Below are 139,085 nucleotides of genomic sequence, written 5' to 3'. Positions count from 1 at the left end.
TTCATATTACAGCGAAGTCTTACCCTGCCTCATGTTTACACTAACCAGCTTTTAATACCTCATATTTGCAACTTGCCACCACTGTCAGCAGTCTGTTTCTGTCAGCAGAACAGTGTTGTGTCACCCCCTCAGATGCTCTTTGGGGTGACATTTAGAGGCATACTGGTCTGCACGGCAATGTTATTGTCGCATGCACAGATATGTGCTAGGGACTAATGTGAAGAGAGAGAAACCGTTAAACTGTGGACATTAGCATAATTTGCTTCCGATAGCAGGCCAAGACCATAACCTACTTCACTAAGTAGCCCTTTGCTTAGAGGATTGACCTGTGTTGGGCCTATTTATAGTGGAAGGCATTACACCTTGGAGTTCACAGCTATTTTTGATATATGAGCAGGCAGACCAAATATCAAGTGCAACCCTGGAGTGGCTGCATTGGTTAGTTAGGAAAAAATATTTATGTATCTCTCTATGGTTTTATATATTCATATATATATGTGTATGTGTATGCATATGTTTGTGAGACATACAGATACATATTTACCTTTACCTTTGCTTTAGATCAACTGTAACTAATGTGATGTGCACCCAAAAGCAAAGGAAAACCATGGGTTTCTAGGCATCACAATGCTTATAACAAATGTGTTGCTTTGACCCAGCCACGTGCCCTGGTGCTTTAGGCCTGTCTCCAGGTGGTCAGTATCCACCAGAAGCCCTGACAGTTCTCCTCAGTTTTTAATGACAAGCCTTTCTGTCTGTTGCTTTCTCCCAGACCTGCACTGTGCTGAGGGCTCAACACTGGTGCATCTGCACCTTAAGGTCCGTGCTGCACCTTGCAGAATGGATCCCAGGGTCAACTAAACATCACACCAGCTGCAGCTCTGTTGCGCTCTGATTGATAGCACAATGCCATGGGTTGAAGGAAAACAGTATGTGGTATAGGGACATGGTTTAGTGGTAGACTTGTCAGTGTTAAGTTTATGGTTGGACTCGATCTCAAGGTTTTTTTCCAGCCCGAATGATTATTTGATCCTATGATATAGATATATGGCTGGTTACCTGCCATTGTGCACAGTGGCAAGGGCAGGCATAGCCCTGACGTGAAGAGGGGGGTGGGGGGTGGGCAAGGAGAGACTGCTCCTTCTGCTCCCCTCTGCTGACACTGGGGCCCTGTGACACGCAACCTTCAGGTCCTGCCAAGGAGACGGCCTGTGGTGTGGTGCAACCTCAGTGCCTGATCTACTAGAGCTGCAGTGCGGGAGGAGGCACTTGGGAATACTGGAGAGGCAAAGGCCACTGCATGCTGAGAGCAGAGATCTCCTCCTCCAAGTGAGCACAACTGGAGAGCAAGAACAAGTGCTAGGACAAACTCAGGGTTATCCACATACTGGCCCGAGCCAAAGGGAAACAATTCTATCTTGAGGCCATTAAGTATACTAATTACCTAGAAACCATCGATTTCTTTCTCTTGCAGCAAGCTGGAGTGCTGTGGGGCAGCCCAGGGACAGGCGTGCTCAGCAGGTGGTGGAGGGAGGGAGGGAAGGGAAGGGGGAAAGAGGAGGATAACCCTTTGGACCCCTAGTACCCAGATTGCGGTAACCATTTAAACAAGCAGCATTGGGTCACCTGTGCAGAGGAACTGTGACGGGGAAGAGAGGCTGAGGACTGGATCTGGTTGCTTAGAGCCAGGTGGTGGGTGTCCTATAGCAACCCCCCCAGGTCCTGTGTGATACCAGCCAGCACCCAGGAGTGTTGCAGACACCATGGGGCAGTGCAGCTGGCATGAGGGGTGCAGACAGCCAAATCCAGCCCTGACGCAAAGGGACTCTGGCATGCCCAAACCCACAAGCAAGCTCCATCAGGGTCATTTCTCCAGCACAACCCACGGAGTGGGGTTTCTGCTTACGGAGACCCTCCCAATGGGGTTTGCACCTAGGAAGCTGGGGCAGGAGGCTGCTGTCAAAAGACAGACAGGCAGTTTCCCTTGCAGAGAGGAGCTGAAGCCCCTCTGGGTGGGTGAGAATGACTGGGGAGAGCTGGGCTGGTGGCAGCAGGGCCGAGAGGGGCTCAGAGCAGGCAGGGCCCTCCACTGCCAGCACCTGCAAGCGGGTAGCAGCTCTTCTGCAGGGGACCACCACCCGTCCCTCCTCTTCCTCCCTCTGCACAGCCAGCCCACGTGCCAGCAGCGGGAGTGCAAAGCCCACTCACACCGCAGGGCACGGCCCTCTGGAGGATCAGCACTTCCTAGGTTCAAATGTACTCCATTTATAGAAGGAAAAATAAAGACCACTCTCTCCAGTAATTAGTCCCCTCATACTTCCTGTCCCAATATTGCTGAAGAAGAAAAAGCAGGAGGAAAACATGGGGTTTGCAATTATCAGCCCTTCCTGTGCAGCCTGAGGGCTGGCAGGGCTGGAACCCTCCCTGTGGTGCAGTTCAAGCTGAGCTTCTGCTGCTTTATCCTTGAACACTTGAGTTTTCAGGGGAAGAGCCGGGGGCAGAAAGGCTCAGACAGCACAAGGAGCACACGGATCTGCTGACAGCCCCAGAGGCTGCGGGCTGTGGTCCTGGCTGTGCTTTTGTACAGGCAGCAAGATGTTGGTGCAGGCAAAGGCTGGGGTAGCAGGGCTGGGTGCAGGGTTAAACCTGCCGAATGCAAATGCTGTGACCCCATCTCTCTCCATCTCCTGCAAGGGTCTTGCATTTCAGAGGGTCTTTGCTCCCCTGGCTTCAGCTCTGAGTAACTAGTCCCAGCCTACAGCCTGTGGGAGAGGATTTCAAAAACAGTTTTGCTCACTTTTAGGCCCAGGAGGCTCGTTACAGAGGTCCAGAAGGATCTTCTAAATTTAATCGATTGGGAAGGGGGTGACAGAAAGGACCTGCTGAAATCCACTTTTCTTGTGCTTCTTTCTTGCAGAGGGGACTTGCTACCTACATCATCTGAGCAAACTGGGCTAGGCAAGACCTCAGGGGGAAAGGTTAGTGCCCGAAGTTCAGGGCAGAGGGCTGATCCAGGACGTGCAGCCTTGTTTCTTCAGGAATGAGCACTGACTCAACATGAATAGTGGGGCTCGAGGCACCCCTGCTGCCCCCTGGTTTGCGAAGGCAAGTGAAAAGGTGACTGGCCATCTAATTCCAGGGCTGCCGTTGCATTTCCCAGGACACTAGTCCAGGGTGCATCAGATTAAAAGCCACCAGGCCAAGGATGGAATAAATTAGCAACATTAGCATAAAGCTTCTCCTGGGCTGTTTTCCCCAGTGGCAAGGTGCAGTCACATCAAGCCCTCTGAAGCTGTTACTGGTCCACACTGAGCTTCAGGCAATGCATAGCCAGTGGGGTAACCTGTAGTTCAACCAGGAACCTGAAGGTATTAAAGCAAGTATTCACTATGGCATGTATATTTTTTATTTTAAAATTACTATAAAAGTAAAAGGATCCGAAGAGAAAATTATTTCCTTCTCCTAAATCTTGTCCTCCTTCCATCTGTGTCATGGGAGAGAAATGAGTTCAAGACAGGAATGGCCCAAATGTTAGTGTAACAAAGCACAGGATTTAAAGCACATCTGCTTTGTAGACATCTATATGCCCAGAGATACTTTGATTTAACCAACTGAGAAAGAAAACAAAGGAAACAGAGAAATAAAAAATATTTAAAGGTTTGTTTTCTCCCCATTAGTCCTACAGATAGGCTCACATTCCTATACCATAGAGGAACACAACGATGACAAATGGAGCACATAAAGCCATTTGTCCTCATCCTGTCTTCATCCACCCATTTTACTACAACAGCACAGGAACTGGCCTCTTCAAGAACACACGTAAACTTGTTTTCTTATATCTGGTAAAAGGTGAAGTGAATGAGGTCAGGTCAGTAGCAGAAAGTCCTGTTGGCGCGAGGATGACCCACCTAATGTGAATGGGAACCAAATGTTTGTGCCGAGCTGAAGCCCTGGCCATCTAAAGCCAGTGAAGCTCACCTTTCCAGCTCCCTCCATGGCCATGCAGGCTCTTTCAGAAAGGCAGCAAGCCTCTTTGCCCAGACTTCCCTTTGCAGGACCTTCCAGCTGTCCTGATGGCAGCATCTCCCACATGGACTTTATTTGAAAGCTATTTTTTCAGGAGGATTTTAGCTGAGGGCATCTCATCAGGGTCACTACTTCATCTGCAGGTCTGCATTTCCCAAGGGCCAACAATAGCAAACATTTGTTTTGAACATTGAAAATCTCTTGAACTAATGTAATACCAAAAAAATCACCAAATTAGTCCTTGAAGTAGCAATCATTTTGTTACATCATACAGTTACAGTGGCCACATTTAGTTACAGCGCAGGAAGAAAACCTCTGACTGAAAATTCTGACCAGTGTGTTGGTTCCTGTAACTGGGGAGGGAATGATCTAATCAAAATGTGTGTAAAGCTACACTTAGGAATGGCAAACAAAGCATTTACTAAATAGTAGATGTTCTGAATAGATCCCAACACAAACATCAGTAGTTGTACAGGTAGCAACAAATAATTTGAATTAAATTATTGGCAGAACGTTTTCTTACTGTTAATGTAATTCCACTAAGTAAAAGTATTTTAAAGGGACAAAGGAACTGAACCAGAGATTTGCCTCCAGTCCAGGCTAAGAGGAGAGAACAAGGTGGGGGGAAAAACCCAACCCCAAAACCTTCAGGCAAGGACACCTGGCCAGGGTTCCTAACTTCTGAAACTTCATTCTGACTCACTTAGTTTCCCTCTTATTTCTCTCCTTGCAGGTGGCCCTCCTTAATGCAAACAATTAAATAGGCATTAGGTGAAAGTGGTTGATCCTATTGCCTAATGAGAAGGATATTTGGCAGGAAGGTAGAGGCACCTGACTTGTTGCTCAGAAATCAGACCCTTTCTTACAGGGGCCTCATGTTTTCCACATTTCTAAAGCTCTCCTTTGTTACTGAGGAGATGAATAAAGAGATTTTAAACCTCTCCAAACAAAGTTCTGCCAGCCTGAGACTAAAACCCAGAAACAGCATTTGTAGAACAGAGTAACAGTGGGTTCCAGCAACAAGAAATGCATTGTCTGATTTATATGTAATTAAACCTTGCTGGCCCTCCCCCCAGCAATGGGTACTACCATTGCAAAGCCCTTGGCTGCAAAGTGCTCTGCACCGGTAACAGGCTCAGAATGTGACACAGTGGGTCTCTAAGGGTGTGGGAGGGTGATATTTGCCACCAAGGAAGTGTTCTTAGTGGGGCAGGACTAGTGAGAGGGTGGGCTGCTTTGCATTACCTGCCTGGCATAAACGTGCCTGTAACAGGTGGCCAACAGTCTGTTCCCGGTTTGGGAAAACTGCTTTCACTTTGGGAGAAAAGCAGTCTTCAATCTCCAGCCGGTGAAATGAGAAATGCCTGAAGTCCATCAGGTTTGCATGAAGTTCATCTACAGCAAAGCCTGCCTTCAGTGCACATGTTGCTTCACAGATATTGCTGCTGAAAAAGGCCATCCAGAAGCCTTGATGGCTCTTACAACAGTCACTGACTCCCTCTAGCACTTCTTGTCTACTGTGGATGTGGTTAATGCACCTTCGTCTATGAGCAAGGTGTAGATGAGAGCTGTAATGGAGCTACCACAGGTCCTGGGGACCAACAGGAGAAAGTTTGGGATGGATGGGCCTCTGTGCACAGCTGATCTGAGCAGCATTGCCTGCATCACCTGCAACGATGTCCTCCTTCAGCCCAGGGTGCAGGTACCCCCAGCATCCATATCTCATGGTGTAGCCCCAGGGAAGCAGCAGCCTCTAAACTCCCCAGAAGCCTTCTATGGAGCTAGAGCTGAACCAGGCTGTAGCATGGGCTGTCAAGAAACAGCTACCTGCTGGGTGACTGCCAAGGTGGCCAAATGTCACTGGCAGGAACAGTGTCCAGGATGGTCTGTTGCTGTGTCTCTGTATTTATCATCACCCTTCAAGAGAGATCTGTGATGTTACCAGGCAGTAATGCCTGGTTGAATGGTTTACTGCCCTTTTGGTTAAGCAGACCCACAGATGCAGCCCCTTCCTTTAGAAAAGGTAAAAGCCCACAGGACGTCCCTGATTATCCCACTGAAACCTCTCCCGGAGCAGCATTTGTTAGTGCTGACACCAGCATACCCTGAGTCCTCTCCCTTCCTTGGCCTCCCTGCATACCAGCATCCAGCTGTCTGAAACAGTGCCCAGTGTACTGCCTATTTCCTTGTTCTCGCTCTATTCTTATTTGTAGTCCCTTAATCATAAGTTCCCACAGGACTATCAATAGCATATTTGTCTGACACAGACAGTTTCATTGCTATAAATTCTCCACAGCCCATTGAATAGAGACTTTTTAATTAGGTTTTAGAATTTTTCCATTAGCAGAGAGACGTTGAGAATTCAGGTCTCACTTCTGAAAAGCAAAATATTATAGAGAGGAAAACTGCTTGATTTACTGCAACATTAACATTTTCCTCCCTGTATTTATGGGCATGAATCAATTGCTGTTTTGCTACGGTGGACAGAAATGTGTTTGACAATTTATTTTATTGTGTTACAAATGAGAGATTTAATCCAATGATCCAGTATGAGAGCCCTCTTGGGATACTGTATTGTCTGTGTGACATATACAGAAAATGTGAGCAGTATGTTTTACCTTCAAAATTTGATTATTTCCTATTTGCACCAAAATGACTGTATGTTCTCACTATTAAAGGGGTTTTCTGGGCCTTATACGAAAGGGGAAAAGATTGAACTGGTGCCACCTCCTTGGCAAGTGTGGAAGAGCAAAGCTGTGCTGCCTTTGGCCCTAGGCACCAGCCTCCATGGTCACAAGAAGAGGGCAAGTATCCTCCCAGCTGCTGAATATTCCAGACTCAGGGAATTCATGAACCAACTGTGATATTTTTGGTTTTTAAAAATCCTGGATGGATTTTCCCTTCCAGGAACTGTTGCAAATGGCTTTTTGTTGAGCTGTCAGAGACCTCTCTTGCTTGCTGCCTGTCCCATCCAAAAACATCTTCAGATTGGGAAGAACTGTCACGACGGTATTTGCCAGTGCAGTCCTTGCAGGCATCAAGTTTCTATTCCAATCTACTCATCCCAACAAAATTTTAAGTTGAAAAAAATCCCAGTCAACTCTAACAAGCAATGTCTTAATCCTGCTAGGTACATTTGATCTAGTTCTTGCACCTCAGCTATAGTCTAGCATGTTGCATCGTCTTTCGTCGGGTTACATCAGGTAAGCAGGATGCAGCAAGGGCAGCCTCAGGTGCCATTTCATCTGCTGTGGCATCCTTCATCCCAGCTGGAGACTGCCAACATGCTTGTCTAGGCCTGAGCTAACGACCTTTGTGGCTTCTGCAATGCTCTCACCTGTAGTCATGTATTATAAGAAACACAGTAGAAAAAAATGTTCTTATCAAGATTTTACAGTTTTGAGAGGAGGAAAATATTCTTTTTCCTTTTCTGATTCTTGCCGAGACTTTACAGTTCACTTCATATGCTCACTCTCTTTAAAATCCTTAAAAGGAAAATTCTGAAGGAATTTCATAGCTAGTCTTCTTTTTTCTTTTGAAATTTCTACATTTTCTTTCATTGTTTTGTTAACTCCTTTGAAGAATTTAACTATATAGAGAGGTAGTTTTCCCACAAAGTAGCTCTCCTGTTAATACTCATATACTCTTACTAACATTAAAGCTTAATATTTCTCCCTCTATTTTTAACTTCATTTAACTGGTACAGAAGAAACACTTCCTGACCAGCATTTCCTCCACTCAGTCATGAATGAAAAGAGCAGTAACTTAAACTTAGTAAATGCAGCAAGTGTCCTGACTCCACTCTGCTGCCACCGTAGGTAATTTTTGCTAGCAGCTCAGTTGAGTCAGTGCAGGTCACTTTCTGCCCTCTACATTTTGTGCAGACCCTGCCACACTGTACCTCCCGCTGAGCCTTCTCCAGTCCTCACTGTTCTTTGGAGATGGCTGTTTAGGCAGTATCTTTTTGCTACCCGCTTTCGAAACGGCTATGGCAAACCTTCTCTGAAATGACCTTTTCCTCCCACATGATGTCTTAGGCTCGCTTATTATTTCACAGGTCTCCTGCTTCTCCTATTTCAGGAATTTCTCATTTGTATTTATCTCTTCAGCTATTTGTGCCAGAAATAACCTTATAGCCCTTTGCCTGCATTGCCTGTTTTTGAAGTTTTGATCACCCACTGTTCCCATAGTAGCAAATGAAAACGATGGATTATTTTTTTTCATGTGTCCTGAATAATATTCAGTCCTTGATATGTAAAGTGAAAACCAGATTCACAATCTACTCTAAGAAGCTGCAAAAAAAATTAAAGGGGAACATTTACCTTTAGCTTGCAGAATTAATGGCTGCTAACCCCTCTGTGTTCCTATATATGCTAGCACTTGCTCTGACATTAATGAATGAGTTATGCTAAAATTATACAATATGGGCAATATTTATCAGCTCTTCCATGCCACTGCCCTCAGCACCTCAGTGTTTGGAGCTGCCAACCAGTCTTGGTGCCTCCCTGTCTCTTGTCCTGGGTGCAGGTGAGAAGTGTTGGCCTGCTCATACCCCTTGCTGGCTGCACCACAGGGCATGCATCTTCACTGCATCTGCAAGCATCTTTCCCTCCCTCCCTCCTGCCAATCACCGTGGGAAGGAACTGACCCAGAAATCCTTCCCAAATCTAGCACCTTTCACAAGCGGTGCTAGATTTGAGTCTTTCTTCTGGTAATTACAACCAGTCCCCAGGAGTAGGTTTGCTTTGGGTTTTGGTGAGTTTCAGAAACATCTGTGAAACTCCACCCATCACAGCATTTTCCATTCTCCAAACAGGGACATTTTTGCCTGATTCAGTATTAAAACCAAACTAGATTGTCTTGGTTTTGAACTCAAAACTTTCACCATATGATTAAACTCATCGATTCCGGAGAGTTTGAAAAGATGCTCCTAAAAATGATGAAAATCAAAAGGTGCAATGATAAAATCATAGGATTGGCCAGTCTAAGCTAAATCCATCCCTAGCCCAGTGCCTCATGCCATGCTTGGCCAGCTACAAGGGCTTACAGGAAAACTTCAAGAAGGAGTAGAGAGAATACAGCCATACACCATACTCTTCTCAGTTGTAACCCCTGCCTCATCATTTTATTGAATGCATTCTGGTGGTTGTATTCTGAGAGATGGTGAGTAACATCAGCTAAAGTCCAGCCAGGCATGGGCAGTGATACTTTCACAGAATGCTCTTCCAACCTGCAGTGATTTGCAGCTTAGACGTTTCCTCAGATACATGTATAGTTTGGGGATTTAATAGCCCCAAACAATTTTTCTTTAATGAGTTTATCCAATTGCTTTTCCAACCTGTGTGATGTTTTAGCATCCACCACATCCTGCAGAAGGGAGCTCCACAACTGGATTGCATCATATCCACAGGCTCAGTGAAGAACCGTCTTCCTTCACATGCTTCTAACCTGCCACTTGGACTTTTGTTAGGTGAGACAGTGAGCTCTGCCTCCTGTGACCTGTATGAAGCTCACAGGCTGGAGAAACCTAGTGTATGTGGTCATTCCTCGTGTGGATGCTGTCCCACACCACCAGCCTCGCTATGGGACTTTTTGCAGGCTGGAGATTGGAAACACAGCATGAAAAAGTAGACATACTGTGGATTTATAAAATGGCATAACAGAGTGAATCTGTGTGATTCTCTATCCCTTGCCTAATAATTGTTAACCTGCCATTTGCTTTTCTCATGGTTGCTAAGCACTGAGCTCGTGTTTTCATAAAACTGTCTGTTATCCTCTGTATGCTCATGTCATACTTACATCATACTCACACATACCCGAGTGATCGTGAACACCTCAGGGCCCATCGTTTTATTTGAAAAGGCAGGAACGCTCCATTCCCAGAAGTGTATCACTTCATATTTACGGACATTAAGCATCACCTGCCATCTTATTCTGCAGTCATTCAATTTTCCATAATCCATCTCAGCAATTGGCTCATATCTTTACTACCGCAGAAATATTGTTGGCAACAAATTTTGCCCTCTCGTCTCCTTTTCCAGATGGTTTATGAGTTTGTTAAGCTGCAAAAGTCCCAGCATAACTCTCTGCAGGAGCCTTCTTGTGACTTCTCCCTGAAGAGGAAAACTGTCCACTGGCTCCTGCCCTCTGCTTGTTACCCTGTTACTTTCCCAGGAGAAAACCTTCCCTGTCCATCCTGTGACAACTTATTTTCTAAGATCCTTACACTCTTCAAAACCTTTTTTCATAGCTCATTGCTCCGATGAGCTGGAGGGGTCTTCACAGCATCTATTCTAATTACACTTTCTCCTTTTTAAATTGGATCAACCAGAATGTCACAAAGTGATGCAGACATAGGAACAGCAGGGACTGCAGTGGTATCAAAATTATATTTGCTGCTTTGTACTCGGTCCCTTTCCTAATAGCTACTAAAACTCAATTTGCCTTTTTGACACTTCGAATATTCAGTCGGTATATCCACAGTGATGCAAAGCTTTGTGACTGACAATAGCTAATTTGCAGCCCATCTTTGTGTTTATATAATTAGGTTACTCTTCCTCCATGCACTTTGCTTTGCACTTACCCACTCTGCCTTTCATTTGCCATTTATCACCCAGTCAGTCTTGTAAGATATTTCTGCAACTGTTCAGTTACCTGCACTTTTGAAAAACATGAAAAATGATTCTGAATCACCAGCATATTAATCACCTCGTTATTCACCAAGCTGTCTTGATCCTTTATGAGTATGTTGAACAATAAAAATGCTCTCCTCTGCCTTGTGATTACTGACCTTTGTTTCTTATCTTAAAGGAAGTTATTTGTTTATCTCTTTATGATTTTACTTCCCTGCAGTCAGTTTTGGTTTGTTTTTTTCCCCCGTTTTCTTTATTTGGCTTTTTAAAAAGGTCTTTTTTTTCTAGTAGCTTCTACCATTTAATTGTTCTGGATATATATGTGTGCTTGAGGACATCAGTTTCATATTTTTTGTTTGATGTTAAATATTTACCTTAAGTATTTCATATTGTGTCTTTAAATAGCACCCTGCAGTTTACAATCATTTCACCCATTTTAGTCTTCCTTTAGGTTCCATTTAATAAATCTTCTTGTTTGTATGCTTCCCTTTTTAGAAGGTAATAGATCAGGATTTGGGTTTTTTTATCATTTGGGCCATGGTTAACTGGAAGGTATCACAACCACTATCACAAAGAGACTTTTCAGTGGCCATGTCTTGAACTAGGTCTTCCACAATTCAAGAGTTCCTTCCCCTCTCTGGGTCACTGCAAAACTGATGGGGTCTAGAAGAGAAACAAAATGCTTCTTTCCCTGCCTTGCTAACTACAGCCAGTGTGTCCACAGACTGGTCCCAACCTCATCTCAGAATGATAAACCTTTTCTGGTGTTACTTTGGTGCTCACAAAAAAACCCCAAAACAAAACAAAAAAGGCAAGTGCTGACAATGCAGGTATCACAGGCTGCTTGGAGAACCCAGAAGCATTAGGGGAAATAAAAGGCTTGGATCTATGTTTCTAAATTGGCACTGAGGTTTGCAATTGCAACCAAAACATTTTGCAAGGTATTGGATGTTGAAATTCAGACTTTTAGGTCTGACTCAGCTCTGAGTTATATATTTGATTAACTTCAAGTAATTATTTTTTTCAATTTTACCTTATGCAAGGATGCTGGCCACAGAAATGTCACAAAACCCCTACTCCAGCATGGTCTGTGGTTTGTAGAAATGACATATTCTTCCACAGAATTCCCTTGAAGAATTAAAGTTGGTTTTGACACCTGTGTCAGTATCTTTCAGGTAGGTGTGTTTTATCGAAGCAGTGGGTCTCAATGGTCACTCTGAACTCTCCATTCCCAGAATTAAGATGCAGGATTTTCTCTGTTTATTTTTTGAACCCACAGCTTAGTTGGTAGATAGGCAGTTAACATCCTCATCTGAGGGCTTTTGTGTGCTAACTCATCTGGTTAAAATATGTGGGAGGCTAACAGCCCTCTCCCTCTTTTACAGCAGAAATGTCACTTCTCCCAAGCATGCATCAATGCATCTTACACAACAGGTCATCAGAGACTGTATAGTACCTTTCATCCCTGCTACTTTCTCCTCTGCCTCCACCACCACCAATTACAGCAAAATGTGTCTTTCTGTAGCTCCTTCTCCAGACCTGTTCGGATTTTGGTTGCCTTGAGGGTGAGTTTAGCAGTTCGGGGAGACAAGACGTGTGGTGGGATGCAGACCGCTGCAGTAACCTACATCTGAACTTCGGTGTACGTGAGGGTCACAGAGTTTCTCTCTATATCCAATTCCTCCTGACTCTGCCTTCCCTGTTTGCCCTAGTGACACATATCTGCCCCTGTTCTGGTGGCTGACATTTTTATGCAAAAGGTTTCTCTGTAGCATGGCTTGTAAAAGCAAGCCAGGCAGCAACCATGTAACGAGCGCTGCAAAACCTTTGGCTGGACTCCAGGGTCTTACATACATGAATGAGTGTTTAAGTTTTTTCAGAAATCTCAACTGTCCCATATTTCAGCCTGTGATTAACAACATGCACAGTTTCAAGTTTTAGAGTCCCCTGTGCTATAGTTAGGTCCAGCTGTGTTTTCCCAGTTGTGGTATTTTTAAGTTTCCCTATGAAGTGTTGCTTGGCTGATTGCTTCTGAAATGGGAGCCACACTGACATAAAAAAGGGAAGCCAGCCCCCGTCTGTACCCAGGAAGAGTGACCCAAATGAGTGGCACCAGTTGTACTGCTCTGCATAGACACCTCCAAGCTGCAGCACAGCTCTTGCCTGCTTTGTGGGAAACAAAGATTTTGAGCATGTTTTACAACAGACCTATATCTAAAAATAACATCATTAACCACCTCCCTCAGTTACTCAAAATATTAACCTCTAAGCTTCAAAAACACAGGGATTTTTTATCTGGGCTAGAGAATAACCTCTGCTAGGGAAGCCCAATACATATCTGAGACCACGATGCTTGTTACAGGCATTGAGCTGGGAACTTCTTCCAGGTATTTTTACTTCTGTTCAAATGCACACTCCTGCACAATCTCAGCAACCTTGCTGGCCTCTTGAAACTCCCATTCCTAGATGTGTTTGACACAGAAATAAACGAGTACAGGCTCAGATCAGGAAGGGACATTATTTGTGGATGCCCCATCCCTGGAAGCATTCAAGGCCAGGCTGGATGGGGCTTTGAGCAAATTGGTCTAGTGGCAGGTGTCCCTGCCCATGGCAGGGGGCTTGGAACTAGATGATCTTTTAAGGTCCCTTCCAACCCAAACCATTCTATGATTCTATGAATTGACTGCAACATTGCTTAAAGAGTGTATTAGAAGTTTTTTTCAGCATCCAGGTAACTCTAATTTACACCAGGGATTAGGGAGAACTGAAATGATTTCTGACATTAGCCCAGGATTCCTGCTGCATGCAAAAATCTGCAGCTCCAAATCCAGTCCCCTAATTTATTTATTTTTATTTGATTTTCTCTAGTTTTTAACAGAAGCAGCAAGGAAGCTCATCACTGTACTATGCCTTGCAAGGGCAAGTGCCACATGGGAATGTGCCTATTGAAAACACAAGGGTCAGCAGGACAGTAGCTGGAAGACACTTCCCTACTTCCAGCCATAGCATCTCATCCAGAGAGGCATAGAGAGGAACACCCCCACGCTGGGAGCCCAGACCCTACCCACAGATGCAGCAGCTGCCCGCTGTGCTGTACACAAACCACCCATATAGCTCATCATGGTAGAGCATCCCCACAGCATGGTCCTATGGGCCCCATGGGAAGTACACCCTGAAAAATACACCCTTTAAACATTGTGGTCCTACAGGCCATACCATGGGGGAGAGCAGGAACCTGCACTGTTCCCTACACCACATGTACCTCCAAAAGGAGTGGAGGAAGGGAGATGTGGCAGGGCACCAGTGGCCGTTGTGAAGCAAGACAAACAATGAGCCTAACGATAAGGGAGAATAGTACTTACTCATTGCTATGGTTTCTAGAAACACTCTCATAAAAACTAGCGCTGCAGCGAATGAGCGGCATGTAGCGAGAGGCTCACCTAAGTGGTGTTGTCAGCCTCCTGAGCCTCTCCTTCTGCTGAGTGCCCCTCACACAGCTGGAAGGAGCAAAATTGATGAAGGGTCCCCTCTGCTTTGTCTCTGATTTTTTTCTCTTTTATGATGATTTATTTTATGGAGCACTCATAACTTGGGATTTATTTTGTGGGCTCTCGTACAGTAGTGTTAGCCCAATGACAGATTTCTCAGGTCAGCACTCATACTAACAGTTACCACAAAAGGAAATTCCCTTTAGGACAAAAAAAGCCCTCTTTAGGATGAAAACCTAAGTTGTGCTGTTGGTTGCTGGTTCTTTGGTTTTAAGTGAAAAGAAAATTTAAAAATACCAGCATCCTTCAAAAATTCTGCAATATTAGAATAAAAGGTTGCACCCTGTTACTGACCTGCGGCAGGGTCTGTACCAGCCATGGAGATTTCTCCATTTCCTTGCTGGGAAGGAAATGAGAGCACCAGTTCAGCTAAAAACCTCTGTGGGACTGGAGGAAGGTGGTGAGAGGGGACACAGAGGCTGGAGGGGGGGAAGGAGCCCTCCAAGCCCCTTCTGGCCATGGGCACTCACAGAGCCTGGGCACCCTATACTGAGTTACCAAAAGGTCTAGGCAGGTGCTGGCCTCAGGGAAGGAAATATATTTACAGGGAAACCCCAGATAATTTTCAAAGCTTTACTATATAAACATATTAAAGATCTTAAAGCAATTATCTGGTAGAAAGCAAAAAGCTTATTTCTTTTGCTGTGTTTGTTTTAAGATGCCTATCGAACACTCTTGCTGCAAAAAACCCTCAATGGTAGATTTGTTTTTGTGCATGCAGCTGGGATTGGACCCAAGAGGTAGCAGCCAACAGATAAGGACTTAATGGATGTCCGGTAAGGTAAGAAGAAGGAGGGTCCAAGGTTATCGGCAGTTTCACCTGACACGTGATGGGCTGCTAATCTGTTGAGAACTCCACCGAGGTTTGAAAACAGTGTCCCCAGATAATGGTTTTCCTCCCATGCAAGGGCAACATTTCAGCCAGTCTCACACCCTGCACCGTAAGAAGAAAGCTGATGGAAAAATTACTAATGACTTTACTGGACTGGGCATCATGATGGGCCTTTGGGAGAACTGTCGACTTTGCACATAAGGAGAAAATTGGATTTTTAAGTTTTAAGTATGATGCTTTCTCCCAGTTATGGAGGTACAATGCGTGATATGAACTGCTGAGTGCTGGAACTTGTTGGTATCTTGTGAAATGAAGAATGCACTAATTGGTTTATGAATCACAACTTTCAGTAAGAAGTGCCATCAATATATTCAATAGGGATGGACACAAATATAAGTCCATAAAGCATTAAATAAGTTAAAGAGCAGGAAAATGAGCTCTTACTATTTTCTCCCTTGCAGACCAAAATACCTCCCACAGGGTTCAAAATACTTTTCAACAAATAGATTACCTTCAAAACACAACTATAGAAGTTAGAAGTTTTCACTTCGAACTTTGTCAAGGAAAGAGACACAAACCAAACTCATGTATAATAATCAAAGGCATGAAGACACAATTCTGTGAAAGATGAAAAAAAATGTATTGAATCCCTTTTTTGGTGATGAACAGGAAGAATTCCCTGGTGGTTTTCCCTTGCCTGCTCTGTGGGTACCTCCTCTGGAGGGGGTGCAGAGATGTTCCCACCATCCCACTGTTTGTGTCCCTCTCCCTGGCACTGTTCTGCTTGTGGTCAAGCATCTGAAAGTAGCTAGAAGTTGAGAAATGTTACAGTAAGTGGTAGAAAAATGTACAAAAGGGAGATTAAAGTTTGACTGGGCAGTCCAAGTCCCAAGGCCCATGGTCCTGAAACAGCCCAAATGCTGCCTTAGAGGTCACCTTGGAAACCAGGGGAAAAGCAATCAGGAAATTAATAGGTCAAATGTGGTGCTTTGGAAGTCTGGTTTTAGCAAATCCTGTGCCCATGGTGTCAGATGGGGTGGGAGGCAATGTGCTGCTCTGGGGACTGGACAGAGGGGATGGGGGATGCCCCCACTGCGGTCCCCCTGGGACAGGACCCACAGGCTGGGAAGGTGTCTGCTCCTTGTGCAGGACAGCAACTCCAAAACATCAGCTGGGGCACCTGGGTCTGGCCCCTGGGTGAGCACAGTGCCTGTGGGTCAGGCTGAGATCATATATAACTTTTCTTTTCCTCTCTTGAGTCTCTTTATGCTGTCGTCCCTCTTGGCATTTTTGGTTTTGGTTGGGTTCCCCCCCCCCCCCCCCCCTTACCTTACCTTTTTTTCCTATTCCAAACTGGTTCAAATTGCCTCATGTTTGGAAACAAACAGCAGCCTCGGCTGGGCTCGGTATTTCAGTCACATCTTCCACTTTCCGTATTTATGCCTTTCTTCAGCTGCATGGTTTGCCCTGTGGTCTTCTGAAGCTTGGAGGTGTCACACCTCCAGCCCTCCTGCTTTGCCCATTTCAGAGTAAGCATAACCAAAACCTTAAGGCCAGGGAAAAACTGAGGCAGAAAAGATACACTTGGACAGGAAATACATGTACGTATTTTTCAGTAGTGGCAACCATTTAAAGCTGCCCAGAGGTCTGAAACACTCTAATGGCAATGAAATCAGCTGGGGCTGCCCGAGGCACCCAACAGCATCCACTTAATAGATTATGGGATCATGTGGTAGATAAGTACCTATAGTTACATAATAGACACATTATCAATAGCTCATGGGAACCTAGAAATTTATCTTAAGGATATCAAACTACACATGGCAACATTTCCTAATTAAACAAAAGAAAAGTCAACCTCTGGGTGAAGCATCAGATGGAACAATGTTATCAGACCTTGCCAGGCAAACATGAGGTGCATATAAAATGAGCTGCTCCTGGGCAAAGCAGCACCTCTCCTCCAACCACCTTCCAAGAAATGGATCTCAAAGTGATCTGTGCACTCTCTGCCATCCTTGTCATAGCCCTCAGCACCCTGGCAGAGGGAAAGGCACCACCAAGTAAGTACATTCATCTGCTGTTGCCTTCACAGGTATGTATGTGGGCCTGTACAGTAGGACTACTGACTGTAAATGCAGCAAGAGCACATCTCCACTTTACCTATCAGACAGCAAATGTTTTGCTCTGCTACTATTACCAGAGTCTACTTTTTAATTTTTCCAGAGATATCTGTGGCAAAATCATTGCAGGTCATCTCTTGTGCTGCAAAGGCAGAGGGACAGATGTGCCTGGGAGCTCTCTAGAATGGGACTCAGACTCGAACAGGACCAAGCTTGGTCTAAATAGTCTTCTGACATTCATTTTATGCTACTTTGTCACGTGAATACAATTTCAAAGGAGTCTATCTGCCTCCTCAAAAAGACAAGTCATTTAGACAACTTAGGAAGTGAAAAGCAAGTAACTCAATGACAGGCACCAGACATGTCCAGAAATTCTTGGTTGTGGATGACTGTGCAGTAGACTTAAAATATTAAAAGTATAGCTGCAACTACTTGCACATATTCTTATGTTTTTCTAGTCACCTGATGAGAAGGCAAAGATTTTGTATCTTTACACCTCTTTGAATATCCACTGGACCCTTAATCCTTTCTTTGCATGACGTGGGCAAAGTAGCAAACATTTACTAGCATGATATTTGAAGTTATGGGTTATTACCATTTGACATGGTCTATTTGAAGTCCACAGACCCCACTGTACCAGGCTTGCTTGGCTGCAAGTGAAAGCACAGATTTTCAACCCTTACTGCAATTGGTGGAGTTTAAAAGCAGCTTTTAAACTGCAGAATTTTTGGTCTTAGCAAGTGACAGAGAAGGTGCACTTGCAAAGATGGACAGAGTCTAGGGAAAGATCATTGTTCTCAGTGGACATCTGATAAATGCATCTCCGCTAACGAGTGTGCAAACTGACACCCAGTCCCTTGCTACTCCTGTCCTGAACAGCAAGATGCCAGTGTAAAGTGACCCCCAAGGAGCGGAAGAACTGCGGCTATCCGGGAATCTCAGCAAAGGAGTGCAGGAAAGCTGGGTGCTGCTTCGACGCTTCAGTCCCTAACGTTCCCTGGTGCTTTGTTGCTAAACCAAAGAAAGGTAATATCTCTGCCAGAAACACTGATTTACCTAGTGTTTGATTATGCAGAAATGTGTACAACCCAGGAGCAGCTCTGCTTTTTTTCTCAGGCTAACGAAGTGAGCACAAACCTTTATTAGAAGACCACTGGTAGTAAAATGCAAAGTCAAACCTTGCTTACCAGTCTTTTGTCTCATCCTGTTCACACAATATATTTCCTCTTCTTTCAGGTTTCTAATTATCAAAGAACCCATGCTGAGTATTTAAAAACATTTCACTGCCATTTGTGGTCTTGTTCATCAGTAGAGCAAGGGATCCTCAGCACTTATTTGAATGGGGTTTCTCTATGGCTGAGGAGGGCTTTAGCACTGCATGTCAAAGTCCTGAGCAGTTGTTTGACACCTGTACAGAAGACCACAGGCATCCTGTAACTTCCAGGGGGGGGGTGTGTTCTCTTTTCTCCAGCCTGTTTTGTTAATTGCTACTTCCTTTCTCTCCTGCCTGCTTCCCAACGTAATTCCACTTGGTGCTTCTTTTTTTTTCTCTTCCATTTTCTCTCCCAGTCTTCATTTAATGCAAACTCCAAAATATCCCAGGGGAAATCTTTTTCTCCATTACATTTTTCCTTCTAAACCTTCTATGTCCTGTTTCCATTTTTTGCCTCTGTTTCCTCAGAGAGGGTAAGAGCTGCTCTTCCAGTCCTTCAGTGACTGGGTGTATAATTTACGTAACTGCTAAACGCCAGCTTTTTACTGGGCTGATTGCATGACTCCTTAGGAGAACTTCAGAGCAATCCCAGCAGTTGCACAGGTGAAATGAAAGGAAGTGAGGGTGCAAAGACAATGTTACCAATAAAATAACTTGATATGAATCAGGATTGGTCACCAGGTCTCAGGTTTGTTGGAGAAAAAACCATAATTTTGCTGTTTGCATATCATGAAAATCAAGAACAAATGGCAGCACCTTACAGTGTCATTCTCACAGAACTGCTTTTCTGAGCAGAACTGTTTCAGGAGAGGAAAACTGAATTATTCAGGCCAGGTGGTGTAACCTCATTGCTTGTGTTATTATTTTAAATTGCCTCGATGAGCTGTGATTTCCTCCTAATTGACCTACCTCCTTTCCATACCTCAAGCTGGCACACAGAGGAGGCTGCGTTTTTCCCTCCCCATATTACCTAGGCTGCTCTGGGGTTAGCAGTGGATCAGGTCATGAATATACCCTGGGCCAAGTCCAGTGTCTGTGGTACTGTCATGGGAGACACATGGTGGCTTTTGACCCCATTGCTGGACCTGGGAGAGGAAAGCTGGGTTGCTGCCTACCAGACACTTCTAGGGGTGAATTTTTCCCCCTCTGTCCCCCGGGGCACAGTAGCAGTTCCTCACTCCTTGGTATTTAGTTTTGCCTAACAGGCGTGGTGAGGATTTGGGTGAACCTGCTGCCTGAAATTGGTATGGAGAAGGTCATCGTGGCTGTCATGTCTGCTCACTGGCCTCACCGTTGTGGCCTGCCTTTTATTTGTGAATTATGCCACCAGGTAAATGCAGCAGAAAGTAACAAAACCTTCTTCCTTCATTTTTGCTTTACGCAGTTAAGAAAGTGTGTCCCAGCAATTCTCACACCAGGATAAACTGTGGCTTCCCTGGTATCACAGCTAAGGAGTGTGAACAGAAGGGGTGCTGCTTCGAGGCGCATCCTGCTGGTGTCCCCTGGTGCTTCTACCGCCACGTGGTGGAGGAAGGTAATGTCCGGTACAAGACACCGTCCCCGCCCGTGTCCTCATGGATGCACCTTGGCTCCTGGCAGGGTCCATGCCGTGCCCAGGCTTGGTGTGCTGTGCCAGCCCAGCACAGTGGGAGGCCACACGGGAGGGATTGAGCAGGACAGGGTCTCCCCACCTTCCCGGTGTGCGTGCAGAGCTGCCTTGCCCGAAGCGTGAGCAGGAAGGGGCAACTAAACCCTAAAAAGACTGGCTTCTTGCACAGGAGGGGGTGGTGCTGCTGCAGCTGAGCCAGGGCTTGTGGCAACGTGGCTGCACGGCTCGTCTGGGCTCAGGTGTGAGCTCGTGCCCTCAGCTAACGCCGTGCAGCTGCAGAACTCACATCTACTCTATCACAAGAGGCAAAAGGCTTTGCTTTAAAAATGTGAATAAAAACTACAGAAATTTCTGATCCCCTGCTTTTTTTTTTTTTTTTTTTTTAATTAAGATTGACCTTTCAGCGTATCTAACACAGATAACCAATAGCATCAGACAATTCCAACCTGCCCCACAGTGTATTTTGTACTGGAAACAATTCACCGTAATTTGTTTTTACTGATCTGAACCGTTAGGAAACGTGTGCAGATAGGGGAGAGGGGAGCAACTGCTAAAAAATTGCCTTTTTGACGTCCTGCATTTAGGCAAAACACCTCCTAGCATTTTGTGTAATGTGTGGAGAAAACATGCCTCTTAATCTGCTTCTCCTCTTTACCTCCCCAGCTTGTTAAAGGAGAAACTTCCATCAAGAACCTTGTGATCTTTGGACGTACTCCAATGGGAAACAACAGCTGGAGACCCCAACTCAAACTTTATAGTTTGCAACAGCTATGATTTCTAGGCCATTTTTACCTTGTATTGACTCCTTTCTGATGAAAAGTTACTTGTATCATTTATTCTTTCAGTAGGCTACTACTGTGCAGGTCTTCACTGTAATAAAAGAACTAAGATGCAATTTGTGAGTTCTCTGCTGTCTTTATTTTAAAGCTGTGTATTTCTGTTTCCCAGGAAATTTAGCAACCTGCCGACCAGAGAGCAGTCACTAACACTTCTGAAAGGAACAGGGCACTCAGCTTTTTGAGTTACACTTCACACTTGCAAGTGACTGCTTGTATTTGTTAGCTGGTATGTGCTTCACACAGGCCACTTGCCCTTCTGCAAGCTGAAAATATTCTTGGTATGAATCAGGATTGGTCACCAGGTCTCAGGTTTGTTGGAGAAAAAACCGTAATTTTGCTGTTTTCAAAATTTGCAAAACAAATATTCAGTGTTTCCCTTTATATAGCTACAGCTATGGAGTTGGATGGTTTTTTTCCCCCTCAAAACACAGGGAAAGGTACTTTTGTTAGCTGACCACTGAGCTGGTCTGACTCAGACACCTCCTGGTCTCTGCATCACTGCTGCCAGTCCCTCAGTGCTGCTACCAGTGGGGCACGGAGTAGCACAGGAAGGCAGGTACCCACCTGGTACCCTACCTAACTCAGCACAGACCCTGGCTGCTGATGCAACATGCAGCTGAATCATAGAGACATTTAGGTTGGAAAAGATCATTAGCTCCATCCAAAGAAGGACAACGAAGCTGGTGGAGGGTCTGGAGCACAAGGCTTATGAGGAGCAGCTGAGGGAACTGGGGTTGTTTAGCCTGGAGCAGAGGAGACTCAGAAGGGATATTGGTGCTCTCTATAACTACCTGAAAGGAGGCTGGAGGCAGATGGTGTTCAGTCTGTTCTCCCAGATAACAAGTGACAGGACAAGAGGAAATGGCCTCAAGTTACACCAGAGGAGGTTTAGATCGGATATTAGGAAAAATTTCTTCACTGAAAGGGTGGTTAGGCATTGGAACAGGCTGCCCAGGGAGGTGGTGGAATCACCATCCCTGAAAGTGTTTAAATATGCATAGGTGTGCCACTTTAGTGGCGGACTTGGTGGTCCTGGGTTAACAGTTGGGCGTGATGATCTTAAAGATCTTTTCCAACCTAAATGATTCTATGATTCTACAAACCTGCCTGCCATTCTTACTGCTAACCAGCGTTCCCCCAAGCAGGTCCCATGGGTCATGCTTAGCAAAAGTCCCTGCAACACTAAAAGCAAGGCACAGGTCCCCTGGCCCTGACCTATACCTGTAATAGAGCCTGCTGTGTCTCACAAGTCACAGAAGAAGCTCCTGGTCTCCAGGTGAGTGTGGCTGCTTTCTCCTGGATGTCTTAAATGCTCAGCACAGCAGCTTGAATGCTTCCCTGCTTCAGCTGAGTAAGAGCACAGTGAAGAGCCTCTAAGAACACCGCTGGGAACAAAATGGGTGACACGAGACTGCCGTGGCAGTGACTCGTACTCAGGGCTTAGCAGGAAAGAACAGTTGTGCAGGGCTGTGCTGCAAGGAGAGAGAAAACGGCAGCGACACATGCCTCCTTAGGGATTTCCCCAAGTACACTTCTGTGATGAGTAAATTTATCCAAGTGGGTAAAAATTAGTCATTCATAAACCATCATTCTCTTGCACTTACAATAGGCTTGAATAGACTTGAATATGGTGGGATATTGGGGACAATATCAACAACTGAAGGTCTTTGCTGAGCAAGGTTTGGTGTTGTAGCCCAGATGAATTTGAAGGGCTCAAGCAGAGTGTAATCATGATAATACTGCACTGCAAAATCTGGTGCAACAATTAGGTGCGTTCACCAGGTAATAGGGCCTTCATAGGAGTCTCATTGGGAGAAAGAATGAAAATGCAGCCACACCGAAAAGGGTAACCCTAATTAGTGCCGTGGGGAGTCATCTGCAGGGACTGAAATTAGATGCCAGAGTCAGGGTTCTGCCAGGGCAGAGCTCTCGCTGAGCTACATGTACTTACCAAAAGTCTTTTCCTGCTGCAGAGGGATGGGGCGACATGTGCAACACAGAGTGTAAGGGAACATACGGGTATTTCAGAGGGACAGGCTCAGATGTGTAACTGCTTACTACCCTTGTCACACCCTCCAGACCTCTCTGTTGGGGCTGTGACAGTGAGGCAGGTGCAGGTCAGTGGTCCTGCTGAGCTTCTTCTGCCACAGTGTACCAGGGCTGGTTTTGGCTTTGCAAGGAAAGTTATGAACAGAAATGTCTTATTAAGGGGAGAGGGGGTGGGTACCGTGTCATCCTCTGCTACAAACCCTGACTGGGAAACAGCCCGGCGAGGCACAGCAGCTGAAACTCCTGGGAACTGCTTGAGCCCCTCTGTTTAAATGGTCTGTATCTTGGTGTGGCAGAAAAGAGCAGTGATGGTGCAGGAAAGCCACACTGACAGCAGTCTCACCCTAAAGGTATGAAGTATGAAGTGCTGAACTTGCTCACTTGCTGTCTCTGGGCACAGTGTCCCCTGCAAAAACCATTAAGTGCTGTGTGCTGACCAGCAAACCATTCCCAACAGCGTGCTAAGCCAAGGCACTGGGTCATGCAGTTGCTCTGGACATTTGAGGTTATAAATCAGAGTTAGCTGCTCACAGCACAAAGAATTATGACCTAAGGATCTGTCATCGGCAGCAAGTCCTAAGGGATGATGGCTATTCTGGGAATTTACATTAAGTAAATACTTGGGGTCTTGCTATGTAGACTGTTATCCATACCCACCCAAATGCACTTGAAAAAGCTGCCTAGTATTCTTAAAATTAACATTTTTGGTAAGAAAATAAGCTGGCAAAACCAGAATAAAAGACACAGCCACTGAGGACTTGAAGATGGCAAGCAGAGCCAAGGCAGAGCAAAGTGACATCACAAAGCAGGAACAGGGCCCAAAGAGGAGTGTGTGGGACCTGCAGAGACATGGCTGCAGAAGGAAGGACCTTGCTCTCCTCACCTTCAGAGTTACTCTGTGGTCTTCCCTCACCTGAGTCAGTCACCATGGGCCCCATTCACAGCCCTTGGAGAGAAAAAGACACCTCTGGGCTGGAAATCATCTGGCTAGTTCATATGTGCCCAGTAGGGTGAGTTGAACTGCCCAGAAAGGCCTCCTCCCTGCCCAGCTCCAAGGGCTGGCTGGATGAGCGGCTGTACGTACCCGCTCTCCTTCCCTGGGTTTTCTCATCAGTGCCTTTTGCTGCTGGGGAGAGCCACCCAAGGGACAGGAGAGAGATGGGGAACACCACAGCCCCGGCACAGATTTCTGACTTGATGCTGGATTTCCTAGCCAACCTGGTGGCAAAGGCCCAAGAAAGACAAATCACTGCACCAGAGTAGAGGTGTCCTGGTTGCTGGCAACTGATGCTTCTTGCAGCTCACAGCCTGGCCAGTGGATAGACACAAGTAGATATGTGCAGTTTGTTCATTTATTTTGCGTGAATAGATTGACAAGCTTCACTAGCTCATGTGATTGAAATGTGATTGTGTAAACTCTGTCCTTTTCTCTCCTTTCTTCAACTTCCCCCCTGCCCCCCACCCCCCCACCCACCCCCGTTCTTTTTGCTTCTAGGTAGCTCTATCCAGCACAAGGAAGAAAAATTAAAACAGAGACTTTAGAACTGTTTTTAGTGTTTCAGGTTGGTTACTTTACCCAATTAACCTATATAATAGAAAGAAAGCTGAGTGCAACCACAACACCTTGAGGCTGATGGTGGATAAGCATATAACGAGGCTTCTCTTCTAACAAAATGTGAATCAGTTCTAACAAGCAAATATAAGAAGCCCAAATGAAGACTTACCCTTTGTATCTCCGCAGCTCTGCTTGCACACCCACGTCACTGTACAGTGAGTGCCGAATAAGTAAACAAAGTTCTGAATATTTTTCTGGGGGGAAAAATAGTAGCTCAGCTACATGACTTTCATCAGCAAAGGTACTACCATAACAGGAATCAATTCTTTGTGACACAAAGCACCTGTGCTGATGAGGCTATTATGCCAATAGTGATTGACATTTAAAATCACAAATGCCTGTGTCCTGGTTTAATTTTCTTCTCAGTAGCTGGCGCAGTGCCATGTTTTGGATTTAGTATGAGAATAACATTGGTAACACACTGGTATTTTTAGTTGTTGCTAAGTAATGCTTAAACTAAGTTAAGAACTTCTCAGTGCCAGTGAGGAGGGGAGGGGACACCGCCAGGACAGCTGACCTGAACTAGCCAAAGGGATATTCCATACCATAGAACGTCATGCTCAACATATAAACTGGGGGGTGTTGGCTGGGAGGGGCTGATCACTGCTGGGGGATGGATTGGTTGGGCATCGGTCAGCGGGTGATGAGCAATTGTATTGTGCATCATTTGGGTTGTTTTTTTCCCCTTCCCTTTGGATTTTATTCCTCTCCCCTTCTCTATCCTTTATCATCATCATCATCATTATTATTGTTATTATCATTGTTATTATTTTATTGTATTTCAGTTATTGAATTGTTCTTATCTCAACCTTCACATTTTACCTTGTTTCCCAGTTCTTCTCCCCACCCTGCTGGGGTGGAGGGGAGCGATTGAGCAGCCGTGTGGTACTTAGCTGCCGGCTGGGGTTAAACCATGCCAGCCTGATAGTCCTAAACTGTCTGTAATGATGACAGCTGTGTGCAACCAGTGCTTCAGCTTCTAACAAAGGCTGAATAGAAAATGTTTATTATCATTGCAGATTGATTGCCTGTGTGGTTCTTCAGTGAGTGAGGATATGCTACTTTTATCTAAAGCAATTGTAGCCAAGGAAAAGGTCTCCGAAATGATCCATTTTGAAGCAATGCAGGAAAGCTGTATTTGGCTGACATGGAGAATTAACAGAGGAGAAAACTAGGACAGACAAGTAGCTCAGAGCAGATGGGTGCTAGCAACAAAGAACAAACCTGCAGCAATGTGAAAAAGGGATGTAACTGAAAACATCTCCAAAAGGTATATTTTAATGTGCCCACTTACTTCAGACCCTATTCCCAAATGTCTCTGGAAAGGGTATGACTCCCGCTAACGCTAGTATCACACACCTCCCCTGGCAAAGCTCCCATTCAAGAGGAAGGTTTCAGACAAGGTGCTAAACCAAAGCAAAAAAAGAATACAGAAACTAAAATCTTCCTCTGTTGAGAGCAGCTAAATTGCATGGTTCTGCCACAAGTCTCTAACGGGCTATCAGTTTTACTAACCAGCTTGGAAAGCAGAAGGTAACACACAAGAACAAATTCTGATTCTCTCTGTTAAAACCCAGCAGAATGATGATCTCAAGACCCAGATTTAGTTTCCAGGAGGTTGTCCTTGCTGCCAGGCTGAGTCCAAAATGGGGAACTTGCTGCTCTGAGTTGCCAGTTGCAAAACCTTCCTTATGAGCAAAGTTCAGATGAGAGTTTCCAAAGCTCTCAGGCAAGAATTTCCCAGGTGGCTCCCTGCCAGAAACAAAAGTCCTCTTCAGGCAGAACCGTCCATCATTATGCTGTAGACTTCTATTCCGTCATCTGAACCTTCTTCTACAGCACTTGAAAGCTATCAGTGTCAGTACACAACTCAGTGAGCTGCCTGACTACCTAAGACAGAGTGCATGGTGCCCGTCCCAGTGCATTCCACCCAATGGGAGGACGGACCACAAATGTGTCCTCAGTACTAGAGAACAGTGGCCAAACAGATTTTGCTTTAAAATATGTGTGCTGCGACATATAATACATTCAAGTGCTAGAACTAAGTAGTAGTGCTCACGCATGCTATAAAAAAGGATGCTGTTTTGTTCATGTGTTTGCAGTCATTTGGTGCTACTTGCCCTGCTAGTGAATGGTAAAATTTCTGTGTGCCTATCAGAAGTGAGATGGGTAAGAAAACAAGTATTTTCTCCTGGAGACCAGCGTATCTGTTCATCTAGCTGTAATAATTTCTTGTGCTTTGTGAGCACCCTTTGTATACCCATTGTGGTACCCTGAAATTTCCCTCAGAGTAGACACTAGACAAAGACAGGCTCCTGCAGGGTCTTGCTCCCACCTGCCTCCAAGTTATGTCTTCCAGGCTTCCTTCAATGTGCGCTTCTGTCTCTGAGCGTAACAAAAGGTTGTTTTGGATTTAATACTGAAATAGTGAAATAAAACTCTGGAAGTGTTGAATCAAATTATTTCACTGCAGCTGAGCTGAACACCTTCATTGCTGAACTTCTTGCAGAAATCTTCAGGAAATTCCCGGAGTATGAAGCCCTTTGTCATGGTTTAACCCCAGCCAGCAACTAAGCACCACTCACTCACTCCCCTCTGGTGGGATGGGGAAGGGAATCGGAAGGGTAAAAAGGAGAAAACTCCTGAGTTGAGATAAAGACACTTCAAGAAGTAAATCAAAAGCCACACATGCAAGGAAAGCAAAACAAGGAGTTCATTCACCACTTCCCATCAGCAGGCAGGTGTTCAGCCATCCTCAGGAAAGCCGGGCTCCATCACGTGCAATGGTTACCTGGGATTTCAAACCTCCCCTCTTTCCTTCTTCTTCCCCCAACTTCGTATGCTGAGCATGACGTCTCATGATACGGAATGTCCCTTTGGTCAGTTGGGGTCAGCTGTCCCACCTGTGTCCCCTCCCCTGTCCCTTCTCGTACCCCCCCAGCCTGCTCGCTGTGGGGTGAGGAGCAGAAAAGCCCTTGGCTCTGTGTAAGCGCTGCTCAGCAGGAACTAAAACATCCCTGTATTATCAACGCCGTTTCCAGCACCAATCCCAAACACAGCCCCATGCCAGCTACTATCAAGAAAATTAACTCTACCCCAGCCGAAACCAGCACACCCATGAGTTTGTTGGGTCTGACTAAACACAGGGGTGGCCTGATGGTTGTTTGAAAGCAGGTATCATCAGTCTGATGATTTTAGTCTATGGTGTTTCCAGAAAGCTTAATGAAAGGTAAATTTGGCAAGTAAAACCCAGCCAGGGCACACGCTCCTTCCCGCCACAAAGCAGGATTTCCCCTGCTTGTTATCCTTTTTCAGACTTGGCATTATGCCCCATCCAAGGGATGCTTCACCGAGACTTAGGATATGGGTTTCAACAAAGAGGAGGAGCAAAATCAAAAGCTTTACTGTAGCTTTTGTTTCTTCTCTAACTACTTTGGGGCTACTTTCTGATTCTTACACAGGAGAAAGACAAAAAGACTCTTGATAAAGCCATGACATTACTTAATATTTGACTCTACAAATCTGGTGGGGATGAGCAAGGAGGTCCTAGGAATGTGGAGCTTTACTCAACCTGCCCAGCAGAGCAGATGAACTGGCAGCGGGACAAGAGAATGACTACGTGCTAGAAACAAGTGGGGGGAAATAGTGCTACTCTGAGGGGTGTTCTTGCAGTCAGGGGCTGACAGTGGTTGAGCTTCATGTTTTGATACTATTTTCCACCTGTGGAAGAGATCGAGTATTGACTTCCTTCTCAGCCTTCCTATCAGCGTGTGGGCACAGGCACAAAAGTGAAATGGCAGGTATCCAGCACTGCCATCACACAAAGTTAACACTGCATAAAAACATTCACAATCTTGAAAAAATCTTCAAGACACAGGAAAAATTAAAAGAAACCAAATGAAGCTATGCAATCTAAAATAAAATAAAGCAAGAAATTGATGCAGTTAGTGCAAATTTGACTAATCCAGCCCTTGACAGCTTTTCTGCCCTAAATAGAGCTTGCAACATACAGTTCCCCGCCAAGCCCCTTATTAAGGCTCTCCCAAGATAAGATGCCAGTGCCAGTGATTGACAGCACGATGGCTGCTCATTGCTCACCTGGCACTGCACAGATCCTCGTATCCTCCCATGCTGAAAGAAGCGATTGCTCTTACTGTTGTAACTTCCCTGGTTCCAGTGCCTTTCAACCTGCACTGCGAAGCATGTTTTAAATGGATAGCCAACAGAAAATATGTGAAGTGTCCTTTATTTTGAAACGCTCTTTATTTTGTTAATCCATTTGGAGTACACAGTGGATGGTAATTGCATGTGAGGTATATTAATTTTTGCAGCATTGCTAATGAGAAATTTATGGTTAGCTTATTTCATAGCATTAACTGTAATATAAAACACTTAAAGTAATTTATGCTGCCACTCAGGCTGCAAAGGACTCCTGTTCCTCCTCTTCCCTTCCTGATCTATGGAGGATCTATGGGGAGGCATCTAGCTTTCTGGGAGCGTGATTCCTTCAATCTAGTATTATTTGTAGGTCTATAAAACATAACATAAAGTATGATCTCTGTTACCATTAGAAAATTGTTTCACTGTTAGTTTTGAAAATGCAATCCTATGGTGTCCTTAGGGTAATTTATCCTTTAAGCATCACTGCTGGTGTTACCTAGGACTGGACGCTAACTTGTGAAAGTTTTATGGCTGTTACCCTTGAACTGTGGTGACCAATGCAGGTAATTTTGTTGCTGTGGTGGTCAGGAAGGGTGGCCCAAGGACAGAGATGTTGTCTAGGCTTGACCTTAAGTCCAATACACAGCTTAATAGCATGAAAAGCCACCCAGGCAAACAAAAGTAGATGGGAAAGCAAGGGACACCTACACTGAATGAAACCCTTTCTCTGACGCTGCTGTTCTTGGGGCCTTACAGGCATCAGGTCTTCCGCACAAGAATATCCCTGCCACTGCAATAGGAAGCAGCAGACCCAATGCCTCACGGACCATATTTTCGGAGACTGTTCAGAATGGAATAACCAGTAAGCATGTCACTTCTTGGACAATGTGGATGTTCAGGAGAAACATGAGAGGAAAATTACTGGCTTTCTTTTTTAAACCAGCTGAAGAGTCCTTCCACGACAACAGAAATGCACAGAAGGCTGCAGAAGAACACAGCATGGGTGCTGTGGCTGAACGAGAGAGAACAGTGTTTTGTAACATGGGGAAGGGACAGGTGTGATTGGCAGAATAAAAAAAACATGGTTTCTCTTCAGCTGGGAACAAAGGAGGAGGAAATCTATACATTCCGGAGTGCTGAGCAGAAGGTAAAGAGGGAATGATTCTTTACTGCCTCTTGTAATGCAAGAGCATGGGGAACATCTGCTGACACTTGCATATAGCATGGTCAAGGTAAACAGCAGGTAAGTCTGTGGAAGAGAAATCCATCAAAGGCAAGAATATGCAAAGACAATGGCACTGATTCAGGAAGTTCTCAAATTGTGTAGGGTTTGTCAGGGAAGCACTCCCTGATGCTTGCCCTGTTCTTGCACTCTTCTCTGTGTGGTGCTGTTCACTGTCAGGCACTGCACAATACAGACCTTTGCTCTGAGCCAATGTGGCTGCACGTAACATTTTTAAGCATTTTTACTGCATGTTTCTGTAACCTACCTGTATTGGTGGTTAGCTGAAACCTCCACAATGTACATCTGAAACAGACAATGTCCTTGCTGACTGCCAGAACCTAGGAGCAGGCAGTGAAAACATCTAACTAACAATGTACCTGTCACTTCCCTTTAAAAGAGAATGGGGACAAAGGCATCTGTCTGAAAATAGTAACACTTTATTTGATTTTTTTTTTGATCGTTACATTATCATAAATGTTCTCTAGTCTCAGAAAACAAAGCCCTAGTTTGGAAAATAATGCACATACAAATCTCTTCTTACAGGTATTAAGTATACAGAAATATACAAAGATTTCTCTATCATTGTAACGTATCATCAGAATGCCCCACATCCCACATTTTTACTCAGGTCCACTGTACCAGTAAGCATAAACTACAAAGGTAACAAGCAACCTGAAAAAGACATGGTTTCTATAATATAATTATATATATGTATTTTTATATATATATCTACAACAGTGCAAATATATCACAGCGTGCAGGCAGCAATAGTCTCTAGAGAAGCCTAATAAAATTGATTCATAGTAATGCGAATGCATTACAGAAACAAGAGACAACAATGACATATTAGATATACAGAATGTGCACACTTTAGCACGCTGATTTAAAATGATACCTTGCATTGACTCTTGCTTTAAAAACAAAAGAACAAATGTTAAATAATTCAGTAACAGATTCATGGGCAGTATCTCACAACAAGGTCAGCTGACTCAGGTAAGATATTTCACAACTCTTTACTAAACAGGTAAAGGCTTGGCTACACTGCAGGACTTGTTTGTCTTCTTTTTAGATATATCGATGTAGTCTTCACCTTAAATATAATTTACTTGTAATGTAATTTAAGTGCATTTTTTCCCATTTGTTTTAAAAATTGCTCAACAACTAATTCACATTTGTAAAGGCGGGTACAATTATTGAGGCCAGGGAAGCTGTTTTTCAGAAGTAATAGAAAGGAGTTTGTATAATGATTACCCTCAACAGGCTATTAAAATAAGCTACAATGGGGTCAGAAAAAAAGACATCACAGATGCCGCTGAAGTAAAAAAAACCAACAACCGTAAAAGTAAAGACTTCCATGTTGCCTTGCGATCTGCTTAAAAAGACATTTCAGATTATTTTTCTTCTTGAAACAGTAAAGCACACCCATAGATCCAGCACATTAGGTATTCAGTAGCTCAAAGACATCTAAAAGTCATCTTTTCACCTCTAACTACCTCGGCACTGTTCCCAAGCAGCTCATTTTTACACCCCATGTGGACAGCAACCACAAATATCCAGTAAGAAGGACACATGCAACTGGTAGGCAAGGGCTGAGTTCCATGGAGGCCCCCAGCAAGAAAATGGGTCGATAAAATCTTGCTGTATCTTGAAGGCATAAATAATGCAGAGAATGCAGGCTCGCAGGCTGGACCATGGAGATTTATTGTGCCAAAGGATACCTATTTTGACTGGTCATCTTTTTTACTATGCTGGCAATGGGTCTCAACAGAAATCTAAATCTCTTGAAGGTTCTACAGTTGACAACTGCATAAAGTTATGGTTCAGTGTAAGATTTCAAAAGAATAAAAACACTGAAGGTAGATTTTATGCTCTACAGTACCATTACTCCTTCCCAAACTCTACATGAAATGTGTACAGAAACAGAAATATGCTAACATATGCACAGAACACGAAACTTCTTATGCTTTGCAGGCTCAACCTGCAACTTTTGGACAGGTAATATGCAGAATGATTATCTGGGGTTACAAAAACTACTAAGTGGGATACATTACAACGACCTCTTTATATATTGTGAAAACAGGTATTTAAGAACTGGACAGTAGAAGCTGACCCCTGAAAATGCTACTACCTCTGTTCATGAATAGCAGAGCTCATGATTAACTCTGGTGACACTCAGCAGTTAATTTATGCACTCACTAGTGCTGTGTGGCAGCGTCATGCACACAGCAATGATCAGCCTGTCACAAACTGTTTCAGAGGACATGACAGTGTCATTTTCTGCCTCCTTCTAGTTCCCAACAGCTTTTCAAATTATCGTATGTTATAAATGGCTTTCAGTACAGAACGAAAGGAAAGAAATTCCTGAGCAACTGCAGCCTATTAGGCTGTTCTGGAAGGAAAATGGATACACGAGAAGATAATTTTCTCAAAAAGAACATCATGTGGGACAGTATCTCTGCAGCTACCACCGAGATCCCCTCTGCAGAAATGCAGACCAGTTATCTACCACAGTCAACCTGCTCTGGAAGAGCCTAAGGCTAGCTACTGCCAAAACCAGCGTTGATGTTTTCTAATATTCCTGCTTTTGGCAGGAATATCCAATAATATCCTAATACCCAATCTAAACCTCCCCTGCTGCAACTTGAGGCCATTTCACCTTGTCCTATCGCTTGCTACTTGGGAGAAGAGACCAATACACTGCTGCCTACAGCCTCCTGTCAGGTAGTTGTAGAGAGCGATCAGGTCCCCCATGAGTTTCCTTTTCTCTAGACTAAACCACCCCAGTTCCCTCAGCTACTTCTCGTAACACTTGTGCTCTAGACCCTTCACCAGCTCCTGCACCCTTTAACATTTCCTTCTCGAAGAGTGCACAGCCTTCCTCAACTCCTCTGCCCTCCAGGCCTGCCTCCCAAAGGACACTGTCACCCAGTCTCCTCAACAGGCCAAGGTCAGCCCTCCATAAGTCTCAAGGCAGCAGTTCTGCTGAGCCCCCTCCACACTTCTCCAAGAATCGAAAACTCCATCATTTCATGATCGCTATGCCCAAGACAGCCTCCAACCATCACTTCACCCAGAAGTCCTTCTCTGTTCACAAAGAACATGTCCAGCGGGGCGCCTTCCCTAGCTGGCTGACTCACCAGCTGTGTCAGTAAGTTTCTCTTCCACACACTCCAGGAACCTCCTAGGCTGTTTCCTCTCCACTGTATTGTATTTCCAGCAGACATCTGGTAAGGTGAAATCTCCCATGAGAACAAGGACTAGTGATTGTGAGACTTCTCCCAGCTGCTTATAGAATATTTCACTGGGTGGTCTACAACAGACTCCCACCACAGTATCTGCCTTGTTGGCCTCCTTTCTGATTCTTACCCCTGAACAGTCAACCTTATCATCACCATCATTAAAAACTAGACAATCAAAACACTCCCTAACATACAGGGGTACCCTACCACCTCTGGTTCCTTCCCTATGCCTTCTGAAGATTTTACAGCCATCCATTGCAGCACTCCAGTTGTGACAGTCATCAGACCATTTCTGTGATGGCAACTATGTCATGGTTTTCCTGCTCCACAACGGCTTCCAGCTCCTCCTGTTTGCCACCCACACTGTGTGCACAGGTGTAGATGTACTTCAGCTGGGCTACTGACCCTGCCACCTTTTGGAGGGGAGAGGCCTTAATTTCTGTGTGACCATTCTTGTGTGCTTCGGTGGTTTCTAACACATCAATGACCCTTGTGTCTTTGCTGCTATGTAGATGTCTATTCCCTACCTCCACTGAGATGGCAGACTGAGGGACCTTGCTAGTACACTGTCCCCTCAAACACTAGCATGCTGGCTTCTCTCTAGTGAGCCTGGTTTTATCCCCTTCCCTCTTCAAATCTAGTTTAAAGCTCTTTCAGTGAGCTCTGCTAATTCCTGCACAAAGATCCTTTTCTCCCTTTGGGACAGGTGTTTCCCATCTGTCTCCAGCAGGCCTGGTGTTGTGTAGACCAACCCATCATCAAAGAATCTAAAATTCTGCCGGTGACAGCGGGCTTGGAGCCAGGTATTGATCTGCTGGCTCTTCCTGTTTCTTCCCTCATCACTCCCTGCAACTGGAAGGACAGAGGAGAACACTGCCTGTGCTCCTGATCCCTTAACTGGTTGTCCCAATGTCCTGAAGTCTCTCTTGATGGCCCTCAGACTTGTTGCAACTTCATCACTGCCTACCTGAAAAATCAGTAATGCATAATAACCTGAGGCCATACCAGGGTAGGCAGCTTTCTGTTCACATCTCAACCCGGGCCCCAGGGAGGCAGCAGACTTCCCTAAGAAGTGGGTCTGGTCTGCATGTTGGGCCTTCTGTTCCCCTCAGGAAAGTGTCCTATTACAACAACCTGTCTTTTTATCTTTATGGAAACGTGCCATGCCGGTTTTGATGCAGCGCATAGGCCAACTTAACCTTGGCGACACCTCCACACTGGATGAACCATCACCGTCATTACTGTTTGGTTCCACTTGCAGAGCCTCATACCTGTTTATGCACGGGCACCTGGGCAGGTGGGGCAGGCACAGAGGAGACACGCCTGCTGCACTGGGCAGGAACCTGTCGCCATTGCCCCTATCCCTTCAGTCATCCTGTTCAGCCAGGTGGAGAGAGGGTAGGGAGTCCTCCGTGTCATGTGGCCTGTCTGCCTGTTGGGCCTGTCTCGGGGAAAGCAGGGTGCAATTCCAGTAGTCTATTTTAATCCCACTCCCTGATACTCCTCAACCCTCCTCGCCTCCCCTCGGCACTCTTGTCACTAAGCGGAGGAGTTGCTCTCCCCGAGCGCACGTCCCACCGAGGTGCTCACCGCTGCCATCCGGTACGGGCGTAAGAGCAGGGCACAGCCGGCAGCCCAGCACTGGCTGCATGGTCCCACCGGAGCTCTGTCTGGGCAGCTGTGCCAGCCATGGTGGGCGCAGAGCCTAGAGAGGCCATGGCTTTCTGCCAGGTGGATACCACTGCTCCCTGGTCAAGCTGGCAGGGCTTCAGTGCCTGCCCTGCCGCACAAACCGCCACACCGTGCCACTGCTTATACGCCATGCCTTGTTTGCCCACCCTGATTGCTCATGCACCCTGAGGGCTTATTTTTTTGGGGGGGGAGCTGGCTGCTGTTGCTCCTGGCCCTGCCCAGGTGCCATCAGCTGCTATCATGCAAGCTGAGGGATCCTGGCAGCATTTGGCTCCCCTGAGGTTTCTCCAATTCAGGAAATCCTGTGTGCACTGTGCTGGAGCACTCCACTCCCACTCGTGCCACCATCAGAGCTGCTTGCCTCAGCAACCGAGTCCTTTTATTATTTCCTATTATTATAGAGAAAATTAGATGATCTGGGCCTCTCATTTTCAGACAGCTACTGTTCTGTGAGATAAACCATCACCAAAACCACTATCCAGTTCATGAAAATTAAAAAGAATTGAATTTCACTGGCTGAATCATGGTATCCATAGTTAGAAGCAGCATGCGTGTAATTTCCTCCTACTCCACAGCTAGATCCTAACAAGCAGGCCAGTGCTACGGCTGGCCACCTGCACCCCAAGCTCTACCCATGCATACAGAAGGAAGCTCTGCCTCGCTGCTACTCCTGCAGCTGATGCCCTTTTCAACCATGTTCATACTACCTGACAAAGCCTGGCCCAAAACAAACACAAGTCAAGAGAACTGTTCTGTTTGGGAAAGCATTCGAGCTTGTGCTTACACCCCACTCAACCCAAGACAGTTGATGCACTTCAAAATTCTCCCTGAATGAGAATACACTGGAGTAGAGCCACTGCCAGACTGGGACAGAAAATACTGTGCTCAAGCCCTGTGAAGAAGACTCCAAGCCAGCTTCTGCTGCACTGAGATCAAGGAATATCAGAGCAGATCCCCCAAGTAACAGAAACTCACCACAGAACTAACCTGACTCCTTTAAGGAGCTGATAAACAACCCTGCGGTGCCGGTGCCGGTGCCGGAGGGGGCTCTCCTGCATTATGCAGGATAAACACACAAGACCCTCTCTCCCACAGAGCCACCAAATGATACTGGACCTGAAGCGCAGTGAGCAAAGGCAACGTGGAAGAAGGTGCAGCAGGGTGCAGAAAGAGGTACAAACACATCTGCACCCTCTTCACACACATCTTCTGATGAGCTCTGTCTGGAAACATCATCATTGCATCTTAATTCTCTCCCTATGCACTTTGCTATTGTTCCTGAATATGACTGTCACAGAGCAGGAGACAAAAGAATAAAATCGTTCTCCAACAACACTGAACGTTGAAAAATAATTAATTAATATCCTTTCCTGATTAGTTTGTAAAGTAAAAATAAATACTGACATTGCTCAAACGTTAAGCAGTCCTGGATTGGCATTTCTGGTACAGGAATTAGAAAAAATAGAAACTTCATTCTTCCCTACCAAAACTATGCAGGTAACAAAAGCAATTATGCAAAGCAACAGTAAATGTACAGAAAAACATACACACATCTCCATGCTTAGTTTTCCTTCTCCTCTTTCCCTCAAATGAAGTATTTTGTGATTCAAAAAGATCTATTCAAGATCACTGTAGAGCTGTAATCTACTAGAGACTAAGCCAAAGCAAACGGACTTTTCAGTACAGTCTCTCAGTCTGTTTGGACAGGCAACATCTCAGTCTTCCTGTGCAATACAGCCCTCACCCAGCAACGCACTTAAGCCTTGGCTTCATTTTAAAGACATTAGCTGTTCCTTTGATTCACAAAACACCACAGATATTAGAAGTTATTAAGATACTTGAGCGCTTTGTTGGAACAGGGCTTCAAAGGACCCCAATAGTCAAAAATACCCATCTAGTGTTGAGTAAATAGCACAGACAGGACCTCCTCTGTGAGGATCACTGGGGTGGTACAAGTCAGTACATACCACAATTCTTTCCAGAAACAAATGTTTAATGAAACATTCATTTCTGCTGGCAACAGAGACTTTGACACAAAAGAGTAGATCAAAACACCAGTCACCTGACAGATTCAGTACTTGGACCCAAGTGTTCATTATCTCCCACATACATAACCAGCTCTGCCTATTATGTGTATATATATATACATATTCCTCTCCTTTAATGAAAAAAGATACCTTGGGCTCCAAATACTTAATATAGTGAACAGGATTTCAGTACCAGATATTCTTCTGTTACTCCTTTTAATGTATAAAATGTTCTCAATTTCTTATGTGAGGAGAATCTGCTTTCCAAATCTTTTATTTAATGGTAAATAAGAATGTTTTAAGTTCTTTTTAGAGACTTTCAGGGTTCTTCAGATTATGTGCAAGTTTCCGCAAAGAAAAACAACAAAAAACATCTGAAGCACCTAAAGTCTTAACTGATGCACATAGTAATCAAAGCAACATGTCAAAACAAGTTACATTAAAACAAGGAGGCCAACAGAACACTAAAGTCTTCCGCAATCCCAACAGAAATCATACAGTCTTCAACAGACCTCTAAAAACTTTTAGCCTCTTACATAACTTTGAGCCAGTGTGTGACTCGTTTGAATGGTAATAATGGCATTGATTGCAGCTACTTTATGGCTATTTATATATGGCTATATAAACTGAGGATCTGAAATCTTTAGAATCTGGCTGGTCTTATTATGCTTCTGTGTGAAGCCTCCAGAACTTCACAATGCACTTGCTTCACACTACAGCACATGCATGCCCAGTCCTTTAACCTGGGAATGTGTTTTATACCAGCCTGTTAGAATTTATTTATACATAAACAGAGAAAAGCCAAGCTAGATTATGTTAAAAATCTTTGCAGTATTTGAAAACATAATTGGGATGGACTTCAAATACTTCTGTCCCACAGCAGTGACAAAAGAGATATTACTAGTTAATTTTTGAGCAAAGGAGGGAAGGAATGTTTACCTCATCTATGTATAGCACTGAGTTCCAAGAGAATTAATTTATTTCTTTACTGGGATACTACAGTCTGAAAGAGTTCCTTAGAATAGGATCTTTCAGCTAAATGCTGCTAGCAGATGGCTGGGAAAAAGCATATCTAACAAAAAAAGGAGTGGCAAAAAATACTCAGAGCATGCATTTTCTTAGGAACACCAGTGGAGGACCAAACTTTTGGCTACCATAATACAATATGAAGTTACAGTATATTGTGATAAACGCAGTCATGATTCATGTCAAAAATAGAATGTAGTGTGGTAAGTGTAATTGTTGTACCCTGTATAAATCTAAAACCTGTATCCCAATTGTAATGAATGGGCGCGTGTGGCTCTCCTTTGAGACAAAGTAAAAGCTCCCCCTTCCCCTGAGGCAATCGCTGCTTAGAAAAGCCTGCCAAAGGAGATAAGGAAAGTCCGCCAGGGAAAGCCTGCCAAAGGAGACAAAGACCCTGAGACTTTGAAAAGCAAGCCCGAAGGAGAGCCAACAGGAGGAGAAGACGTACCCTAACGACCCAGTGGGGAAAGAGCGGGACGAACATCCGGCGAGAAGAGATTGGTCAAGATCCGGGCATAAAAGATGCTGCTTTTAGGACTCAGGTGTGCGTGTGCGTGTGGTGGAACTAATTGAGTTCTCCACGCACCCAGCACTGTTTTTGCTTATTGTTTCTCAACCTAAATTGATTGAACCCAAAATAAAACTGTTTTAATTGTTACCGTTTATAACAGTATGAGGACATGTTGCAGACTAAAGAGGTAAAATAAGAAAGCCTACAAACAGAGGAACAGGCACAGAAAACAAGACAGCATCCAAGGAAATCATACTGCTAAATTGGTCTAGATGGGAGAAGACAGCATTGTCATTGTGTAAATTAACAGTCAGTTGTTACTTCACTTGGTACACTGCAATGGATTTTCAATGTGGTATTTGGTAAATGCAAAAGACGAACCCTGAAGGTATTTAATGCCATGGATGTCACGTTCTTTCATACTCAGCTAGCCTACAGCTGGACCAGCTGTGTGCAACAAAAGAGTAATTTGGCCAATGTACTCTTTTGTCTGCTTGCAAACAGCATCTGAACTGCCTGTAATACTCGCAAATATTTTGAGTCATGAAACAATCAGGGCACATTGTGCCAAGGGATTTCAGCTTGTGCCTTATATAAAACAGTTCACAGTTATGAGCATTATTTAGAGTAGCCAAAATTCTTAAAACTTCTCATATCAGACAGCCTTATATATCCATACCTGCTTGTTATTATGCCTGGAAAAGCAGCACAGCTGTACAAAAGCTCTTTTTGGGAAAAAACGGCAAGAACCTCTGCAAAGAGGTTGTGTAAGGATTTTTTTTTTTTTCTTACAGTAAAGACTGACCTTGCTTTCACAGGTCTATCTTATTTTCAGGGAAAGTACAGCTAACCTTCCTAAAACATGTGACTTGACTTAAAGTCTTCCAGAACATACGCTTAATGTGTTTAACAGACACATGCGGTCTGTGTCTGTATTGGTAAATTAAACACAGCCTGGGCGTGGGCCACGAAAACTGGGAAACAATTGTCTTCACTGCTAAATAGCACGGCTGTAGCTCAGCACAGCCAGAGGTCTTCCAGACAATGTTTGGGCTCTACCTAGAAGTTAGTATGGCACAAGGATCATTCCTTTTGGCCCCAGCTGTCTGAGGACTAACAGTCCTTGCCCTGGAACCATTCAGTTTACTAGTACAGACACAGCCATGAAGTTTTCAAAAACAGCCTGTGAACTGTGACTGCTAGTGGTCAGCTAATGCGCAAGGTTTCTCTTCATCTAGTCTACTGTCATGGACTGCTGAGCTCCTCAATGATTTGCTGACACTGAGCTGCTTCCAATCTACAAGACTTCAGCATCCTGATAGGAACAACATTTACATAATTTGTAGGTCTGACGCGGAAGTCTGTGACACTACAGTAAATGCACAGTAATGACAGGAGGTAGTGGAATTCGCACAGAAATTCACCAAGGTGTCCAACCTGAGTATGGGTCCCACAACTTCGTTTTGGGTTGAAAATCCAAACCCATGAAAATCAGGGACAAAATTCACATCAGCTTGGAACCGGAATTCCTTCTGCCAAGTTTACAAAGGTTGAGATATGCAAAACAAATGTATGCTTCTTTTAACAGTTTCATTGGTGTTTAAATCAATTAGCTATTAATTCCCATGTCATGAATGTAGACTTCGGGAAGAGAACAAAACTGCTTGGCATGATCAGACCTGCAGTATTACAAGGTATTTTGTATATTTTGAGAAGAGTTCTACACGTGGTGTGCTGCTGATACAATGAACACTGCCATATGAGGCAGTCACAAATGTTTTAATACAATATGCCAAGCTTTGAGCTGTGCATAGCTCTTGCACTCATCACGCTTTAACAATCACTCAGTCTTTAGGGAAAGATTCTGCTTTCACAATTTAAGAACAAATGAGCCTTGGAGTGCTTTGATGTTTTCAATTGCAGGAGGTAGATCAAACAGATAACAAGCAGAGTTACTATTTTAAATATCACAAATATTGAGGATTTAAAAGACACCGCAAAATAATGTTTTTTCAATCATTCAGTGACAGTTTGAACATGTCTGCCTGTGCTACCTATTGATGCTTCCAAATATAGACCACAGGTTAGGGCAGACTCAGAATCTGCCTTTTCCTCCTATCATTACAGTTTTCAGATATGAGACCAGCTCGACAAGTAAAGCACCAGAATTCTAAATTTAGACAGAAACAAAAATAACGACCTGAATCACTTTAAGTGTGTTTTTAAAAAGTATCCGTATTAAAAAGTTATCTTTACCTTATTAATTAATACATTTACAGGCTTTCGGCCATAAGGGGTAATTCTGTGGAAAAGAATTGCAAAATAATACATAGAAAATTGCAAAGATGAAACTCTGAATTTAGAAAGATGAGAGAATTCTATTGTCTTTGCATCCCCCATTTTGCATCTCATTATCTTGTCAACTATAGATGACATTATACTACTCTGGCTACCAGGACTAGTATCCTAGTGACTTTATCATGAAATTGGTTTTCATAAGGAAGGTTCCTGCAGCCAGGCTTTAAATTACAGTTACACTGCCTTGGTATTTATATTCTGTGGTGTAAAATTCCCTTCTATTTCTTCTTCCTAGTCAAAGCCAGAAAGTGTAATGAAAACATGACCCAAACCAACTGGATTGATTGGCTTAACACTGTATGTCCACTATCCCATTGTGGTTCTCTATGGGCTAGGCTGTAACAGCATCTAGCTGGGCACTGGAGACCGGCCTGCCACAGTGAGACAATGTCAAGTGCCCTCTATTGCATATCTAAAGATCTGCCTACTGCATTGTTTTAGCTGTTTTTCCTTTACCTCTCTGCTCGAATTTTGTATCTGAGAACAAAATAGGCAATCAGGCGCAGAGAGAAGAAGAAAATTCCAAGAACAATGAAGTCCAGGTAAAGTTTGGCATTTTCTACATCCAGTTCTCTCAGAATGGCCTCTGATTTTTGAAAATGGCAAGTGTCATCTTTGTCACAATGCAGATCTTCTCGATCCAGTCCATAGATGGAGAGAATAACTCCTTCAAAGCCATATCTGGAAAGGACAAGGACAGATTACAAGGAAAAGTCCTGATGATCTGTTTAGAAATACTCCAACAGCAATACAATCCCTGCAAGAGCTTGGCTGAAACACCAGGGGGTTCAATATCATTCTGACACGTGCGGCTCAGGGCAAGCTTTATCCCTGTTACAGTCAAATGACATGCCACTGGCATTTTTCACAAGAATAAACAAAGAAGTTTTGCCGTTAACCACTACCAGTTAGCATAATTTCTCCAAAGAAAACCATTAAAATAGAAAGCAGGCTAATTTCAGCTCGTATTCAGAAACTCCCCTTTAAAAAGTGACATAATTAATTCATTTTTAAAAAAAATAAGCAACAGGGGTACAATTACGGTTTGAAGTCAGAAATATATTAAAGCCAGCATCAATCTAGAACGTCTCTTTCCTTCCACGCGCTGTAGTTTCACTAACAATGCACAGTTCCCATGTCTTCCCTGGCATCATGTGCACTTAGCATTTGACTTTGCGAGCAGATACACCAGCATGGATCCCACGTCTATGACAGCTCCCTCTGGCTTTGGGAGACTCCACATAAACTAGACAATGGCTTACAGCCTCATCTTGAATTCTAGCTACTAATTCAGGGGATGTGGTCTCTTAATCTCTGACAGGTCTCTGTGTAGGACCTCACTTGTCAAAGAAGAACATATTTTAGCCTGGGTTTTCTCAGTAACAGTACAGCTTGGGCAGGGCAGGGAGAAGGCGGATGGAAAAACTCACCTCACCTAATTTCAGCTATATTAAGTGTCTAGTCTAAACTATCCCCCCATGCTAGCCGCCAGAGGTTCCCTGATGCCAATCATCCCATCTTAAGATAGCTGTCTCAGACAGTGAGAGTGACAGACGAAGATAGGACGTAAAATGCCTATGGTTGTTAAAACACTTGTTCAGATTAGAGATGACACAGATCCCATATCTCTCATGGCAGTGCTACTGCACAACTTAAAACCAGGTCTTTATCCACAAGTCTACCTAGGATACAGCAGTGATTTATACAACATTTTCTTCTGAAATGAGGTGGAGGCATCAGTTTCTCAGTTGAGTATACTGTGCCTATTATTTCAGAACTCCACTACTGCAAAATCCAGGAAGATTTGAAGAGAAGACTGAGAGGGGATCTTATCAATGTATGCAAATATCTCACGAGCAAGCGTCAAGAGGATGAGTCTAGACTTTTCAGTAGTGCACAGTGACAGGACAAGGGGCAACGGGCACAAACTGCAATGCAGGAGGTTCCATCTGAATATGAGGAAGAGCTTCTTTACTCTGAGGGTGATGGAGCACTGGAACAGGCTGCCCAGAGAGGCTGTGGAGTCTCCCTCTCTGGAGACATTCAAACCCACCCGGACACCATCCTGTGCAACCTGCTGTAGGTGAGCCTGCTTTAGCAGGGGGCTGGACTAGATGATCTCCAGAGGTCCCTTACAACCCCAACCATTCTGTGATTCTGTGATCCTGTGATTTGCACACTGTGTGATCCCACTGAATTCAAGGGGACTGACATGGACTTGTGGCCAATAATTTGTACTGAACAGTCCTATATATTTCACACCATATATAGCAAAATGCAGTGAGATAACGTGGTATACATCATATGTATAATTGTACTCTAAAAGAATGTGCTGTGAACAGTCTCTTCAGCACTGAAAACAACCAACCAAACACACAAACGCAAATAAACAGCATTTGCAGATAGGAGATTAATGACTTCATTAGCAGTACCTGACATAGGAAATGTAAGACATCCACTGGAGGTATGTTGGGATGGTATCAAAGCTGACAAAAAACCCAGAGAACAGCAGCACTGGGATGGCAGTAACTGGGCCCACAAAAGTGGCCACCTGTGAAGAGACAGAATAGACAGTCTCTTGTCAGCCAACTAGAAGAAAAAATTAAAAACTGACTTGCTCTTTCATCTGATTTCTCAACCTCCAGTGAGGAAACCAGCCTTTAAAAGAGCAGACTTTCCTTATGGCAAATCCTCTGTTCTGCGACAAACCCAAATACACAGTGCAAACTTACTCTTCAGGCAGTGGGCAGCTATGCTATTCAAGTCCTTCTTATAATGCTACTTCCCCAAATTACTACAGTTCCAAATACTAGGAAATTATGGATATTTTTTTTAAAATGAGATTTCTTCTGAGGGGGAGGTTTGATCTTGTTAGTAGAAGAAAAGGGGTCCCTCTCCTCTTCCTAAACCATTCTACTAGTTGACAACACTGCTGTGATGGGACCTGTCCTTTGAAGGACTTGAACACACCAAGAAGTTTACAGAGAAAGATGGGCACTGTGATCCCCTTGCTTCTCTGGGTATGAGACCCATCTTTCCAAATATTATCCTCTCTCACTCACTCCCCACTGAGGACACACAGACCTCCCTTCTCATTAACCCCATGTGAACAGTAGCTTCAACTGGTCCTAAAACATTGTGAAGAGGATAAGGAACATCTCCAGCTGGGTGGCTCTGGTGGGGAAGTTAGATCTTGACCCAACTCCAGCCTGTCCTCTCTACGTCCCCTCCACGGCAAAGGGCCACGTAGGTATCTCTGGGGAAGGCTGATGCACAGGGATCACGCAACAGGGCTATCTGGTCTCCACCGGGGGGCACAGAGAAGGAATCACGTCTTCTACTCCAGAAATCTTGATAGCATCAATGTGTATTAATGTCAGTATCATCTGTTATCACAAAACAGTTCTGCTGTGGAATGGTCACCTTAGCACATCTCCTGTCAGGAAGCAGAATGGAGTTACATGGCCAGCTTCCAGTGTGACAGTCATGCCAACAGCTGCCTCTCTCCCTCCCTCTGCAGAATGTTTAGTTTCTGGGCATGCCTCTTCCTACCTGGCCTCCTGCAACCTTTTTGTATGTGTATGAAAGAACCCTCTCCTGAGCTACTGATCCTCATGGCCTACCTCCACTTTGTAGATGCACAGAAATGCATCAGTTCTGCAGTTTCTAAGACCTGCTCAGCCTGGGATGAACATCAAGCGACAATCCACTCAAGCAGGGGCAGGAACAGCCCCATTCAGATGGGAAAGGAACTTCAGAGCCTCACATCCAGTGTGTGTATATGCTTTTTATGTTGATGCAGTCAATGTTAGGTAGCAGCAGGGTTCCCCTGAGACCACAGAATACTGTCAGTACCTGAAGGGATGTAGAGGCTGCACCTATGAGAAGACCCAGTGACTGAGCCACCAGGGATGTCATGGTTCCCAAGGCTGCAAAGAGGACAAATCGGAGTGCATCAGACGGCTGTGAAGTCATCCAGTACACAATGCTGCAGTAAGCGACAGGAAACATGATCTGCAAGGAGATACACTTGGAGTCAGTCCATTAAAGCCAAACATTCCCTGTTACTCTGAATAAGATAAAAGCATGGTGAGTTTTAGCTAATCCACAGCTCTCAGCCTTTTAATTACATGACAGGCATAGCATAAGAGAATAAACACATCTGCCACAGACTGTGACATCTATCTTACTACTTAGATATTAGAAAATAGATCCCATTCACTTACAGCCCTTTTCAATTCCCCTTCTGCAAAAAAGCAAAGATGGTCATCTGATCCTAAATAAATACTGGGTCAGGTCTCAGTTTTTGTCCTGCTGTTTACTGTGAGGGTGCTTACCAATTTGGACCTGAAGCTTCAGCACACATATGTGAACAATTTCTCCACTACTCAGACGGATAAAATACCAATACTGATCTTCTTAGCAAGTGGACTTGCCATAAACTTAAATGGTTCTTGTTTTATTGAAGAATAGAGCATATACCTGAAAAGGAACATCAGCCATGGTTTTGGCGAGATAGTAGGCTTTCAGGCTGTACCAGTAGTTCAGATGCTCTCTAAGAAATACTCCCATCTCAAGAGGAACTACAGAGAACACAAATTAATAAGTTAGGTTGTCAGCGTGCAATATTGCACATAATAAAATAGTTTATATTTATCTAATCCTGCACTGCTGCAGTCCCACAGTGGGGCTGGAACCCTGAGGCCTTTGACAGACCAGCAGTAGTTTCAAGGATTTGTAACGAAATGTAAGAGGTCAGCCCTGAAAGTTGCTCACTGTTTACACTACGTTCCAATCTATTCAGATGATCTCAGCCTCCCCTAAAGAGGCTTTTTGAATTCAAGAGGTGTCAGAAATTAGAGAACCTGGTTATTCCTTTTGGTCCAACAGGGAATCCAAAGTAACAAGCGTTCCCAGAGGAAGTATGCAACAGTTCATACTGCAGGAGTTTGCTTCTGACACCACGTGAATATGCTATCCTGTGCAGGAGTCATGACTTAGAAGTCCTAGGGAAATTATTACATCCTTCCTAAGACCAATCACGAGCTCGTGACACAGGTGAGAAGCACTGAAGCAAGGGGAAATTCCAGCCCAGGACTGTAACATTGACCTGTCCAGGCTGAGAAACACTGGCAAAACCGGGGAGAGAGGTGCCATTGGACAAGCCTATCTCTTGTCTGCCTCTACACAGCAGTTTAGTCAGTGCAAGACTTATCTCCACACCTGTCTTAGAAATACAAGTCAAATGTTTATCTTAACAAATCAAGATACATAACAACACCCTTCCAGCCTACTGCAATCTCCTTCCCTGCTGATGTAATAGCAGGGTGATGTAATGACTGGTACTCACATGTAAGGACAGTTGGCATGAGCGCAGCAAACATAAGAAACAACATGGAAAAAAAGAGGAAGCCAGAGTTGCTGAGGACTTTCTTAGCTTCATTGCCAATGCCTAAGTAGAGCAAGCCGATGAGTAGTCCAATGCCAATGTGTGAGGTGATACGCAAGTGTGTCAGGACCTACAAGCAAGGGAAGAGTAGTATTTCTGAGCAGAAAGTCTGGGCTCAAAACCAATGGCAATATGACTGAAATCAGGTATACAGATTGCAGAAAAGGAGTGTTTATGTCCAGAAGAACTTCCATAAAAATGCTACTTTCCTACTGGCAAACTGGGCTTCAGTTAAGGAAAACTTACTCTAATGAGTTTCCCAGTGTCGATCAGACACATGGCTATTACATTACAGAAAATTTCTTCTGCCTGTAAACACAGGCAGAAACTGTAAATGCCGCATCCTGAAATCCTACTGTCTTTGACAGTGTCATGGAGCCATTTGCCCTCATTCACCAGGATAACAGACTTTGTGACTAAACGATAAATTTCTCTGAGCAGAAGAGAGGCAGAAAAGGTATTTCAGGCTTATACAGACCAAACTAACTTAATCAAGCATAAATTAGCCTTCTGTACTTTCTCTGAAGTACAGTATTCCTAGAAGAGGTATGGAAGAACAAAAGAAATAATACAATTTGGAACAATTACAAGCCTTTACAGTTGAGCAGGAAAAAAAAAAAGTATCACATTCAATCTATGCGTCAGAAAATAAGTTAAAGTTTTCCCTTGGTAAAGATGAGGACAGGACCATTATGCTCCATGGTTAGGGCTCGCACACCTCTAGAGATGCTAAGTGCACCAGAGACATTCTGATCAGCTAGTTGAGCAACATACAGAACGTGAAGCTGTACGTAAGCTTTTGGATTACAAGAGCCCTCCCACACAAACATGTCAGTTTATTTGTGACCAAATATTTGGTACGAGACCAGATGTGCAAACTATTCCAGACTGCAGGAAGGCAAAAAATCTTTGAATGACAAATGCACTATCTGCAATGTAAAACAGCAAGGGAGAAGAACAAGTTATGGTAAAGAAATGTGCTGGCGAAACAACAAATGGGCATAATATGTATGGTCTGGAAATAAGCAGGTGCTTCCTAACCACTACAATTGCATCATTCTGCGATATCTTCCCAACCAGAGCCGGGGGGGAAACATTTGCTTGCTTTTACTATGGCATTCAATGCAGTGTGTCCCTTTCTGAAAGGGAAGGAATACTGTGGTTATCTGACAGCAGAGGCCTGGACAGAGTGGTCCAGTAGGTTTCTTCCAGGCCTGTGGTTCTGTGTGGACATGTCTACACCAGAAATGGCAGTGTCCTCAAGAGACACCTGCCTGGGTGCAAGGCAAACGCAGTGTCGCTGCAGCACCTGGAGCTCCGTGAAGCCCAGCTTACCCTGTCACAAGGGCAACTTGCTTACCCTGAGCTCCACATGGCTCAACTGCTTTTGGTTTCCAGCCTTCCTCATTTGAATCCACCACGTGCCCACCAGTATAAATATATTCTCTGGCCTTCCACTTTTCTAATGACAGGTATGTCAAATCAATATATCAATATATATTAATGTATCTATTGTCTTCCCCCCCCGTCATGTAAAGCACTGAAAACCTTCCAACATGCAGGAAAAGCAGACAAACCCTCCTCATACTTATCAAATTCCAAATCTGCCAAGAAAAGCACTTGGCCAACCAGTACCAATTATACTATATACTGGTGAGTTCCCTGGACAGGTGTGCATGTAAGGTCTAGTTGAGGAAGCTCACCTCCTTAACTCATCCCTGTTAATGAAGGGACAATCCCATGTAGAGGACATTTCAAAGCATCAATCAGACAACGTAAACAGTCCTCCCTCTTAAATCACAAATTCCTCAGCTACTTAGAAGAAAAATTTGGAGTAAAAAAAAAAGTCCCACTGCATTTTGTTAATGCCAGCTAGGCATCCAAAACATTTAATAAACATACATGAAAACTGTAGGGTTTGGAATTTGAATGGAGTTATTTTTAAGAAAAAAGGTGAAAGATAGCTTTTTTTCCTTGAGAATGAGAGTTTCATTATGTTACTTACTTCATCTTCATATTACATGTATGAAAACAGAAATGTTCTCTTTTCAAAGAGGTAAACTTTTTATTTACCAAGTTTCTGTTTCAAAAATAAAGACTTAAAAAGTACTGGCCTTACATCACACTGAAATGATTCTCTCTGCCACCCTGGATTTTCTGGAAAAACTGATTTTGTGACACACCAGTACAACTTCTCACACATTTTTCAGTAGGATAAATGACTGTGTAAAGGACCTGCCAGCACAGAGGGGATTTAAGCTTTAGGTTTTTAGGCCAGATGCTTCTGAGTTCCTCTGAAGAAAAGTGTTCACAATGAAGACGGTACAGTTAATAGCAAAACTTGAAATATCAGTCTCTTTCCTTTGAAATTCTGTGATGATCTTCATGCATGGGCTGTTGGACAGGACCTTTAAGGCATTACACTATCTCACAACCAACTGAATAGACCTTTTGGCTTCAAAAGTTATTATAAAGGCAGCCTTACCGAATCCCTCATGATGGTGAGAAAAGTTCTTTTGAAGAGGATACAGAACTGGGTTAGGCAGCTGGCAGAGAAGCTGTGGCAGCCTTCTGTGGAGGAGGAATCCTGCGGAAACACATAAAAGAATAAACTTCTTTCTTTGCAGTATCTTGCTTAGTTTTCACTCACAAAACCCCACTCTCAGCAGCCAAATGTGCCCAGAAACCTGCTCCATTGACTGAAGATTTGAATTTTTTTCCTCCCCCTCCAGCCTCAAGCCATGCCCATTAGTTGTGGCACACAAAATACCTCTTCAGAAGGACGGTGCCAGAGGAAGGGATTCAACTCATTCTCACCACCAACATCTCTCTTGTAGTCTGTGTCACATATCCTCTCCCGTACTGCCCTTACCAGTCGACCATTCTGGTCTCCATATTCACCAGATGCTACTTCCATAACTACAAAAACCAGAAGGAGAGTTACTGGTTTACACTACTGACTAGTTACAAGCCTTATTATTAGATCCCCTTGATTCAGTAACAGTGACAGAAACAGGAGTTTTGTCTAGAACACACTCTAAAATGCCACATGCTAATTCATATGTATACACACATTATTTACATGTATCTTTCTATAAATCTTCAGAGTTCTCTTCAGCCTGAAAGTTAAATGAACCATTTTAGAGGAAAGACAGTGAATACAGGATAATTTAGGTAATAAAAAAATCACGAAAATCTTATTTTTGTGGTCCTTACTGCTTCTTCGGAACTAAGAAACAACAATTAAAAAAACCCTTAATGCTATTAGCTGTACAATACCACAATGGTATTGGGCAACATAAAAAAACAGAATACTGGAGCCACTTTGAAAGGCCACTAGGACTAATTACTATGAAACACTAAAGAATATGTTTTATCTTTCATTTCCTGGATCTGGGCTTCCACCAGAGAGAAATATTCACTAAATTTTACCACTAGATGGCATTCAAATTACTTAGATCTGAATAATTTTATTTTTAATTTTGGTACATATATGTACACATGCACATATGTATAGATGTACAAAAGTCTAAAACACACCATGCACCATGGTCCCCATGACCCTGAAGGTGCTAATCAAATACAAAATAAACAAACTATTCAAATTGTCCTTACCAAAATCTGCTGGATTGTGGTAGGTTGGGCAATTCAAACCCAAATCGCTCAAGTAAGGGACTAGGTTTAATACCTTCCCACGGTAAATGCACTGACCTTGACTTAAAACATAGAGCTGGAAAACAAGGCAAAGAAAAGAGAGAAAAAAAAAAAAAGAAAAATTTGAAATAGTATCAAAATATTTAAATCTGCTATCTGTATGACAGCAATCCATGAATTTAATGACCTCTTTCTTGTCCCTGTGGGAAGAAAAACACCTTGGCAAGATTTATCACCTCTTGGAACTACCTTTGCATGGAATTAAAACTATTGGAAAATGAAATGATTAAGGTTTAAATTCTGCAAACATTCCCTCCGGGACTTAAACCACATTAATACAGAGACAGACTAATTCCAGCCTTTAGACACATGCTGAAAACAGGCAAGCAACTAGAGCTGAGCCATCTAACTTCCACACATTATGGATATTTTCGGCTGGGACACGAAGCTGGTGAATGCACAAATGCAAGGAGAGGTGGAACAGCACAGCAATGGGGAACAGCCTCATTACTCTTTACTCTTACTTTTAACCACACTATTGACTTTAAATAAACCTCCTTGCCAGACTGGCAATCTGCAAGAGTTTATTCACCTATGGTGTAGTAGGTTTTCTTTTACCTCTCTCAAGTGTAATTTAAATTTCCTAACAAGGTTAAAGCACTGTCTACATCCTGCTGTTAAGACTGGAGAAAAGATCTCCAAGTGTCTTCATTTCAATTATAATTATTTCTCCTGAATATACTCTTCTGAATTGCAGACATTGGTACTAAAGTTCTCTTGCTCTTAAACTACTCTACTCTACTGACAGCCCTGTGCCCAGGAGCAGCAGTGGGTGAAGGCATGAAAATCAGAAGTATGACAACCATGACTCCACAAACATATCAGCCACATTCTTTACCAACATTACACATAAATAATGGAAACAGGCAGAGAAGAAAAAAACACAATCAAAAAGTATTATTTTGCTTTTACTTACTTTATTTATTTATTTGATTTGAAACCACAGACTAGAATTATTCACGGTTTTACTTAAAAAGTGTAGCCTTGAAGGTATAACCTACCCAAACCACACATAGGGAAAGAGTCTGAGAATAATACCTGATCGAACAACTCGAACAACTTAGCACTGGGCTGGTGAATTGTGCAGATGATGGACCTGCCACCCTGGGCCAATGCCTTCATCAGAGAGACAACCTGAAAACATGATGCACTATCCAAGCCACTGAACAAAAAAAAAAAAAGTTTGTTATCCACATGTCCACAGGCACCACTCAAAACTAGCGCATGTATTTGCTGCTCTGGTCTCGCACTATTGTCCTTTTATAAATTTTCTCTGTAGCAGTTTAATTTTATGATATGCCAACCTTATGCTTGTATCTCTCCATCAGTCTTTTTAATTAAGTTGGAAGCATGCCTGAGAATGAAAAACAGTGTATTCTCAAAGCTGCCTTAAGGGAGTTCTACATTTTAGGACTGCAGATTTAAATGCTCCCAACTTTAATGAATAGATACATATTCATAGCTCTCCCAGCCTCCTCTTAGACTGATCACAGAATCTGATTCTATATATGCTACATTCATTATTAAGTCACACTTCAAAAAGCTTATAGTCAAGCTAACTTTGCTTGAGAAAGAAAACTCATGCCACAACCTGAAAATATTTTCCTCTCCCTTCCTATTTCAATTTGTGTCTCGCTTACAAATTGTTTACAGTCACATGGTCTGGTGGCTACAGCATTGTGGCCTTATTCAGTACCTACAGGCAACACAAAATGAGCCTTTTCCAAGGACTCAGAGGTGAATAACCTTTCTGCAGCACTGTTCTACTATATAAAGCAGTAATTGTCTGTCTTTAATTTTTGGTCTTGAAGTACCTGGTTGGTTCATCAAAAAACATGACAGGAGGATTGTTCACCAGCTCCAAAGCAATGGCAAGACGCTTTCTCTGGCCTCCAGAAAGACTCCCAGTCCTCGTATTGGCACATGTCAGCAAACCAAGGGCTGTCAATATTTCCTTTACCTAGAGGAAACACAACAATGCATCACTTAAATTGGTTAGCACAAAAGAAAAAACCTCTTTACTGATTTTCATGGAGAATGTAAACTGAATGAAATGAAACTTTGTTTCACCATCCATACACCACAGCCTTTTTCCATCTTATGTAGCATTTATTAGATAATTAGATTAGATTATTATTAACAGCCTACACTATTCTGACCCAAATTCTACTTGTTTGTCCTACATGACTCGTCTCAGTCAGGAAGCCTTGCCTGTGAAAATGGAGTGGAAATCAGTTCTTCTATAGCACCCCTTGGATATGGCACAGATATCAAAAGAGCTTTGCAGTATGTGAAGAGTACACAGCGAAACCAAGACGCTTCTTTCAATATAACTTCTAGGCTGTATTTACAAGGGACTGAAGAACTGTTCAGCAAAAATCAGTGATTTCTACAGAGTAATGACCTGCTCTTATCTGTTCTTCACAGTCTACTCTTTAAAGTGCAGCCATTGATTTTAAGTGTTTTCATCCTCCTCAGAGCCAATTCAGTTGTCACATGTGCTCTCAGATGTTTGGGATTTCCTCAAGGCACAGCCTCAGGAAGGGCACAGCTTGTCCCAGGGTCTTTGGAGCAAAAGGAGAACAAACCCAGCTGCTATGAATTCTTCTGTTTCAGTGATTGTAGATCTGGCCTGATAGCCCTATATGAGGAAAACAGCTCTTTGGCAACAGTAAAAACACGAACATAAACATGAATTAATCCGAGCTACACTGCTCATGTAATTAAAAAATCTACCACTTAAAAGGTAGAAAGAAAGACCAGACATTTATTACTTCACTGAAATATAGGAAGAGGAGACTGTAATTTTTTAAAATAATGGTTGCTTAGATGGAGGCAGTCTTCCAGAAAAGATGACTAACATGGTAAAAATTGGTTAGACTAACCAAAGCCTGACCCTTCACTTGTCCTGATTTTGATTTCCAGGAGCTACCTATCCCAGTAAGAGGGAATGAAAAAAGAACAAAACTCACTAATCCTCATTCTCAGAACAAAGAGCCCAACTACCTCTTTCCCTTTATCTTCAGGAAGGTTGCTAAGGTCCTAGTTGACAAGCTAGGTCAACTAGAAACATAAATGATGATTCACTGGAGGATATTTTACTTGTCCCTCTTTTAAACAAGCATATCTAATATTGCTAACACAAGTGCATGCATTAATAAAATTCATCTATGATAAATACTTACAACAATAAAATGAATGATCTAGTCCAGCACAGGCCAGTAACTATCAGAAAATGGCTGCCTTTCTAATATGTGTTGAATAAATGCATACAGCACAGGTTTTTCCTCCAAGAGCTGCTTGTAATTACAGTTACAGTGTGAACAAGTGAATTAACTTGCTTGGCCTAAATTACTGAAGTGTAAATATCTTCAGACTTTCAAAGTACAAATAAAATTAACACCTGTTTCTAAACAAATGTATTTTCCAATTAATAAAAATATGTGTTTAGCTTATTAAAAAAAAAAAGTATTTGAGAGAATCAAAGTAATCTTAAGCTACCAAATGGATGTTGAGTCCTGTAAGTTTCCCTCTCTGGAGCTCCTTCTGATTTTCAAGGACTCTCTGAGACTGAAGAAGTGCCAAATGTTCCGATTTGGAAATAAATACAGACAAAAGACTGCCAGAGAAATGGCTTCTCTACCTTTGAAGTTGTCACAGTTTTCACATCTCAGGCAAAGAGTATACTTTTCACCAGGTGGGTCAGAAGCAGTTTCACCTTCTGCTTTATAAACCTCTGCTCAAGAACCACATACCACCTACTGTTAGAAGCATCTTTTACTAGAATAAAAGACTCCTCTGAAATGATTAATTCCAACAAGTTCACATCTTCCTCAGATTAAAAAAAAGAATTAAACCGGCATCTGGGAAAACCAAGAAGTCTCTCATATTCCTGAAAAAGCAGGCCACAACCTTCTCATGTTCAGCCTTCACTCACACTCGTATGTCCCCTCATCTCCTTCTTCCTCCTGCACATCTTGGTTTCAGCTGAGTCCTGCAAGGTGGCTTCTTCCAGTCACCTGCATGATTTCCTAATTTGCCCACAGAGGATCTACTCAGTGCATGACTTTGGGAGCACAAAATGCACCAAAATGAAAATCTCACGCTACTTTCTATTTATAAAAAAAAACCAGTGACAAATCATGGAAAGCCCAAAATCTGAACTTTACAGAACTAAGTATAGCAAAAACATTGCAATCTTTCTATACCAATTGTAACTCCCCTTTCATTGGTGGGACACCCGAGTTACTAAGCCACTAAAAGACTTGTCAAGAGTATTGTACGTGTCCCTAACAAAGAACAGAAGGAGCAGCCAGCTGTCTTGGAAGGTAAATCTCAATATTAGCCATGGGGCCATGTTATCACATGAGCCCCATTACCCCTCAGTGTAACTCCCACATAACAGAGGCTTCCTCCTTGAGGAGGCAGTGCATGAGAGATCATACGGTCTCCTTGCTGGTGCTGTCTTACGCTGGACTGAAACACAGCTTGAGGCCAGACAAAACACCTCCAAACACTTTCTGAGCTACCAATTCACTTTTCATGACTCTCAACAACCTGAACCATCTCTGCTTTCACCAGTGCCATGATCTTTTGTCTGTGTTTAGCTCCAGGCATCATCCTCCCTGGGCATATATGGTTTTGAAACACACTGTGCAGCACCAAACTGTTCCTCTCCGAGTCTTTGGCATGCTCTGATAATGCTACCTAAGCACAGACAGACTTCTCAGCTCTGAGTGTCCTTAAGAATACACAGGCTCAGACACTTGCAGTGCAAAAAAAAAAAATGTGTACAAAGGGCACATTTCCAGCCTTTTAAAGTGTTACAGAGGTAACCAAATTTAGTTGAGAAAGCTGCCTCATGCACAAGCTAACACATCAGAAGCCATTCTGTCTGGTCACACACCTCCAAGGTATCTTCTTTAAAAGGACAGTTCTGTGTCACAACAAAGGATGAAAAGGAATCGTGGCAGTAAGATGGGGTGGAAGAAGCACACTTCCTAGTGCAGGTCCAGCTGGATTATAGGTCTCCACGGGCAAAAGCACACCAGGACTTCTCTCCCACTCAGGAAAGTCATACGTCAGCTGCAGACCCAGGACAGTGCAGCAAACGTGCAAGAGTAAATTGTGCAGCTCATTTCCAATGTTTTAAAAAAGGCTATGTGCATGTTTTAGCTTGTTTCCCTACTTGTCCAAACCTCAGTTACTCAACACAGCTTCAAAATGCATTATTCTGCACCTTAACTACATTAACTTGTCCAGTAAAACACATCCACCAGTACAGCCATGAAGATCAACACTTTCAAACATGAGCACAGAAATTTCTGCAGCAGTTACAGGGACTGCTAAGTTTTTTGTTAGTCCTTTGAAAAATTAAGGTGTATGCTCCCTAGTGCCAGACATGACTGATTTATCTTGCCACACACACAAGATGTCTGACCCCTCAGACATGCATGTAAGAGAATCTAGTGTTTCAGTAGATCTTTTACAATTCTCTACTCAGTCTCAAACAGAAAGCAACTTTCATAGAGACTGTAGTAAACATTCCTTCATAATGATACCTGTCAACTTTGAGGTTGATTTATTCTATCATTGGAAGTTCAATGCAATTCAATGTTAGATAAAAATGCTTTACACAGCTCACTTCATGGAACTCTCTTGACACCCCCAAAAATTCTCAGTTTGATGGACAGTATACATACCATTTCTCTCCTGCCTTCATCTTTCTCTTGAAGTTTCAGATGAGCAGATACCTGAAATGCAATACAATGGAATTTGATTTTGAATTGGTCTGAAGTGCAACGACCAGTTACAGTGGATGTCTCAGACACAGCATCCCAATGTACCATTAAAAAAACTTCAACCCAGTCTGAAAAGTTTAAGTTGAACTGTATGTTCAAATCACAAGCATCACATATTCCTGTGCCGCAGGTAACTGAGTACGATCTGATTTAAGCCATCACTCAGGCATCTGACAAAAAGCATATTAGAAAGAAAGGCCACTTTGCAAGTCAAAGAGCTTAAGAGCAAGATGACAGAATCATGTTTTTTGCACAGCCACCAACTTCCCAGGCAACACTAGAATCACAGTTTATTTGTACTTCATCCATATCATAAGGGTAACCAAACTCTGCCACTCTCCAGGATGTGAACAAGTGAGTACAGAAATAAATAATTTTGCAAAAGATGTAATCTGCTGTCTTAAGAAGCAGCTCCACAAAACATTATGATTAACCCTTATTAGAAGCAATTAAACTGTTAAGCAATTATTTTTGCCAGAGACTTGATTGATTAATTTAGACAACAAGTATCATATCATCTGGGCCCAATTCTACAAAAGTGGTCCTACAGGATTCTGACTACAATGTTCAAGTAAACAAAATAAAATAAAAACATCCTCACAAAGAAGAGCCTTTGCAGAAAATGAGCCATATAAAAACCACAGTGATTTCTTCTGGCCTTAAAATTTGTGAACTGATGCCGGCATACAGTATGAGCAACCTTAGCCTTATTTTGAAAACACCCTCTGAGAAACACTAGCTTGTTTCTCAAACTGAGCAACAGGTGCTTCTAGACGGATCGGTCCAGCTGGCAATTAGTAAACTTCTTGATGCTATGAAAAACAGTAAGAAGAATTTACATTGCCTATAAATCTTGGGATTGTTCTTTCTGTTGTTTTCCTGTGAAGAACTGGAAGAGATATTACACAATGCCTTTATTAAAGAAAAGGCACAAAAGAGCAGATGTAGCAGATAAACCATGCTGAAGTCAAAACAGCACTTTGCAGTCAGGACATAGAAGATGGGGAGAAAGGGAGAGAGACAAGGTTTCTCATCCACCATCCAGGAGAAAAGACAGTCCCTACAAAGGCTCATTCTGTGCAGAATTTCAGGTTCCATTGCCTAGGAAGTCTAAGGAATAGAGCCTTAGTTCTTCCAATGCTGGCCATAAATTGAAAATGATAAAGCTAAATAAGCTCAGACAACCCCTACAAGGATAAGCCTCAAATGGAATTCAAGGCATCATCAAAGTCTAAGCACTTTCATGGATTAGGATCAAATAGAGATAACAGCTCATAGCATTACCCGAAATAAGAACATGTGCACACTGAGATTCTTCCATTTTCTCCTGCCCAAATACATTAGAGTGAGAAACAAAACTCACCATCATAGCTTCCTGGACAGTCAGATGAGGAAGGAGCATGTCATCTTGCATGATGTAGCAGGAGACTTTGCGAAAAGAGCGCAGGTCACGAGGCTGCCCATTGATGAGAATTTCTCCTTTCATTCCCGTCTCTCTGAAATGAACCAAGAAAATAACCAGGGGTAAATCCTGCCTTCACTTGTACTGCCACAGGCCTCAGTAAGTGGAAGTCTTAGGTAATTACTGTCCACTGTGGAATAAAACTGACACAGTAGATAGAAAATAATTTATGCTTTCTTTCATAACAGGCTTCATGCGACTTTGCTGAAAATTTTACTCAAAGTTAGTAAAAAGTCTGTGCTGTCTTATATGTATGTCTGAAAAAGTATCAAGCCATTCAAGCCATTTTTTTATGCCACTTACGCCCTGAGAACAACACAGGTACACTTGGTATTTGGCCATACAACGGGGGGTTCAGGCAGATGAACCACAGCCACTTCACACACTGCACTTTTGTCAAGAAGACATCAACATTGTAAAAGTGGCGACTAAAAAGGGTCATTTTTTCCAAGTATTTATAAAATGTGATTTTAAAAAAATATCACAAATATAAGGCACTGAGTCCATTTGTTACACAGCTAGAACAGAGACTTGCTTTTGCATTTTGGACTTCAAATTGCTTCCTGTTTTTGGATCAGAGTTGTTAACAGACAAATCCTAAATGACCAGAACAGGACAAACAGAAAAAAATATAAGCAGTAAGAATCTAATTCAAAATCTGTGAAATACTTGTTTTCTACAAACACTGGGTAAGATTTCTTCTCATCTCCAAGGAGCCATCAGGCTATGTGATTGTATCTTACTTGGGATTTTCATTGTTACTGACCTGTATCCTGCCAGAATGTTCATAAGCGTTGACTTCCCAGCTCCTGAAGGACCCATAATTGCAACAAGTTCTCCACTGCTGAACTTGCCTGAAATTCCTTTCAAAAGGGTCTTATAACCTGAAAGATGAAAGAAAAGTTCACTGAACCCTTCACAACTAGGCCTGGGGAGCAATGAAAGCTCATTTCCACTGAACAATGATGACAAATAAGCATTAGCAGGTACCTACTGGGAAGCTGACGCTGAGATCAGCACACTGCAGTAACTATCAAAAGCCAAATTCTGAGTGGGAGCAGCAGCCTCCTCCCACTACACTGCAAGTAGTATGGTGGGATTACAGGATCACACACTCCTGATTCTCTATAAGAAAATTTTCAAACAGGGCTAAGAAGCCTTCCTGCCATTTTCTAAGTGCCTTCTCAGAATATTTTACTAGGATGCTGGCATCTCCATTAAAATATCTTAATATTCCACAGCTAATGTAACTCCACTGCCTTGGAGCAGACTGCCCTGCAATCACTGCAGCTTCAGTGCCAAAACTCTGCCCTCGTCTCAAAACAACAACTTCTTGGACATAGTAGTCATGATCTCAAAGGCAAAGCCCTATGTTTTTGTTCCTTCCCCACTGAAAGATGTATGACAAGAAACACAGCAAAAGGAGACATGCAGGAAAAGACAAACCTGCTTCAATCTCTTACCGTAACAACTCTCTTATCAAAAGAACTCTAAAGGTTTGTCTAGACAGGGAGACTGGCCACAATAACTCTGTAAAAAATAATACCTACGGAAATACTTATTCCAGACTCTGAACGTGTAGGGTTTTTTTCTCATTTAGATTAATCCGCTTCAGAAGATCAGGCCACAATAACTATGCCCTCAGGCAAAGCTGTTCTAGAATAACCACAACACCAACTTCAAATTTCTCACCTTATTCCTGAGTAAATTACCTTTATCAGTAAACCTTAATGTAAATCCTAAACTCCATGTTACTCTAGGTGTAAGCACACTGGATTACAATGAGAATCCCAGATTTGGATTTAGTTATATCCATTTTATCCTGCATGATTCCCATTTTAAGGCAAAAGGACTGCGTGGGGAGGGTGGAGAGAGCCCTGACCAAGATTTAAACTTTTCAAGGTTTCTTTCCCTTTTACTTTTTTGCTTGCTTACTTTATTTTATTTACTAGCGCTGTTAGTTAAAACTTTTAATAATAACAAAAAAGTTAAGTAAGGTGTCAAAGAACAATCTCATATGTTGAAAATGTTTCTGTAATTAAATTACAACCAAAACAGTGTTGCAATTTGGCAATCCATTTTGCCACACTGGTGCATATGCAAGCAGCATTTATATGCCACGTGTAAACTACCCCAGCCCTGTGATTATCATTAGCATAGGCTGCAGCTGGAATGTTGAAATGCTGTAAAAAAATCACATTGTCTGCAAGCTCCTAGAAAATGAATGGTGGGTTATCTTCTGATTTCTCTTTCTTCCTAATTCTGTAATTTCTTGTTTTCCTTTCATCCCTGCTTAGCATTCTCTTTAAATTTTCTTCTTCACTCTAGTCTCAGTTCACACTCTTTCAATGCCAGAGAGCAAACTTCTGCACCAAATACATTAACGTCATGCTCCCACAGCATCTCCCAAATCCACAGCAAATACTATTCTCTGAGCATTCCCCAGCCCAGGAGCAAAGAGGTAGCCACACAACCTCTCTAGAAATATCTGACCCTACTGTTTGCACGGCAAATGTCTTAGAAAACATAACTGACCAAATGTATCAAAATAATAGTTTTCTCAAGTGCCTTTTTTAAACAGGCCAGTCATTTTTCACTAAAATCTTGTCCTGGACCTGAATGAAACAACTTCTTTGGAAGCGACAAAATACCACGGGTGTATTCACATTGTTTGTTTATGGCACAAGTCCCAAGAACAAAAGCAAAGACAATCTATCAAATGGAACAGCTATTTCAAAGGGAGAAATCTGTGGCACACTGACAAGATCGATGGTGGCACCTCAAGCCAGTGTCAACATCCAAACCAGCATTTGAAGGAAAAGTGCAAGGAAGAAATCAGACTTTTCAAACATAACAATATTTACTAAATGGGATCTATAGAGACAAAATCCTTCACACTGCCCCTTAAGAGTAATGAGAACCAGCTACCTCCCAAGCCTATTAAATTTTTAAAGCACTGAAACATCAGGCTATACCACCAATTATTTGTATTATGCACCCACCCACTACACACACAAGTTAGACGCAGCTAGGAAACTCCTTCTCACACTGGTCAAAAGCTGGCCAAGTTGGCCTGTCATTAACTTCCACTAGGACAGGATTTCTTTCACCAGGTCCCACATGTAGTACACAGGGTAAAGTACTTGTCAGTGACTGTTCCTATTCCCTGTCTGTCCTGCAAAGCAGTTCAATGTGACAGAACATCACATGGCAACTCCATTACAACAATTTCTATTGTTACCCAGATTTCCAGGGTAAAGGGTTCTTATCAGAGTTTTGTAGCAGTCAGCTCATCATGAGTTTCAAGATCAGGACAGTAAATATTGTACAAACTTACAGGAGTGCATAAAGAACGTGTACTGCCATGAATACTGAGGAAGGTACAACCAAAAATACACACTCATTGTCTGAAAACATGTATCAGTATACATACCGTTACCTAAAACTGAAGCCTTTCCTCTCACTACATGACTGTGAGATTTAACATTACTTCCATTAGTCACTTTTCCAAATGTAATTTCACAAATGATAATCAGTTTACCTTTAATTGCAGTATCTGCTCCCTCATTAGCTGCAGTTGTTTCTGCCCCTCTGATAGATTTCCATTTTAAGTATCCTGTATGCAGTGTTACATCAGAGCACAATGTATCGCTGCAACTCATTTGCAAAACCGTAGAGGAACATAATTTAAGAAGAAATAGAAAAAAACTATGAATTTTAGATCAGGATCCCAATCACTGGCGGTTTGTGTTGCTACAATCTTAAAACCATCTCTTCTTTTGACTGGAAGTACATAAGAAGCCCTTCTATTACAAAGGTTAATTTAGCAAACCCACAAAAAGATTTGACACTGTAGCAGTAGCATGGTGCCCACTATAATCCTTTTTAAGGAATTAAAAGTCCGTAAGTAACTCCAGTCTTCACTTTCAGAATATTGAGGCTAATCTTTAACTGAATCAGTTGACCTAAAACTTCTATATTGGGCCACATGTCTTTCATGAGAAACAGATTACCTATTTGGAGGGGACTGTATCCTTACAGTACAGGGACTGTTTCATATCCGTCTGCTGTGTATTAGGAATTTCTGACCACCTTCAATTCTGGTTTATCTGACCCACCTCATTTTCCTCAGGCCACAGGTTCATGATTCATGCAGCAAGGAGTTTTGGTCCCCCGGAGTTTAATGAAAGGCTGAACCTCAGAGAACTCACCCCAAGACGGATGCATATGATGGGCCATTCAGTTTGAGCACCACAGCAGCTGTGCCCATTTGGAATGGACTTAAATCAACACCAAGTCTAGCATTGCGATTTTGAGATGTTTCTCTTTAAACTGTTTTGATTGCCAATGAAAAATAAGTTGGATTGTTTCCGTTTTCCAGTGTCCCCTCCTGGAGTTACTGCAACGTCACCCTTAAAAATACATCTAGGAGCTGATGCCCCTAAATTTGGAATCCAAATACCGGTTTTCAAAAACTACTTATTTATGAATTTATCAACAGGACATTAATACATCGTCACCAACCAGAACAAGCACTCAGCAACTTTCTCATTCCAATCCACTAAAAATAGAACACAAAAAGTAAGAAATCGAAACTGAAAAAGAAAACTCAAGTAATGCAAATTTTTTTTGTCTTTATTTCACCCCACATTACATTTCAGAATTCAACTGCTTGTCCCGAGAAGCGAAATGTGTTTTGTTTTTCCATGTTAGGATCTCCCATGGAAAGTAAATTCCAGGCACAGTGATATTAGACCAGACTCACAACCAGAAACACATGACTGGCCTGAACACAGATGCCCATTCAAGACGTGGATTTCCCTGAATACCTGGCTGCAGTCCAAAGCTCACAGCAGCCCCTTGTTTCATGAGCTGGTAGAGGGTGACCTCTTGTCTTTGATGAAGATGCTAAGGGAGCTCTTGTTGCTCAAGTCACCAAAATTTTTGCTAATGGATTCAGCAAGGGAGAAACATGTTGATGGTTTTATTTGCTTCCTCGCGGATTTTACAAGGATTTCTGGGAAGATGTGGGTTTACCATTCTCAGAAAAATTGTATTTAATCTGGAAAGAAGCAGAACACCCCTTCCTCATACTTAGGGTAGGAGTGCATACTTCAGAATGTGTCTGAACAGGCACCAAAAAATCCAAACCAAATCTCACTCCTACCCTTACAGTGAATTTCTTCAGGTAAATACTTGTTTGTGACTAAAATGCTTCAATCATTTGCATTTCATTGCTGGTAATACACTCATTTGTTACTCAGAGAAATGTCACACAGACTCCTAGAAGTTTCTAGGTGGTGTAGCCTAATTCTGCACCCATCAATAGGCACCATGAGCCAGTGTCAGGTCCAGGGTTAGCACAGCAGGCTTTCCCTGCTCGCTACAACTGGAGCAGGATTTGCCCTTCCCAATATATCTGAACTGTTTCATCACAAGCTCTTCTGAAGGAAGGAAATAACTGCAAGTACCACTGGCCTGAAATTGCTCAAAAGTTTCTCAGAAACTTCACTATAGCAAATAGTAATATCAGAAATTTCAATTCAAACACCACAAAATAAGCAGCATTTGGCACTTCAGTGTCGAAACCAAAGACATTACAATCTGCTCTTTCCACACCCTTTACCTGCAGCCAGGTAGAAGTGCACAATTTCCTTATTAAAAAAAAATGTACACAAGGACTGTACTTCTGTGTCTTTTTGTGGTGCTTTTTTAATTGTTAAATCACAATGAGAAACCACAGCAATTTCTTGGCACTGTATACTGACCCTGTTCCATTAAAGAAACACCATTACATTTCCTATTCTGGAATTTATGGGTTTATCCCTTATTTCCTCTTGCTTCAATCAAAAAAAAAAATATGCCAAAGTCCAGGGGATTCTCCAACACAAAACCTGAACAAGGGAAAGTGGAATAAAGACGTCACATCCACATCTTTCCCCTTGAGGCAGGAGTAGGGAGTCCTTCTATTATGGAAAAATTCTCTTGGCAAATTCATGGCTTTGCTGCTGCCCCTGAGACCCACCATATGCACACCTTGATGGCTACAGACCATTCCCTGGACTACCTACTGTGCAAGAACACAAGTATGGGAAAAACAGTCTAATCTGGTCACATATCACATTAAAGGGAAAGTTAGTGACTTATGCATGAGAGAAAGAGCTTGCAAAGTCCATCCAGACATGGAAAACATCCTCATGATACCTGGCAGATATTTCATTTGTAGACATTTTAGATTTGTATCAGAAAACTGAACAGCTGGGGAATGCTGGCACAAACTCTGCAGAGAAGCACAAGATGAGAAACATACACACACACAGAGATAACAGGCCAAGGCCAGATTTATACTGAAGCATTTGTAGGAATTAGCTAGGAAACATATTTCTTTATAATTTTTACATCAGCAAAAAGCCTTTTTGATACACTTACATGTAAATATGCCAACAAAAAATCCTCTTGTCTGATCCTTCTCAATCTATTATCCTCTTTCTGCATCTCAGCCCTTGTGCTCCACTCCTAAGAAGCCACTGTCATAGCAAAACATCTACACGTTTACTGGTAGAGACTACTACAATCTGCTTCATCTGACAGTTTTAATTTTGTGGAGCAGGGGTAAGCAAGGAGTGGCAGCACAGAGATTTATGTGAAGTTCCTGCAGAAAGCCACCCTGTATCACCATCCCATGGAGTCTCCTCTCAGCCTCTTCATGCTTTACTGTCTCTGTCCCCACCTGCACAGAGTGAGCCCCTTCCTAAACCCCAGAAGCAAGTAGGCACTTATAGAAGACCAGTATGCACTTACAGAAGACCAGCAGGCTGGTGTTGCAGAGCACTGAAGGCAGGGACAGTAAATACCTAGCATTTACTGTGCTGCTTTCCAGTGCACAGTCATGACCACATTGTCTATTTGCACACAAAAAGTGGTGCAGGTTCCTCCTCTTGGCACATAAATAATTGTGCATGTAAATTAGTTCCTGATGATTTACAGTTTGATTTTACAACTCAGCAGTCACACAGCCATCCAGTTTGTGCATGTGAACATGACGGCTGTACATACGCCAGGAGATGCATGGAGTGACTACTAGCCATCGCAAGGTCATGGCCCAGTTTGTGGGTCTGGGCTATTCGGAGCATATAGTTTCAGAAGCAGCTTACAGCAATAGAAGATGATGTTCTTACAGAAGTGTGCAGTGGCCTTCTGCCCTCTCTCCAAGACACCTTCCCATCACCCTCCCTGAGCTGGCTTTCAAGTGCACCTACACAACCAGTGAGGACAGCAAGCCCATCTACCTGAAAACCGTTCCTGGGAAATTAAGAACAAAGAGTGCTTGTTTCCAGCTACATGGGCTGCAGGACCATCACTGCCAGGACAAGATGGCACAGTCTGCAAGCAGGGTGGGAAGGTGGGACAGCTCTTTTAGCAGCTGGGGACCTTCCAGCAGTTTGTTGGACCCAGGAATCTGTCTCTTGAGAAACCTTTTATTTTCCATTCTGAAACACAAACGCAACTTACAGTTACATGAAACTACCCCTTACACACAATTCATGCTGGGCCATTCAAACCATTTCGTTCCAAACTGGATTGCCTGTTTGCTTTGTTTTAGTGTAAGACAAAAATTAAAACACTTCCCAATGGTAAGATGAAGATACTTGGGGCTTTTCACATAAATCAAAGTTAGTTCAAAGCCAGGGTGTTTCTGTAAGTTGGCATACTGTCAGGGAGACGTTTTCCATATATTTCTAATTCTGCTGTTAACCAGCCAGGGTGCTGTGTGCCCCACTCACTGCATGAGCACAGAACACTTTCCTCTCAGTGGTATGGACAGGGTTCATTAATGCTTAGTTTACTAAGAATCTGTAAATTCTCAGATGAGAGGGATTATCTGTATCAGTTGATAATTATTTAAATAATTTGAGTTTTAAAAAAACTTCTGATGGGGATTATTTAAATGGACATTTCTTTCCCAGGCTCCTCACCGAGTTCAAACAGGCTTAAGTTAAAGTGAATTACAGATACTGATACCTGGGAAGAAAAAGCCATCTTCTAACTTCCAGAAAATGCACGGGACAGAAACAGCTTTCCTGACAGAGTGAAAAAATATACCGATTTAATAATAGGAACTTTCCTAATTGTACACTGGCCTGAATTGTACCTCCTCTATAAAGGCTGGGAGGCAGTCACACTAGAAACAGGAACATGTTTAAGGTAACTGTCTACCAAATAAAACCTTAACATAAACTCACAGATAATTGGTTCATTGCTTCCACCATCGTTTATGTATCACAAGTGAATAAACCTTTTTGTGAGCAGTTTTTCAACTTTAGCTTTAGAATCCACACATCCATACATTTCTATTCTATTCACATGTCTCTCAGGGACTTAGAACAATAGGATTTTCCATTGTCTAAGCTCTGAGCCCTGCTTTAGGACAATTAAGGGAATTTACAATTGTAATGTATTCTTGTACCTTGCCTCAGAGAAACGACCTTCATTATGTAAATGTCTATAAAACTGCATGCCAGGCACCAAAACAACAGGGCAGAAAAACTAAGTGAGTGCATGAAGTAACCAAATCAAACTCCTTGGCCTCAAAGTCCATTCCAACTCAGAAATGAGGAGTCCATGCCTCCCAACCTAAAAATATAGTAAGTCTTTCATGCTTTAACAAGAGAAAAAGAAAAAGAAAAAGGAAAAGATAAAAGAAAAAAAGAAGGAAAAAAAAAATCCCCTGGGCAGCAAAGCTCTTACTTTGCACTGGAATAAACTGCATTTCTTCATATAGCCCACACCCAGGCCTTCTTAAACATACTGCTCTTGATCTACAGATGATGCCTCACTCATGATCACTGGACAGATTATTCATAACTCAGATGGAAAGCTTGACTATGCTCACAGCAAGCCCTGTAGTATTCAATCTACCTAATTTCATACAACTAGAAGTTTGACGCTTAACCTAAACTGACTGTTTAGGACCCATAAATTACCAATAGAGAGAAAAAGGCACACCTAACAGGTAATTAATTCTACCTATCTTGCATTTCTATTCTGGGAAGGGATAAATAACCCTCTGGAAGTGCATCTTTCTCTTAACTATAATGGGAGTGGAAGACAATTTAGCTTAGACTAGACACCAAACCTCTAGATGCCGTGACCAATCTCATCCTTTGCCAACAAAATCATGGCTGATTTCAGTATCAGTCACAAATAAAACGGGTATCAAGAAATTTTCTGTGTTTTTAAAACGTCAGTTTGATCAAGATGCCTTGTTTGATTACATGATTACAGTAATAAAGCACACAAATTGCACAGTCAAAGTCTTCAAGTTGGATTGGCACTCCACATGCTCAGATGCTTCCTACAAACATATTAAGAAGAGCATCCTGTCTGTGTTCAGGATGTACAAATGTATCAAGATGTGGTTTTACTTCATTATTAGTATTTAACATTTACTTCTCACTCTGGTAACTGGGGACAGTTCAAAACTCTGTGATTTTTTTTGCTTCAAGCTATCTACTAGATCAAGAACACAGCACTGTATTGGTAGCACTTCGTTCAAACTTAACCAGAACATCTCAAAGCTTGAAAAATCCAAATGTGCTTTGGAAGATTACATGTTAATCAAAAGCAGTTTTTGAATTTTGTCTGCATGGGTGGCTAAGATTTTACTTCTATCAGCACACGTCCTTTACACCAAACTTATCAGCTAACTTCCGTCCATACCAAGTTAGCAAAAATAATACAGTAAACTGGAGCCTAAAGAGAGATCAAAAGCCCCCAAGCCAAGATTTATGTCATGAAATCCCTAGTTACTGTAGGCCATGTTGTATAATAGAAGAGAATGCATTCATGAGAAGATGGCAATTGAGTTCTAGCAAAGCGAGAATCTTAAACCACACTGCATATAAAGAATATGAAAAGTTCTTTTAATTTCATTGTTCTCTCAGATCCCTGGACTAAACTTATGAAAGACATTGGCTCTGACATTGTACAGTCAAACAAAAAAAGCCCTAAGTAAAGATTTCACTCCTCTGAAACTCTGAAATACGAGTTGTGTGCTCTTTCTCTATTATGCAGGCTGCTCATCGCATTATTTTAGTATCTGAATACTGCTTTTCTTCAGAATAACTGATTAGATACGTCAGCCTGTTAGGCTGCAAGCTCTGCACCCCCCTGATTTTGAGTCTGAAGGTTTACTAGACTATACAACGTCACTCACCTTGTCTGGCTGTATCACACCTCCTGGCCAGGCAATGTTTCTCTATAAACAAGAAGGGGTTTACGTACACAGAACCCATACCACCAAGTAACATGAGACTGAAGTGCCTGCAGGTGGACACAGAATTTACAGACTTTCTTGAAACATGCATTTCACCAGCAGGACAGGGAAGCAGAACTGGAGTCAGCAGCGTCATGGGCATGCCTCCTTGCTCCTGCAACTACTGATTACACCTCCACACCATGCTGTGAGATGAATGAGTTTTGTGCGAGCCCCCTTTAAGTTTACACTCTTCACAGCTACAACCAGGCAGAGTTGAAGTAATTAAGCAACCCACTGATGCAACCTGAGCCATTAACAGGCCTAGGTATCTACTTCTTGAAATATCTTTTTGTTAAAGAAATATCTTATATTGATTGATACTAGTCCCACTGACCTGCTGCTCTAAGCCTTTCCTTGTATTCACCTTTTGTATATAGCTCCCTTTATTCAGTCCTACAGCAAAGTTACAGCCTTCTACTGAGGTTTACAGGATGATTACAATTATATATGGGTCCTGCCTATTAATTTTAATCAGACACATCCATGGCAAGATTTGGTTCTTGTCAGTTTCTCTGCTGAATGTTTCTGCCCGAGAGAGTTAAAGCTGTTCATCTTCCATACGCATGCACATGAAGCCATATGCCTGCAACGGAGGATAGAGAATGACAACTAAATGGGTCAATGAACGAAAGTAACCTTCAAACATGAATGCAAATAAATCTGTACTTGCAGCAAGACCTGATGGCTTCAGAAGCAGTATTTACACGTTGAAACATTTGGAGATCTGGGGCATAGCTTGTACTTTGCCTGCACAGAAAATAGCTACCCTAATTTATCTTCAACCCTCAGGAAACATGAAAGAGGGGAAAAAAAAAAGTATAAATGACACACAGCTTCATCTTTCTTTTGAATCTAGTGGAAATGTCTTTTCAAAGCAATATCCATAGCCTAATCCTTGTTTGATAATTGCTTTTTGCTGCCATTTTTTAATTGCCTTTGTTTCTGTTACTTAAGAGCACAAGAAAGGTCTTTCCTGACAAAAGAAGAGCCAACACAATTTGAAATAAAAGACTGACACATTCCCTTGAATGACAAACTGAAGTCACGAGCCTGATACATACATTTAGAGATGAAAGCTGTTTACGTATACCAGTCAGGCAGAAAGCAATTTCTCATAACTGCAGTACCTTTCTATTTCAAAGTACAAATAGTATTATTCACAGTCTAACAAATACATAAAACCAGAACCCCTCCCAACAGCCCTTCCCTTTAAAAAAAAATCTTTTAAGTAGGAGATACTCAAAAAATAGCCAGCAGCTGTTAGGAACTGAACTGCCCCATCTGCCTTAGTTTTGAAGTGCAGATCCAGCTGGATCACTCTGCAACAGGGAGAGAGAAACCCTTCCTCCCTCAGGGAAGACTACTTCAGGTCTCCTGTGTTGATATTCTGAGTCTTCACCACATTCCTCCTCCCACCCTCTCGCCCCACCAACAAGCACGCACAGAGTAAGACAGCAGGAAGGAAAAAAGCAAAAGCAAAACTTGGGCTCTCTCACCTCCTACCTACCTGTGGAAGGGCTAGGGAGGAAAGCCCTGGGGCTTTCTTGGAGTTACAGCAGAAGCAGCTGAAGTTATGTAGCACATCTTTCCTCCAAGCTGGGCCTGATGGCAATAGGTAGTCTGAAGAGCTTGGTGTGTAAAGAAAATCTTTCCTTAATACTTCTGTGTACATCTTTATCATAAACTCTAGATTAAGCTGGAATGTGATGAAATGTCTCCTGCAAACTGCATAGGAAAAAACCATACCTCTGCCCAAACTATCAAAACCAAGAGCTGTTGCTGAAAACACATATTTCTGTGACAACTTACATGCTCACAAGACAACATTTTGTCCCTAGCCCTTACAGACATGAGAAGCCACATTTCTCGTATCCTGAAAAATGTTTTCAGTTCTGGACACTGCAATTTAAAAGCTGCTACAGTGTTTGACCTTTAAAAAAAAAAATCACAGTTCACAAGTCTGCTTCAATAACTCAAAATACTACATTTTACTCCAAACAAAATGCAGTTTTTCACAGCAGTCTTATTCAACTGCAATAGTGATGACATTTTGGTGCAGGAACTTTCTCTGAAGAACAGGCAACTTCTGAGCACCTTGGTCATCCAACCTTCTGAACTCCTTCTCCTGCATCTCCTCCTGAACATCCAACTCCTGCACATACTTCTCCTGCCTCTTCCACCCTCTCAAAAGCAATTCTGGGCTGCAAATTGCAAGAAGCACTTCCATCTCCTCACATTCCGATTGCTCCCATCCCATTCTCTCCCACAAGCAGGCTGAAGAACACTTGGAGCCAGGAGGACCCTCTGAAACACACTCAGAGGCAAGCAACAGAGGTGTTTTAAAAAGTAAATTTTAAACTCATGCATTGAGTCTTTAATTCTACTACATACACCCAGGAGCAGAGACGTGGATAGAAACTTCATCAACTGGCCGCCAAAACTGGAAGAGTTCTGTGAATGAGAACAGCAGTCACATGCAGAAGAATGAGTGGCTGAAGAAGCTCCTTCAGCAGGACATCTCTGTGGCCAGCCATATAGATGGCTGGAGCATATGTCCCGGGAGACTTATTTTCAGGAACAGCCATACCGATTCTGCACATTTCTCCTCAACACTCTCAAAGACTTTCATGAAACAGAAATACAGGACGATATATTTACTTTATTCTAGCACTAATCTAGTAACAGATATAACCTATGATCCTGAACATAAAAATAAAGAAAAACCTGAAGTGTGTGCAGAAATAAACCCTGGATTACCTCCAATTCTCGCGTTTTACTTAGAACAACTGTGTTTTTATCTCTCTTCTTGAATATTTACACTAATGAAGTTGCCCAAATTAAAATACTTTTTGTTGTCAGCAAACTAAATATAAAATCCTCTAAACACTACTGAACTAATTATCTTCTGTAGCATGTCAGTGCTGAATATGTTACAAACAAAACCCACTGCACAGGGCATTGCAGCTTCTGGAATGAAAATGAGTTAGCATGAGCGCCTTTCAGCAGTCTGATTTCTGCTTTTTTCGCAGTTCAGAACTGGAGAAGTTGGCAGCCTTGCAGGGGCATACATCCATTGAACTACCCTAAACTACTAAATTTCCATCCGTTTTAAAAAGCTCCAGCTGACCTACATCTTATATTATGGATTAACTGAAGCTTATAAAGTAGCATGAACAAAGATTGACTCTTGCTGCTAACCGTATATCCTAAGCACTTAAATGTTTTATCAATAATAGGTCCTGTGTAAAGATGAGTTTTCAAGACAAAAACTCTTGGACTCTTCATGCAGAAAATAGAAATAATTATTTGACAGATGCACTTGGATTGCAGTATGAATATCATCAAATCAATTAACTCTTATTTCACATAGTAAAATTGAAATGTACACTTTAAAATTATTTGAAGTTTAAAAAAAAGGCTAATGAACTTTAATTCATAATTTCAGGACATGCTCAAATAAGGCATCAGAGTCATTCAGCATTTGAAAATCCTGTCTCTTCTGAATTATCTACAGAATGATTAGTAAAGCAAGGGTGGGAAGCAATAACTCATTTCACAAAAGCATGACTTCCACCTCAGGTTTCCATTTTGTTCTTATTCTGAGGCAGAGAGAAAACTCAACTTTGAGATTTCGTGGTGGATTTTTTGTGTGGCTGTACTTTTTACAAACCAGTAACAAGTCATTCCAGAGGCCAGTGGAACACACCGAGATGAGAGTGAACCAAGTCTAAGTCCTTGAGTCAGATCAAGAACTCCATCTTGGGTCTCTTATATTTTCAAGTGTCCTGGTCATCAGCTCGACTGGGTTTTCTCTCTTCCTAACTAGAGTGTACTTGACCTAACAAATCTTCACGAAAATGTAGTCAGAAAAATACATGAAGAAACATCATGTTTCTATTCTGATGCACTACCATTTTCCAACAATGACAGGATACTGAAAATTTCCAGAGGGATTTTCATTATAGGCTCATCAGGAGACCCTCTGTGTTAACAGTCCTTTCTCTTACACTTCATCTCTGCATTGGTTCATTTCCCAGTAACACCTTTTGACACTTCCTATCCTTTTTTACAATAGGTTACTTAAACCTTCAATGAAAAGGTAAGGGGTGAGCTATGGACTAACATAATTAAGCTGGATGTCGGTTGACCCAAGTGCTCTATTGGGAGAGGAAAAATCCAGCAGTGAAAGCAGTTGCTTCCTCCACAAACTGGAAGGCCATCAAAAGAAATCAGCCATGTTAATGGCCTGAAGGCTCATGTATACCACTAGCAAGAGAGACTCACAAAAAGTCTTAGTCTTCTCACATCTTTCTAATTAGACATTCCTGTCTAATTACATCTGGGTTTTTTTTTCCATCCGTTTTTCATCCAAATTATATCTGTTTTTCAAAGTCAAGACAACATGTTTCCACTTTTTCCTGACCATCAACTAAACTGACAATGACATTTCAAAAAAATGCCAGTTGGATACATTACCAGAAAATTAAATTTGACTTGTCTCTTGAGGTTTCGTTATTCTCTTACTGCATGAGTTCTATATGACTGGTCTATCTATGCTTAACATAATTCTGTAAGTCATTTATCTATGCTACCTATTAACACACCAGTACACACAGGAGAGAAAGAGGATGTAAGAGTTCAGGCTGTTTACATGGTTTTCTTCACAAACACTGTCACTTCAAATGAAATAATGAAGGGACACAGAACAATATCCGTGTCACCTCAAAACATTTGCTTTGATCCAAAAAAACACAGGCACTCTCTGGACTCAGCTCCTGCAAATCACAATGGCACCACTGAAATCAATACAGCAGCACAGCTTTCTACTGGCTCAGGAGCTGACACAGGCTAAGGGATTCATGACAATCTAGACACACAGCAATACTGCAATATTCTAAGACTGGAAGGTGGAAACCTTCCATGTAGGAATAAATACTGATATATCAGGAACCCAAAATCTCAAGATGGGATTTATTTTAACCAGCTGCAAACACCTACAACGTAAACATTTGCATGTGAGCTATTCTACTGGCTGTCTGGGATGGAGTTAATTTTTCTTAGCAGCCCCTATGGTGCTGGTTTGGATTTGTGACTAAACAGTATCGATAACACACGGTGTGTGTTGGCTATCGCTGGGCTGTGCTTCACAAAGTCAAGGCCTTCTGTTTTTTAGAGTAGGCTGGGGTGTACAAGAAGCTGGGTGGGGACACAGCTGGGACAGCTGACCGAAGGGATATCCCATACTATATGATACTGTGATCAGCAATAACAGCGGAGGGAAAGGGGAAAGAAGGGGAGGATGCTTGAGGTTACAGTGTCTGCCTTCCCGAGTGACCCTTCCCACATGCTGAGGTCCTGCTTTTCAGAAAGTGGCTCAATGTCTGCCTGCTGATGGGCAGCAGTGAGTAAACTCGCTTTGCTTGTGCACACAGTTTAGCTTCACCTATCAAACTGCCCTGATCTCAATCCATGAGTTTTCAGCGTTTGCTCTTCTGACTCTGTCCCCTGTTCTGAGGGGGGACTGAGGGAATGGCTGCGCAGGTGCTCAGCTGCTGGCCAGGCTAACCCCACCACAGCTACTTCTCCTAGTAAATGTGGAGAGTCACTTGTTTGGTTCATTCTGGATGAAATACACTCCACTGACAGCCAGTGAAATCTTTTGTCTATGAAGAGAGCCTAGGTTGTATAACTTGGACAGACTCTTACACAGTAAAAACCTACATGGACTCAGATGAAACTATCAAGTGTGTCTCTCTGCCATGAGATGTTCAAGGGATAAATATGGTCTACTATCTATTAGGTGTAACTGCTCATGTAATCCACACTTTCAAAAATATCTGATATACCTAAGTATAACTTAAAATCCCACCGCGATGAGCAGCTTCATTGTACACAGTGACAAAGAAACTGCAGTCTGCTGGGCTGCAGAGTCCTTCAACAGGCAGTGTGTTCAGTGCCATACAGGAGATGCACAAGTTCAAAGTCTTCATGCAACTTTTTCTAAATGTACGTGACAGAACAAGGGATAGTAATGACAGTTGTAACCTGTGTGCAAGTGGAAAAATAAGCACATCTCTAATACTGCTAGTTTTCATTTCAGTGCTCGTTAGATGTTTTTGAACATTATGTGCAAGTGGTGAACGCACCACCTGAGTCTTTTTTTGTCTTTGTGCCAACAGATGAGATTACATTGTGCTGACAGGGGCTGCAACAACCTGGCTAATGGCACAAGTTCAGAACATTGCTCTGTCATCAGATCATAACATTTTCAAAGTATTACTATCGCATAAATTTCTGTATGTATGTGTCAAAACCAAGTCACCACTTCACTTCTAATGAAGACCTGAGTCAAACTCAAGCTCTGCTATATGCTCCCAACAGACAAGTTGCCACTTATGTATTTGTAGTATTTGTAAGAGTTCTTGTGTGTTTTACAGTTGATACCACTGTTAGCACAGTGGCCTCCACATGCCCCAGTCAGACTCATGTTCCCATGGTCTTAAGTCAACTGACATCAAATATTAAGATCAAGATCTTGGAGCAGGGACAGAATCTGATCTACTCTATCCTTCTCTCCCACACTCTCCATTTATTTGCTGATGATAAAACTGTCCCAATACAATTAAAGGGTTTGCTACAGTATGTTTTCCTACAGGAACCCACAGCACTGATCTAAGACCTTTCTATGTCAGTAAAGTGAAGGTCACACCAGGATTAATTCCACATAGAGGGTAAACTCCAAACTTAATCAAACCCAGTTTGGCTTTGCCCACAAAAAACCCAACATCTGTTATGTTAGAAGAATGCTTGGGGTCACTGCTCAAGACATGCTCCTCTGGAAGGATGTTTGCTGAATCTAAACTAGAAAGTTATTTCAGAGCTGATGCAGAACCAAAATCAGAAAATCAAGTGTGAGTCCCAACGTATATAATGGGACGTGTGAATTGTTTAGCAACAGTCCCAGCTGCAGCATCTCCACATATTTGAACTATCTTGGTCATTTTCTGCAGTAAGGCAGAGCAACTACTGGGTGACAAGAGTCCATGTTCAGATGAAGGACCTTTTCCAGCAACTGAGAAGAATTCCCAGCTCCCTCGCATTCCCTCTCCATCCAGCTTATCTGAAGCACAGCTCCAAGTGTCTGATAAAATCTGCCTATGCCTGTAATAAAACAGTGTGAATGACTCAAAACTAGCAGACCCTCTCCTCAGGGTCTTACCCACTGAATTTCAGTGGAGCTGTGCTGTCCCTGCCCCAGCAGCCCACAGACAGGAAAGGCAAGGGTTACCCACAGGAATCATCCAAAAGTCAGTGGTTCAGACAGGCAGAAGTCTCTTTAAAGGCAATCCGCATAAGGAGAACATGCAACTGCCTTTGGGGAGGTTTACATCTGTCACTTTTTCCATCTTGCAAAGCCGCAAAGAAAATGGTGTAGGTGGACGGCTGAAGATTGCTCTTCTCAAAGGCTTCCTCCTGAAATGGGTGCCTACGCTCTAATACTGACTAAGCTGCAAGGCTTTGCTTCTGATCTAATTAGATAATGATACTGTGATACAAAAGAAGAGGTTAATCTTGACTATATCTTCAATCGCCTTTCCTTGTGTACAGTTGTAAACACCCTGGAAGCATTTGGAGCTACTTCTTTCTATGTGTTTTAGTGTCAGCACTGGCACGGAATGGGTAATTTGGGGAGCTGGGGAAGAAGAGACAGGAGAAACAGTCTTCTAAAATGCACTGGGCAATTCACACAAATCCCAAGGTGCATTAGTGCCAGGGCAGCTAGCAAAAACGATGGTGACAACAACGCAGCTCTTGCCACCCTTATCCCACTCCTCTCATCCCTGTGATGAAGAGACACAGAGCACTCCTGTTCATACCTCTGAGATATGTCAGGTGTAAGGGGTACACAGTGCGGATCCCCTGAAGGCTGACCACAACCAGACAATACCCTCACCAGCCCTTTCCCTTCTCCACTTCACAGATGCTCAGGTAAGGCAAATGCAGCAACAAGGGAACGTGGGCACCCACCATATGCACAGAGCTGTTTCTGGGAAGTGCCCTCCATTTGTGGATCCTGGGTGCTGTTACTTGCCTTGCCTGGTGCTGTCAAGGGACGTTTCTAGCTCCCAACAAAATCAGCCAGAAGAACATCTCTACCATATTCCTGTTCTTTGCACCACTCTCTCACTGGCTCTTGCAGATCAAAGCACATGTTCCTATTAGTTTACATAACACCTTGGTATTTTCCTTCTGCACCCCAAGATACACACTCCTTCCAGTTCTCTGTCACCAGCAAACCACCACTCGAACAAACAGAAGTAGCACACATTTATCTGGCATACAAACATAGACTTCTTTAAATCCAGCAGGAAAGTGAGTTGCAATAATGCTCAGCTAACAAAGAAGGAAATTCAGACAATGATGCTGGCAGTTATAAACAGGCAAAATTGCCCAAACATGTATGAACTGGACCCATCATTGATAAACACAAGAGCTCCAGCCCATTCTTTCTTACAACTTGTAAAGAAAACAAGAACAAGGCACAAGCAATCTGATTACAAGAGAAATGACTGAGAGTAGATACTCAACTTCTGTAATGCAATAGGCCCCTATTGAAAAGCATCAGCAAAATGCCGTCTTTTCTTTGTACCATTCTTTACACCACACGCATTCAGGTGGATAAAACAGCTTCCATTTTACAATAAATTTCCCTGCTATTTTACCTTGTTATGCTGTTAATCCAGTAGAAACAAACTTGAACCACTTCTAAGCAACGGATATTCTTTTGCTTTTCACTTAAAAATCAGGTTGTTACTGCTTTTCTATTATTATATCATCTTGTCACTACAATGGAGGAGGAATATACACCTCTATAAACTGTTACCTTCAAAATATTTGTTATATTGATATACAGCCAGTTTTTATACATAAGTAAATATACCTGAGTGTATGGGCGTATGTGCATACACACACATACGTCTATGAAAACAGAGATAATATATACATATACACTTACACACATTTACACATATTTATATGAATATATTAGATGTACCTGTATATATTGAACATATTTTTATATATATATAAAGACAACACACATACAATATACTCATAGATTACTAAAAAGAGAATTTAGACATCTTGTAAGAAGCAATACATTACTCTCCACCCTGAAAGGGGGCCTCTGATGCTTTGCAACATGCCTATACTGGATGTTGTCTGCTGCACATTTCCACTACCAAATAAACAACCCTTGCACTCCCATTTGTAATACTGATGATCAGGACAGAGTCAGAACCCAAGTCAGGACAAGTTTTCTTGTTAAAAATGGGTGATGGGAGGGAGAGGGCAAAAGATGGCCTTTGCTTTATTACCCTGGTAGTCAGAAGTCTAATTTGGCCCAAACAGTGTATTTAGCTGACATTCAACACTGACGTCTCCCATGAACTGTATTTGCTTCTGTATTTTTTTAGAACACAGTTTTAGCAGTAAACTATACTAATGAGTGAAAAACTATCTTTTACGTATTGGGCCATACTCTTCCTTCAGCAAGCTTTATTCATTTCTATTAATTTATATCAGAGATGAATGTGGTCCAAAATGTTCTATCATAAGATAATGCTTTTAACAGACTGTCAATACCTGCTCCTTGAGTAAACTCTATCCGTTATGCCATCGCAGCGATTTCAAGGTTCATTTGGCCCTGTATTTTTAAAGCAGTACAGTATGAATGCCTGAGATGAGTTGTAGGTCAGCTTTGAAGTTAGTTTTATTTATTGCAGAATATGGGTCACATTTTGCCCCAACTCACTTTGCTTGGGGGGGTTTATTTTTACTACCCGTCTGTAAGAATGAAATGCTGAGCATTAAAATGGTGCAGCCATGCCCTGTATGGGAAGGCCTGCTTTATTTTTATTTATTTGGCTGGTTTTATAATGTGTACATGGCATATTTAGAGTATATGGGATACAGGAGACTGATGGCAATACTTCTGTTTGGAGGCTAAAGAGTAAACATGTTAAGTCTTATTACGCGTACTCTGAAGTTTCACCTTTCTTTTGGTGTCCCCTGGTGTCATACTATTACTAGGCAAGACACAATCATTCCCTATGAACGCGCAGTCTTAGTAATCGCAGGGTTCATGGACTTGTGACAGCTTCAGGTAATGTATTTCTCCTTCAGGTTTACATTGTCTTTCACCTAGACAAGAACTCAAACAGTCAACCTTCTTCAGGAACGTCTGTCAAGCTCCTCTGACTGTGATACAGTGGCTCGTACACAGTCATAACTCAGCCTTTAAGACAGCAGAACCTGATTTACTATAATTACAAGTGGCAGCAGCTTCATTCCCTGTTTGCAGTTACAACTTTCCTGAAACTTTCACATGTGACGGTAAAAATGTGCCAGTGTGACTTCCACTGCAATGATGATTTACATCATGGGGAAACTTCCCATGGGCTTAAGCAAGTGACTGGCCAGCCACGTTATTTAATTCATTTTAAAATAGAAAGCTTAGAAAAATCAAATTGGCCACGAAGGTCTAAAAATGGTCTTTGCAGTGTTACACGATAAAAGGCCAGTCACACTGAACACGGAGACCAAGTCAAGGCTCAAAGAACCAACCCTCCTAACCTACTGAGTGCAAACAGAGCCCCCCGAATTGGCACTCTGAAGGCGCTCAAAAGTAAAGGACAGGAGTTCCTAGAAGAAAGCCCACCAAGATGTGTCAAGAGGGAAACACTTCCTGCAACAGTGCAAGCAAGAGGGAGCAATGACTTGCTGGGGAATAGGACTCACCATGTCATGCAGGGGGAACAGAAGTTTGGGATGGTGTAAAGCCAGCCATGGGGTGGCTATTGGAATTGCAGACAGTGAGAAACAGTCATCACAGGATTTTTAAGGGAATTCCCAAAGGAAGGGAAAGGGGTGGATCAAGGACTGAGGAGGATCAAGCCTGAGAAAATAGATGGAAAAGGGGATTAAAGGGGCCAGACACATGTGAACAGGCAGCTCGTCAGTACACCTGTCTGACCTATCCCTGCCCCTGATCACTGCAGTCCAACATGTGCTCCTGCTAAACACTATTCCCAACTATCTGCTGTGTGAGTGCACTCTCTACGGTGAGTCTGTATTCATCAACGCTAGCAAGTATCATGATGGACTCATCAATGAGTAGCAGAAGTCTGCACATCACCCGCTGGAGTGAGAGGTTGCAAACCTGAGGGCTTGTAGGTGCAGGCATCAACAGGAGGAGACCAGAGTCTGGGCCAGTGACTGGGTTGACAAGAGTGCGCAAAACCCACTGGTGGGGAGGTCTGCCTTGTGTGCGTCTGCAACCCAGAAGCAGCCAGCAGGGAGGAACAGCAGCAGTGGCAGTGAGGCTGGCGTAAGTGCTGTCTGTGTTTAGGCAGGTGCCAGAAGGGCATTTCTGTCTGTGCTGGTCTGTATGGCTGGCTGAGTATACTGCGTATATGCACATGTGTGTCTACTGGGAATATGCGTCCTGCCTCGTTACTAACTGGACCTGTACATACCGAACCAAGGCTGTCACTTACCAATTGAGCTGGGGCAGGAGGAACCCCCTCAGGTCCTGAAGCCCCACCAGACTTGGCTACTACCAATAGTCTTGTTTTACAATCACAATTAGAAACTCTTGCAAAGTTCTTGTGAAGAACTCGTAGTTCTGATTACAAAACAGATCTGACCCAACTGGTTTTCAGAAAGGTCTCTGATCCAGAACCTGCATGCTCAATATTTATTTACTGTCAATTTGCTCCTCGGGGGCAAATTCTCATTCAGGTAACTCTTAAGACCCAGGGTCAAAGCCAAAACCCAAGAGAGTAACTTCTAATGGCCTGATGTGTACAGATGCACCCCTTTGCATTTTTCCTTTCTTTCTGACACATTTCTCTGATGGCAGCAGATGACCTTCACTTCTCTGAGCAGAGAAGGAAGAGGAACTCAGTTCCAGCCAGCCACCCACAGGCTTCAGCTTTATAAGCCCCAAACAGTTACTTTAGACAGTCAGGCCTCAATATTCATATTCAATAAGCTGGCTGAAGTTCGTAGCTTTTTGACCCATTAAAAAGTTATTGCCCTTTCTCTTAATAGCAAATACTTACCTTCAATCCCCTTCCTTTTAATTGCTTATTCATTTACCAATTCTAGACCTGCCATGCTGGTGCTGTGAGCGTTTAATTTCAGAAGCACTATGGTAATTACTGGTTCATGTCCAAAAAACTTGTACTAGCCATGCTCTGTCAATGCAGCCTCATCCACTTGACGGCTCCCACATGCACAAAACAGATGCAACAGGGCAGAATTTAACTCCATTGCTTAACAAGAGTACTAAAACCTTCCAGTAGTTTCTGTTTGGGGTTTTTTTTGTCAAATTTCATATTAACTAGGTGCATCACTTCATTTGAAATTCCTTTCTTTTCTTGTCTGGCATAAAAGCCTGCCCTCTGAAGATCAGCAAGAGACAGAGCAGCGGTCTCATTCTCATTTACCCAAGAATCTGACCACTGCACATTCCATTTCTCCTCCCTCCTGCAGCAGATGTATTGCAATTATAAACAACATTTGTTATTATTCTAAACATGCAAAGCAGGAAGAAATATGATTCTTACACAAAAGATGTAGGCTGTAGATACTAGATGAGAGGCAGATGGTAAATTATCTTACAAAGCCAAGGTCTCTGCCATTTATTTTTCTTTGCAACAGATACGTAACAAAAAATGAACAAACAAGTGGTTAACTCAGTTTGACTATTATGTAATTCCAAGTACTCCTTTCTGGTAAGAATCTGAATGGCTTCATCCCTGTCCCCTCTGAAGAGAATTAACTCTTCAAAGGGCATCTGTTTCTCCCCCTGAAATCAGCAAAGTCTAAATGAACTGTAAATGAGAATACAAACCTAACAGTGATAAGAAAGTCCGATCAGGAAATGCAGTTACAGAAGTTCCCGCAGTGTGACTCAAGACATATTGCAGCATGCATCTCCAGCCACACCATTTCCTAGACAGAATTATTTTGTCCTCATTCCACAGACGCTCTAATCTTCTATACACTAATCCTTCTGTATTTTATACCACCTTACTTACATTCTGTATCAAATATTCATTCTAATATCTTCGTTTCTAAGGGACAAAGTATGCAAAGGCCAAATTAAACTCAAATGTCTGCACTAAAGCACATAATTCACAATGAAGCCATTTTCAAATATGTGAATCATCACCAATGGGATATTTCAACAGGCCTCCTGATAATTATTTCAGGAACAAATTAAATATGTAAGAACATCTACTTGTAGTAAGCTACTGAGATTCAAATAGTTGCTGAGAACAATCAAAATTTCTTGGCCTTCTATCTATGTGCTGTGACCCTTAACATATTTTGGGGATGAGCAAGTTAAAGAATTTCTTGAAAAGGGCAGTAATTATTCCATATATATTTTATTATATATTCTTTTCATGTATTTGAAAGTCGGTGAAAAAATGAGTATATCTGGATGGATATGGGGACCCTTGGTCTTTCCCTCTCCTAATCAATATAGGCTTTGAGATCAAGAAGATGCCTGCTACAGCTTGGTCCTGGGCTTCATGAGGAGGACTCTGCCAGTCCTTGGCACTAAAGCTGTGCTTGTAAGTTACCTTCATCTTAGAGAACTAAATTTGCTACATGGTACAGTCCAAGTAAGGGCTGGTGGTTTTGCTGTCCTCTGCACCAAGGTTGTTAAACAAAAACTGCTAGCTTCTAGGTTCAAAGCCAGCACTGTAGGCAGACAATCTAAACCACTAACATCTCAGCTTATTACTGTCCCAATGCTTTTGACAGAGGAAAAAAAGACAGATCTTGTGCCAAAGATTCTGATACAAGATTTACTAATATAAATTGCATGTGACGTCTTTTGGAGGAAACACTTAAAAAAAGAGGGCCATTTTGTCATCTTACATGGACCTACATCTTATATTAACAAGGTTTTTATTAAAGTTCTTCAATAAATGATTCAAATGAGAAGGTAGATGGCCAGTTCTCAAATAAATGAGAAAGCAGATAAAGCAACAGGAAACAGAGGAGTAGGAGTCAGTGGTCAATCAATGAAGAGATTGTACCCCTGAGTCTCAGGGAATTTTTATGGGGCTATATACTGTTCACCTTACTCATGAATGGTTTGGAAAAGGAGGTGAACAGCAAGGTGGCAGCATGAACACTAAAAGCCTGCTTAGGTTCAGAGAGCAAGTGAAGTATTTTACAAAAGAAAAATCCATTGAGAGCTAGTAAACACAAACATACTACACCTAGTTCAGGAAACCTCTGAGCCGCAAGCTGTGAGAACCCAGGGAAACACTACTACACACTCGTCTGCACTTGAACTCTTCCCCAACCATTCAGCTCTATCTCCTGCCAGAGAAGGGACACCAGGCCAGGTGGACCTTCTCTGACTTCATACAACAGCAAGCTGACCTAAACTCCCAGCTTACTCTTGTCAAAATCTCAGTCTTATGTTAGACATATACCCTTACACACCTCGAGAGTATGCAAGTGCTGTGGTTTGACCCCAGCCAGCAACTAAGCACCACGCGGCTGCTTGCTTACTCCCCCCTGCCCCTGGTAGGATCAGGAGAATTGGAAAAAGGTAAACCCATGTGTTGAGATAAGAACAGTTTAATATTTGAAATAAAGTAAAATATACTAGTAGTAATAACAATACTAATATTCATAACTGAAAGAGAGACACAGAGGAATAAAACTCAAGAAAACCCAGGTGATGCACAATACAGTTGATCACCACCCACTGACCGATGCCCAGCCAGTCCCCCAGCAGCCATCAGTCCCTCCTGGCCAAGTCCCCCCATTTAATATACTGGGCATGATGTTCTGTGGTATGGAATATCCCTTTGGCTAGTTCAGGTCAGCTGTCCTGGCTCTGCTTCTTCCCAGCTTCTTTTGCACCTCCTCACTGGCAGAGCATGGGACACTGAACAGTCCCAGACTTAGGGCAAGCACTACTGAGCAACAACTAAAAACACCAGTGTGTTATCAACATTATTCTCCTACTAAATTGAAAATGCAGCACTGTACCAGCTACTAGGAAGAAAATGAACTATCCCAGTCAAAAGGAGGACAGCAAAGTCACAGAGGTTCTGGGGATAAGGCATGGCCTTTTTGGCTAATACATTTAGGTTTTGCCTCAAGGACATTCATCTTGAGATTGAACACCCGCCCTCCAGTTTGCAAGACTTTAATTTTAAATCCAAATCAGTTCATTCCTGTGTGCTAAACTATCATGTAAATTTTACCAGGATTCTCCTTGCATGTTGTTTGGAGTAAGTCTCGAGAGGTTAGTTTTAATAGTAAGACCAAACACTGCTTTCTAATAAAGGATAAAGACAGCTATCAGTTTAATGAGTACAGTTGTGAATTATAGTGCAGATGAGTATTCCTTGTGAGGGTCTGCCACATTTTGAGTACTATCATATTCCCTGAACCCATCTTCCCAAAGTCAGCCAGTTTACCTACAAGAACAATGCTACAGGGAAGTGTGAATAAGTTCATTTTTTAGAGATTACTGTTGAACTCTTAGATACTAAATCCCCTGAGAACAAAAGACCTGCCTTAGTAAGCAGGTAAACTGAGACCCCATGGGCTTCCAAAAGGCACTTTCCAAAACAGCATGTAATTACGTAAGTAAAAATGGACTCTACCACCATTTTAACTTTTCAGCTAGCTTCTATTCTTGGTTGCCTTTGTGATTTCTTTTCTTTTACCAAAATTATGAAGAACCCTGATCAACCATCTGATGGCTGAAGCCTTCAACTGCAAAACGACTCTTGCTTCATCTTCCTTCAGATGTATCTTCAGACTACAGACCAAACTCTACTTGGAAATGTGAAAAAAGCACACCCATATGATGGTACATGCTGTCTCTACCTCCTCAACACCTCAAACAAGACATGACTGCGTACGGGCAGAGGACAGCAAAGCATTTTATCAAATCCCACTCAGTGTACAGAAAGTTGTAGCTCAGGGCTGGCAGGGTGAGTTACAGCCAGCCCCCAACACATGCTTACTGTGAGATGTCAACAGCAGAGACCATAGCTCAAACTCCCGACAACTCATCATCACTGCCATCATCACTTCTCTGGCATATAAATTCTGAAATGTTTTAATTGGTATCTCTCTAGAACTTCCCTCCTCAGCCAAAGTTTTCCAGAACAGCAACTAATAACACTTATGGCATTAAAATACTAGCTAGAGTGAAAAACAGCCAGGTCATTGTAATGTTTAATTTTAATAAACAATATGGCAAAGAGAAAGAAGAAAAGCATGTTCTACTCATACAAAGACTCAGTGACCAAAACTCACTAAGTTAAACTCAGACACATTTCCAAAAAACAGCTCCAGGTACAAAAACAAACCCAGAAGCAAACTCACAAAAGTAACAATGGGCTCCACATGGAGGAAAAGAAGTAATGCTGAAGTACGGTCATACTCAGCTGGGAAACAGTAGAACAAACAGACAAAGGGGCTGACCAAGGTTTGTCCCCAGTAACCTCTATTTTATACAACCCATGCGTGAGGACACTAGGAAGAGTTATGTATCACTTAATAAGACGCTGTGAACTATTCCGGTAACAATGACTACTCAGTGTATTTTTACCATCTTGGGACAGCTTAAGTGTTAAAAAGAAAAACTGCATGGATCTTGTCAAGGTTGAAACATGCAATTACAAATCCTCTGCTAAAAATCATGCTTTGTTTTCAATAATTTTGCTAACATTTTAAGTCACTGAAAAAGAACCCACAAAATATTTTGCTTAAAGAGCTTTTTACTAGGACTGCAGTTCATTTCAATCAGCTTAACTTGTTTATGCTTTCTAACATATGGATCTTAATTTGCATACATCCTGCTCTCTGAGATGAAAACACGCTCTCAGACAAAGCAGGCAAAAATGGAAAAAACAATACAACCCATCTGTCAGAAAAAGGCGGAAAAAAAAAACAAAACACCACCCAAACCCTCCCTCGGAAAGTGGGTTTTGCTCTTTACTGTTCTGCATCTTTTCCTCCCATCTTAGCAACAGCGCCTGGAGCAGCCAACCAGGGCTGGGGCGGCAGGAGCATCACCGCCGGGTTACTGCAGTGCATTGCCCGCCAGTAACCGCGCCGGGCCAGGCCCAGCCGTGCATGCAGCACCTCTACCGCAGTGCACCTGCTGGGGATGAGGACAGGCTTGGTACGGCTCCTCCTGCAAGGATTAGCAAATAATTTAGGGCAAATCCTCTCCCCGCCCCTCCTCCCCTCTTTCATTTGGGTCTTCGGATATCTGGGGGGGGGGTGGGGTGGTGGTGGGTGAAATCTTTTAAATGAAGTCACAGGAAGGATGCAGCAAAAAAGCAGCCTAATGAAATAGAAAGAAACAGGGCTGTCCAAGTGCTAATTCGTAAGAGAGCACCAAAGCAAATCAGCCTGTTTAAATCTCTGCTGACAATGTGGCAGTGGGTTGTTTCCATCTTATGCAGGGATCAATATTAACATAATATATAGGCCTCCTCACTGAAATATAGGTATCTAGTTCTGCTGACACTATCTCGGACTGTGATGGCCACTCTTCATGCTTTGGGAATATCAAGCAACTTGCCAAAGACTCCTGTCTTTCCCCATCGGACGTGACAGAGCCATCCAGACTAAGCACGGTCTTTCATTCATCTCCTTCCGCTCATGCCATTTGATGTGCTGAATCTCAAAGCTATGAAGCAACAGCCTTGGTAGAAAAGACAGCACCTCTCTGGCTTATTGTTTCCACAGGGTCTGAGCCACTAGAACAAGCCCAAAATAACAGAAATACCACATTTTCTGCTGAGCATGAACTTCTGTACTACTACTAAACCACTTAAAAATACACAGCCACATTTTGACTGGCTGGAACCTGTTCCCTCAGAGGTTACTAAAGACCAAATCCTACCAGAACTTACACTCGAACACAGCATAAATGAGTCATTACAGTCCTAAAAATAACAACGGAGAAATTTCCAACTAAAATGTTGCCTAATTAACCATGAATACTGATGAGTATGAGGAAAAAAAAGTAATGCCTGAGTTGTGGAGTTTTGAAAGCCAATTTATTACTACAATCTTCCTGGGTGCACTCAAGTTACATAGGAACAGTATTTCCATTTCCATCCTACGTTACAGCAAAACCACCTAGAAACAACAGAACAAATGTCCTTTGGTGAGTATATAGAATGTATGTATCTTTTCAAAGTAAAGCTGAAAGAATCTGACGAAGACAGATGACTCCAAACTACTTTTCATGCCCTCTTTGTATTTGGGACTATCCGTAATTTTATCCCCAAACCATTCATTCTATTCAGGTTACTTTATGGTGCTTTTAACAAAAAAGGCAAAACCCTAGAGCACTGACATTTCTCCAAAATCCTCTTGCAAATAGTTTTCAGGCAGTCCTAGTATTAAAACTTAAACATCTATAATTTTTCTATAAACTGGTAAAAACAATATATGTTTCTGTGGTTTGCATTTCAAACGGCAGTTTAAACAAGCATTTCAGAAGCCAAAATAAGATCCACTCCAGATCTTTCTCAACCCTTACATATATAGCTTTGTGACAAGACAGTAAAACTTTGGCCACATTTTGCACTGAAGCTCTGCAGATCTTTCTCTACCACACTTTAGGAGCCTGCACTGGATCTAACGTAGGGCTCTCCACTTTCTCTTTCCCTCCAAGCCAGCTGGCTCTCTTATCCTAAAAGAAAGGAGAAGGTATCCTCGGACTAAGCGGACATATTATTTCTTTGTGTGCTGAAGTTTCCTTTTTCTGGCTTGGCCGGTTCATCTTAATCTTACAACACAGTAAGGACTCCAGGAGTCCTCCAGCTTTCTTAAGCATATCTTGTACCTTGCTGACCCACAGGAGGCTCCTGATACATGCTTGAAGATAGGCTGGATTCAAAGACTGAGACACATTATCAGTTCTGGAAAATCCTTAACCTCACAAGATCTGGATCAAGTCATTTATCCATCTCTTTCCTTCAGAACCGAAGAAACAGTTGATTCTACCAGTTGACTAATTCCCTAAAAGCTTTATGGGGAAAATGCCGAAGTCATCTGAGACCTTCTGAAACTTTTACCTCTGTAACCTTTTCCATATTCCCGCATTGGTAAGAACTCCTACTGAATGGAATGGATCAGATACAGCTGCTTTGATCAAGGACTCACCTACCAGATTCCTTCCCGGTTAATACCAACTTCAAGAAGAATTACAAAATGAATGAATCACGTCCAGAGTCATACCAATCTTTGCTATGAATTTGATAAAACCTCATTAAAATTATTAGAGCAGCATTTATCATATAAATCTGAGAATGAAAATGTCATTTCTTATTTTTAAAGAGAAAGAGATTTAATAGATAAACTAGACATTTTAAGGCCGAGACCCAATCACTGAAAAATTCTAATTTGAAGTCTACTGTGGCTTATTTAGCTTCTTTGTTGTTGACAAGCAATCCAAATTCATGTTTCTTTGTGCTTTCAATAAAAAGTAAATTATGTTATATACCATGAGTTTCACTGTCTGAACAATAAAGCTAAGTACAGAACACAATAGCAGCATTACTAATTACTCCTCCTTTTGTTAATTTAGAGCCTAACCTTAACATTGCTTTGCAATACCTTTATTACTGAAGGGAGTCAATTTTTTTGTTGTTCTCTTTAGTTGAATTCCTCTCCAACGTGCTGGCACAAATTGTCTTTGCAAGGAAACTATGCTTCTCCCTTTGTGATCCAACACTCATAAAAGCTTTTAACTAATTCATTACAGTCATGAAGAATGATGTAGAAATAGAAGAATTTTTTCCAAGCTCTGTTTCAGAATAGAAACACTATTAATTTAAAAGGCACATTTTCATAACAGCATCCCTTATCACTTATTGCCATGACCAGCACCCAAGAACAATGTGAACTGAGAGACATCTCCCTTTTTTGCAGCTTATGCATAGAAGTTACTGTTTTTTAAAGATCAGTTGCATTTCCTGCACCGGCCTTTGTACTTTCAGGATTGCATTTTCTACAACTCTTCCCATAAAAAAGTTAAGGTAAACATTTCACATCATGGCAATGAGATGTGAGGCAGGGAACCCACAAGGAGTGTAGAGCTATAACAAGCACCAGTGTTCGGAGGCAGAATATTGCCCTTGTGTTGAGCACAGACAGACTAAAACCCTTTGCAAAGTCCCATTTTCCCACTGGAGAAGAAACCAGTAAGATTCAAATACTCTAAATACCCAAAATAGTTTTACATGTAATATATGCATCTACAAGCCCATTGGTTTTAAACAGAGATATCCCAAATTACATACAAACAATTCTACCTGCAGAACTACAAAACAAGCCAAGGAATCTGGTAGTTTGGTCCTTACCTTCACTTGAGAATATTTAGGCAATTCGGTTTTCTATTTCTCTAACAGAAAACCTTTCCTATTATACCAATATATTGGGTCAGTCCCTGCAGTAGGCAACATGACTGGGAGGAAAGTTTGTTTCTAGAAGATTCTATAATCTGACTAGCAGTTCACTGACTCACAGAAGGAAAGGACCTCTGAAGGTCGCCTAGTCCAGCCTTCTACTCAAAGCAAGAAAATCACCAACACCAGATCAGGTCAGCTGTGGCTCTGCCCAGCCAAATTTTCTACACCCCCCTGGCAAACAGAAAGAACACCATCTCAGGGTGACCTGCCTCCAGTGCTGCACCAACCCCCTGGTGAACAGGTATTTCCTAACGTCCACCGTAAGCCACCCAAACTGCAGTATGTGGCCATTGGCTCTGGTTCTGTATCATCTGGCACTCCTGACACAAGTTGGCTCCACTGCCTTTTTAAACTGCCCTCTACGTAGTATTGTATGCCAGAATGAGATCGTTCCCCAGCTTCCCCTTCACTAGGCCAAACAAGTCCAGCTTCCTCAGTCTCACTTTGTAGGTCCCCTGACCAATTTTTTACCCTTCTGACAAAGCCTTTCCAGCTTCCCACTGCCTCTGTTGATCTGGACGGCCCCTAACTGGATACAGTATTCCAGTTGTGCCCTCACCAATGCTCTGAAGAGAAGGGTAACAACTTGCCTCCATCTGGCCATGGCCTCCACAGGTAGCACATTATGTGCTTCACCTTACTTGCAGTGAGAGTACACTTTGGCTCATAGTCAGCTTGGCATTAACTGTACACCTCCCAAATCTGTTTTAGATCCTTGGCTAGCAGAAGAGTGCCAAGACCTGCTGGCAGACAGCATGCCTCACAACCACTCAGAGGCAGAGGCTGTCCTCAGTGGTCTGAGGAAAGACATATGGTGCAAGACCAGGTGAGAAGAGCAGAGTATGAACTCCTGTTCACAGAAGCCAGAAAAGTGTAATCTCCTCTTCTACATCTAAGTGTAGTGACACAATCATAGCCATGTCCTACAGCTAAATACCTCAACAGGTCCTTTTCAGCAGCAGGACACTTTGCCAGGATGTGCCATTTTGTTCAAACCAAGTCACTCAGTCATGTCAGCAAATGTGGACTGAGGTTTTTGGTATAGAACCCCTTGATCATTTCTGGCCAATGAGAAAAATATCCAGCTAGACATATCAAGTTTTTAAACCTTACATGAGACACTTTGGCATAGTTCCATTTCTTGGGGGGAAGAAAACTTCAGTGTTTGAGTTTTTTCTGATAAGATAAAAAATAATTTTGCATGTATGAAAATTGCTGCCAAACCCATTTGTTCTCCTATGGATAGCATAGCTACATGCAATTTTAATAAATAATTAAAAGAAGGGAAGTATGTGTACATACAGTTTTGACTTTGAAAAACGCATTAAAGCCTCAAGTCTGCATATCATTCAACAAATGAATAATTGTATGCACAGGCTGTTCACACTCAGTAGCGCTTCCATGGCCACAGCTCCAGTGTTTTTCATACCACACATTTTTAGACTATTAAAACCTCGGTGGTGTGATAATGACACAATTTCCAGACAGCAGCAAGGTACTTTGTGAAACAATTTCAAGTGGAACCTTTAAGCCAGTGGATTTAAAAATTCAGAGCAAGTGCAGGTATCAAGCATGGCTCAGGTGAGCAGGGGCTTATCTCTTAGAAAGAACTAAAGCACACAACCATACCAATTTATGTTACTAAGAGAGAATTCCTTGAGGAAGAGCAATTATGTCATTTAGTACACAAGATTATCCTGAAGATTTCAGTATTTTCTCTTGGGCTTACTTCTCTTCACTAGCAGGAATTTACCGCACGACCTAGTCTTCCTTTCAGAGATAACTAGTCACACATACACACACAAAACAAAAACTCTCTAGGAAATGCATGGCTACACGAAGTAGATGAGGTACAACAGGAATGAATACAAAGCAGATGAAAAAAGACAGAGCCACCTTACAGTCACCTTTTGGAACTAGAACAGACCAAGATCATATAAAGAAGAATACTGAATATGCCCTCCTTACTCCCATCAATAAATCAGCACCAGAACTGTCTCAGAGCCAGCCAGATGTGAAACTGGACTGTGAGAGCAAAGTGGTAACACTTCACTTCCTTGAGATATCAAGTATAATATCATGTTCAATATCTGTATTGTTTCGGAGTGCCCTGTGTTGTAGACTGTGAACCCTTTGCTGTGTATTATTAGCAAAGTAGCTAGCAAAAGGACAGCCTGGATTCAGTCCTAGCAATAGCCAGTGATTTCATCAGTTAAAAGAAATGGTAAGCGTTAGAGAGACCCACTGTAGAACACCAAGAGACATGGGTGGGCTGACATTCACATAGCTCACAGTGTTTATTTCCAAACACAGCATTTTAAGAAAATATTTTTTATCTTGGTTTCAAATGCCTTCTGAAATTCTCAGATGCTTGCTACTCTGAAAGAGTAGTGGAAAAAGTATCCATTTCACAAAACAGACAATTACGAAAGTGAAAAAAGCATCCTTTTTCCCCCTACCCCCACCTTTAAACTACAGTATGTTCTACCCACCCTCAATAAATTGTAGACATGCAAGATCACAGGACAGATATTTGGCAGCACAGCAATGCTATATTTACTTGAGATTCTTTAGATTTGGGAGGCAAAAATAAGCAGTTGTATGAACTACTGCATCTACAATTTCGTGGAGTACAAGGGGCTGTACACCCCACTGCATCAGGCTGTGGGAAAGTTCCCCAGTGCCAGCTGGGGGGCAGCGGATATATCAAAAAGCCAAGCAAAAAGCAACTGTGAAAACATGCTCCCTTTACTCGCTTTGCTTCACCATCCACAACTGACTCATTCCACCTATCATGATCACCAACATGGGCAATAACATTTGTAAGCCAAAACATCTTTTCCTCACCTTTCTTCCTCCACCATGGCCCTTCTTGGATAGAGTATGACAGTTCTTTAAACTCAATATTCACAGCTGGTCTGCGGGGTAGGTAGGAGAAACGATGAGCTTCTGTCAGAGTATTGTCCACTTTTTTTAAATGTCCATTCATCAGCCGAATGTCTTGGTTATCTGTGCCATTTGAGACCACTTCATCCACCGAAACACACACTGACTTTGGCTCAGCCATGGTACAAGCAGAATTGCTGCCGTTCTGGAGGGAAAAAGTTGAAGAATGGACAAAGTTCACAGACTTTTGTTTAGGAACATGTTTCAAAACCTTCTGCATTAGAAGAATTATTATTTAAATAACATGAGAATCCAACACAGTAACACACCGAAAGGTGAAAAGGGAAAAAAACCAAAATCTTTCAGTTGATCTGCCAGTCTTGACCCAAGAGGTGAAAGAGCTTGTGCACTTGCAGCACAGAGGGCAGTTCCTTTAGCACCAGTTTCCCCTCAAACGGTATATACACAGCACATTAGTAACTTTAGAACAGAGTAGCTCTTGCACCAGAGTAATACATTTGTAAGTTTAGTCCCCACTGTACTTAGTTTCTCATGCACTCAAAGAATTTGGTTCTAGTTACTCCGATTCCAGGGCTTGTATTGGGACAGAGCTGAAGGGCGAGGGAGCTCGCTGGCCAGACAATTTGTGCAGACATTTCAAAAGACAGCCACTCAAGAAGTCTAGGGGTTCTTATTCCTTTACATCAGCATATACTTCTGTAAACATGAAACTGCACTAGTTATATTTCTGTGAATTTTAAAATTTACTGGTTTGTGCCTTATTTGCTCCTGCACTGATTGTTCTTGAGACTTTGCAACCTGGAACGGTACAACTTCTTTCTTAGAGGTCTGTACGGAAAGCACAGCACTTTCCATCTGAAATCCTTGCATGCTTTTCTTACTTGACAGTGATCACTAATGGAAATCTTATCAGCTACATAAACATATTAAACCCTGCTCCAGTACTTGTACCTTTGACACTGTAAGGTCAATGCTCTATGCTTACAGCCATACCTTACTACGCTTCTCTCATCCTACCGCTCAGTGCAATTCCACTTGGCATATTTTGGATTGAATCTCTTTCCCCTCCTCTCCTGACCATGACAATGGCCTGCCACATGCCTTTCTCTTCTTTTATTTATGCAGATAAAAGCTGAACTTTTTCCACTCCTTTTAGCTGCACAGGCACCTCAAACCAGTATCAACAGGATGTGTATAAGGTCAAAAGTAAAACAACCATGAATTTTCTTCAGCTAAACAGAATTTTGAACAGTTCAGAGGGTGTTCACTGTCATCTGTGTTTGCAGTATGTCATAAGCGTAACATCTGCACAGTTGTCTTATTAGAAAATTTACTATTTTTAATGCAGTTCTGTATTGGAAAAGACTTCTATAGCTGCCTTATGTGCTAGGCTTTCCACCACCCAAAAATCTACATGCCCCCACAGGTATCTCTTGGAAACTGTATGTGCTGCACTACTTTTCAATACATCAGCGTTGAACACCCCCAAACAGACAGATGTGCTCATGCCACTGTCTCCCCCTACTTGTCCTCCAATGCAACAAGTAAGTCAAATAGCACCATTTTCGTCCTCTCTGTCATGGTTACTGGTCTTGCACTGTAAAAGCAGCACCGCTCAGATCAGTCACTTGTCAAGAATGCTGATGAAAAACATAAAAAAAAAGTCCTACATAACCAGTGATGAAAAATATTTTAAAAAGCAATCCTACATACCCACTATATAGCAAGTGTCTCCACATTCTTCAAGCACAAGCCCCACATTCTGGATGTAAAAATCAGCTCTGCTTACCACATTTTCTCAAGAGAGAGATTTTAATCGTGCTCTCAACTTACTCAGAGGTCAGGTATCCAGTAACACTTAGTCCCAATTTCTTAAATAGTTGACTGTAATGGTATGTAATTTGAACATAACAAGAGTAATGTGAAACATCTTAGAACTGAACAACTGAAGTAGGGGAACCTACCTCTTCCTTAAAAAATAACATAAGATGTGTTGACACTACTATTTCCCGGATGTTTTCAAACCTTACTTTGGCACTCATAAGCTGTTTGCTTCAGAGGAACCACCGAGCACCTTCACATGTCAGAGAGAATATCCAAAGACTAACTCTCAATGAGCAGGTCACCTTGAGTATTCAGGTGACAGTTGGAGCTTTTCCAGTTTAGATCAATTCAAAAAGAAACATCCTTGGGACAAGGTCCTTGTCTCTGCCTACTTAATCATCTGGCAGTAAGAAGCCAGACACTTTTGTTCCTGGGACACCGAACAAACCATTTCAATCACCCAGTGGACGGAAATGCCTGTTTTCAGCAGAGGGTGACGAGTCCTGCCAGCCCTCGGCCACCGGCCTGCCCCCTCCGGGGACCACCGGCTAGGGGCGAGGGTGTCCCCCGAGCGCCTGGGTGGTGGCAATGGCTCCCACTGGCAGGGCCGTCTTCGCTTGCCAAGAGGTGGGCAATTCCCGTGGTGGCAGCCCCAGGCTTGCCCGCGCCCTGGGCAGCCGCCCCTCAGGCACGCCCGGCCTCCCCCCGTCTACCTGCCCACACCGACAAACCGTTCGCGTCTCCTCCGGCGCGCACCTACGGCCGCGGGTGTCAAACCGGAGCCCGCTGCAGCCCCCTGCCCGCCAGCCGCGAGGAGCCCGAGCTCTCACAGGCTGCGCTCACGTCTTGCTTGGTTTCATACAGTTCTATTTCCCACACAGTCCCATTTCGCCCGTAAGGCGCTGGACCGCTGGGGTGGGCCTGTCCCACAGGCTCTGCCCGCTCCTTCCCCGGCCGCCGCCCCCCCCGCTGCCGCCCCTGTGTCCCGCGCCCCGGCTGTTATGCAAAGGTGACGGTCCCTCCGCAAATCTGTTTTGAAAACGACGGGGCGCAGCGGCGCAGGGAGCATGCTCGGCGCGGCCGCTAATCCCCCTGTCTCAGCTACAGCCCGGAGGTAACTAGCGGTCAAGCCCCGCCATGCGCCGCCGTCCCCTCACACGCCCCGCCGCGGGCTGCCCCGCACCCCGCACCTGGCGCCCCGCGGCGGGACGCAGTCCCCGGCCCACCGAACGGCCCCGGCTTTCCCTCAGGCAGAGCGGGAAGGCGCTCCCCGGGAGCCCTCGCTCCGTCCCCCCCAGCGCCGCTCCCCGCCCGCCGCGCAGCCACCCCCGCCCGCCCGTAGCCGCGGCCCCGCGGGGGGAGGCGAGGACGGCAGCGTGCGCCTTACCAAAGCTCTGCCCAGGGAGAAAGCCGCCATCAGACATGCCATGTGCGCCGCTGCCCGCCCGGCTGCTGGCGGCTCCCGCTCCGCCGGCGCCGCGCGGAGCCCTCGAGTGTCGCCTCCCCGCCCAGCGTGGCTGCGGGCGGCGGGCGGGAAGGGAGGGAGCGGCCTCCCGCCGCGCTGGGGCCGCCTCCGCCCCGGCCCGCCGCCTCAGGCACGGCCCCCGCCCGCCCCCGCGGCCCTCGCCGGGGGGCTGGGGAGCGCCGGCGGGCCGGGGCGCCCCCCCACCGGGAGCGCGGGCAGGGCCGGTCCCGCGCGTGGCCGTGGCGTTCCCTGCCCTGAAACGCGCGGCAGACACTTCCCCAGGGGGCTGGGGGCCGAAGACCGCTCGCCGAGATATCCCTTCGGCCGGGCTGTCCGACATCGCCGCCACACTCGCCGGTGGCACAGCTCAGGGCCCCGCTGGCTGGCGAGCTGCCCGAGGGGTGCGCGGCGGCGTGCCCTGCGGAAACGGGAGCTGAAGCACCGTCTGATTGCCATCGCACCTGCCTGAGACAGCTTTCCCGGCCCTGGGACTCGCACGCCATTGATTTATAAGCTGAGCAAGCCCTTGTTGTTCAGAAATTGGGAGAAAGGAAGGTTGTCACAGTTTTCGTTTCATTCGGTTTTTTCCTGGAATCAAAGACCTGCATTTCAGCATCATCCTGCAGAGATGGGGCCTCAACCACACGCTTGCCCGTGAAGTGCAGTGGGCGGCCTTCACGTGCCATTAGGCTTGTGTTGGCACTGCTGACTTGACTCTAGATCCATGGTTAGGTTTTGAGTTAGATTCATGAGCCATGCTACCCGGTGGCAGAAAGCTCGGCCCAACCAGTTCACAAAAAGCCAGATACTGGAAGACCCACCAACCATCTGAAGTGCCTCCAAAGTTAACATACCTGCTGGGCCTGGCTTTGGCATGTGCTGAGGCTCCCTCTCCATTCTTCCGGAAGCAGCAGAAAGGGGGGATAAATTATAGCAAGGGTCTGAGAGCTGGCTCCAAAGTATCTACCAGAGACTATATACAAGAGTTCATAATCTGTGAGGAATCTTCTAACCAGGGAGCTTGCCATAAAGCTTGGCGTTCGCCTAGTGTTGTACAGACACTGAGGTAATTTTCACAAAGCCCCTGGAAGGCAGGCAAGTGTTAAATCTTTACTGAGCTGTGGAGGGGTGTTTACAGCAGGCAGCACAGCACTGCAGGAAGGGAACTGCTGCACAGAGCATCTGCACTGGGTTGGACAGGGGCTCATCTCCCACAGTACCCTGGCAGTGGCTGGGAGCTGTATGCTCACAGAAGAGCTTAAGCACAGGGCTGGCTTGTATCAGATGTCTCCCTGATAACTCTTTCAGCCTGCAGCTGTTTTTGGCTCAAAGACTTCCTGAGGTAGTTGTCACCTCTCAATGTGCTACTAACCCTCAGTAGATACTTCCCTGAGAGAAGACTCTGCCTTGGAAGCATGAACTTTCACCATGCACTACATCCTATTGCCAATGAATAGAGTGTGGAGACTCACTGTCCTTGACCTTGGATTCAGTCTGTGGATGTTGCAGAAAATTATTTACTTAAAATTCACGTACTGAGGAAGAAATGCCTACCTGCTGTGGAATACCAGACCAAACATGGATGGGCCTGTCCAGAAGTCCTCACTGAATGCTTGAACTGTGTTTGAGAAGAAATCTGAAATACAATTACCTCCTAATATTAGAAATAAACAGTAAATATGAAGCATTCTTCCAGTGAGGGTACAGGGGTTTAATCGACTTGATTTGGATTATGTGTCGGTAGCATCTAAAATTTATTCAAGTTTGTCTCCTTTATTTTCCCTTAGAAACATTGAGAAGGCTGCATTATCTCCCTACAGGACCCCAAAATGGCTGTGAAATGCTGCCTTATATTTTTAAGGCATTTACAGAGTAAAACAGACTGCTTAAAGACATCGTGTATTTTGACTGTGAGGTGGAACAAGATACAGAGAGAGAGCAAGACATACCCTGATCTTAGTGGAATGTGTGATACAGACCCAGCATGATGCTTACTATCCTCTGTTTTAACTTCGTAAAGGCTCAGGAAGAAGCAAGGAAAACAACACAAAGGCTGTAACAAAACTTAAATGAACAGTACTGAAATCTGCTACACAAACAAAAGTTTTAGCTCCTCCGTAAGCAGCTTACGGTACTAAGGGCTGAACTGCACCTTTCATGAACCAGTCCTTTGCAGGAAGGCATGTGCTGCCTGTCAGCTGTAGGGCTGCCCACCTACCCACCTGGGCTCACCCATGCCACCAGCGAGGCTGGGTTATCGCCCCTCATTCACAGGCCAGCAGCATGCAAGGAGGAGCATTGCACTGAGTTCATGACCCCGATCAATAAAGTGATGGCTTCTCTATCAATATTATAGCTGAAGTAGTGTGGACTCAACCACGTATTTGCCATAATGCTTTTAACAGTTTCTGTGAAAACTACCCTTCTCTATGAAGTGGCACAGAGGCACAGGTTTGAGGCATGATATGAAGACAAATGATGGCTCAACCCTGCACCATCACCTTCCATGAAAATTTTTCCTGAGCAAGAGTACGTGGTCAGATCCTGAGGACTTTTTTTTTCATGGTGGCTCTAGTATCAGTATCTAGGGGAGCTTCTTGTAAAACGCTGAGACATAAAACAGGTTTCTCAGAAACCAAGTTCTATTTGGTATCTATTTTGATACCACACAGGAAAAAAATGATTACATAAGACGAAGCATGCTAAAAATAGCAGTCTCCTGCATTCCTACATTCCCTCATTAACTCTTCCATTAACTTTACAGGTGATCCCCTGGTCCCTATAGACAAAAAGATCAAGAACACAACTCTGCAGAAAAAAAAAAAAAAAAGAAAAAAGAAAAAACGGAGGAAGAAAAAGAAAAAAAGAAAAAGAATAGAGGTATAAAACTGTGTTTAAAAAAATCCAGGACAAAAAAAAGTGAAGCTAAAAATGAAGGTGAGGACAAGCAGGCAGGGACAAAACTCTGACTCCGAAAATAGAAGAGGAAATAGCAGTAGCTTGCAGGCTTTACAGCAGGGTAAGCGATACAGACAGTGGAGTTGTGCAGCCCACTGGAAAGAAAAAGGAGACTGCAAGCAGAAATGCACGGGGAAAGGCAGGGCAAAGTGGAAACACACCAACAGCAAGAGAGAGCAGATTTACAGTACAGGTATGGGAGGTATTTTATTGCAGAACTGATAGCTTGATGTCTCTGTACAAGAACTAGTTCATGTATAGAAGTGCCATAGCCTGGGGAAATGCAGAGGCTTAACTTAAGCATGGACTTAACTGCTGAGATACAACATGCAGGAAAAGTTCAGCTGAGTAGCGTGGAAGAAGCAGGTGAGAAAAAAAGTCTTAACTTAAAAAGGCAAGATATTTTAGATAGAGCTTTCATTTAAAAAGTACCTCAGCTTTAACTATTTGCAACTTGCTGTTAATTTAATCTAGTCTGGGCAGAGTTTAAGGAATTCTATGCAAAAGATTTAATGAGCTTTTGAGAAAAATGGCTTTTTTTAAAAAAAAGAAAGAAAGTTCATCAAATAAAAACTTGGGGGTTAATTTCAGAATTATGTTTCTAAATCTACCTAAAAAGTCAAAGGAGCTGAGAGCACAAAGAATCTGAAATGCTCATGAAATTATTGACCTAAATAAAAATACTAAACCAACAGTTTATCCCAGACAGAGTGTCACTTTGCCATTTGAAAATATGCACTATTTTGGGTTGGTTTTGGAGTATGTTTTCTCTCTTCTTATGCCCTACCCCAAGTATTTCCATAGATTTAGTGAAATAAGAGTGGAAAGCGTATCAGTAGGTTTGAACAGCCTAAAGATGAAGTTGAGAAAAAACTTATGGTCTGATCCTGAGAAAGGCTGAGAGCCTGGGCTTGACAGCTAATAGCTGTGAGTCTGCATTGTGCTTTGAAGAAAAAAGGACAGGGAAAAGGAATAGTGGGGGGAGAAAATCAGTATCTTAGTTGGAAGAGAATTATTTTAACTAAAGAGATTATATTCTCTGTTTAAGTTCCCATGTATTAAGATTTGAAAGACATCAACATACATATTACTTTCAGGTGTTACATCAAACAAATAACATATCAAACTTTACTACTAGGTAGTTATTAGCAACTTTGCACACAGTCTCCAACTAAAAAGACTATTTCAGTACTTTTCGGCAGTGGGCTGGAAATTTGAAGAAGCATCTTATGAAAATACAACAAATCCTTGGCATAGAACCCATTTTTCTTCTCCCTTCCTGTTGTTCCCCTTCCCTACGTATTGGAACAACAGTCATAACCCCTCTCAATATTGTCATGTCTTTTTGTACGTGACATTAATACTTCCCTATCTATACTGGAAATATTCACATAATGCTGTTTGAGAAGAACGTGATCAGTCAGTTTCAACAGATCTGCCTTCAGATCTATTTAATATTGAAGAACATAATCAGTCATTCCTTTCATGTTAGATATATTCTGTAAAATGGGTGGGATTCATCTCTAATTTTAGCTGCCTATAAAATTGGTATTTAAGCTAGTCATGCAGACTGTCTTTCAGTCAGTAAAGAGAAATGGGCATCCCCTAAAGAAAATTTAGTTTTCTTAAATATTTTACCTTGATCTGGGATGGATTCTGGCTCTGTCTTGGCTTCCCTATCAACTGGAGAGGGCTCCAGACACCTAACTTGGAAAAGCCATGGCCAGACAGACAGACACCACCTAAGCTGTGGTCTTATGCCACTTCTGTTCGCAACTAACACTTCCATGAATAACACAAGGGGTTTCACGTGTTTATTTTATATGAAATTTAATCAGTATTTTTATGCCTAAGAGCAACAGAGAGAGAGAACGTGCACCCAGGATGAGGAGAGACAAGGAGAAGGCAGCAGAGGGACTGGCATGAAGAGTATGTTGGTATGTGATGGTAAAAGACGATGTTGCAGCCAGCTAGTTTGGAGAGTGCTGCGACAGTTGGTGCCCTGTGTGAGGCCCTTCAGATTATGAGACTGAGTGTAACGAGTGGCGACAGCGGTGATGACTGTGCTGGGGGATGTTTGAAGTTTTGAGCGGTGACAGCAGCGCCCAACAAAGCAGACAGGCAGGGATAGCCTGTGATCCAGATCACGTTGAGATAGGCGGGGAGAGCCTGGGGATCTGGATCAGACACCAGTAAAGGTGAGCTGCTGGGATCAAAGAGAAGGAAGCCTGACTGCCGTGGAGTTAAGAGACTGAGGGTAACGGGTGGTAGTGGCAGAGTACATGGCCAGACGTGACAGCAGCCCGCAGCGGTGGCAGGTCCAGAGCGGGTCTGGCCAGACAGCGGTGATGGCTGTGCCGGGGGAAGGCGCAAGAGCAACACGGTGCCACGGGCAGCTCCTGCCGTTGCTGCTGCTGCTCGGCCTGGTGGTATTCTTGCAGGCGTTTATGTGCTCGTTGAAGGTGTCTCCAGTCGAAGAAATGACGACCACAAGGATGTTGAGAAGCTTCTTGGAACATGGAGTAATGTATTAGTGCCATATTCTAGATCTGCTGCTGTTGAAAACTCATTCAGGTTACTGTCCGGTGTGTCCCAAGAGGTGAAAGGATGAGGTACTATAAGTTCATCAGAACCCCACTCTGAAGAAAACAAAATCCTAGATGTCAAGAAAGCAGATGAGAAGAAAGGTGATCAGCCCCTAGAAGCTGAAAAGCCCAAGATAAAATGGAAGAAGGGGTATGTGTATGAGTTCAGGGACAAATTGTCTGGACTGTATGAAAAGTTTATTTGTGAAAAAGTTGTGAAGATTGTTAAATACCTAAGGCATGAAATCTTAAGAATTAAAAAAGAGTTCAGGGACAAGTTGTCCAGACTGTATGAAAAGTTTATTTGTAAAAAGGTTGTGATGATTGTTAAAAACATAAGGTATGAAATGTTAAGGAAAATAAAGGGGGGGGGGAGGAGGGGCAGGAATTTTAGAGGAATGAAGCTGGGTTAATTAGCATTGATAATATACAACTGTGGGCTTGCTTCAGGGGCAGCGGATTGGCTGATGTAGATAAGGTGCAGCTGTGGCTGGTTCTGTTAAGAGGTTGGGCAGCCAATTAAGAGAGAGCAGCCAAGGAAAAGAGAGGGAGAGAGAGAGAGAGAGAGAGAGAGAGAGCGAGCGAGCGCGAGCGAGCGAGCGAGAATGAATGCATGCATGCATGCATGCGCACTTGTGTTGAGGAGAGACAAGGAGAAGGCAGCAGAGGGACTGGCATGAAAAGTGAATATGTTGGTATGTGATGGTAAAAGACCTTGTTGCAGCTGCCTAGTTTGGAGAGTGCTGTGACATCTAAGTACTCAAATGTCCATCTTCTGAAATCCACAGACAGGAAATTCAAGAGCAAAACACCAACTTATTGCTGATCGGTTTTAGCTGCAATTTATTTCTATAGCTACTCACTGATGTACTCATGGTAATCAGTAGGGCATACAGCACTCAGATGCAAGGGGGTTATTCAAGCATTTTGGCTCAAGCAAACTGAAAAGAAGTAATAATAGGTGCAATGGATTAGCTTAGCTCTGCGAGAGATGGTGGTCCATTAGTCTGTATCTAAGTAGCCCTCAGTTGCCATAGTAAGCTGATCCCAAGATGTGCTAGGAGAGAGCAAGAAAACACATTATCAGTCTTTCTGCTCGAACAAATAAGAGTTGTTTTGTCAGTGATTGAGCATAATTTATATAAACTCACTACTTTCAGTTGATGTCAACATAGCACGCTCACAGCAAATTTACTTTCCCTCAGATACCCTGAGAGGTGATAGCGCAGTTTTTTCTGTAACGCATTTATCATGCTAGGCTCTAGAGAAAAGGTCCTCGGCACAGAAGCTATTTCAGACACGTTTCTGCATTCCTACAGTGTAGCCCCCCTCAAATCATACTGCCCTCGTTATACCCAGATGTGTGGACTCATGGCTAAGACTAATGGCTGGAAATCACAGCTAAGAGCAGCTGGATTTTAGAAATCATGTCTCCCTAGACCTAAACCTCAGGGTCAGAGTACAAGGGAGCAAGTGGTAGCACTTGTGCAGTGATAGCCAAGGGGAAAAAGGTTCAGTAAACCCGTTGTGAGCAAAGCAGGTTAAGAAAATATTCTTGCAGTCTGATGAAAAGACTGCAGTCTGAATTCACAAGGCAACTTGAAAATTAGACATGGCACAATCTTCTGAAATCCTTTGCCAGCTTAGTCTCCCCGTAGAATGCCAAGGGAGAGTCAGACACCTGGGAAAGGGATACACAGGCATCAGCAGGAAAAGTTAAGCAGAAGGAAATACCAAGGAAAGACTCGTGCCTGGAGGACTTGGACTTAGCCTCTGAAAGCTGTTTCCAAAGGGGATTCTCAGCCGTGACACCAACTCGTGCTTTTTTCACAGAAAGCTGCAAACGGCACCTATCCCATTACACCCAACAGCCCTGGCACTGAGCACTCATCCTGGTGCTGAAAAGTGAGTTTCAAATTCAGCCTCTGCTTGGTTTCAATAAAGGTTTTGAGCATGCCTGTTGGGACAGGACAAGGTCTGAGTCACTGAAACAAAGTATTCTGCCGGGAAAGCACTGGGTATTTCTCCCTTCACAGTTTTTCTGCTTTGAAAATGCAACTGAACACCAGCTGGAGAAGGCATGTGAATGCCACCCTCCCCTTCATTTCTGTGTGAAGTGGAACAACTTCATGGAGTCTGGAGTTTCACCCCAGCATATACAGCTCTTCTAAAAAAGACAGGAGACTCCAGATACACCCCCCTGGTCCAAGTTAGGTGGAACAGTTACTGTGCCTGCCAGAAAAGCACTCTAACCATCCACATCAGAAGGAAAAACAGTCCGTTGCCAAACCCTGTCCACCTGAGGTGGTTTTTTACATGAGGGGCAGCAGAAGCACAGAAGATTTGGGATTTTAGACTCTTTCTGAGAGATGTGAGACTCAGCAGAGAAACCTTGATTATTCTGCATAGCCATGCTGTCTGGCACATCTCAAAGATAATTTTGTAAGGAACACAAACCTCCCTTGGTGCTCCCTGCAGATGTATACATTTATTCCTGTAGCACTGAAATCTCTGGGAGATAATGACCGTTATTCCCAGGCAACAAAAACAGCCTGTTGGAGTCTCAGTCTCATAGAGAAGTTGCACGTTCTGCTTCAGCTCAGGGGAAGAAAGCCCCAAAACCCCTCAAAACTGTACAGTTACTAACAAGGCATTGGGAAAGTTGTCCAGCTAGCTCATTCTAGTAGCCCACATGAGACTGACAGGGCAACAAAGCACCAACACACTTGTACCAGCCAGCTGCCAAGGCTGTATGCAGGAAGGAGCATAGCAGGAGCTGGTAAGCTTATACATACTTGTTTGTTTGTTACATGTGCTTGGTAATGCTTTTGTCCAGAACTACATCTAGAAACAAGAAATGACAAGAAAACACTGCAAAAGCTGCCTGGTCACTGGCAAGCCTCCCAAGGAAGCAGACCTGTCATTACCTGTGAGGAAGACAAACTGTAGGCCCTGAACTACACTCGAATTTGTCAGTTATCGGAGTGACAGTCTGTCACTTTGCAGAGAGGAGCTCCTTAGAGTCCCTGGCACAGCTGATTGAGGCTGGAAAATGGTGCACTTGGAACGCTGCACGTAATTTGGCACGATCACAAACCTCACAGCCATAGCATTCAGTAGTGCCTGACTTCCTTGGTCAGTCCACAGGCCTGACATTAAAGCCTTTCACAATGAGCCTTTCCTAATTCATACATATTTGGTCATTGATAGACTGATACACATCAGACTAAGAGTCCATATCTGCTAGTCTGGTCCCTTGTATCTCGCCGGTCCTTCAGTCATGCTCAGTTACCCTGTGTAGGAGTCAGTAATGCTCAGCTGTGTTCTGGACAGGCATTCTAGCTTTATTTGAAGGTATCAAATCAAAGAAGGGCAACGTTACCCTTGATAGTTTGTTCCACCAGTTTGTCATTTGCTATAAAATAATTTGTGGAGTATTTATGTGTCCACTCCAGTTTTCAACTATTTGTTTACATGTGTAATTAACCAGGTTAAAAAGCCCTTTAAAGTTTTGTACTTCGCCCCACCGCACCCCAGTCCCAAGAAGGTAGATACTTAGGCATAGTAATCAAGTTGTATCTAATCTTCTTTTTGATAATCTAAATGCACTGAACCCTTTAGGGCTCTCTATAAGGCAGTTTCTCCTGCCATCTAATAATTTGTGCTTCTTTCTTTTCAGCCTCTCTTTAGGGCAGTTGGTGCTAAAATTTGATGGAGCATTCCAGCATTGATCCCACTAATGCCATGTTCAGAGTTAACATTACCTTACTTCTGCCCTGCTTATGCACTGTTAATCTAAGTGTCCCATTAATAATGTTTTTTGGCCACGGTATAACTGTGGAAGCTCATGCCGATTTGCTTATGCTTCGACTGCCAAATCCTTTTCTGAGTCCATTCCTGCTGAGATGCAGCATCCTATTCTGTGGGCACGACCTTCATTTCTTATTCCTAAAAGTGTATCTGTGCTGTCAACTACTTAAATACATTTCACTGAGTCAAGCTTGTCAAGAAGTCAAGATCATTACATGCAACAATTCTAGCCTCTTTGTTTACCATTCTGCATAACTCACACACCTTAATCAGAAGTGGAGTTATATTTACTTCCAAATCACAGATGCAAATATTTAATCACTTCAGGCCTAACACTATCTCCAGTGCAATCTTAATCAAAACATGCCCATTAGAAGCTTCCCCAGTGGTAACTGCCTTGAGGTATGTTAGTTTACCAGTTGCTAAACTATTTGTCTTATTTTACGATACTGTACAGTATTGGAAAGATAGTCTTAGGATAGTAAATCAAACCTCGCAAGAATGTAGCTGTATCACACATGAGCGTGCATGTATTTTCATAAATCAGGCTCATACCTGCTCATAGAAAAGGGCGGGCATGTCTAGGGCAGACTCGGAAGAGGACAGTCTTCTCATTGCATGTTATTACACATCTTGTTTGATATTATAGTTCATTATTAAAGCCATTCAGGTATTTTGCCTTGAGCTGGTGTCACAGACCCCAACCTAATCCAGTCATTGCTCTGGACTTTTCTGGATTTTGGTGCAACATTTTTAGAAATAATGATGTTTTCCTAGGAGTCCAAATTTTATTCGACATGACCAAGGTTTGTAGAGCTATTTTTAGGAATCGCAACTGTAAACTATCCAGGCCAATGGTGTACAAGTTTAGTGCCCGCAAGTGCTATGAGCATCATCTTCCATTCTAGGGGCCTGAAAAGTATTTCTTTGTCTTCACTGATTTACTCACGCTATGCATCACCTTTCCAAATTTTATTAAATTACTCTGCTATTTTCTGAAGTGCTATGAGTCACGTCAGGTTCACAGTGAGTCTGTCCCATATACAGAGCACTACTGGGACTCTTCTCTTGTTGTTTTACTTGTAAACAGACAGACTGGCATCAGTGGTTCCTCAGCAACCACTGTCTTCTAGTTCAGTGAGACAGAAAGTACCTAGCTACTCTGTGTTGGGCACAATGCTTATAAATGTTTCCAAACTGATAGTTTTTACAATTCCGGCATTGGTTCACTACTGATGGCTGCAGAATACAGCACATCTTCCATGTTAAAATCTTTCTGCTTTTATTTCCACCAAGGTACACTCTGTGTAGTATATGGACAGTAAGCATCCCTCCATTTCCATTTCCTTTTTTCTACTTTGAACTGGTCAGGTGTACTTTCAATATCATCTGTGCATGCACTGTGGACATCTGGAGTTTTCAGATGTAGAGCACCCTTGGTCAGAAGCTCCTTGCAGCTGTGCATGCATATACTCATAGTATAACATATGCTCAGTGGCAGCAGGCTGTGTCATTGGGGCAAGACCACACATCTGGGCATCCTGAACTAACTGAAAAATTCCTCAAATTCAGCTCAGATAATTCTCCTGGGTAGAAGAGGACAGGCCTGACAGACATGACAACGTAACCCCACAGTGGATGGAAATGTCTCAGCATCACTTTGTTCAAGATACACTTCCAGTTTTGTAGCAGCCTGTTAGCTTTTTATTGGGAAAGGAAGGTGAAGAAGAGGAAAGGGTTAGGGAAAGACAGAGCCTTCAACCAAGTAATGGATTGAAGTTTTCACTGCCCATTTCCCCACCAGCCTAGCTGGTGCAGTGGATTGAAGGCCAGCACCTGAAGCCTCCCCAGCCGGAGTCTGAGCAAGCTGAGAGGAAAACAAGCAGGATCCTGCAGAGCTGTTTGGCAGTTTTCCAGTGTAATGCTTTTGGTCTGAAAAAATGACAACTAGTTGTGTACTCTGAGTCTGTGTCAGAGGTAATTCCAAAACTGAATAGTCATTTCACTCCCTTTTAAGCCCCTCAACTCCCCCAGCTCTTTTAAAAGCTGACTAGTCAACTAAAAAAATAAATAAATCACTAAATGTTCTTGTAACCTTAATGAAAGAAAGACAAATTAATGCCATCATGAAATAATTACAAACTGAGTTGTACAATGTAGAGAATGAAAAGAGAGGCTGTTCCTAGCTACCCATGGAGAGACCATTTAATAAAAGAGAATAAGACAGAGACAACCGCAATACAAGCTGTAGGACAAAGCAGGAAACTTCATTTCCTCATATTTAAGGTATCAATCACTTCTGACATTGCACAAGCAGAATAAAATCAGATTACCCCTTACAGTGACCCGAGAGCTTTCTTTGCTAGTTTTTCTTTCAGCAGTGACAACCTAGACTAAATTTCCCTGTAAATGAACTGTAAAGACACCCTGCATACATTTGCACCACCATGTTGCAAAAGGCATTAAGAATGATCCAGGCAACACCAGTGAAGCAGGAACCAGTTACTAGCATGAAACTGAATAACACAAGGTAAAGGGAGTTTTCGAGCATGGCATAAACTACAAATTCACTCTCTCTTCTAAGTTTTTCACCACTTTTTGCTAGAATTGATGAAATTGTTCACAGAGCATTGTGACCACGCTCATTATTAACAACAGGCCAACCACATGGCTTCATGTCCATACAAAATATAAAAGGAGGGGTTTATCTGGTTTCCATCACACTATCAGATGAGGCATCTACTGCTGCCAGCTTGCTTGTCTGAGGCAGACCGGTCACTAGCAGCGAGAATCAGAGCAGGTGTCTCTTGTAAGGCTTGCACAGTAATCGCATGTCCCTGCTTTCTCACTGCTCTGAGGATCCCATGCAGTAGGCACAACAAACTCGCAAGGCAGCGTTTTGTCAAGTGTTCTGTCATGGAGTGAAGCAGTCAAAACTCTCCTTACCTAGTTTCCTAGCTCTACCAGTATGTACTGACAAGTTAGCATTAAAGGAATTTTCAGCTTGTCCTTGCTTTTACTCCTTTTCTTCTGTCTTCCTCACTCCTCTTACATAATCTGCACACAAATTTACCTTTGTTAGGTCCTGGGTTGCCCAGTCTTTGCTGGTAGGCATGGTTGGCTGTAGCTTTTGATGCTGGCTGCATAGGATGGGAGGCAGCAGCACTGTGATGGAGGCAAGGGTGTGGGCAACAGTGCACTGGTGCCACTGCATACCTTCTGTAACGTGTGTGTTGTGGTCAAGATGCATTCTGACAGGCAAGGTGAGAGGGATATGGGAAGGAAAGACATGAGGAATGTATATCCTGTCCCACATGTCTTCTTCCAAGGCCACAGCCTGTTAGTGAGACCTCCATCCCAGTTACACTTGAAGAAAGGAGGAAAGGCACCATTCACAAAAGGCACTGTGGTAAGTAGACTCTATGGGCCATTATTTGCAAAATCCTGCAAAAGAGAGAAAAAATCCTGTGCCAGCTATGTGCTGAACTGCTCATGCTTGCAAAAATTGCTGCTTTTTCTCCATGACCCAATATAATGCCCTGTCCAGGCCTATAATACCACAGATCTGCTGACCCACCTCACCAGGTGTTGGCATGATGGAGAAAGCTGGTACCTTCTTCCAGGGCATGGAAGTTGGGGAGGGGGAGTTTCTTCTGAGCACCTACAGCTGTCTTATAATGTAGGTGTCTATGAGTTAATGTTGCTCTAGGTTCCCTTCAGAGTCATTAGAGAGAAACAGAGATTTCTGGGTGATTTCATCTCATCTGAAGTAGTAGACACCTAAAACAAGGCAGATGAATCATGTCCTGAAGGTTCTCTTTTCTTTTTTTTTTTTTTCTGCTAACAATAAAGGCAAGCCCAAGGCAAGACGCATGGCCTCACCCCTGTCACAACATCACACAGCAAATATAGCTGCATCTCTGGGAAGGGACAAAGCTGGGGTTCCTGCAGGGAGGGCTCCCTCTTCCTGGACAGCCCTGATAGGTGACAGCCCCCTGTCCCACCCCTGGCCGAGGGTGAGCTGTTCTTCCAGAGCCCACTTCTGGAAAGACAGAAAGGAGAGCCAAGAGATTTTACCACATGTCCCTGTGGCCCTGTAGGGCCATTCACTAGCGTGCAGCCGTAGCATTATAGCATATTACTTGCCCTATAGGCTGAGCGACACAGCAGTGACAAACCTGAGGCAAACAGATAGCCTCCTGTTACTGTATATTACCAACCATGCATTCTTTTTTCCTTCTTCCAAGGCAATGGTTTAGGCACTGTTCAGCAGAAGCAAAAGAAAAGGACTTTTTCCTTAAACACTAATTAGCACTTAAAAACTAATGGCACAATATTCAGACTTTTGTATGTGACACTGAAGAGCAAGCACGCTCACTGATAGCTGGCACTCTGCAGCTGTCCATTTCCTTAGACAAGGGGAATGATTAGACATGCAAAATGACCTTAGTGATAGTTAAGGAAAATGACAGTTGGAATATCACAGTTTTTAATTAGCTGAGAGCTAATATTTAATTACATTTTTGATTCATAGGGTGTTTTTTACACAGATAATTTGGCTATGCTCGTAAAATTATATCTTTTTTAAATTAATTTGCTTAAGTTGCTGATTCAGTGACTCCAATGTAAAAATCTCCACAAGGAACAGCTGAGAAGATGAAGAATCCACACACTGCATAAGCCTTCTGAATGTGAGAAGAGAAATCGGATTAAGATTTTGAATGTACTTGATGTACAATTAACCTTCTGATCAGAAGGATAGAAAGTTTATTGTGAAAATGCAATGAATAAAATTTAGCAGCTGCTATCAATACCGGACCACAGTGACAATAAGTTAGTCATTTGCGTTGTCACAACACCATGGCAAAGTCCAACAAACACATCAGTCCCTTGCCTCAGACTGCAAGTGACTGCTCCTTGCTCTCTGACTGCTGCACTGGCTCCATGCATTCATTGCCCATGTTCTCGCTTCACCTTGCACCCACCCAGAACATACAAAAGTAAGCAGAAGAGGAGTGTGTAGAAGAAACAAAACCTTTTTCTTCAAGTGTTTTCCCAGAGTTCAGGGCCATGCTTTAAGGTGGTGTTCAGGTGCTCAAAGAGGTAGGATCACACTGAGATTCCCACAAACACCTTTATCCCTTCCTTTTTTGACTGCAATTCCCTCAAGAACTTGACAATGGCTTTTTGTGCCCGTGACAGCATGGCCATGGACTCTGCTTCCTGGGCATAGCCAAGATGACCTGCAGGCAGCAGAAACCTCTGCATCTCTTTGCTCTGTGTCAGCTCAGTGATGAAATTTATTTCCCAACTCATATGCCATCTCATGTGCTGGAAAAGAAGACACCTGGATAGATAGTGCACCTAAGCATTGCAAAGGCCATTGAAAGGGAAGTGCGTTTCAAGCTGCCCTGTCCCGCAGAGGGAGCCAAAAATTCAGGAATTATTGAAGATTTTAGTGCAAACACGCCTTGGAGCAGCTGATACAGGTACAGGCAGCACCATCTGGTGGCTGCTACCGCACAGTGCGGCATTTTCTTGGTTTGATACCTGCATGAACGTATAGTTTTCCATTCATGTCTAATCAAGGTATTAACAAGACGTTTGGAAGCTCAAATGTAGTGTTATGCTCATCCAATCTCCTAATTTAAACAACCACAAACCTTTCTTAATTAAGTTGGAAGTGTAGGAGGGGGAATAATTGCCACTAAAGTAGCTTTGCAGTCCTCCCACACACACCCCCTTTTCTAATTAACCCCATGGATTTCTTTGTTTGACTGCGCACAGCTGCTGTGGGATGACATGCTGACTCACTGCAACATCTCGACCAAACTGGAAGAGCACAGAACTGCAGAAAAGTAAGATGAAGTTGTCTTCAGTGTCTTGAGTGGTCATGTAGGCAATGCCTTGAACTCCTGGCAGGACCCAGTCTTCCTAAAATCATCCTGAGTTGCTTATAATCCTGACTAACCTGCATTAATGTTGCTGCCTGCACAGTATCACGGTGAGCTTATAACAAGGCATTTACAACACCGCTATCAGAAGCTTATATTTCTTTGAATTAAAACATCTGTTATTGCTGCAATTTCACATATATTTGACCATGCAAAGATCAGGTGTCCCCCAGACAGAAAGTGATGAGAGATGTGACCTACAGCACAAAAGAGCTTCAGTTGTTCAGGGCAAACTTTTAAATGGGAATATGAGGCAGCCAAATGGGTATGAGCTGGCCAAATCCCAGTTTCTCACTGCAAGCTTTCTAACCACAAGTTCAGCACAGCCCTAAATTTCTCAAATGTTTGGAAACTGAGTCCTTAAAAGAACCAGGTAACACTGGAAACAATTGGCAGATGAACATGTTTATACAGCAAAAATGTTTAAACTCAACCCCTTTTCAGGAGCAGCACTTTCTGGTTCTGCTCATAAAGTGGAAACTGCTTTTCCAGCAAGTAGGTAAACCAGCTTGATCCCGTTAATGGTAGCTGAACAGGTATGTTATTGATTTGGGTCCCCAAAATGCAACGTCCTGGGACAACTTAGCTTTCATAAAGAGGAGTAAAAATGCTGCAGGTCTGCTTGGATTACCAGCAGTAATATTTCTATTGCTAGGTTTTTTCTACGCTATTACACTTTAAAGCAGATGTCAGCAGGTTTTTTATTACAAAGTCAATCATAAGGACTAGCCACAGCTCCTAGTCAAGCCAGGCAATACCATGTGCAGGTAAGGTAGGCCTGATGGTCTGGCTGTCTGACGTGTCTGCAGCTTGTGCATGCTTCCTGGCAGCAGCTGCCAAGGTCCGACACAGACCCCGACACAGACCCAAATCACGCAGTTCATTTTTCCAGGCCATGATGCATGCACTCCTTACTCTACAGGTCAATATATACTTAGGATATCCTGAAGTCCTACAGCATCTTGCTGTTTAGGAAGAGGTAAGCGAGCAGGTAAGCTTGGGTAAGGCACATCACTATGCTATTGGCTTAGATCATGTGCAGCTTTGGTCCCTCTTGTTGCTATTTTGTCTAACTTGAGTGTCTTTAGATCCTTTAGCATCTCACTTCACTGTCTTTCAGCACACTGTAGAGCCAGCTCTCTGCAGAGGGAACTTTTGGCCCAGTGGCTTTGCCGTGTTCATCAGCCAGTTCCTTCTGTTCCTGGCTCACAGGCTGGAGGAGAGCTGGAGACAGATGACATTCCTGGTATTTTCCAGGCCTCTTTTGATCAGACTGAGAGCATATCCTATTGCTTTGCTCCTCCTTTTAAAGAAGGTGTAGTTCCCACTCTCCATCACAAATCTACAATGAGAAGGGGACTAAGGGAAATTCCTAGCAGAGCCCACATAATCCCAGTTGGATAGAAGATTGTGACTGCATAACCAGCTCTTCCACAACATGGCTAGATCCAGTCCTGAACTGCCTGTGCCCATGGAAATGCAGTGCAATAGCTGGTTTCATAAAACCATCATTTTCATCACAACATCTAATAACTTACTTATAAGCTGGAGCAAAGCTTTTGGTTAGTGGCAACAACTGGAATAATAAATTGTGGAGAAGGGAAATTATTTAAAAATCAACAGAAGCTTAAGTGACTAGCACTTAGAAGCTAGCTAAAAACTCAAACAGCAGAGACTAATACCACCCACCATAGGATGAGACCCACAAAAGGGAGAGAGTGCCTGTTATCTGGAAGCTGTTGGAGCTGGAATGCTGGGTCAGATGGGTCTTGTCTTCTGAGCCAACATAGCATTTCTCTGCAATAGCGAGCTGAAATATTTCTCTGGATACTTTTGCTACTGACACTCATGGAAAAAATAACATGTCATGAACCCATCAGAGGCTGAAGGGCTAACACTGCCAGGGAAGAGAACATCCAAATCTTGGAATTGTTGCAAAATAGGCTAGAAGTTAAATAGATGTGGTAAACCTTATCTAATACTCTCATTTGTGTGCCAGCTCAAAGACTCAGAGGGCACACCTTGCAGAGGTTCAAGAGCAAAACATATTATCATTATCTGGTTACATTCCTCCTGTCTCTACAAAAAATGGGTGATACAATGAGCTATGGTTAGTATGCACTGGTCAGTGTTCTACTTTCAGACTAACATGCATTTCATGCTGTCCTGCAATATATGTTTTCTAACATTTTAAAATTTCCACTTACTGCTTAGTTTATTATCTCCCACATTTATGAACTTAAGCAATTTACCTGTAATACTGTTTTGTAGAGAATCCCCCTGGGCTGGAAGCCCCATCAGTCCCACAGGGGACTGATTCCAGAACCCTCCTGCCCTCTGCACCAGTATCTGTAGAATTTCTTCTGTTTGAAAACACTTTTATCTCCTCCTGCATGACAGACCATATAACTGGTGAAAGACTCTGACCACCTGCATCGAAGTGATGTGATAAAACACATACAGAGGGCTGAGGCACTTTCATCAGTCTTCAGTGAAACATGAGGCAGGAGAGGTCCAGGTTGCTTCTCAGATTGGAAACAATAGTGCCTAAGGGCCGAGCATGGTGCTGCATCCCAGAAGACGCCGGCCCCAGTAACCCTTGTTGGCTCAGTTCCTCTCACAGCCAGGCTGCCCAGCAGGCTCCACATGAGAAATCCCCAGCATGGGAGATGCGTTTGAAAAGTCTGGGAGCACTGTGTAACTCCCACACTGATGTTTAGCCAGGTATCGTTTAGTTTACGTGCCTAAGGAGATAAGACTTGTGTGCCTGAGCTGCCAGTCTACCAGCCCATCTGTCTGTTCAGCTGTTGATCTTACAAAAAACTGGCAAATGTTGGCCAATTGCAACTAAACTTGAAATGATGCAGAAGCCTCCAAAGAGAGGCTCAGAGGTCTCAGGTATACTGAGGTCACTGAAGTATGGTGAAAATCAGAGGCTTTTAATATTGCTTGCACTAAGAGAAAGGTCAGCCACTACCCAGACTATGCCATGTCTTGCACAGCTGAACAGGTCTAGAGGATGAGGGAGGAGGCAAGACTGGAGGCATTATGGGGGAAAAGCTGGCACCATGGAATGACCTTGGACGGAGGGCAGGGGTGGTCACAGAGATGGGAATGTGCATGACTGCAGGGATGAGGTATAGAGCATGCAGGAAGCCAGTCCCTCAGAAAACAGGCTTGCGTAGTTCTGCTGTTCAGACACCAGCTTATCCCTCTCTCTTGAAGCCAGAGCAGCTCAAGTTTTTCTGGGTAATAATGTCATTCGGTTCCAGGGAAAAATATGCAAGCCTTAAGCAGGCAAAATGCCTTTCTTCAGTCATGCAGGTGATGTAGGGGCTGCTTAAATCCCACTGATACCAGCAGGAGCCAGCTACTTAGATACCTTTCAACATCTTACCATCAGCCATTTATTTCCCTGTCCTACTTGCTGGGCCTGGATCTCTCTAAGTAGGGAATATGCATGAGTGTCATGGTTTAACCCCAGCTGGCAACTAAGCACCACTCACTCACTCCCCTCTGGTGGGATGGGGAAGGGAATCGGAAGGGTAAAAAGGAGAAAACTCCTGAGTTGAAATAAAGACGCTTTAGTAAGTGAAACAAAAGCTGTGCACACAAGCAAAGCAAAACAAGGAGTTCATTCACCACTTCCCAATGGAAGACAGGTGTTCAGCCATTCTCAGGAAACCCAGGCTCCATCATGCTCCATAATGGTTACTTGGGAAGACAAATGATATCACTCCGAACCTCCTTCTTCTTCCCCCAGGTTTATATGCTGAGCGTGACATCTCATGATACGGACTTTGGTCAGCTGGGGCCAGCTGTCCTGGTTGATTCCCTCCCAGCTGCTTGTGCCCCCCCAGCCTGCTCGCTGTGGGGTGAGGAGCAGAAAAGCCCTTGGCTCTGTGTAAGCGCTGCTCAGAGGAACTAAAACATCCCTGTATTATCAACACCGTTTCCAGCACAAATCCCAAACACAGCCCCATGCCAGCTTCTACGAAGAAAATTAACACTATCCCATCCAAAACCAGCACAATGAGCCTGTCTAAATGCTGCTTGAAAGCAAGGAAGTGATCCTTTGTTGCTCAAAGTGATCCTTCCTCGCTCTCAAGAGGAGATTTGGCTACTCCTGCTCTCATTGTCAGAGAGTTCCCAGAGTCTAAACACTAGAGGGATTTTTATTGGAGTAGGGGAAAAAATAAGGCTAAATTCATTAGATCTAGCTTCTCTTGTTTAATCTAGCTTAAACAGATCATGCCTCTGTGTAATCGTATTAATCATAACGACCAAGGTTAGCTCTGTTGTTGATAATGCTGGCCACACTCCCCTCCTGCAGGTAGAGGAGGCTCCAAATTACATTACAAAATAGGAACAGCAGATGCCTTCAGAATGAAAAATTGTAAAAATAGAGATATTACTTGTAAAGCATTTCTGAGAAGATCATTTAAAATACCACTGTTCTTCAGAGCATTTAAATATATTTTGCACGAACAAGTCCCAGGATTCCATAGTACAAGCCTTCTGTACACAGTCTTTATTTCAGCACTATTTGGAAGTACATCAGAAAGGTTTGCTAACAAAGAAAATTTGCTATTCAAAGTAGACCCCTCAAAAAAAGAAAGAAAAAAGTACTAACATAAGGAAGAGTGCCCCTATATATTTTCAACACATAGCTCACTGGAAAACTTCTATTTACTGACAGAATACATTGTCAATTGACTGCTGAGTGGATATAGCACCAGAGCTAGCTACATTTAAAACCCATGTAAAGTAAGTTTAAGAAATATCAATCACACTGACTTTCCCTCAGTGAGGTGAGCTGTGGCTCCATACCCCAGGCCTGAGCAGAAGGACAGCCAAGCTGATACTACATGGAAGGAAAGGGAAAGCAAGTCATGCAAGACCCCTCTTTCATAGGTCCCTGCAAAAAAAAATAATTAAATGTTCCAGACAGGAACATAAACCACCAACACGACTTTGTGTGCAGAGGTGCCCTAGTTACTCACACAACCTTCCCTTCTCAACCAGCGCAGCCTGTTGGCCTCACACAGTGACACTGGTGCTAAGCCAAGGACAGAGCAGCAAGGCTGGATGTGACTTCCCCCAGCAGGGTGATGATACACCCCGAACCACACCAGCCTTTCTGTAGTAAGGCCAACACATAAGGTGGTGTCAGCTTTCAGCCTTCTGTCCTCAGCGAGGTACCTCCAGGATCCATACCACAGCACAGGAAAGGAGGTATGAAAAATTAACACTGGCTGCACCCAGAGGACAGCAGGGTTGCTTGTGCACCAGCATGCTGCTGGGGTCCTTCATCTGCTGATGTCCCACAACATACTACAGTTCTGGACACCTCCTTACTCTAGCCCATGCCAGCTAACCATAATCCACCAAGGCAAAAGGGCCTGAACCGTTCGGGGGGTGTAAGCCAGGGCTTCAATATCACAGGATATTCAGTGCCTCAACATGAATGCTGAGCACAGGCACACAGACAAAATACACAGACACAGGGAGAACTGCTTTGAGGTGAAATACATAAATCCTACTGAAAAATAAGTACAGCAATGCACTGCCCTTTATCATTTGTTCAACAACACGTTCCAAGCAGAAAAAATACACTACAGGAGAAACGGACTGTAACTTCACCAGGACTGCCAGCTGAGTGGTGAGAACAGATAAAGACATTTCTTTTCATTGCTCTAAAGCACAAGGTCTGGTCCAATCCCACAGGATCCTTCAGGTTGCTTTTAGCAGTCTCGACTTTGGGATTATCAAGAGCAAGGCAAAATGGCACTGTATGACGCACCCCTTACCCAAACAACCGTTTTTGAGAGGCAAAAATAGATGAGTAAAATTCTTTGGCCCAAATTGCCCAAATTAACCTTCTGTCTCACTTTCCCTGTCTAGTAACATGTTAAAGCTATGCAATTACTGATTTCCTATTAATCCACACCTGTATGTAGCATGCTACCCATTTGTCCCATAAAGGCAGTTGTTTCTTCATAGCCCAATAGTTAAAGACACAAACCTTGAATTCAGAATCCTCCAGATCAATTTCGTGCTCTGCCAGAGACTCCTATAGCAAGGACATATATCCCAGATCTACTGCACTTCCCTTCAGACTCTTATCCAGCCTGCATAGGCTAGAACACCAATTGTCCTGGGCTCATTCTGCACTCACTGGAGAGAGAGAGGCATCTTTGTATGGTGAGGAAAATCTCAGGTGAGGTGAGTCACCCTTGGCCAAGTGCATAAAGACCAACAAGATGACTCTGTGCTCAGCTGTGTATTTGGGTGACCTGCCATAGGCACTAAGATAAGATCAGTCACTCTGCTGTGTCATCTAAACGTAAGTATTGACTAGTTCAGATCTTGCCCTTGTTAGGGTTAGGAATGGTTAGGAATCATTGCAGTACCTATAGTGACTAGTCTGAACAGAAGTTTCTCTGCGCCTCACTCTACCACATGTACAATGGGGAAAATTCTCTGCCCCATACCTGAGAGCAATATTTAAAGGCTGATTCATTAGGGGTTGTTAGGAGCTCAGGAATGTGGTGGTGAACATTGGGAAGGAGAAGGTAGCGTTGTCTTAAGTTAATATAAACAATTAACATATAATTTTAAGACAAATACATTATCTTTTCCCCTCACCCAAAATATGTAAATGCAACTGATGGCTTATAAGTGCTTGTAAACAAAATTTCCCAGGAGTCCTTTGGGTTCAACCAAATATTTACCCTCTCTTTTCTTCATATAGATGTAAACCAATGTTACCAGAAGAATCAACACAAGTGCAACTCCAAGTAAAACTCCAAGAACAATCACTGCCACTTTCCAGGTGGAACTTTTTCCAGTTGGTATCTGAGCAGATAGAGCTGGAAATTTAAAACACATTTTAGAAATGTTAGCTGGAAACAGAAAAAAGTAGGTGTAAGAAAGCCTGGAGCCCTAAGTGACAGCTGCATTTTACTGTTTGGCAGCTTTGAAAATTTTGAACAATATTAAAATGTTTTTATATGTAGTAAAGATTTGTTATCTAGAAAATTTTTGGTCTCCTCTCTTTCTCTGAAGGTCCTTGTGATCTGTTGGTGACATCCATAATTGGCAGCTCTGAGAATGCGCTTGGTGGAAAGTGTCTGGAGGGTTCTGGGAGGAGAGAACTCCAGGCTGTACTTCAACCAAGAGTCACTCCAACAGGTAAAAAAGAGCCATGAAATGGAGCTCTACATAATTTAATCCTCGCAGTCCTCCTTATACTTGCACAAGCAACTTTGTGAAATTAATTGGGACCTGATCCACCAGCTGTACTCACACCTACCCATGTCTTGCTCCACAAGACAGTCCACTGAAACCAAAGTCTCTAAACGGATAGACCAAAATCAGGAAGCTTCCTGATTGCCAGATAAAGACAATGAAAAGCCTGTAGCACATGTAAGCATACTTCATCTCTGTGGTAAAGATGCATGTAGTAATGACAGAAAGGCACACAGACTGAATTATAGTGCTCGCCAGCATTTTACAAAGGGAGGGTATTAACCAGGGCAGGAGGAGCATCTGTGTTGCATAGGATATGCAACTCATAGGAGCTCAAGGCAATAAGCACATCACCGCTACCATGAGCATGACAGATACTGTATTTTGGATTAATATCCTTCTGCACAATTTTTGCTTTCCCTCTCAGCCTCTTTGCATCTCTGCAGTATTTTGTGTTGTTAAATCCACACTGCTTCTGGCCAGGGAAGCAAGGGCAAAAGGTTTTTGAGGGTCGTTCAACAAGAAGAGGTGTACCCTTCCATCATGTCTCTGTCCAGAGAGAAGTATTGCAGATGCCACTAGAGAGGAAGTCTCCTCAGTCCCCTTCTCCACTGAAAGCCAATCTTTTGGGATCAGTGTGGAGGGTTCAAAGGTAATTACACTGCAACAAGAAGCTCACCTAGCCTTCCTTCTATGTGATGAGAACCCATCCTTTGAGTCTGGAACTTATAGGAACTGGGTATGTGTAGTGGCTCTTTAAAATAGATCCATAATCTGCATATATCTGGACTATCTCTTCTATGAATGTTTAATTAGGTTATCTGGTATACTTGAATCTCATGACAGAAATTTATTTATGAGCTTTTGTGAAGAGCAGGAGATCTGACCCTTTAATCCCCACACCATTACAGAGAAACTGTTTCAACATCACTTACATTGTACAGTTACTTCAGTTTGGTCACCAAACTTGCTCTTTAATATTTGACTTAAATGTGCTTGTATAGCATTTACACCGATGGACACTTGTTTTTGCAGTAGAGAAATAAAATAAGCAATCACACTCCCAGGTCTGAATCCAAGCATAATGATATCGAAGTGGTCATCTTTCAGTTTAATACGCATTTCTCTAACAACCTGTGTAAATTGAAATTGATATTTGTTCCATATGTCAGTCAACTGAGACAGAGCAGGAATGCACACATCATAGACTCAAGAGGATATTCATATTCTGCACTTATTCTTTCAGGATAATTGCTTTGGAATAACAAGTAAATGAATAAAGGCAGTAATTTTTTTCTATACCACTAAAAATCTTACTGAAGGAGGATTCCAGAACAGTGCATGGTCTGTAATGAAAATACGAAATCAAAGTTTGACTTTTAAAGCAGTAATTTGTTTAGCTAGTTATCAATGAAACAAGTTCTCCTCCTCCGCAGACTCTAAACCCATATGGGACCCCAATTGTACAAAATTTGGAATCTACAAAGTGCACCTAACATTTCTAAAGTTATCTTTAGCATCCCTTAGCTTTTTTTATAAACTTCAAGCATGGTCATGCACACACTGCCAGTGCAGAACTTGACATTAGGAGTTTAGAACAGAGAACATGTTTGGGTTTTGGTTTTGTTTATTTTTTTGTTACCAGCTTATCAAAATCATGATGTTACAGTATAACTACACAGAGGCAAGGACCTGATTTGTCTCTCAATCATTCTGGCATAAACTAAGTGTAATACCATTATACCAATGGGAATGATTTCAGGTTTACATTGATATCGCCAAAAGTACAGTCTTGGCCAGTGCTTTCATGCGGTTACAGGGCAAGAACAAGCATCCCTCCCTTCTAAGTAAGACTGGTTGAAACTTTTCTGTAAGGACTAATCTTTACAGAAAATTAGGTGTTTGATTCAAACCACTAAGGTATCTTCTTGCTATGGATATATATATTTTACCTGAAAAGTGAAAAATTACTATTTTTTATAGTTTATAATGAACCTTGTTCTGAGTCCCTGCTCAGTTGTCTCCCTCTGTCTTTCTCTGTGGGATAAACTCCCACCCACAACTACATGTTGCATTAAGTTCTCTGGCTAGAGACTCCAAAAATGCTTTTCTTTTCCTCACTATGATGAGCAGTGTAGATGGATAGGAAACCGAGCCTATGCAGGCAAAGTTGTAAAATTTCAAAACTACAACTACAGTGTGGTAGTACTGTGGAATTTAAAAGAAGTAGTTTAAATTACAAAAAAAGAAAAACCAACCAAACAAACAAACAAACAAACAAAAAACCCCCAAAACCAAAACAAGAAAACCACCACAGAAATTGACTACATTTTCAGTTGTGTTAGTACAGCCTTTCTTTGGTTTTGCCATTTTTTTTTTTAAAAAAAGGGTGGTAAGTCATGCTGACATGTTGCACAAGCCCTGAGTTAAAGCTTATTAAAAGACAGTAAAGGGATTGCTGTTGGATTCAGTCAGGTTGGAGGAATCCTTTTAAATTCACTAAAGTAAATGGTCTATCCATGAAATGGAGATGCTAGCAGTCATAAGACAAGGTTACCTCTGAGTTGGCGTTATGAGTACATACTAATTTCTGCTTATGAAATCTATGGAGATTCTTAGCTAAAAGGTATGATAAACACACTAAAAATAATTTTCTGTGTTGGTTATTTAAAACAGTCTACCCCAATCTTACAATTGTTTTACCTTTCCAACAGGCTTATATATACCAGGATTCCTGAGAGGTGTGTAAATTAGTTCTTTTCTTTAACAACCTGCTAAAGACAGCTAAGCAGCAGACTGCTGCTTCTGCATGTCAGCTTTACTAGGCTCACCCTCTGTCTCTGAGCTTCCACTTTCTCTCCTCAGTTCCTCCCTGATACGGACCTCTTGATATTTTCTCCAGTCCTGCAACCACTACTGTGAAGCAAATTGTCAATGCTCTGGAATAACAGTACACACCTGTAAAGATCCCTTCTTTCCAAGTATGTTTTGAAATGTTATTTGTGAGTACTATTCTTTTTTCATCTCCACAGGCATCTTTTTAGTAAGGGGGGAGAAAATAAACAGATTGGTGTGTTCCTTGTGCTTATAAAAGGGTAATTTACAAGTGTCTTTCACTATCTCTCTTGCATTTGAGGATGAGTTAGGGAATATACCCCTCCTCATTGGACAACATGCTTTCTGTCCTTCAGCCAAGATAGTTCTTGTGCTTCCTATACTGTTTTATCACGGAGAGATTATCTTTTTCTCCTGTCACAGTCTTGGTTTAACAATGAGTCTGGGAGACTGATGTTGCCAATCTCAAAACTTTTCCTAGTTCATTCATGATGACAAAGAAGATTACAGCAACTTACTTCTGTTTTGATACTTTCAGACATTGTTTTGTAGCCTTCACTATCAGAGTTATAAAGCGTATGATTAAAAGTCTGGCTTTTTAACAAAACACTGCAGGCAAATGCTTGATAATCTGGGGAAAAAAAAGTGAAACCATTAGGTGAATCCCAAGCTGTCACTCCATAATTGCTTTTTGGACTTTATTATCTCATATATGTATAATACAAATTGATAAAACCAGAAACCAATCAGCACTGGCTTCTGAACCTTCAGAGTTGAATCTCTTCCTCTTCAAATTTGTCACCCATCACAATCCTCACAACTTATTAGTAATTCCTATATTATTCAGGGTGCATCCTACTCCCTAATTCAACAGCCACTCTCCCATTAATTTCAGCAGAAGCAAATTCAGTCTATTAGATTTTGCAAGGCACTGAATTTGTTTAAATCCTCCTGAGTAGGTGGATGAGCCCTAAGCTAAAAGAATTATGCTCTACGTAGAAAAGTCCGGAGTAAAAGTAGAGCTGGAAGCTGACACTGAAGTTTGAAGAAGGCAGGTTCCTTACCAAAGAAGTGTGAACTTTGTGTAAATTGACACAATACAGCAGATGGCAAAATACTCATGCAAGATACTATATTGTGGAATAATACCCCATAGTTATGAATAAACAAATTTTAAATTCTATAAAACTTACATGCACATGCAATATATTTCAAGTCAGGACAGCCAGTATTTTGTGGTAAGCAAAACTCAGTTCTGTTGAAACAGGAAACAGGATCTGTAAAATAAATTAAAAAATCAGGATAATTGTCTCTGTGCATGAGTGATTGTTGCTAGTAAGAAAATTATGAAATAGGTGAAAGCATTTTATCATTGCCAAGGCATCACCTAAGCAGCACTTCCTTTTGCCCAGTGAGAACTCAGAACTGCAGATCATAAAAATGGAGCGTATCAAACGAAAGGGTGGTCGTGGCTGGGTAGGTGATATTTGAGAACTTTACTGAAATAATGTTGAAAACTCTTGTTTTTACAGTTTCTTGTAAGAATTAAAGATACAGGTTTTGCTGTTACATGCTTGTACAACTCAGGTAAATTAGAGTTTTCAGAAGTAAAAGTCACCTGCAGTTTCATTCAAAAACAGTATACATCATGGATTCTCAAAATTTCAGTCTGTGTCTCTGGACTGGCTAACCTGAATTATTTTTAATGGGTCAAAACCGTAGTAAAGGGTGGTACAGCAGTTTTTATATGGTTAGCTCACTGGGTATAGCTCTAGTTCTCACAGAATTGAACATAATCTTTAACTCCACATAACATCTAGATAACTTTGTCTTTATTGTTCTTTTTAATTAGCTCACAAACACTTTTCAGGTAGGCCAGATGGCTTCAGATTACAAAAGGAAAGAAATTATAAATTTTTTTAATATTTAAAATAAGCAAACTAATAAATGAAAGCCAATGGACTGAAGTATTAAAAGATTTGAATGAAATGTATGATGAGAACTCCTTGGCTCTGTGGTCCTAAAGCTTAAGATAGAGGGTAAGTCTCCAAGAAGGAACCCCACATTTAACTGCTAGAATAATTGCCCTAAAAGGCGTTTGAGGATAACCAGACAATGCACTAAAGAACTGAAAAAAAGGGTTGCAACAAAGATGGCAGTATTTTAGAGGTCAGGAGATGCTGGAAGAAATTACAGTTGCCAAAGGTCAAGTCAGATCTTTCAAAGGATATTGAAAGAAATCATGAGAAAGCATGATGAAGTGCAACACAGTTTTATCAAAAGTGGATAATGCCAAAATAACCTAATAGCTGCCTTTGACAAGCTGACTTTCAGATCTCTTCCAGTGATAGAAAAACAATATTATACAGTGCCAAGTGGTAAATTTTGGTGGAAAAATATTTGTCTAAAGAAGCTGGCTCACAGGGCTAATGGGACATGGCAATGGGTAGCATTCAATACATTTCCAATAGAGATGGGAATACCGATATGGTAAGCACACTGGTACGACTTTGACTGGATGGCAGTGTATAATCCCAGTTACACACATTCAAGAAGGGTGACTTCTATTTCAAAGAAAGAGAAGAGTGATGGGGGCCCTCAAGGTAGAGAAGTTTACTCCTTGGGAAAGGAAACTAGGAAAGAATGTCTTACCTAGTATAGCAAACAAATTGTGAGAGCACTCTTTGTAGAAAAGTTTGTAATTATATCTGGGAGGAAGAGCACAAAATGAGGAAAGGAGGAAAGGTTAAGCTAGAGGACAATGTTAGCACAAAAGCAAATGAGTAAGTATTTGTCATGGATACTTTTCAGCTGGCAATTTGACAAATGTTTTCAGAACATTTCAGCTGGCAATTTGATAAATGTTTTCAGAACATCAGAGCATTGCAATTCTGAAACTGCTTTTCGTTTGGAATAGTGGAGGGAAAGTGCCTGAGACCTTCCCAGATGGCTTATAAATGAGTTGATGAGAACCCACTATAGTTCCTACCTTATAACTACATATCTATACTTAACAGACCACTTGCTGTCAGCCTCGTTAAGAGGCAGGTATGGATCTCAGGCTCAGCAGTGCTCAAAGGGCACTAAACAGCTTTTGTGTGGTCAGCAGTGGGCAGAGGAAGATTTTTCAAGAAAAGCAAGCTCCTGTCTGCCTGCAACATCTTTTTTCAGAGGTAATTATCAGTGCACAGACATTTCAACTAAGAAGGTCCTGTTGAGTGCCCTAAGTTAAAATAGCCAGGTTACATACCTGGTTATATGTACAGTCCCTAAATGGCTCGTAAGGAAGACAACGTCACTTCAGAGGCCCCATACATGGTATGAAAAGTTTAGTCAAAAGCAGTTGGCTAAGGGAAAGGGTGTAAGCATCCAGGACTATATAATTCCCAAAAGATATTTTCCAGGTGTATCTGAATTTTGAAAAAAATATAGCATATATTCTGCTTTTTATGCTTTGGTACAGTGATACAATTAAACAGACTGTCTTAATGTCTATATCCTAGGATGACATTAAAAAGATAACAATGACAATTAAGGGCTGTATGCATTCACAAAAGCACCTAAACTTCACATTACCGGACTACTTCCTCGTAAATTTACAACCAAAATATCCTGACTTTTGTACAGAATCATCTGGTTCAACAATACAGCATGGTGAGAAATTTTACAGAACAAGCACTTACTCTTGCAAGCTCCTGTTTAATCCAAATAGTCCTATCCAAGTTTAGGGGATTAGTCAAATAAAGATGATTTACAGAAATAATAGTCTGTGAAATCATATCCAAGTCATATTGTGAAAAGATATTCTGTGAGTATGATCATTAAAAAGAAATTGCAGGATGATTGAGGAAATACCTGTTCGGACACTAACTGAAGTCCAGCTGTTCTCAGCACAAGATAATACTGCCACAGATACTGTGTATACATGACCAGGAAGTAAATGTTTAAACACAGTTTTTGTCTCTTTTGTGATCATTTCCTTTGTATTCTGGCTTCCATCCATGAGGGAGATGGTGTAGAGGCTGCCTCTCCTGCCACCAGTCCAGCTGAATTGTATTGCTTCCCCAGTCACATTCTGAACTTTGATGGACACTGGCACTGCAAAGTGAAAAAGTTTCATACAGCTGAGAGTGATTAATTTCAGTTCTGTGATTCTACACATTTAATATTGAACCAGAAAACCACGATTCAACCAATATAAATTTTTGTAAGTTTTCTTAGAGCTGGTTTCAACCTTTCACCTCATTTTCCCACAAGAGCAGAAATAGACTACTTGCTCTATAGATGTAAATCATACATTAATGTACTTTATTTAATGGCTCCAAAACACAAATGAGTGACTTTATACTTATTTCTGGTCTTTCTCACCTCAGGCAAGGCAGCTGCTCTGATGAGCATTCTGAGGTGGACTGCTGTTGGACTCATACTGATATCATCAGGAGGATGGATTACTAAAATGTCACCAGGAAACCCCAAGTTCAGAGCAGCAGATAGGCATTTAATAAATGTGCTTCATAACAACATTAAGAAAAAATCACCTATCGCAGTGGTCTATCACTGAATGCAGGCTCCCAGTGGAACCTTACTGAGTCCAGCAGGGCTTTACCAAGGTGCAGAAACAGCCTTGGTTTATGTTTGTATAATCATGTATTTTCAGTGGGTCTCTCAGGCTTCCCTTTCTAAAATTATATCCAGAGATTTTACTTCACAGCTGATATAACTGATGAACAAGAATGTTGTATCTGATTTTAATAACTCATTTTGGATAATCTTTATTCTAGTATTCAATATAAAATATTTGCTTACTGCAAGATCCTGATGTAAATGTGGTAGCGAAAGCTGTTGGTCCTGTAAATCTAGCTGTAGCACTTTTTGGAGTGAGCGTAGTCATCTGTTCTGTAAAACAGCAATTTGGAGGCAATGAAAAGAATTTATTTTAAAGTTTCATCAAGTTTATGCTATTTATTTTCATTGACACTCTCCTTAGGGAGGGTCAGGAGAGGGAAAAGACTTTATATGCAAATTTTTAAAGATTTATCATTATTTTTTTAAATATAAAGTGGTTACGTGAAGGTAGATTCTGCTTTTGCTGACAAACTCTCCCTGGAACTTGGGGACTGTTATCTGTGAATCCTTTGTTGCATTGACAGGAATAGCTGCCTCCAACAGTAGTGCAGGTAGCATGTTGGGAACAGTCATTTAATCCTGGCTGACAACTGTTCCTTGCTGCAATGAAGTTAAACAAAACAGAAAAATAACAAGGTTTAAAATCAGCATTGGAAAAAAAGAGATAAACTGAATACTATTTGCTATTGCTTTTCCCCACCTAAATCCCATTTCTCTGGATGCTACCATCAGTGAAATATCCACTAGTGCTTGAATTCACAGTGACAAACAAATTCATACCTTCTATAACAGTGTTTTTAAGATCAGCTTTCAATACTGTACTCCTGTTAAGGGCCTCTGTAAAAGCATCTGAAATCTCCGGTTTTGTTATGTTTTCTCCTATATCCAACACGATGTTGAAGAGCACAACCACACTGCCATTCTTGATGCTATTAATCACTATATGATTTTTTTTTCCATTTATTAATCCTAGGATACTCTGTGGCAGATGTTTTTTTATCTGCAAGGTAAAAGCTTTAAGTTATTATCTATTTTTCTCCTTTAACATAAGGAGTTGTTAGAGTAATATGCTGGCCATAATTCATTTAGAAGCATCTCTCATAGTAGGGGAGCATTTATAACTCCCAGACAGAATTTCATTTAAACCAGGTTATTAGAGGACCACAATATAAATAAGAATAAGGCCTTAATAAATACTACTTTGTTTCTAGCCATCATACAATCTTTCCCACCCACATTTATGATTATTCAACCCAAATTCTCATGATTATTTACATTAGGAAGAGCTCAACAGAAAATAAATTTTGGTTTAGAATTCCTAAGCAAAATACCTCCTTAATGAATTTAATTTCAAAGTCCTTAAATGCTCTGCTTGATTTGTTCTTATATTCGGGTTTGAAAACTTCATTGGTAATCCTAGTGGTTCCATTGAAGACTTCAGCAGCTGTGGAGATATTAAAGACAGAATGACCAGCCCAAGTGTAAGTATTGTTTAAAATTGTTCCTCAGCTAAGTACCTCTAAGGATAAAAGCAGATCAGAGGTGAATGCAGACAGGTTAACTCTCTGCAGCACATTTGGCCACAATATATCTCATAAATACTCTGTACCATGCACTGACCACTGTATTCCTCACCTTTTACTTGATGTGTCTCTGAAGGAAGAGGACAAGCTGTTACATGATATTAAGGGGAAGGACGTGGGTTGTGTGTCTTACAACAAGGCGACTTTGAACACCAGTCCATGCAAGAGGCCTGCCCTTGGCCTACAGTGCATTGATTCTGCTCCTTCCAACATATCGCTTCATATACCAGGCACCATTGCTCCCAGAATCACAGATGCTGTCCCATGGGAGGACAGTGCAAGACTCCACATTATAGATAATAGAATAGGTATTTAACTTGTGAGGTTAACTAGACTGGTATATCCTACTGTAAGCATTTGCCATAGTGCAGCTGCTTCCACTGAAGAAGCAGCTGGGATATGCAAAGCAAGAAAACAGTAGGAGGTACAGGACTCTCAGCTTTCCTAGGCTGAGTGGCTACAGGAGGACTGTGACTTTAAACCTGCTGGCTGCATGTGACTGGGAACCCAAAAGTGGGCACAACTTGTATGTGAGCATATGGGAGCAGGACAGGCTTGGGAAGTAGAGTATGGAGCTGGGAGAGACCGGCATGTTGAACCACTGTGGTTTTAGTTCAGTAGAGTTTTGAATTTTGTGGGAGGGCAAGGGAGGCTTTGGATCTTAGCCTCACAAAAAAATTGAAGGCTGGCTTTGTCTGAAATCTTGATCTCCCTCTCCCTATTTATTTCAGTATTTAGCTTATTCATATAGGTCCAGGTAGGTGCTCAATGAAAAAGGGCTTAATCTTCAGGCCACGTATGTTAGTCCACTAATGGAAAAACAAAAGGTTCCTGAGGAAATACCTGTCTGAACTGTCAAGGAGGTACTGACGTTCTTAGAGCAAGTTGAAACATCCACTGATATTTGGTATTTATGATCAGAAAGCAGATTTTCAAATGCAGTACTTGTTTCATTTAGGTGTCTCTTCTCCATCCCTCTAGAGTCTCCCCACAGACGCACTCTGTAAGGACTCTCTCTTGTGCCACCCTGAGGTTTCCAGCTGAACTGTATCATTGTACTGGTCACGTCCTCCAGCTGTATGAAGAAAGTGATAGGAGCTAAAAAGTAAAAAAAAAATAATAATTCCTGTGAGACATGTAGTTATAGACCGTGTGTCTTCAAGAAAAAAAAGTATTCGTGTAAAACTGATTGCCTAAGGATAAATTGAAGTCTCTGCAATGTTTTTATAAAGCTGTGAATCATAGAATCTTGGAATGGTTTGGCTTGGAAGGGACATTAAAGATTACCTAGTTCCAACCCCCCCTGCCATGGGCAGGGACACCTTCCACTACACCAGGTTGCTCAAAGCCTCATCCAACCTGGCCTTGAACACTTCCGGGAATGTGGCATCCACAACTTCTCTGGGCAACTTGTTCTGGTGTCTCACCACCCTCATAGTGAAGAATTTCTTCCTACTATCTAATCTGAATCTACCCTCTTTCAGTTTAAAGCCATTACCCCTTGTCCTGTCACTACATGCCCTTGTAAAAAGTCCCTCTCCAGCTCACTTGCAGGCCCCCTTTAGGCACTGGAAGGCTGCAATAAGGTCTCTCCAGAGTCTTCTCTTCTCCAGGCTGAACCCCAGCTGTCCCAGCCTGTCTTCATAGGAGAGGTGCTCCAGTCCTTTGATCATCTTTGTGACCCTCCTCTGGACTTGCTCCAACAGGTCTGATATTGGGGACCCCAGAGCTGAATGCAACATTCCAGGTGTGTTCTAACAAGAGTGGAGTAAAGAGGAAGAATCATCTCCCTCGACCTGCTGGCCACACTTCTTTTGATGCAGCCCAGAGTACTGTTGGCTTTCTGGGCTGCAAGCGCACACTGCCAGGTCATGTTGAGCTTCTTCTCAACCAGCACCCCCAAGCCTTTCTCCTCAGGGCTGCTCTCAATCATTTCTTTGCCCAGCCTGTATTTGTGCTTGGGATTGCCCCAACCCATGTGCAGCACCTTGCACTTGGCCATGTTGAACTTCCTGAGGTTTGCACAGGTCCACCTTTCAAGCCTGTCAGGGTCCATCTAGATGGCATCCCTTCCCTCCAGCATGTCAACAGCACCACACAGCTTGGTGTCATCAGCATATTTGCTGAGGGTGTACTCAATCCCACTGTCCATATTGCCTACAAAGATGTTAAACAGCTCCAGTTCCAATACTAATGCTTGAGGAATGCAACTCGTCACTGCTATCAACTTGGACATGAAGCCATTGTAAAAGACTAAGTTGTATCTTATCATGCATGAGCATATCTCCTATTGAATTCCATAAGAGCACTATGACTCCAAATCAGATAGGACTAACACTTAGATTTGTATTCAGATTAGAATACTGTCACACTGTAAAAATTGAGATCGTATCACCAAATATATTTTGGTGCAGAATACTAAAAGTCTTCATTTTCCTCTTTTAAATCTTTGCTTTACTTTGTATCTATTACAAATTGAAGAAAAATTAATAACTACATATTCTTTGATGCTGCATGATAGCAATGTAGCAAAAAGTAAAGATACGTTAGAAGAGAAATAATACTGAAAAAACAGAGAACTAGGTTCAGACAAATAAATTTCATGGAATACTCCCAAAAAAAGAACAGCCTCCAATATTTCATAGACTGGAATTTCAAAACTCAAATAAAACCAAACAACAACAATTAAAGTTCCCTCAAACATAATTTTACTTATGAAGCTAACTGTGGCATGAACACCACTGCATAACCACAATGTGTGCCATTTTGAATACAAATGGAGAGTAGAGCTAAAGATTTTGAAAAATTTATATAGATGTAGTAATTCATATTAGAGAATAAATTACCAGACTTAAAAGTCATGTTGTACAAACTAAAAACTCTAACTGAAAATAGAAAAAATAAAAGTAAAATCTACACAAATCTTCAAATAATAATAAAAAAAAAAATTTGATAACATCTATTTAAATACTCACAGCAAGCTCCAGAAAAAGAAGAATTTACAGATGTTGTTTTCCTAAAAGTCGAAATGGCTTGGATCACCAAAGATGTAGCAGAGACAGAAAGCGATGCCTTTGCACTGCTCTGAGATATAGCGCCACTCCCCGGACCCACGGTGGGACTTTTCTCTTTACTGAGAGTAGTTAAGAAACAGCAAGCAGCAGAGGACATGGACGAGGTGGGCAACGGCATACCCGTGGAAGATGTAGGAGGCCTCCCCTCCGTGGGGTCCAACCCCTGCATGGTGAATGTAGAGGTCAGGAATACTGCCTGTGACACCGAACTACCAGAAAGAATGGATGAAAGGCTTGTACCAATGGAATCTGAGGTGTCTGCGTTGGGGTACGTGCCGGCAGTGGAATCTGATGGCTTGGGAGTGGTTGTGTCTGAAGCTGGGCTGTGTGTCGCGGAATCTGCTTTCTCAGCGCCCGACCCAGCACTCGTCACAGCGGGAGGGGATGAAGAAGTGGAGGATGCAAGTGCCATGGGTGGGTGGGACGTGATGTCCACGTCCATCCCAGTGATGCCGCTGGCGCTGCTTTGCTGTGGGCTAGGAGTGGCACGTGAGGAGCCCACAGGCAAGGAGGTGGGCCTGAGGGGCAGATTGGCAGCACTGCCACTCGCTGTGCCCACAGCGGTGTCAGTGGTGTCGCGCATCATCGTTGTGACGGCGGGGCTCTGCCCTGCCCTCGCGGCAGTCACTCTCAGGGAGCTCCCATCGCCACTTGGCGTCATGGGCACAGTGTCTGTGCTGCCTTCTCCGCCTGCCATGCTCGACATGGAGGCGGTCACCAAAGCTGTGGCAGGGAGATAAAGGGAGGACTTGGCGTCGGGCTGTGTGCTCGTGCCACTCCCCTGCATTGTGGTCGGACTTTTGCCTTTGCCGGGAGCCGTCATCTCGTGGCTTGACACAGAGGCTGTTGCCGCGTCAGGCAAGGGGCTCCCCATGGAAGATGTAGTGTCCCCCACCTGCACAGTGGCCTGCCCGTGCATGACGACCGTAGAGGCGAACTGTGCTGCTTGCGTCTGCGCACTGCCAGGCGACGTGGGCGAAAGGCTTGTACCAATGGTATCTGAGGTGTCTGCGTTGGGGGACGTGCCGGCAGTGGAATCTGATGGCTGGGGAGTGGTTGTGTCTGAAGCTGCGCTGTGTGTCGCGGAATCTGCTTTCTCAGCGCCCGACCCAGCACTCGTCACAGCGGGAGGGGATGAAGAAGTGGAGGATGCAAGTGCCATGGGTGGGTGGGACGTGATGTCCACGTCCATCCCAGTGATGCCGCTGGCGCTGCTTTGCTGTGGGCTAGGAGTGGCACGTGAGGAGCCCACAGGCAAGGAGGTGGGCCTGAGGGGCAGATTGGCAGCACTGCCACTCGCTGTGCCCACAGCGGTGTCAGTGGTGTCGCGCATCATCGTTGTGACGGCGGGGCTCTGCCCTGCCCTCGCGGCAGTCACTCTGAGGGAGCTCCCATCGCCACTTGGCGTCATGGGCACAGTGTCTGTGCTGCCTTCTCCGCCTGCCATGCTCGACATGGAGGCGGTCACCAAAGCTGTGGCAGGGAGATAAAGGGAGGACTTGGCGTCGGGCTGTGTGCTCGTGCCACTCCCCTGCATTGTGGTCGGACTTTTGCCTTTGCCGGGAGCCGTCATCTCGTAGCTTGACACAGAGGCTGTTGCCGCGTCAGGCAAGGGGCTCCCCATGGAAGATGTAGTGTCCCCCACCTGCACAGTGGCCTGCCCGTGCATGACGACCGTAGAGGCGAACTGTGCTGCTTGCGTCTGCGCACTGCCAGGCGACGTGGGCGAAAGGCTTGTACCAATGGTATCTGAGGTGTCTGCGTTGGGGGACGTGCCGGCAGTGGAATCTGATGGCTGGGGAGTGGTTGTGTCTGAAGCTGCGCTGTGTGTTGCGGAATCTGCTTTCTCAGCGCCCGACCCAGCACTCGTCACAGCGGGAGGGGATGAAGAAGTGGAGGATGCAAGTGCCATGGGTGGGTGGGACGTGATGTCCACGTCCATCCCAGTGATGCCGCTGGCGCTGCTTTGCTGTGGGCTAGGAGTGGCACGTGAGGAGCCCACAGGCAAGGAGGTGGGCCTGAGAGGCAGATTGGCAGCACTGCCACTCGCTGTGCCCACAGCGGTGTCAGTGGTGTCGCGCATCATCGTTGTGTCGGCGGGGCTCTGCCCTGCCCTCGCGGCAGTCACTCTCAGGGAGCTCCCATCGCCACTTGGCGTCATGGGCACAGTGTCTGTGCTGCCTTCTCCGCCTGCCATGCTCGACATGGAGGCGGTCACCAAAGCTGTGGCAGGGAGATAAAGGGAGGACTTGGCGTCGGGCTGTGTGCTCGTGCCACTCCCCTGCATTGTGGTCGGACTTTTGCCTTTGCCGGGAGCCGTCATCTCGTGGCTTGACACAGAGGCTGTTGCCGCGTCAGGCAAGGGGCTCCCCATGGAAGATGTAGTGTCCCCCACCTGCACAGTGGCCTGCCCGTGCATGACGACCGTAGAGGCGAACTGTGCTGCTTGCGTCTGCGCACTGCCAGGCGACGTGGGCGAAAGGCTTGTAGCAATGGTATCTGAGGTGTCTGCGTTGGGGGACGTGCCGGCAGTGGAATCTGATGGCTGGGGAGTGGTTGTGTCTGAAGCTGGGCTGTGTGTTGCGGAATCTGCTTTCTCAGCGCCCGACCCAGCACTCGTCACAGCGGGAGGGGATGAAGAAGTGGAGGATGCAAGTGCCATGGGTGGGTGGGACGTGATGTCCACGTCCATCCCAGTGATGCCGCTGGCGCTGCTTTGCTGTGGGCTAGGAGTGGCACGTGAGGAGCCCACAGGCAAGAAGGTGGGCCTGAGGGGCAGATTGGCAGCACTGCCACTCGCTGTGCCCACAGCGGTGTCAGTGGTGTCGCGCATCATCGTTGTGACGGCGGGGCTCTGCCCTGCCCTCGCGGCAGTCACTCTCAGGGAGCTCCCATCGCCACTTGGCGTCATGGGCACAGTGTCTGTGCTGCCTTCTCCGCCTGCCATGCTCGACATGGAGGCGGTCACCAAAGCTGTGGCAGGGAGATAAAGGGAGGACTTGGCGTCGGGCTGTGTGCTCGTGCCACTCCCCTGCATTGTGGTCGGACTTTTGCCTTTGCCGGGAGCCGTCATCTCGTAGCTTGACACAGAGGCTGTTGCCGCGTCAGGCAAGGGGCTCCCCATGGAAGATGTAGTGTCCCCCACCTGCACAGTGGCCTGTCCGTGCATGACGACCGTAGAGGCGAACTGTGCTGCTTGCGTCTGCGCACTGCCAGGCGACGTGGGCGAAAGGCTTGTACCAATGGTATCTGAGGTGTCTGCGTTGGGGGACGTGCCGGCAGTGGAATCTGATGGCTGGGGAGTGGTTGTGTCTGAAGCTGCGCTGTGTGTCGCGGAATCTGCTTTCTCAGCGCCCGACCCAGCACTCGTCACAGCGGGAGGGGATGAAGAAGTGGAGGATGCAAGTGCCATGGGTGGGTGGGACGTGATGTCCACGTCCATCCCAGTGATGCCGCTGGCGCTGCTTTGCTGTGGGCTAGGAGTGGCACGTGAGGAGCCCACAGGCAAGGAGGTGGGCCTGAGGGGCAGATTGGCAGCACTGCCACTCGCTGTGCCCACAGCGGTGTCAGTGGTGTCGCGCATCATCGTTGTGTCGGCGGGGCTCTGCCCTGCCCTCGCGGCAGTCACTCTCAGGGAGCTCCCATCGCCACTTGGCGTCATGGGCACAGTGTCTGTGCTGCCTTCTCCGCCTGCCATGCTCGACATGGAGGCGGTCACCAAAGCTGTGGCAGGGAGATAAAGGGAGGACTTGGCGTCGGGCTGTGTGCTCGTGCCACTCCCCTGCATTGTGGTCGGACTTTTGCCTTTGCCGGGAGCCGTCATCTCGTGGCTTGACACAGAGGCTGTTGCCGCGTCAGGCAAGGGGCTCCCCATGGAAGATGTAGTGTCCCCCACCTGCACAGTGGCCTGCCCGTTCATGACGACCGTAGAGGCGAACTGTGCTGCTTGCGTCTGCGCACTGCCAGGCGACGTGGGCGAAAGGCTTGTAGCAATGGTATCTGAGGTGTCTGCGTTGGGGGACGTGCCGGCAGTGGAATCTGATGGCTGGGGAGTGGTTGTGTCTGAAGCTGGGCTGTGTGTTGCGGAATCTGCTTTCTCAGCGCCCGACCCAGCACTCGTCACAGCGGGAGGGGATGAAGAAGTGGAGGATGCAAGTGCCATGGGTGGGTGGGACGTGATGTCCACGTCCATCCCAGTGATGCCGCTGGCGCTGCTTTGCTGTGGGCTAGGAGTGGCACGTGAGGAGCCCACAGGCAAGGAGGTGGGCCTGAGGGGCAGATTGGCAGCACTGCCACTCGCTGTGCCCACAGCGGTGTCAGTGGTGTCGCGCATCATCGTTGTGACGGCGGGGCTCTGCCCTGCCCTCGCGGCAGTCACTCTCAGGGAGCTCCCATCGCCACTTGGCGTCATGGGCACAGTGTCTGTGCTGCCTTCTCCGCCTGCCATGCTCGACATGGAGGCGGTCACCAAAGCTGTGGCAGGGAGATAAAGGGAGGACTTGGCGTCGGGCTGTGTGCTCGTGCCACTCCCCTGCATTGTGGTCGGACTTTTGCCTTTGCCGGGAGCCGTCATCTCGTGGCTTGACACAGAGGCTGTTGCCGCGTCAGGCAAGGGGCTCCCCATGGAAGATGTAGTGTCCCCCACCTGCACAGTGGCCTGCCCGTGCATGACGACCGTAGAGGCGAACTGTGCTGCTTGCGTCTGCGCACTGCCAGGCGACGTGGGCGAAAGGCTTGTACCAATGGTATCTGAGGTGTCTGCGTTGGGGGACGTGCCGGCAGTGGAATCTGATGGCTGGGGAGTGGTTGTGTCTGAAGCTGCGCTGTGTGTCGCGGAATCTGCTTTCTCAGCGCCCGACCCAGCACTCGTCACAGCGGGAGGGGATGAAGAAGTGGAGGATGCAAGTGCCATGGGTGGGTGGGACGTGATGTCCACGTCCATCCCAGTGTTGCCGCTGGCGCTGCTTTGCTGTGGGCTAGGAGTGGCACGTGAGGAGCCCACAGGCAAGGAGGTGGGCCTGAGAGGCAGATTGGCAGCACTGCCACTCGCTGTGCCCACAGCGGTGTCAGTGGTGTCGCGCATCATCGTTGTGTCGGCGGGGCTCTGCCCTGCCCTCGCGGCAGTCACTCTCAGGGAGCTCCCATCGCCACTTGGCGTCATGGGCACAGTGTCTGTGCTGCCTTCTCCGCCTGCCATGCTCGACATGGAGGCGGTCACCAAAGCTGTGGCAGGGAGATAAAGGGAGGACTTGGCGTCGGGCTGTGTGCTCGTGCCACTCCCCTGCATTGTGGTCGGACTTTTGCCTTTGCCGGGAGCCGTCATCTCGTAGCTTGACACAGAGGCTGTTGCCGCGTCAGGCAAGGGGCTCCCCATGGAAGATGTAGTGTCCCCCACCTGCACAGTGGCCTGCCCGTGCATGACGACCGTAGAGGCGAACTGTGCTGCTTGCGTCTGCGCACTGCCAGGCGACGTGGGCGAAAGGCTTGTACCAATGGTATCTGAGGTGTCTGCGTTGGGGGACGTGCCGGCAGTGGAATCTGATGGCTGGGGAGTGGTTGTGTCTGAAGCTGCGCTGTGTGTTGCGGAATCTGCTTTCTCAGCGCCCGACCCAGCACTCGTCACAGCGGGAGGGGATGAAGAAGTGGAGGATGCAAGTGCCATGGGTGGGTGGGACGTGATGTCCACGTCCATCCCAGTGATGCCGCTGGCGCTGCTTTGCTGTGGGCTAGGAGTGGCACGTGAGGAGCCCACAGGCAAGGAGGTGGGCCTGAGAGGCAGATTGGCAGCACTGCCACTCGCTGTGCCCACAGCGGTGTCAGTGGTGTCGCGCATCATCGTTGTGACGGCGGGGCTCTGCCCTGCCCTCGCGGCAGTCACTCTCAGGGAGCTCCCATCGCCACTTGGCGTCATGGGCACAGTGTCTGTGCTGCCTTCTCCGCCTGCCATGCTCGACATGGAGGCGGTCACCAAAGCTGTGGCAGGGAGATAAAGGGAGGACTTGGCGTCGGGCTGTGTGCTCGTGCCACTCCCCTGCATTGTGGTCGGACTTTTGCCTTTGCCGGGAGCCGTCATCTCGTGGCTTGACACAGAGGCTGTTGCCGCGTCAGGCAAGGGGCTCCCCATGGAAGATGTAGTGTCCCTCACCTGCACAGTGGCCTGCCCGTGCATGACGACCGTAGAGGCGAACTGTGCTGCTTGCGTCTGCGCACTGCCAGGCGACGTGGGCGAAAGGCTTGTACCAATGGTATCTGAGGTGTCTGCGCTGGGGGACGTGCCGGCAGTGGAATCTGATGGCTGGGGAGTGGTTGTGTCTGAAGCTGCGCTGTGTGTTGCGGAATCTGCTTTCTCAGCGCCCGACCCAGCACTCGTCACAGCGGGAGGGGATGAAGAAGTGGAGGATGCAAGTGCCATGGGTGGGTGGGACGTGATGTCCACGTCCATCCCAGTGTTGCCGCTGGCGCTGCTTTGCTGTGGGCTAGGAGTGGCACGTGAGGAGCCCACAGGCAAGGAGGTGGGCCTGAGAGGCAGATTGGCAGCACTGCCACTCGCTGTGCCCACAGCGGTGTCAGTGGTGTCGCGCATCATCGTTGTGACGGCGGGGCTCTGCCCTGCCCTCGCGGCAGTCACTCTCAGGGAGCTCCCATCGCCACTTGGCGTCATGGGCACAGTGTCTGTGCTGCCTTCTCCGCCTGCCATGCTCGACATGGAGGCGGTCACCAAAGCTGTGGCAGGGAGATAAAGGGAGGACTTGGCGTCGGGCTGTGTGCTCGTGCCACTCCCCTGCATTGTGGTCGGACTTTTGCCTTTGCCGGGAGCCGTCATCTCGTGGCTTGACACAGAGGCTGTTGCCGCGTCAGGCAAGGGGCTCCCCATGGAAGATGTAGTGTCCCCCACCTGCACAGTGGCCTGCCCGTGCATGACGACCGTAGAGGTGAACTGTGCTGCTTGCGTCTGCGCACTGCCAGGCGACGTGGGCGAAAGGCTTGTACCAATGGTATCTGAGGTGTCTGCGTTGGGGGACGTGCCGGCAGTGGAATCTGATGGCTGGGGAGTGGTTGTGTCTGAAGCTGCGCTGTGTGTCGCGGAATCTGCTTTCTCAGCGCCCGACCCAGCACTCGTCACAGCGGGAGGGGATGAAGAAGTGGAGGATGCAAGTGCCATGGGTGGGTGGGACGTGATGTCCACGTCCATCCCAGTGATGCCGCTGGCGCTGCTTTGCTGTGGGCTAGGAGTGGCACGTGAGGAGCCCACAGGCAAGAAGGTGGGCCTGAGGGGCAGATTGGCAGCACTGCCACTCGCTGTGCCCACAGCGGTGTCAGTGGTGTCGCGCATCATCGTTGTGACGGCGGGGCTCTGCCCTGCCCTCGCGGCAGTCACTCTCAGGGAGCTCCCATCGCCACTTGGCGTCATGGGCACAGTGTCTGTGCTGCCTTCTCTGCCTGCCATGCTCGACATGGAGGCGGTCACCAAAGCTGTGGCAGGGAGATAAAGGGAGGACTTGGCGTCGGGCTGTGTGCTCGTGCCACTCCCCTGCATTGTGGTCGGACTTTTGCCTTTGCCGGGAGCCGTCATCTCGTGGCTTGACACAGAGGCTGTTGCCGCGTCAGGCAAGGGGCTCCCCATGGAAGATGTAGTGTCCCCCACCTGCACAGTGGCCTGCCCGTGCATGACGACCGTAGAGGCGAACTGTGCTGCTTGCGTCTGCGCACTGCCAGGCGACGTGGGCGAAAGGCTTGTACCAATGGTATCTGAGGTGTCTGCGTTGGGGGACGTGCCGGCAGTGGAATCTGATGGCTGGGGAGTGGTTGTGTCTGAAGCTGGGCTGTGTGTTGCGGAATCTGCTTTCTCAGCGCCCGACCCAGCACTCGTCACAGCGGGAGGGGATGAAGAAGTGGAGGATGCAAGTGCCATGGGTGGGTGGGACGTGATGTCCACGTCCATCCCAGTGATGCCGCTGGCGCTGCTTTGCTGTGGGCTAGGAGTGGCACGTGAGGAGCCCACAGGCAAGGAGGTGGGCCTGAGAGGCAGATTGGCAGCACTGCCACTCGCTGTGCCCACAGCGGTGTCAGTGGTGTCGCGCATCATCGTTGTGACGGCGGGGCTCTGCCCTGCCCTCGCGGCAGTCACTCTGAGGGAGCTCCCATTGCCACTTGGCGTCATGGGCACAGTGTCTGTGCTGCCTTCTCCGCCTGCCATGCTCGACATGGAGGCGGTCACCAAAGCTGTGGCAGGGAGATAAAGGGAGGACTTGGCGTCGGGCTGTGTGCTCGTGCCACTCCCCTGCATTGTGGTCGGACTTTTGCCTTTGCCGGGAGCCGTCATCTCGTAGCTTGACACAGAGGCTGTTGCCGCGTCAGGCAAGGGGCTCCCCATGGAAGATGTAGTGTCCCTCACCTGCACAGTGGCCTGCCCGTGCATGACGACCGTAGAGGCGAACTGTGCTGCTTGCGTCTGCGCACTGCCAGGCGACGTGGGCGAAAGGCTTGTAGCAATGGTATCTGAGGTGTCTGCGTTGGGGGACGTGCCGGCAGTGGAATCTGATGGCTGGGGAGTGGTTGTGTCTGAAGCTGCGCTGTGTGTTGCGGAATCTGCTTTCTCAGCGCCCGACCCAGCACTCGTCACAGCGGGAGGGGATGAAGAAGTGGAGGATGCAAGTGCCATGGGTGGGTGGGACGTGATGTCCACGTCCATCCCAGTGATGCCGCTGGCGCTGCTTTGCTGTGGGCTAGGAGTGGCACGTGAGGAGCCCACAGGCAAGGGGGTGGGCCTGAGAGGCAGATTGGCAGCACTGCCACTCGCTGTGCCCACAGCGGTGTCAGTGGTGTCGCGCATCATCGTTGTGACGGCGGGGCTCTGCCCTGGCCTCGCGGCAGTCACTCTCAGGGAGCTCCCATCGCCACTTGGCGTCATGGGCACAGTGTCTGTGCTGCCTTCTCCGCCTGCCATGCTCGACATGGAGGCGGTCACCAAAGCTGTGGCAGGGAGATAAAGGGAGGACTTGGCGTCGGGCTGTGTGCTCGTGCCACTCCCCTGCATTGTGGTCGGACTTTTGCCTTTGCCGGGAGCCGTCATCTCGTGGCTTGACACAGAGGCTGTTGCCGCGTCAGGCAAGGGGCTCCCCATGGAAGATGTAGTGTCCCCCACCTGCACAGTGGCCTGCCCGTGCATGACGACCGTAGAGGTGAACTGTGCTGCTTGCGTCTGCGCACTGCCAGGCGACGTGGGCGAAAGGCTTGTACCAATGGTATCTGAGGTGTCTGCGTTGGGGGACGTGCCGGCAGTGGAATCTGATGGCTGGGGAGTGGTTGTGTCTGAAGCTGCGCTGTGTGTCGCGGAATCTGCTTTCTCAGCGCCCGACCCAGCACTCGTCACAGCGGGAGGGGATGAAGAAGTGGAGGATGCAAGTGCCATGGGTGGGTGGGACGTGATGTCCACGTCCATCCCAGTGATGCCGCTGGCGCTGCTTTGCTGTGGGCTAGGAGTGGCACGTGAGGAGCCCACAGGCAAGGAGGTGGGCCTGAGAGGCAGATTGGCAGCACTGCCACTCGCTGTGCCCACAGCGGTGTCAGTGGTGTCGCGCATCATCGTTGTGTCGGCGGGGCTCTGCCCTGGCCTCGCGGCAGTCACTCTCAGGGAGCTCCCATCGCCACTTGGCGTCATGGGCACAGTGTCTGTGCTGCCTTCTCCGCCTGCCATGCTCGACATGGAGGCGGTCACCAAAGCTGTGGCAGGGAGATAAAGGGAGGACTTGGCGTCGGGCTGTGTGCTCGTGCCACTCCCCTGCATTGTGGTCGGACTTTTGCCTTTGCCGGGAGCCGTCATCTCGTGGCTTGACACAGAGGCTGTTGCCGCGTCAGGCAAGGGGCTCCCCATGGAAGATGTAGTGTCCCCCACCTGCACAGTGGCCTGCCCGTGCATGACGACCGTAGAGGCGAACTGTGCTGCTTGCGTCTGCGCACTGCCAGGCGACGTGGGCGAAAGGCTTGTACCAATGGTATCTGAGGTGTCTGCGTTGGGGGACGTGCCGGCAGTGGAATCTGATGGCTGGGGAGTGGTTGTGTCTGAAGCTGCGCTGTGTGTTGCGGAATCTGCTTTCTCAGCGCCCGACCCAGCACTCGTCACAGCGGGAGGGGATGAAGAAGTGGAGGATGCAAGTGCCATGGGTGGGTGGGACGTGATGTCCACGTCCATCCCAGT

The 139,085-nt window shown here is 44.1% G+C and overlaps 2 protein-coding genes across 3 annotated transcripts; one reads left to right on the top strand and one right to left on the bottom strand.

Moving 5' to 3' along the window:
- Positions 1–17,016: 17,016 nt before the first annotated feature.
- Positions 17,017–20,966, top strand: LOC119143554 (trefoil factor 2-like). Its single transcript, XM_037377930.1, has 4 exons — positions 17,017–17,102; positions 18,042–18,184; positions 19,756–19,905; positions 20,929–20,966. Exons 1-4 carry the CDS (start codon positions 17,017–17,019, stop codon positions 20,964–20,966), a joined length of 417 nt encoding a protein of 138 aa, XP_037233827.1.
- A 12,269-nt stretch (positions 20,967–33,235) lies between these two features.
- On the bottom strand, positions 33,236–94,289 carry ABCG1 (ATP binding cassette subfamily G member 1). 2 transcript variants are annotated; one of them, XM_037377553.1, is made up of 15 exons: positions 94,134–94,289; positions 90,863–91,106; positions 57,915–58,032; positions 57,050–57,182; positions 55,588–55,638; positions 51,700–51,845; positions 50,924–51,047; positions 49,787–49,901; positions 48,942–49,090; positions 48,657–48,758; positions 46,073–46,241; positions 45,205–45,305; positions 44,578–44,736; positions 43,155–43,273; positions 33,236–41,403 (listed from the first exon to the last, which is right to left on the bottom strand). In XM_037377553.1, exons 1-15 carry the CDS (start codon positions 94,173–94,175, stop codon positions 41,175–41,177), a joined length of 2,001 nt encoding a protein of 666 aa, XP_037233450.1. In that variant the 5' UTR covers positions 94,176–94,289; the 3' UTR covers positions 33,236–41,174. The 2 variants fall into 2 exon arrangements, with proteins under 2 accessions (XP_037233450.1, XP_037233451.1); XM_037377554.1 differs by lacking the exon at positions 94,134–94,289 and adding an exon at positions 93,503–93,757.
- Between the last annotated feature and the right edge of the window lie 44,796 nt (positions 94,290–139,085).

The sequence above is a fragment of the Falco rusticolus genome, chromosome 2 (assembly GCF_015220075.1).
Source record: "Falco rusticolus isolate bFalRus1 chromosome 2, bFalRus1.pri, whole genome shotgun sequence".
NCBI lineage: Eukaryota > Metazoa > Chordata > Aves > Falconiformes > Falconidae > Falco > Falco rusticolus.
This window is presented reverse-complemented; position numbering and strand designations above follow the sequence as displayed.

Excerpts from the sequence above, each read along its gene's own strand:
- LOC119143554 (XM_037377930.1), top strand. The coding sequence starts at position 17,017 with ATGGATCTCAAAGTGATCTGTGCACTCTCTGCCATCCTTGTCATAGCC. Across the intron at positions 18,185-19,755 it reads TGTTGCTAAACCAAAGAAAG|TTAAGAAAGTGTGTCCCAGC; the intron begins GTAATATCTCTG and ends TGCTTTACGCAG. Across the intron at positions 19,906-20,928 it reads CCGCCACGTGGTGGAGGAAG|GAAATTTAGCAACCTGCCGA; the intron begins GTAATGTCCGGT and ends TCTGTTTCCCAG.
- ABCG1 (XM_037377553.1), bottom strand. The coding sequence starts at position 94,175 with ATGGCATGTCTGATGGCGGCTTTCTCCCTGGGCAGAGCTTTG. Across the intron at positions 45,306-46,072 it reads CATGCCAACTGTCCTTACAT|TTCCTCTTGAGATGGGAGTA; the intron begins GTGAGTACCAGT and ends TGTTCTCTGTAG. Across the intron at positions 44,737-45,204 it reads TGGCTGATGTTCCTTTTCAG|ATCATGTTTCCTGTCGCTTA; the intron begins GTATATGCTCTA and ends ATCTCCTTGCAG.